The sequence below is a fragment of the Anser anser genome (genome assembly GCF_964211835.1).
Source record: "Anser anser genome assembly, chromosome: 15".
In the NCBI taxonomy this organism is placed as follows: domain Eukaryota; kingdom Metazoa; phylum Chordata; class Aves; order Anseriformes; family Anatidae; genus Anser; species Anser anser.
Genome location: NC_139736.1, coordinates 7,220,496 through 7,340,380, shown reverse-complemented (window position 1 = coordinate 7,340,380; position 119,885 = coordinate 7,220,496). Strand labels below are relative to the sequence as shown.

Genomic DNA, 119,885 nt, shown 5'->3' with positions numbered 1-119,885 from the left:
CAGCACATGAGCTGACGCCCTGAATGCCTTCGCATGAAGCAGCTCGCTTTACTCGGGAGCATGATGAGGCCCCGGACAGCTGCCTTTCTGCAGGCCCAGCTGAGCCACCAGCAGATGCTGTTGATCCAGATGTGTCTCAGCGCTTCTCTGCCAGAGGCTGCTGCCCTCTTACAGGGGTTTGCACGAGCACGTACACCTTTAGCTCAGGCAGCAGCAGTGAGGTTAGCACAAACTGACCGAGTGGTCTGGGGATTTGGCTGATGGGAATTTGGGAGCACTTCTGTGGGTTGCTCAACAGGGCCAGAGCAGGGGCAGGGACGAGCACTGGGGAGCGCATGGCTGGAGAGGGCAGAGGGCAGCCCCGAGGCTGAGGACACCTGGCATGGAAGAGCACTACCTGAAAGGTGAGTGCAGAGGGGGTAATGAGCTATGAATTCACACCCATCTCTGTGCATTAGCTGCCTCTTGTTAGGAGGATGATGAGCTTGCTGTGTGTCACTGTCAGGGAATGGTACACACCTTTTCTGAAAGCTCGCTGTGATGTTGTACACAGGCTTTGATTACCCTTGTCCTTCTTGGCTCTCAAGAATACGTTCTACAGAAGTCCAGATGTAACTGAGAAAAATCCCAAAGTATGGAATTACCTCCTACTTTTTTATGCTTTTTGCTTCACTTTGAGATTTCCCTGAAGGAAGCTATGCCTTCTTCTGCCTCCTTCTGGACAGAAAGTCCCTTTGTACTGTCCTGATTTTGCCACTGTTTTTTTCCTTTTTTAATTGAAAAGTTTGTTTTGGAGTTGTTTCTCCTTCCCTGGCAGTTGTTCCTCTGGAATTGTTTGTTTTCACATGATTTGCCTGCCTGTGTTCTGTCTGTGGCATGAACACCAGCAGAGTGCTGGTTGCTGATAACCATATATGCCAATAACCATTCATCTGTCGCTTGCTTCATGCTACTGCAACCCTCCCCAACTCATCAACAATTCATCGCTGTAGCAGCTCAAAATGTGACATGTATAATGAGTGAAAGGTTGCTGTTTTGGTGCAGCTGCTCAGCATCCTTGTGTTCGACATCCTGCTGAGGTTGGATGCTTGGAGGGTGCTTTCAGTTCGCCTGTCTCTGAACTGTGCCCGCCGCTGGAATGGGCATGGGAGGTTTTGCACAGCTCTGTCTGACCCGGATGAAGGTCTCTGGGGCAGGGCTGGCTCCATTGCTGGTTATTTGCTTGTTTGCTTGTCCTGTAATGATGTGGGAAGCTCCTGAACGGAGAATGGCTCTTTAAATCACAGGACCTTCAGTGGCCGCAAACATCTGCTGATACAGGACATGTAATCTCTCCTCTCAGACCTTGACATTGCTGTCTAATCTCTGCTATTTGTGACTATATTTTTTTTCGAGGAGTTATGTAAAATCTACCATGGCAAGGAATCACTGCGCATTTCTCATTTGAATGGCAGGGGATATGGAACAAATACATGTATACGTATATGTCAGACCACAGGCTGAGCTAGTGGAAGGGTTACTGCAAGCTCTGGGAAAGCCACATGGACCCATCTGTTAGCGCATAGGATGGAGCTGTTGAGTTTTCAGGTGGTACAATGATGAAAAGTAGATGTGCTTGGAGTCTGGGCAGCCCTGGTGGTGACACCCACAAGCACCCTGTGTGTGCCTCAAGGACTATTCACACAGAGCCGTAATTGCTCTCTATTACCGTGCTCGTTGTTTTGGAACAGAGAACTTTTCTGTACTGGATCAAAGAGCTGCCTTTGATTAATCAGTTTGGAAATGAAAGAATTTCAAGTTCTCATTTTTTTTTTTTAAGGGGACATATTTCAAAAGCCTTTTGATCTTTGGTGCTAGGTATTTAGTACAAGGCATGTACGATTTTACAAAAAGAACCACAGCAGTCTTGTCGTAAAGGTTGACATATTTAAAGCCCTGATCAGAAAACACTGAAAACACATGTTCAGCAGGTCCTTCGATTTCAGCAGGTCTATGCACACTTAGGGGGTTGCTCTTGTGCTCATTCTTTAGCAGGATCACCAGTTCGAAAAAGTAAAATCAGGCCACTGGTCTGTGGAAAACAAAAAAGGTAACATCTACTGTAAAGGTCAGAAAATATTTACGTGGCATCTTACACTAACAGAATGCAGGCAGCACAAATCTTTACAAATAGGCATCCTGCTGGTACCAATTGAAATATAGGAGGCAGTTACTCTCTCTCAGTTGTAAGTGCCATTTGATCCCCAGGGAGGCATTTAATGGATGATATTTCCCTACTGAGCGTCCTGTCTTTTCTTTCTGTACCTCATCAGTAATAGGTGAGGGTCCTCCTGTTCATCAAAAATGTATGCGCTGCTTACCCGATTTCTCACAGACTGCCTTATGAAAAAGGATGTCACTCCTACAGAAGTAAATGGAATTCTTTACCTTTAATTACACGCTGCCTTCCTGTCTGCAAGAAGGTTTTCCCCACTACTTATCACCAAGCCCAAAGAAAGGAAAGAACAGAACAGAGAGAAGAGAATAAAAGTAGAATAAAATAACAGCTATTTGCAAATCCACTTGCCTCTGAAAGTTTCCCCTCCTGATCCAAGCTGTGTGGCCTGGATCGGTCTCAAGGATACTTCAGAAAGCGCAACTCCTATCTGTGATGAGACATGGATGGGAAATGGATGCCTCACTCCTTCTGTGGGGGTGGACCTGTGATATGAAACACTTGTGTTACTGAGTATGAATAATTTTATCCACAAGTGAAATCTTGCAGTTGTTTGACAGGGTTCAGCAACACTATTCTACTGCTGTTAAAGAGAGAAAAATCACAAGAAAGAACTCAAAATATCACAGGTAGAGCTACCTGGAATAATTTAGACTCGAAACTCAAGCTGGAATAAAAACTCAAGTCTTTCCCTGGCAGCTCAGGGGCTGACACCAACTTTCTAATACTGTCGTAGTCAACAGCTCTCCTATTTTCCCATAATTTTTCCACTCAGATTTACTCTATTATAACCTTGATCAACTCCACAAATGCATAAATTATTTAGTAACAGAAATGTCTTACTTTACATATGATAAGACACTTCACCGTGCAGATACAGAGCCTCCCAGGAACTGCCCAGGTGCTGTTGGGGAGCAGAGCAGCACAGCCCTGCCTTTATGACTGCAGCAGCCCAGTACAGGACAGTGGGGAACCCAGCGCACCCTCCATCCTAAACCTCCTCAGGTGGTGAGGAACCCACTGCACCCTCCATCCTAAAATGGAGCCCTCCTTGTCCACCGTGACCTGTGCAAACGTGCTGGATTCATCACAAGTGTGATTGCAAGTGAGTTCCTCGCACGTGGAAGAAGTTCAGTATTGCCTAGGACATGCTTTTTGTGTCAGACACCAGCTCCCCAGGTCTGGGTGCTCACCCCATTTGGGGGGGTCACTGAGGCTCAGCTGCTGGCCTTTCCTGCTGGCGTTTCCACCAGCCCCAGAAGTCTGCTTCTATGTCTGCATGTAGGTGCTGGGGCGCAGTGGTGAAGCAGAATCAAAGCTGCCCAGTTTCAATATTAGCTTGTTTTTATTAAGCTGAGTGTTTTGTTAGGTAGCTTGGGGTGGTGAGAGAAATGCATTAAACTAGAAGTTAATTAGTAAGGGAAGACTGATTTATCAAGATTGAATGAAAGTAAGGGTATTACTATTTAATTAGGCAATGTGTTTGGATTTTTTGATTTATTTTCCTTTTGATTTAATTCAAAATATTACAACAAATAATTTGTATATAATGAAAGAAGAATAGATTAAGGATAGGAAGCTGAAAAGACAATTAAAAAGCTCTATAAGTTTATTTTGCTGTTAAACACGCGCTATTGATTCAATAAGAGAGATTTTGTTGCTGTTGTCAGTTCTCATTTTGTACCTAAACTGTAGCTGAAAAGGGACTTTAACTGACAGAGGCCTCATTTGTGTTACCAGGAAGGCCTGAGCTCATGGAGCTGTTGAACCAGAATGTGCCTGTTTGCTGCTGCTTCTGCTTCCCAGTTCTGAGACCTTCCCCAGCAAGCAAGAGGGGCTCCAGGTGCTTTCAGGAGCTGTTTGCGTCAGCTCTGTGCACACAGTGCTTCTGTGTTCCATTGTGGGCTGCTTTCTTCTTCATTTTCCTTAATTTAAGGTAAGTCCTTGTGGACTGACACTTCACAGTTACTGTCCTTTATGGAAAACTGTATCGTTTTCCATCAGGGATGGGCCTAGCCCCACCGATGTCTGCTCATGCAGTCTGTGAGGGACTCGTGCACTGACGTTGGGTCCCGCAGAGCGGGGTGTTGTCTTGCCAAGTGCATTGAGTAAGCTACAGAAAGCCCTCTCCCAGGAGTGTTACCGCCTGCATAGCTTGCTCAATCCGTCCGTCCACCCGCTTCCAGCCAGAGCCACGGAGCTCGCCCCGCATGGGGCAAGAGTTTGTTTGCGTAGGGACTGACACCGAGTCATTTCGCATAGCTGCTTGGGGTGGCACCCAAACCTGCGGTATTTGTATTGCGAACAACTCGAGTTATTTCATCGAACCTGGCTGTGCATTCAGCTTACGTGCCACAGCGAGGAGCTCATAAAAATCATCACTGGGAGCCTCTGGCAGCAGCTCCCGCTGCCCTGGCGGAGCGGGATTGCTGTGCGTGGGGAGCCCCCTGCTGCGCAGCGCGCCCTCGGGCTGCACAAGAAGCAGGGCTGGGCAGATGGGCTCCGTGGATCCGCAGCTTTTTAATCATGGATTTTAGGCAGGCATCTACAGCTGCCTTGCTTGGCACTGTACAGCAAGCTCTGTATCTCTGTACAGCTTCCTTTTGCCTCCTGTAAACGGCGGTAATGTCACTTCCCTGCCTTCCAGGACTGCTGCGAGTAAATGCTTTTGGCTGGGCTAGCCCTGGGACCACAGAAGCTTTTTGCTAGTGCTTCCGTGTAATTTGCTCTTGGAGTTGTCAGTTGTGCAACTATGGCATTTTCTACCCCCAAAATCTATATATTGAAACTGCTCTGCTTGTGCACACTGCTGTAGGAAATGCACACGCTGGCAATGAGCATACCCAGCTCAGAAAGAAGTTTCTGGAGCTTCTGTGTTCCCCATGTTGGTGTCTTCAATGTAAAAATCCCTGTTTGTATTGTTTAGTGAGCTGTCAGAGTTGAGGTCTGCAGGATTGAACAGTTTTGTGACAGCTGCAGGATAGCACTTCAGTTTCCACGGAAACTGGCACTGGCTCTCCAAAATCAAGGTGAAGTGTTGGCTGATTATCTAATAATAATGCTGAGCATTTAAATATGATTTTTTTCACCCTCCTCTTGCTGAAACAATTGCTGTTCCTACAGCATCCAGCAAATGCTATAGAGGTCTTGTGAATTCAGAATGTTGCCACAGCTTGGGCTGTGTAATCTGCCTTCCAGAAAGACACATTTCAGCCTTGACCTGGTCGGCCACTGAACCTTATGCTCTACTGTTAAGATGAAGGGCTAATTTGGCCCCACATCTACCGCACCAGTGTTTATAAGACAAATTAGAGCAGTACAGCAGTTTTTTTTTTTTTTTTTTTACTTTTACCATACATATTCATACTATGCCTTTCTGGGACATTTTTGTCCATGGATGCATTTCCTTGAAAATAATTCTCAGTTGCATAAACTTCTTATCTGCTTCCACTCTTGCTTATCACCTGAATTTAATTGCTCCTTGGCTTTGTACTCACTGGACTCTTGTTTTGTATCAGTGAGTTTCATCGTTTTGCTGAACATTCCTTCTTCCAGGTCATTGATTTCTAAGGTTAACAAAATGAATCCTCCTGCTGATCCTCGTTACGTTCCACTAATCTCCTTTCTATATCCTGAACCGCTCAATTACCTTTTGTCTTCAGTTTCAGAGGCATTTATTGAACCCACAGATCAGTCTTTTGTGCAGGAAACAGTTTAACTTTAGATTCAGGAACGCGTTCATGAGAATATTTCTTATACCTCAATTTGTTAAGGTTGTTTAAATTTTCTTGGCTAATTTGCTTCTTGACATGCCCTTTTAAGTGTACTTTTTCCACTGCTTCTTTTTTTTGCAAGAGATGTCTTTCTTTCTAACCTCTATTCTTTTCTGTCTGCTCTTCAGTAATATCTTCTACTGTTTGATAGTTTTGACTTACTGCCTTGCAGCCCTTTATCTTTTCTGCTCTTCTGAATAGTTTGACTCCTTTGCCATCCTTTGGTCATTTTAGGAAACAAATGTTCTTCAGAAGGGCGTTTTCTCTGTTTTCCTCAATAAGAAATTGAGGATTTTCTTAGGCCTGTCTTTTACCTGTCATATCGCCAACTCATGTCCATTGTTTTTTGACTGGGGTTGGAATGATGGGAGGTTTGGCACAATCAGACATAACGGGGAGAGCACATAGACAAAAAAAACAACGAAGTGCTGCATGTAGTCTAACACCACGTGAGACCCTTTGAATAAGTTAGGTATGAATGGTAAATTGGGCAGAGCGTGTACCTTTGGGTATCCTCATCCTCCATCCAACGTTACCTCCATTTCAGGTACCTACAACTGGCAGTCTTTGCTGTCTCATACTTAGTGCCTTTCTGAGAGTGAAATATGGAGAAGGAAGGACTTCTTATAGATCCTTTAGGGTGCCAAGGGGTTGTTTTTCAGGTGTATTATCCTAGGAAGTGTCACACATCTGTCACAAACTTAATTAAAAAAAAAAAAAGCCCAAACTAGTACAGAGAGTCACTGTGCAGTCTGTCTAGGGGCACTGTCGCTCCGAGTTGTGTTTTTCATATTGGAAATCTGGTATTTCCAGTGTCCAAGGACCGTGTAGCCATTTACAGACACACTGATGTCCCGGAACAAGTCATGTACCTTTGGCAGTGGCTCAGGTGGCTGGTATCTCAGGAATAAGCAATAAAACTGAAGCTCCTGAGAACAATTGCTTCTTTGCTAGCCTAAGGAGAGGCACATTCTTAACAGTGACTGAATATGACTGAAGATAAGAGCTTGATACTGGGGCACTGAGAAGGAACACAAAGGACACCACTCCTAATCGACAAGTTCACTTATAAATACATCTTCTCTTATAAAACCAAAGCTAAAATGAGCTCTGCCCTGGAAAGAACTGTTTTTGACAAAACCTTGGATTTACTGGATCACTTATTTTAGATAATCTTAATCCATTTTGCATGTATTAATTAGCAAAGCCCTTCAGAGGTTATATAATTCTATTCACAGACAAACTGAGACTCTGGCTTTCTCTAAGGAAATGTAGAAGTTGGATGTGTGAAATAAGAACCCTGAAATCTAATGGTAAATCCCCTCCCATTCAGTGCACCTGAGAAATTATGACATACGTGAAAAACCCCAAGACCACAATACCCATAGGCTTTAACTCAGAGGTGGGGAAAATGTAAGTGTCATGTTTAAGAAAAGAAATGGCTCCAAATGCAGTTCTGCGTGAAAGCCTCCAGGGTACTCTGAAATACTTCATAGCAGGAGGCAAAAGCTGGCTGAGGAGGAAGCTGATCATGGAAGATAGTCTTTATCAAGCACGATGTTTATACAGCCTTGAACGTTGACTATAAATTGACTTTGTTTTGCTGAGCAGCTTTGAGCTACTGGTTATTGCATTTTTTAAAGTGGAGCTTTGGTGACTAGCTGGATAGTAATGTAAGGAAGAAAAGAAGAATGAATGTTCTGAAAATAACACTACTTAAACAGATTGGAGTGGTGCGCTACTGCATGGACGTGTTGGAGATGGGGAAGCTTTCACAGCAGGTGCTGCCATCCCCCAGGATGTGAGCAGCTAGCTATCCATGAGCAGGTCAGCAGCCACTGCAGTCCCATAGCATCTCGTTAACTTATAAAAAGACTCCTTTAAGATGGAGGAAAAAACACAACATAATTAGAGAGCCTGCTTCATTGGAAGCACCTAGGCTAAACCCTTTCCCAACCTGGATGAGTCAGTTCTCTTTTAGAACAAATGTATATTCAGCAGCCTTTTGGATAACTTGCATTTCCAGTAATATTTTTATGGCATAAGAAAGAGAGGTATGTTTGTTTTAAACATTTTCTTCTTTGAAATAGACAGCAAAAGGAACAGAGAAATTATAAGAGGTAGTGAGTTTAGCAAACCTGCACATAAAATATTTTTTTCATAAGAATAAAATGCCTTTACAGCTGTAAATGTATACACCCGTATAATTTAAAAATACAAAGCTATTTTTACTGTGTTTCAGGCTTTTTTTTTGGATCACACAATGAAACACTCAAGTGCTGGACTTAGCAAAGTGGTTAACCTCATCACATTGGCAAAAATAAATCATTCATGCAGCACTGGGCTTGTAACTCACCGTAAGTGAGAAAGTTAAACTTGGAGTTAGTGTAACCAAAGTGCAATTGTGTTCTTCACACTGTGTACATTTTGACTGGCTTGTAAAAAGAAAGTAGAAGTTCATGACTCTCCCTGGCAGTTTCTTGAGATGACTGAAGAAAACATGATCTGCAACATATTTGGCCACAGCCTGGCTCCGAATGAGAAGACAGGTTTTTATCAGACAGTGGAGAAAAGTCAAAGTCAGCTACCTGGAAAAGGAACATTGAAGAGATCACTTTTAATTCCAGTCATACCTGCTCAACTGAGACCAGCAAGAATACTTTGGACCAGAAATAGTACCTGGTCCTCAACCAGTTTCATTTAGCAACCAATTTTAAACAGACTTCTGACTTATACCAGCTGGACACGTGGCTCACAGCAGTCCCCCTAGAGGTGTATCATGCATACTGTCGCATAATGTAAAATGTATCAAGTATTTTCCAAAAGGCCAGGAAAGCTATCTTTAATTTAGGAGCTCATGTTTATTATAAATATGATAATGTAACAAGCTATACCAGGGAGATGGAAGGGCACTGGGGAGGTGAAGGTCACATACTAATGTTAGGTCCCCATTTAGTGCCACTTTAAGGTAATATACCCAACCTTTCTTGTTATCCCCTCTCTGCTTTCTTCCACGTAACCGCTTGATAGATCCTCTGGAAGGCATACTTCAGTGCAAGCAGGTACTTGGGATCATTAACTACCCAAAATAGCCCTGGTAGCTTGTATTATGTTTTTATTTCTCCCCAAGACAGAAGCATGCCTGTTGCTTAAAATGTTTGCCAAGTCAGACAGATACCAGGGAAATGCTCCCTCCCTGCTCCGTTTGCTTGGGGATGAAAGAAGGGGCATGGCTGAGAGGTATCTAGTTACTATCTCAGCTCAAAGTAAGAGTAACCAAGTACCTCCACGAGGTCTTTCTGTTGTGTGTTACTTCGAAAGGTCGTGTACAGCACCAGTCCTACCATCACTGAAACCAGAGCGACGCAGAGCAGGACAAAGAAAGCTGGCTGGATCCCTGGGAAAGAGCACAAGGGGACATTCCTGGAGTGATATAATACACTGAGAAGAGGTAACAGTGAGAAGAAAAAGATGTTTTAGAAGAACTTTTCACGTTCTTAGAACAAAGGCCACGGGTGCATCAGGGAACAGATTTTTCAGCCCAGCTCACTTCAGGTCTTTCTGAAGTCACAGAAGTAGGAATACAGGATTGTAAGGGTCATTTTTTTTATTTTTCCCTGCTTTCTTTTTGTTTAAACAGCCTAAAAAAAACAAACACCTGAGCTAGATATGTTAGCCCTAACTGTCAAGGGTGTCTGAACCTCTGCGATACCCCAAGTGGATGGGAAGAAACCTTGATCAGCATCATTTTCACAGCAGCTGGCAGACTCCAGCAAAGAGGATTTTGGCCTCCTAGCCCTGAGTGCACACCAGTGCCTTCTGGTGTTAGCTGCCCTGTACGTACAGAAGTGCTGGCCCACAGTGGGATGGTATAACTGTTCGTTATCACAGTCCAGCTGTCACCTGGTCAGGTACTCTTTATTTGGCTACCTAACCACTTTCTCAGCTGACTCAGGGACCCGAGAGGGGTGCAAACCGGCATGGGGGAGCCAGCAGGGACTGCTGGCTGGGGGAACAGAAACATGTAATGAAAAGGAGATGTAGAAAAATCTACCCTTAACAACGAGAAAAAAAAAAATACTAAAAGAAGAATTGAGGCTGCTTAATTAAAGCAGTGGTACAGACGCATGTTTTCCCAGTTATCCTAACTACAGGAGCAAGAGACCATTTAAACTGAAAAATATGTAATTTAAGTAAGTCAGTCTTCCCAGGGAACTCGTTAGTTTCACGATGCTCTTGAGACTAAGGGTTCAGCAGGATACAAAAAGCTCAGAGCAAATACAGCAGGCACATTATAGGGTTTCCTTTCTCTTCATGTTTCCAATGTTTTGGGGGATCCATACTAGTTTCCAGAAACCTCATCTGCAGGCCAGTTAATCCCTGATGTGTTAGAGACTGTCAGATTCCCAGACAATTGGGAATCTCTGTGCTGCTCAGACTGGCTGCAGCTCACCTGTTGGCCACACTTTTATTTCATGGTAGGTCTGCAGCATCGTCACGCCATTCTCCACTCGGACACTGAGGCAGTACTGCCCGGCATCGCTGAAGGTATGGCTGAGATTGTAGCAGGAGCCATTAATCACCACCAGATGGCATTTTTCACCTTCCAGTGGAATGCACTCGGACTTTATAAGCCAGCATAACGACAGCGGTGGGCTGAAATTACATAAAAAGAAATTAAAAGCTGCAAAATTTCCAGTTAGGAGCCGATGAATCACTTGGATAAAATAGATTAACTTCATTATTTTCAAAGTTGTTACACTAACTACAAATAGAGAAGTAATTAACAACACAATCGCTTGGTTCATAGCATTTGTCAATTAAAAAAAGGTCTTTGTGATGCTTCTACAAACAAGCCTTTCAGCTGAGAGCTAGATAGCTGTGTGGGTCATAGACAGGCCACTGTGTAGAAAAACCCACGGTCCTGCTTTAATAGAGACGAAAGCAATCTTCCTCCCCCCCTCCCCTTCCAAGGGAGTATAGGTTGGTTTTCTTTGTTCTTTACACAATGGAGATCACAGTTTGTGCTACTGAAGTACACCCAAGACTTCTGATTTAACAAAATAAAAAAGTGTAAGCTGAGTACAACAGACTAACAGTTAGGAAAGTTAAATAAATTACAAGGACTACGTTATTCCCTTACAGTAACAAAAAGCTTTTTAGTTGCTATCAAATGACCTAGGTGCAATCCACTTTGTGGCTGTATGTCTTCTCATTGTGCCTAGCTGATACCATTTATTTACATTTTCAGATCCTTGCTCCAACTGATTCTGCCTGGACTCTCCTTACACACTATGGACTTTGATTCTGACAACAGACAGAGCTTTTCTTTACCCCATTAGCATTTTGTTCCTTATCTGCTCAGGATATTCTCTGCTAAAGAAAGCAGCATGTTTCTGTGTTTAGCTCATTTTCTAGCTTTGTTTCTGATCACGTCTCTCAAAACTTTGTTACTGGTTTTCTGTCACCAACTCCTATCACAGCAGTCCCACCCCGCTGCTAGAGGTTAGGTCTGGCAAGCATTGCCCATCCTAGAGCCAAGCCCACTTTTAGGGATCTCAGGTTTGCCTGTAATAGTTTTCAGTTGTTCATATTTACTTGTATGCCATCTCCAGTTTCCAGTACCGTCAATGTGCAGTTCACTTTCTGAATGCAAACTGTGCTGCTGTGTGTATCAGTACTATTTGTGTCTTTGACAAATGACTGCACTGGGTGCTGCTCCCTCTGTCCTACATCCCTCCTAACAGCCCTGCTCTTTTTAGGTTTGTTTTTGAAAATCCACTATTAGGGCAAAAAGCTCCCTAAAGCAGAACAAATAAGGGTCACTCTTCTGGAGAATAAGTGACTTCTGCAATTGCGTTTATTTTATTTTTTACGCTGAAGGAGCTTTCCCGAGTGCTTCAATGGTATTTGAAATGCTTCTGCTATATGAAAAACTCCCTCACGTTCTAAATATTGCAGCTTGAGAGAGCTCGTGCTAGAATCAGGGTGCTCACAGCTCTCCTGCCTTCCTACAGAAGTAAATGATTAGTTCCCCAAGTTGGCTTTTTCCCACATTCACACAGTGACATTTCTCTTTTCCTTATACAGGAAAAGTTTTGTTGTTTTTTGTTTGTTTGTTTTTTAAAAAAAAACTTCCCTCGCTGCTTTGAGCCTCTCTGTCTCATTCATCTTGCGGCAACCTCTACTTTGCCAAACATATTCCCCAAACCCATCACTCCCACGTGCCAAAAACTGCTGCTATTCAACAGGACTCTGAATACAGTTTAATTTAGCGATGGGGAAATTGGTCAAGGAGAAAAATTCAAAAGGGAATTTTAAAATGTCATTTTTTTCCACTACCTTTCTCTGTCTCATTCTCTTTTAACATTCTGTTTACAACGATGTAAAGATCCTCATTTACCTATGAGGATTTGCTGAGGAGGTGTACATTTTAACATTCTACTTCTCTGTAAAGCTGGGGGCTCTGTCAGGCTCTTGGAGTTCACAGTACTTTAAGTAAAGGAAAAGCAATATTCAACAGTATTTTCTTCAAAGGAAACTTTTGTTTTTTTAAATAGTTCTGTGGGGTGCAACTGACTTTTAAGGAAACAGCAGAGGAAAAAAAAACTTAGATAATGTGTTCTGGGGAAAGAAGTGTTTGTTACTTACGTGCCATTGATATGAAGAGATAAACTCAAGTTTTCCATTACATGAGTCTCTCTGGAGCCCACTACATTAATGCTTTTAACAGCATCTGAGAGGAAGAAAGAAAGCACATCACACTTGACATGTAAACTTGAAATTCACTGGATTTCCATAGATGGTTTGATTTCATAGACTATGCAGATTTTAGCTGCATCATGCACACAAATAACAATACCTCCATCACACCCAAAAAAGAAACCTGTCACTAGAGTTGTTGTAAGTTTTCTGAATGTTTTGTGATTTAATTTTTTTTTTAGGATATAATCAACTACTTCATTAATCCTTTAAATTTTTTTAATATGAGTTCATTTACTCCTGAAGCTGATCAAATCAATGAAACTTTCCTAATGCTCGTTTTAGCTAATTTATTTTTTAGGGATAGTCAGCATAAATTAAACAAATCCTCCATAAATTACTATAAACAAATTATTTTAAGTTCTAACTGTATGCAAGACATTAACAGAACAGTGAAACTTTTGATAAATTAAAAAGAAACAGATTTTATATTTTTTGTGAACTAGAACAGCACAAAGTCTATTTCGCAATGAAAACTCTTCACACTGAAAAACAACGCCCAAGTTGTATCACATTACAAACCCACCACCTAGATTGTATCATTACATATACAGCAAATCCCGTTCTGAATAAAATGCTTTATTGTTACCTAACAGTTCCAGAGCAGTGGTAAAATCACCAGTTTTCTGCATGGTTTCTTTTTCATGTATGATGCTTCCAATTTGCTCCCATTCAGCTATGACTTTCAGATACACTGTGCGATTCCCCATGGTGGAGTAGTTGCAGTAGACAAAGGGTTCCTTGGTAATCTGATAAACTCTGCGTGCAGTGTGAAAAGATATAGAATCAAAATTGGTTTTTATCAAGTACTTGCACATTTCTGATTTAAAGTTTAAATGTGGTAAGTGTTAAATTATTTTCTTTAATAGCCAGTGCTACATTCAGCTGTGATTCTAATTCTCCTTTACGATCATGGATTAATTCTCCTTTATGAGGATTAACACCTGCAGCGTTACATTGGTGTAAAACCTATAAAACCACATCAGTATCAGACCCACAGTGTATTTACACACTTTTAATCAATGAAATTAAGGATAGTGCTAAAGGAATTCACAGAATGGAATACAAATAGTGAAAGATGAAAGCTACCTTTATAACAGGTGGACTATAAGCTAACTGAAACAGTAAGAGGGAAAGATAAAGATTTAAAAAAATAATAAAGAAAGGAAGAAAGAAAAAAATGTATTCAAAAACTAAATCTTACATTTCTGTTTGCATACTCATTTGCATTGGACATATATTTGTACTCAAAAGGAAGAAAATAACTGAACATCCTTCTTCTTCCCTACTACAAAGTGGCTTAAGGGTGTACCAATGGGTAAAGGCACATGCTTTGTCCTATGATTTAATCAGGATTTCTCTCTAGATGAGCAGCTGAATCAGAGGCATCTTGAATAGTCATTAAAGCAAGCGAAGTAACCACACCTACCCATCTCCAAAATCCCAGTTATAGACAAATGATGCTGACTTGAAGTAGTCACTTGGATCATGAAGACAGAAAGAAATCCGGGTCACAGCACCCGTGGAGGAGCTAGAACCATGCCTGATAAATCTACTGTCTTCTATCTGCGCGATGGTAAGATTCCCTGTGATAAATTCTGCAGAAAAATAAGGTAGAGAAAGAATGACAGTGTATATAATTTTCATAGTATGCTCTATGTGAGTGTTAAAATGGTATTTGAAATACATCGCACAGGTTTTCTGTGCCCCATTCCAGACAAGCAAGTGTATTTTGAATGTGTTATTCAGTCTGGTTACATGTGTTAGCAATGCTGGGAGATTAACTGACTTAAGGTTATACAAAGGGTCAATGTGAAGCTTCTAGTAGGACTGAGAGGAAGAATCCTGGATTGATTGAGATCAATAACAATGTTTATTATTGATTTTAAAAGAACTGGGATTAACGTCAAGTGTTTAGAAAAAGGGATTCAAAATCAAACTGTTTTGTGTATGCACTTCCTTCATGTTCATTTTGTGTGTGTGTATCCTATATTGGTTTTGTTTGTTCTTAAAGTTTTAGTTACTTCCCCAGGAATTAAATTTTTATTACTATGAACAACAGATGCACTACACATTGTGAATATAGAAAGGATAAAATTTAGATTTTCATGTCTGCCAGATATCCTATGCCTATGTTTGTTTCCAAGGACTAGCAAAAGTTGATTAAAAAACAAAACGAAACCCTTTCTAACCTATGAATAAAGAGGTATCCTGATGATATACTTAATCAGATCATTATAAAGTTAATGGGATATTAATTACCAGTAACAGACTCTTACCCTGTTAAAAATTAATTAAAATTGGTTAACTGTTCTCCAGTTGATGTGCAAATAAGAATAGGGCTGATAATGCAGAACTCACTGGAGTTGTAATTTGTATTAGTTATTGGCAACCTCCTTGGGCATTTGTGGGTGCTTTTGTTCGGGGAAGGCAGAAAGGTAAAATGGGGTTTTACCTTCCATAGCTATAGAAAGCTTCTATCCCATTTGCTTAAGACATGAGAATATAAGTGTAAAGAGGGAAAGGAATAAGTAAATGTTCAGCAAGACAGCAATTCTGAAGCAAGAAAAGATGCCATGTATCCTTTTAAAAAGGCTTATCCATTAAGCTTGGCGTTTCTCAAAGGAAAATCTCAATAGCTATTCCTCAAAACTTCAGCTGTGCCCTATGGTTAGTTCTTTTGTCCTCACATGTCCTTCAGCTGGCAGCTGGGTCTATTTTGGAGGGTCTAAATAGAGCAGTAGGACATGTGGTTGAAGGGACATGGTTGCTAGTCCCTGAATCAAGGGGTGGTAGGAAGCATTCAGGTGATATTTCACATCAATCCCTGCATCAGAGATTAGGCTAACCATGCTGCACCATTGGTCGATTTGTCAAAACCACACAAAACTAAAAGAGAAATCTATGTTTTATGGTTATGAATATTCCCAATATGCTGAAATTGCACATCATGATATTTGGAAATGCAGCCATGGCTTCACATCCAATTTCAATATGATTGAGTTGGAACGTTGAAAGAAAATATAGGAAGCTTTGTTTTGGAAGTCTGGACATCAGTGAACAATGCTGATGTGTGAACTGCAGCTACTGAAGCATCTGGTTTCTAGCTTGGTTTCCCTACATATTAGAAGCAGGAAAACACAGGCAGGATCACACTTGCTGCCTGGATGTAGGTAGACAACAGCAAGGCCCAATCAGTACAGAGCCTGTTCAAAACCACCTTTCAGTAAAGGACCACACAAATCAAACGCTGTTGGAAGGAGCCACGTTTACGTCTGGCTTTTCTTTTTTTGATGCTAGCAAAGGCAGCAGCAATGCTGATGTGTACTGAATCCCTGAAGATGTGGAAGTTGTTAAGCTGTTTTACCTGTGATCTGAAGCACAGTGACATTTCTAGTAACTGGCCGACATAACCAACAGTTTCTGTGAGTGACCCAGACAGACACAGGAAAAGTCCCAGGAAATTCACCAGTCACATTAATCACGGAGTTCAACTGCCGCTCAGATTTCTCTATCAGAATCAGAGGAGCATAAATCCAGTTAAAGTGATACGAGTCTGATGCAAGGCTGTTGTTCTTAATCCTTAGAGTGGCGTGAACAGTGGCTTGAGCTCCTGTTGTGATGGGACCATTGTTGGTTATTTCCAGACCATACTCCTCTGTGGAAAGGAGGAGGGAAAAACAAAACAAAACCTGTTGTAAATAAATAAATAACATGCAATACACATTTTAATTAGCATTAAAATTAGCAGTAGGTACGTGACTCACAACAGCACTAACCTAAGACTTCATCTTTTTTTTTTTTTCTTTTTTTTTGCCATTCAACAGCCTGGAACAGAAACAGTTGGACTATGCATTGGATATGCATTTGAATGTTAAACAAACTGTTAGAATGGGTCCTAGAAGTGCCAGTAACAGAAAGGAGCCTTGGATTAGATCACCAAAACTTTGATGAGGTTTTTTATGGGCAGAGCTGAGCTCTGTCTGAAGGTGCAGTAATGATCTAACAACACAGTCACTGAACTTCCAGTTATTGAAAGAAGGTCAGGCTCAGCTCTAATCTTTGTTGTTCCAATTAATTTCTAATTAAACACAACTCACCTTGTTACAAGCACAAATGCAAGTGAAGGTGAATGCAGAACTTTTCAATAATATCCCTTTCACATCTTTTTGATTTCTGCAATGTTAGTGAGGAGCAGAGTAAGGAAGTCAAAGGTGAGGACATAGAAGAGTCCTCTGTGGCTACGGAAAACTAAAGTTACCAGCTAGCCTTAAGAAATCTCTCACTCAGCAAAACTGTGAAAAACATGAACTTTCAAACCCAGGTAAGATTTCATCCCCCAGTTTCCTTCTGCCTGCTGTATTGACCCACAGGTCTCCCCCCACCTAATTAATTCCTAACTAATGGAAAAACCTCAGGACCAGTTGCTTCTCTATGATCCACCACTGATTTCCCCATCTAGGAAAGGGCCAAAAATCCCAATGTAAACAAAACTTCAGTATTGAAAGCTGTAAGTGCTAAAAAACAAATTTTCTCACTTCTCGATTTCCCAGACTGGAAGCAGCAAGGCACAGGACCTGTGACACTGGCCCACCCTGCTGCTCTGGATCGCTCACCCTCACCTTCCCTGCTGCATTACACGAGCTACTTCAGCTCTTACAGCTACTTCAGGGGGCAGAGGCAGGTGAATTTCGGTATTGTGGAAAGGATACATTCAGTTTTCACACCTATCCCCAGGTTTCAGCACTGGGAAAGCATTTTTGTACTTCTGTGAGTTAAAAAGTAGCAGTGCAACAAGATTAAATGACCTGCGTGTGTTAAAGCAAAATAAAACACTGCAAGCTGTGAGTTAGGGCTGAGCTGGGGACAGGATGCGGTGGTTTGCCCCTGTTCCCACCCTTTGCCCCTGCTCTGCCTGCGTCTCTTGTGGTGAGCAAGGGGGCAATGCTGGGCAGAGCAGTGCAGCTTTGGGGCTGGGGTTCCTGCCCCTCACCTTCAGCAGCTACCAGATTGCTCACAGGGGACTGGATCTTCGAGCTTCATTAGTTGCACTTATTCAGCCATTGCCTGTACTGCTTTTTTGTTTGTTTTTTCTTCTTTTTAGGCAGGGGGGAGCACTGAGGTCAGCTAAACCCTGCACTGCCTTTCCTGCACCAGTTGGGTTGGGGTGGTATGAAAAGAAACCCAAAGCATCCTATTAACATCCTCATTTTATTCCACAGATCACAGGTGCTGGACAAATCTGCAAACGAACTGTGGAAAGTAATTTTCACATTAGTGTCCAAACAAGAAGTCCTCTGCTCCCATTTCACAACACAAGGAACTGCCCTGAGTTCAGGGGTTTTTCAGTTCATAGAGAAACATGTGTGATTTGATGAAATCCGGTGCTGAGACATTTCAGGTCTCTAGAAGATTCAGGCTACCTTCCACTTCATTTCAGCAATACTTGGGGAAAAAAAAAAAAAGTCAGCTGCCTCATGCTTATCTGGCACTTCTCCTTGGAGGTTGTTATCACGGTGCTTCACCAGCCAGGGCCACCTTGAAGCCCAGTGACTGCAGCAGCCGGAGATTAAGCGGCTAACCCAAGGTCACCCAGCGAGCCACCAGCAGAGCACGGCATCACCTCGTCTTCTGCTGGGCTTCCTTCTACCTTTCCCCCTCCCTGTCAGGAGGCTGCCCGGGTGAGATCCAGAGGCTGCTCGGCTGCCAGCGCAGGGAGCAGAAATAATTTCAGAGCTTTGAGCTCGGGCAGCGCACCCCTCAGCCCCCCTCAGCCCGGGCGGCCCCAGCCTCTCCACAAGCACCAGGGCGGCAGCTCCTGAGGAGGCGCCATCCCCTGCCGGTCGCTGCCACCGTCCCCACAGCCGCACGCCCCCAAACCCCTCCCGGTTCCTCTCGGTAGCGGCGGCCCCTTACCTGCCGCCGGGACGGCACGGCCCAGCACCGCCACCCCTAGCACCAGCAGGATGGGGCCGCTCACCCGCAGCATGCTCGGGGTGGAGGTGGCTGGAGGCTCGCCGCGCTGCGGGGCCGAGGCGCTGCCCCCGAGGCTGCCGGCGGTACTGCGGCACCTCCGTCTGTCTGTCTGTCCGTCCGTCTGTCTGTCCGCTCCCCCCGCAGCCTCCCCCGGGGGCAGTTCCTGCGGCGGGGCCGTGACGGGCGGGATGTTAACAAGCAGGGGTGGGAGGCACAAACGCCCCCCGTCTGTGGAGGAGGTGGGCCGGAAAGGGGGAAGAGCGTGTGTTTAACTTAGGGGCTGACAGTGGATTAATTAATAATTAACGGTAAATCGCTCCTCAGAGCCGCAGGAGAGAGCCAGCAGAGCCTCTGAAGCTCTGACACCTGGCTCAAATTTTTTGATGTGACTCTACTCCCCTTGGGCTGCTTCACCCCCAGAGCCTCCTCAGGGGGACAGCTCCTCGCCCTGAGGTCCAAGGGGCAGCGACATGTCCCCCCCCTCAGGCTGGGGGGTCGGGCCCGGAGGCCGGGCCTCCCCGCTCCGCCCCAGGCCGGGGGAGGCTGTGAGGGAGGCGGGCAGCGGGAGGAGGCGGCCGGAACTGGGCCCCGAGCTTCCGCTGCGCCCGTGCTCTGCCGCCGGCCTCCGGCAGCAACAAAGGAGGCGGCTGCGGCCGGGGTGAGGAGCGCCGGGGGTGGCAGGGCCGCGGCGGGGCCCCGGGGCCGGCGGGGGGGTGGAGGGGAGCGGCGGGAGGCGAGCCCCGGAGCGGCACGGCCGGTGGGGCGGGCCCCGAGCGGCGCGGGGAGGAGGAGGAGGAAGGGGCCGGATCCCCGGCAGCACCGCGCGCGGAGGCCTCGGGTGGGAGCCGTGAGGGTTTGGGGCCGGGGGGATGCGGCCGGGGGGATGTGGACTTGCGGGCATCTCTCTTGGTGGGGTGCCCGTGGTGGGGATGGGGCGCCCGGCCCTGAGGCGCGGAAGGTGAAGGGGGGGCTCCAGGGGGTGGTGGAGGGGATGGGGGTGCTCTGAGGTGCTGCGGAGGGGGCTCGGCTGCCGTGGGGTGGGTAGGGGAGGTGCCGGGGGTGCTGAGGTGGGCAGCGGGGTGTCCGGCCTCTCAAGTGGAATTTGCTTTCAGGTTCCCTCCCCAGCGAGAAAGGCAGCTGGAGATGGCGGGGCGACTTTTGGCGCCTCTGGAAGCGAGTCCTGCTGAGGTGCGTCCCAAGGGTGGCTGCAGGTTTGGGATGTGGCTGGGTCAGGAGGTGAGGTGACAGGTGTGCTGGGAGCACCCAGGGGTCTGCTGCTGCTCTTGGGAGCAGCAAAATGTATTGATGTTTCAGCAGATGCCAAGAACCAAGTAACCTTGGCTCTTCAAAAGTTCCTTCCTGTGATCTCGAGTGCTGGCATTGCCCACTACCCGAGTGGTGGGCATTGCGTTTATGAACATGAAGAGATGTCTGCTATGTCTTTTGGAAAAAGATGCGTCCACTTCGATGCATCAAAAGAAGGGGTTTAGGTAATACAATAGCTGCTATTAAACAGCCATATAAACTAACAAATACTTGTATTTGCAGGTGTGTTGATCTTGATTTTATGTGCTGGAAGCTGCTCCCTCCTCCTCCAAGATGGCATTTGTTTCAGCACAAGGGCCTACAGTGGTGGACCAAACCACTTTGATGAAAAAATACCTTCAGTTTGTGGCTGCTCTCACAGATGTCAATACACGTAAGATATTTTTTTGTATTGTAAGTTACAGTTCTTTGGTAGTTTGCTTCATAAGCATCACGGCATTGTTTACGCAATTGATAAAAGTGTGCTGAATTCCGTTTAAGTTTTGTTAAAACTTTAATTTTTGAAGAAGCAAAATGATGAGCAATATTTGCATGAGCTAAAGAGAGAGTGAGTTGTGTGTGGATAGGTGTATGAGAGGGGTGTTTGTGAGAATTGTGTGCCTTATAATTTGGCGGTGATAGCTAAACTGATAAGATCTGACTGCTTCTTCTGTCAACAAACCTGGTGTTTTATTTAATTAATTAGCTTATGCTTAACATTTTTTGCTTGAATTTCCATTTTCAGCTGATGAAACCAAATTGAAAATGATGCAAGAAGTCAGCGAAAATTTTGAGGTAATTAAAAACAAAAAACCCTTCCAGAATGTCAGTGCTTCTTGTCAGTATGTCACTTTGATTTCTGATGTTATATGGTTAAAAGATCATGTATCTTGAGGCTTAAGATTTATATTATATGTCGCGTATGTTACAGATGTATTTAACAACTATCCAGATTATTGGAGAGCTACAGCATTTGAATTTAGAGAGCTTTTATTCTATAATCTTTGTTCAATAACCATTTAAATAAAGGTGATATTTTTTTTCTGTTCTGTTGTATGATCAGAAATCTTTGTATTTGAAATTTTCTTTTATTTTGAACATATATTTTATCTTCCCGAAGCAGAGGGTCCTCTGTGACTCCTCTGAATAATTCCATAGTATAGAAGTAAGGGGGATTTATCAGATGCAGAGTCCGAGATCTGGAGTGGAGGTGACTCCAGTGACATCTTTTGCTTGGTGATAGACCATTAATTTCAGATGAGCAGCAGAAAAAAAAATCCAGAAACAAGTTAAACCAACCACCTGTTCGTAAAATTATACTTTCATTGAATACTTAGTTACTACTTGTCTGTTCTGAAGTTACAGAGAACTTGTTTTGTAGAACAAATAAATGCAAGATCTTAGAATAACTGTAATTCTCTCTGTATCTAAGTTTTTAGTTATGTTGCTGTTTTAAAAAAAAAAAAGGAAGCTATTTCTATAATGTACTCTGTTCTTACCTGCTTTATGTGACGTGATCTTGCTTAGTCTGCGATAAGAACACAGAAGTACCCATTCCAGTGCTGTGTCATGTCTTCAGATCTTTTTAAGTAAGCTTTATGCAAGGTTAAATCATGCCCGTGCTGGATGTGCAAAGCTCTGCAAATTTCAGTTGTTTATGAGTTATCAGTGGAATTTCCTGTCCAGTGAATTGTTTTGTTCAGGTTAATGTAGTGGAATACAATTAGAGCTAACGTGACTGTATTATTAAAGCTAAAAATAAAATTAAAAGGCTTAATCCTTAGTGTTTGTAAGTGTAATAAGTAGATGTCTGTGACAGTTTTACATCTGTATGCACACAGGTTGAGCAGAGCTTAACACTGACTAAAGTGACTAAAAATATCCTTGTGGAATTTTTGTATGTGTTTGTTTCATAGGTGGCAGGTCGGCTTAATTAGATGCCTGGGTAAAATAATTGTTTTCAACAGCTTAGTTTAGTGATGTGTTTAGAATCTGAAAGCTTAGTTGATTCTCCTTGCTCTCGTATTCATTAAGAAAGGACTTGTTCAACACTTGTTTTGATAATGTTCAAAATAGAGTAGCTTTCTTCTCTTGGAAGTTGCTTGATTTTGTAGTGGGATCCTATATAAAAAGATGGTGAATTGACTTATGGTGAGGTACAGTTCATGGAATCAAAGGATGGTTTGGGTTGGAAGGGACCTTAATGACCATCTGGTTCCACCCCCCTGCCATGGGCAGGGCCACCTCCCACCAGATCAGGTTGCCCAAAGCCCATCCAGCCTGGCCTTGAACACCTCCAGGGATGGGGCATCCACAGCTTCTCTGGGTAGCCTGTTCCAGTGCCTTGCCACTTTCTGAGTGAAGAATTTCTTCCTCAAGTCAAATCTAAGTCTCCCCTTTTTTTTAGTTTAAAGCCATTCCCCCTTGTCCTGTCACTACACTCCCTGACAGTCCCTCCCCAGCTTTTCTGCAGGCCTCCTTTAGGTGTTGGAGAGTCACTGTGAGGTCTCCGCAGAGCCTTCTGTTCTCCAGGCTGAACAGCTCTTCTGTTTATCGGAAAATACGTAAGGGTACAAGAGGAACCACTGATACTGTTTTGTTTTTTTTTTTTTCTCCTCCCAATTTTTTAAATTTGAAGAGTATGGATGTTATTGTTGCATGTTACGTTAGATGGTTTGCTTTAATCTTCTTTGTCCGTAGTCTCCATGTCAACTCTTCTCTATTGTCTAGTTCAGCTTCCAATAGCTATAAATTTCAGCAGATTTTTTTCACTTCTTAGCTCTTTGCTGTATGTCACAGCGTTCAAGTCCTATTGGCTGTTATGAATCGGGATGTCTCTCTAGCTGGGGTAGAAATGAATGTGAATTGATGAGTAGGGAGGACTTCTTGAAGTGAGATTTTAAACTGAGGTGCTTCACCGTAGTGTTAACTGCTTGACACTGGCAGCTGTCGGGCTATTTGTAAGGGTGTTGCTCTGGGATAACAGAGGATATTGCTCTTCTGAACCAGTTTCTGGATGGAAACATTTGGTAATTTTGAACCTCGTTTGTCAGAAATGATTCGTTTGAGGGGAACTTCTCCACTTCTTCACAGAGCTTCGGGATCCCAAATGGGGAAAGAAGAGTGTATTCACTGTCTTTCCAGTCTGTTCTGGAGGAAAAAAACTTTCAGAATCAGCCTCCATTGCTGCTGCTGCTTTTTTGTGCCAGCAGTAGAATTCTGAACTTGATTAGAATAGTGAGACTTCTAAGTTTCTTGTATAGTTTAGAGCAGGAATTCAGCGGTATCAATAATGCTGCTAATTTTCTTCTTTCTGATGTTCAACAAAGATATTGGGAAGATGTTTTCAGAAATACAAGTTGTTTTTGTGGGTTTATGCTTTTCTTTGAATCGGTTTGTGAACCACTTTCCTGGCATGTGGCAAGACTTGCATTATTTCTTGTTCTTCCAAAGTAGGAATGTTCTTATGGCATAAAGCTGGGGAGGGTAGGAGGGAGCTGTCAAAATTGGAGAAACTATAGGGGAAATGGAGGAGGAAAAGATGCAGCCAGACTTTCTTGGGAAGACCTTTGAGGTGAAGAGAAGGGCTGATCTGCTATTGACAATATACTGTCTTGCGTTTTAAATGTTTTTGTGCCATTCTTAGGATATCTTTCTGCTTTCTTGAAAACCCTTCAGTTGAAAAAAAACCCAAGACTATCTTTGCACAGCGCCTGGTATAATACAATTTACAATTGCACGTTTTGAAATCTTACAGTAAGCAGAGAATAATAATGGAAACCTATAAAAGCTTTTATATTATACAAAAAATGATGTGAATAAAACCCTGAAATAACTGCACAGATTTTCAAAAGCAAGCTGTGTTCTTATCTCTACCTTTATTAAACAGACCAGTATGCTTCTGTATCTTAGATACTTCAGAGAGTTGCCTTACAGCACATATGTAAACTGCAGATGAGTTTGCAAATAAACCTCAAGATGTCCAAATTAGATTTAAGGCAGCATTGCAGATGGAGGAAGCTTGTTCATCCAGTATTTCTTCTGACTTTCCAGCAAGTAAACAGTAGTGTAAGATCATTTTCACAATGGAAAGTAATGCTTAGTTTGGATGGTGTGTGTGTGTACACATTGTCAGAAATAAGTATAATCTCGGTTTGACAGTGTCTGAGAAGTCTTGAGAATCCTAGGGTAATGAATTGTGAGTGTGCATGTGAGTCCTTCTTGTTGTATAAGCATGGTTGTTGGTTTTATTTCATTTACAGTAGCTGCACATTAGGCATTTTTTATTTTTCTATTGAGGTGCCTTAAAATAGAGAAACTCATAGTACGGTGTTGGGATTGGAGAAGTGACGAATTTGTGTTTGCTTCTGTTTGCTTCAGTAATAGTGCTAACTCTAGTGGGTCAGCAGAGGCTTAAACACTAAATCTGTTAAAAAGTCACAGATAATGTTTACTAGTGGCTTTGAATGTACCTTGATACAGTCTGTGAATATGTAGGATTCCCATTTTGTCATCTTCCCGTTTTTGTTTTGTTTTTGATTAGAATGTGACATCATCCCCTCAATATTCTACATTCCTGGAACACATCATCCCCAGGTTTCTCACCTTTCTGCAGGATGGAGAAGTTCAGTTTCTGCAGGAGAAGCCAGCACAGGTAAACTTTGCAGAGCATCTGTTAGCTTTTTGCAATGTGTGCAGTAGACTACTTGTTCAGTGAAGTACTTGATTAATATAATGAACTGATTCTGCATACACTTTATTCTTGAAAATAGATCTGTCCTTAGGAGTAGAATTGAAAAAGTCCAATTTCTGAGTAAGTTACATAAACTTTGCAAACAGGCTTCTAAGAACAATGAGAAAAAAAACGATGCGATAGAATTGGCTTTTTCACTGAAAAACTGTTGTTACAAATTACTGACTTCACTGTGGAATGAAAGGCAATAATTGAATCTGTCATTAAATACTTACAAATGAGTTCCTTAAAGTCTGGCAGCTTGCATTTTCAGTGGTAAATTTGTTAAATTTGACTTACTCGTATACGTGGATAATAGGAAGCATTGTGTTTGTGTGTAAGTGTACGTCTGTGTGAAGTAAAATATCTTTTTTCTTTTTAAACGCACTGAAGTATTAAAGTCGAAAGGGCTTTTATCTTTCTTATTTTTTACAGCAACTCCGAAAGTTAGTGCTTGAAATAATTCACAGAATACCAACAAATGAACACCTTCGTCTTCATACCAAAAATATACTGTCTGTGATGTTTAGATTTCTAGAGGTATTTATTCTTACTTGTGTGTGTATATGTATATTCTTTTAAAACTGTTCCAGTTTTCTAGAAAGTTGTTCCTCTTTCTTCATCTCCAAAAATTGCAAGGAGTAGGTTTTTAAATAGGTATGTTGGCTGTGCTTCTGCAGCAAGAGTGGAAAGGCATTCTATATAGGCTTCACCAGTGTGATGTCTTACTAGCTACAGGATTTCTTCACGCTCCTTATTATTATTTTTTTCGGTTTTATTCTTACCTGCCTCTTATTGATACAGGGAACTGTTCTTTATCACTTTAGACAATATTTCATTTAGAAGCACTTTTCTTGCTTAGCTTATATAAATTCAAGTACCTTTTTCTAGAGATTTTGTTCTGCTTCTAGCTTGGAATTGAAAACATTGTCATTTGAAGCCCACAACAAATAATGTGGAGGTGTCTCTGTGCATAAATAGCCCCATTCATGTTTTTCTGTCTGTGGGGCGTGTAGTCAGGTCTGACGGTATAGAGTGCTTGAAACTTTTTTTTTTTGGCGCATAGGGATCAGTTTAATTTACTTATATCCATACCTAGAGGATGCAACGTAAAGCTGTATCAGATGAAAGGCATCTTGCTCATGTAAATTCATATCAATGGAGCACTTACAAGTTGCGCAGCTAAGTATGCTTTTACGGGGTTTTGAAGTTGTCTTGGAGTAGTTGAAGAATGCAACAGTATACTCAATAAAAATTCTATTTTTTTTTCAGACAGAGAATGAAGAAAATGTATTGATTTGCCTAAGAATAATTATTGAATTGCACAAACAGTTCAGACCAGCAATCACTCAAGAAGTAAGTTGTAAATCTTATGTGATACAGAGCTTACTCTTGTGCTCTTTTCGGAATTATGTGTGGGTTTGTTTGTTTATTTCTGCTGTCATTTTATATTGGCTGATCTCTTGTAATCATAGATTAGGAAAAAGAAATTACCTTAAGGTAATTCTTAGAAGATGATTGCACAGTTCTAGCACCCCTGAGAAAAAAAGCAAACTGTTAAAGCCTAGTTCTTTTTGCTTCAGGTGTTTATGGGCAATATGGTTAAACTTAGGAGAACCTCCAAAAAGAATAAAATATCCTCAGAAGTGAAGAGAATTGGTGCCCTTTTAGTTTGTGAAAGATGGTGAAAGGAAAAGCCTGGAAAAGGAAAATTGCCTTTTTTCTCCTTTTCTGTCCATACTTGTGTTGCTTCTGTGACTTGTGGAGAAGTATTTGAAAGCTTGCATTTTTCTTCTGCTGCTTTCTCTCCTTCATTTTCTCCTAGGAAGACTTAGTTGTTTTAAAGCCGTTATTCCTATTAATACTGTACTGGAACAACGTTGAAGTGATAGTTAAATCTGTTTCTTTCCAAGTGCGTTTCAAATTAATAATGGTGGAACAGAATAAACACCTGGAGAACATTTTCAGAATCCCTTTTACTATTGTGAAAAGTGCACTCCAGTAGTGGCTAAAAACTTTATGTATTTGTACCGCTAATACAGAGATTCAAAAATGTGAATTTGTGTCTGTATGGTAAACCAAACGTTTCCTTCCTAGATCCATCATTTTTTGGACTTTGTGAAGCAGATTTACAAGGAACTTCCGAAAGTAGTGGTGAGCTTATTTCCTAAATCGCCCTTGCTACAGTCATTAAACTAATTTTTGTCTTAATTTTACCTCTGGAGATATGAACATAATTACTTTCATGTCTAGTGATACGGTTAGTGTAGTCTTAAGAAAAATGTTTAATAGAAATACTTCATAAAATGAAGAAATTTAGACTTGGAATTGAAAAACCTTCTATGTGTAGCACAGTATTAATAGAGTAGGAAAACGAAGGTATGTTTATGTAATAAAATATTCATCTGTTGGCTGCACGTATAGCCCTTTAAAGAAACCCAAATACTAATTCTGATGAGAATTCTAATGAGATGAATGGCCTTTTGACTATAACTAGCATTATTATATTTTCTTCTGCTCTTTGTTTGCTTGTAGAATCGGTATTTTGAGAATCCTCAGGTGATTCCAGAGAACACTGTGCCTCCTCCTGAAATGGTTGGCATGATAACAACAATTGTGGTGAAAGTGAACCCAGAGAGAGAAGACAGTGAAACAAGAACAGTGAGTGTTCTAACTGTATTTTAACTATGAGATTGTATGTATCACAATACCCCAAGTCGTGAGGGCAGATAAATGCAATAGGCTTGATTTTACTTTGTTCATTTCTCTTATCAAGGTTTATTTGCAGAAGCTAATTGAAGCTCTTCAGGTATTTGCTATGCAACCATAATTAAAGGAATTTTTATTTAATATATATACCAACTGGCTTTGTGCTCCTTAAATGTTATCTCTAAATATAGTGTTACTAAAATGAGCAATTCCTTAAAAATGTTTAAAACACTTTTTTGAATTAATAATGAAATTGTTCATAAAACATGTATTCTCTTTTCAGCATTCTATAATACCCAGAGGATCTTTATCTCTAAAGGTCTTGGCTGAGCTACCTATTATTGTTGTTCTTATGTATCAGGTTAGTATAGTACAGTATTTTGCATACAAATACTTTTTACTACTGAATGGTTCATCTAACTTTTGCTGGCTGGCATATTATTAAAAATAACTATCTTATTTTCAAGATTAAAATATGGTGTAATAATAATCCATTGAGATTTCTTCATTTTCTCTGATTAGCTCTCAAATATGTTGAACACAATTGTGAGCTGTAAATTTCTCTAATACTTTTTTTTTTTTAAAGCTCTACAAACTGAACATTCACAATGTGGTAGCTGAATTTGTGCCCTTGATTATGAACACTATTATAATACAAGTTTCAGCTCAAGCCAGGTAAGCATTTTAGTATTATTTTGATGATACATGGAATAGACTTCTTAACCTGCCATTCAAGATTGCCCAAAATACTTTTGTCTCAAACCTTTTATTGTTTGCTTCTGGTCTTAGCTACTTTTGAGATCAAATGCACTATGATTATTTGACGTAAAATTATCCTATGATAACACTTCTGTAGTTGAAATAATTGGCAAATTTGAATATTTCCATCATATGTCACTGAAGATATATGCAGTAGTGCAGTAGATCCCAATTTCTTAATTGACAGTGAATTTTTTTTTTAACAGAGTTTCTGACAGAAATCTGTATTACCACAGATAGTATGCAATGGTGATCATGTTAGCTAGGACTTTGCAGTTGTTTATCTTTAGGAGCCACTGGTGATACAGTTTTGTGTTTCCAAGCCTAGCTTGGGTGAAGCTTTGTGACGTTGCAGGTATCTGGCTGCTGTTCTACCTGCTTTATAGACAGATGTTTCTAAGGAGCAGCAAGTAGTGCTGAGAAGTGCAGCAAGAGTAATACCTCTGTCTTTCCCTATCTTCCCAGACGATCTGAATAAGTGGTTGAAAAAACCACTCGAGAAACTCGAGAGACTAACAAGTCTGTGGGAGGGAATGTTGCTTGGAGAAAAAATGGCCCCAGTTAGGGGAAGGGAGCCAACTGTTTGATGCCAATGTATTAGCTTGGTTTTCTGTAGGGAGTTGAAAATTGTATGGTTGCCTCAGGGCTGTGCATTTCTACTTAGAGCATAAAATGTTGGGAATTTGAATGGCAGAGAGTTGGGCTCTCCCATGATGAATTTATTTCCTTACGAGGCAGAAACCTGTTTAAGATGATGTAATTTGATACTTCTGTGAATTTTCTGGATGAAGGTATTAAAGAGGAGGAAAAGAATAGTTAACTACTGTTCAATTTCATTTCAGGCAACATAAACTTTATAACAAGGAATTGTACGCTGATTTTATCGCTGCTCAAATTAAAACATTGTCTTTTTTGGCTTACATCATAAGAATTTACCAGGTAGGCTGTATTTTTGTTATTACTCTTATTGCAACAGATCTCTAGTTACTATATGGTGGAAAGTCTACTAGAATGGCTGCAGTGCATCAGGGGTTGGAGAGAAGAGCAAATGAGTAGCAAGTAGGACCATAGGGCTTTACTTGGCTCTCCTTTCAGAAGTATTCTTATGTGAATGCAAAATAAAAATGTTGTGGTACCTCCCTCAAGCACTTATGGAATGGCTACTGCATTTACTGCGTTTTATTTTTATCAGTAATCTTCCTAAAGAGAAATCAGTGAATTTTAATTGAATGCTGTTTTGCAAATGTAAAGCAGAGCTTTAAAGTAGAATGTCATAATAATTGTATTCTCATTATTTTTTTAATAGGAATTAGTGGCTAAATACTCTCAGCAAATGGTAAAAGGAATGTTGCAGTTACTCTCCAATTGTCCAGCAGAAACAGCCCACCTCCGGAAGGAGCTTCTGATTGCTGCTAAGCACATTTTAACAACAGATTTGAGGAGCCGTACGTATTACTTTTTTTTATAATGTATTTATAAACTGGAAAGATTTCAATCATTTCTGTGTATTTAAGAGGTACACTGCATACTATTTGTTTTGGACTGTTTTGCCTTTTTGCTTTTTTTCTTTCTTTCTTTCCCCCTCTCTGCCAAGCAACTTTTTGATCCATCTCTTTCCTCCACAGTATTACTGGTCAGCTATAACTGAAATTAATCTCATGACATGAGTGCTGTGGTGGTTGCCTTGTAAAATAATGAATTGTCTTTGCATCTAAAGTCTTTCTTTATTCCCATTGCTTATTTGTGCCTTCCACTCTGAGTCTTCCAGATCTCTTTCCCTGCGGCCCAAACAATGCTGATGCTCTCCTTTTCTCTTCCCCGATATTTTTGCAGAATGTAACATTCTCGTAAAAGCAAAGACAGCCTACCATGTTATCTCTTTCATTTAAGTGGACCTCAATGATTTGTAGGCCATTTCAAATTTCATTCAGAAAATGCTGAATTTTTATCTAGAATATCATTTGGAAATCTGAAGAATAAAGGTTGCTGAGTGCCCCTCTTTCTCTTTGAGTTTTTGCTTATTTGTTAATAAATTTTAGCTTGTCGTGTTATTTGAAGGTGGGAACAATCAACCCTTCCTTTCATTGCCATCATCTGCCTTTAGGGTAGACTTTCCTAATTAACTTTTTGAATTCTGTATTTAGAAAGAAAGAAAATGCTTCTTTGATTTTGCTTTTTCATTTGAACTTGTTACTGTTATCTCCCCTTTATTCCTTGTATCCCAAGATGCATATATATTTTTTCTCATATTTGGGATAGAGCTTATGTGGTAGATGCCCCACAAAACAGAGTTGCATTGGACAGTGTTGTCCAAACTCATCCTTGGCAATAACTTGTTAGTTATGTTTAAAAAATTCCGTAAAGTTGAAATTAATGGAAGCATTTTTTTCTTTTTCCACCTGTAACTGTTTTTACTGTATTAGTGCCGTTGCTTTGATTGCATACTGTAAAGTTAACTCAAGGAACCAGTAGAGTTACCAGAGGTTAGTTGAAAGTTTGCTTACAAATGAAGCTGTTTCTTGTAAGCTCCAGGGATAAATTTTATAGTGAAACTTTCTGACTTTGGTTTAAATATCTAGGATAAGTGGATTGATGCTTAACTAATTTATTTTGATTTTTTTTTTTGCTAATCATTATGTATAGCCTTCAATTTCTTTTTCTTTTTTTTTAATATTATAGAATTTATTCCATGTATGGACAAGCTCTTTGATGAATCTATACTAATTGGCTCTGGATATACTGCCCGAGAGACACTGAGGTATGACAGAAAGGTTGGAATATCTTCCTGAGTGCCCGCCAGGGCTAGTTTCTTTCAAGATTAATTGATACTTAGTACTATGTCTGTACAGAATTCGAAATATTTATATAACTCATTTTCATGGAATCACAGAATGGTTTAGGTTGGAAGGGGCCTTAAAGACCACCCAGTTCCACCCCCCTAACATGGGCAGGGCCACCTCCCACTAGATCAGGTTGCCCAAAGCCCCATCCAGCCTGGCCTTGAACACTTCCAGGGATGGCATCCACAGCTTCTTGGGGGAACCTGTTCCAGTGCCTTACCACACTCAAAGATTTTTCTCCTAATACCTTATCTGAATCTCTCCTCTATTAGTTTAAAGCCATTACCCCTTGTCTTATCACTTAAATCCCTGAATTATTCTACATTCCCTCATTAGTTTCTAATATTGGATGGGCTTCTGCTGCTGTAAGGCATGGTTGTTTTTTAGCACTTGAATAGCACAGCGTGAGCATAGGGCAAAATGAGATGAATCGGTGAGTGAAAATTACTTGAACTGCAGAAAGCAACCAAAACAATGGTCACAGTAAATCCAACTCAGTATCTTCCCAATATGTCTTGAAACTACTACCTAAGGTTGTGTCCAGTGTAAAATCTGAATGACACTTAAATTGTTTTGTCAATAAGTACCTTAAAACTTGTTCACGTTACAATTGGAGGGGAAAAAAAAAAGAAAAACAAGGAGAAGGTGTACTTTCTGTGTCTTCAATGGTCTACTAGTTTTTAGGTGCTTTTGCTAACCAAATTCAGGTATGTATACCAGAAGACTTATTTCCTTTTGCTTCAGAACCAACTGTACCTTATTGAAGACGTACTAGGTTTAGGAGTGTTCCGTCTATTAGATGTTTAAACCTAGTGTTTGAAAATAAATTTTTTTCAGAGTTTATCAGTTTTCATAACTACTTTTGAAATCATGAGTCATCAAGGATTATTTGTGAAAGAGCTTGCCGGCTCTGCTTCATATGTGGTTTAAAACATCCTAATTTGCTCAAAAAAAAAAAAAGCTGTGTGAACCGTGTTTGCATGTAAAATAGGAAGTTTTAGTTTAGAATCTTGAAAATAGCTTCAGGCAGTAATTATTGGTTAAGTCCAATTAGCAACAATTATAATTGTCCTCAAAGTGTTTTCTTCATTTCTTGTTTTTACTGATAGACCGCTTGCGTATAGCACACTGGCAGACCTGGTGCATCATGTCCGACAGCATTTACCACTCAATGATCTCTCCCTTGCTGTCCAGTTATTTGCCAAGAACATTGATGACGAGTCCTTGCCTAGCAGTATTCAGACAATGTCTTGCAAGCTTCTGCTAAATTTGGTAGACTGTATCCGGTCTAAAAGTGAACAGGAAAATGGAAATGGTAGAGACATACTTATGAGAATGCTGGAGGTATTGATTTGTTTCATATTTTTGATAATAAGTTGAATATACTATTATTTTGTATTGTCAGTTGCACTTTGCTTTCTCATTCAGAAAGGACAACATGCAGAAACAGTCTGCATCCTGTTTTATTTTCTGTAGTTCAGAGAAGGGCTTTTTGAATTTCTATGCAACTGGGATAATGTGTTATGTACAGTGGAGATGCTTTGCCAACTCAGCTTATTTATTGAGTGACTTGTTTCAAAGTGGGAATCTAAATGCCTGTGCTGATAGGAATTGCTTAATTTTTTTATGCCTTAGTTGTAATCTCCTCTCTTTCCCTGCTTAAATTTATAATTTAAGGATTATATTTATTATGCCTTATGACTTTTATTTTTTTATTTGGATGGTTTGTTTTTTCTTTTCTGGATAGTGAAATCCTGAAAGACAACTATCTCACAGGTTCTTGGCATAGACCAATGCAATCTGTAAGATGTGAAAACCCCACGTTTTCAAGACATGCTGATGCTTTTAAGGGTTCTCTTTTATATGGAGGAGTGTTTTTTTTTATTATTATTATTTTTAAAAATCATAGAATCATCAGACGTGCTCTAAAAGCTCTCAACCATGGTGTAGTACAAGTGAAACTCCACCTGCTTGATGTAGCCAAGTTGTTAACTGAAAAATGTTGCCTAGTATTTCTCCTGTCACAACCTAAAGTTGCACTCAATTGTGAAGTTAAGTGCTTCTAGTGTAAATGCTTGTTTAATAATCTTATTTTTGGGATGTGAGAGCATGTTTTGAAATATAAATCAAATTGGTCTTAACATTTTAAGATGACTGACCAAACCATATGGCTATTTTTTTGGTTTTTTTTTTTTTTTTTTGGAAAGAGAGATCTAGAAATTCTGGGTTTAGTGCGTCCCCTCCGTCTTTGACGCTTCCGTGTCACAGACTGTCATCATTCTGAATGCACTAAGGAGGTCATTTTAGTCATCTCCAGATTATTTGATATTATCCTTGAACTACTAAACAGTGCCCCAGCACAGCTTATTTTATTTCATTTAAAAGGTACAGAAAACTTTAAACTGAAACCTTTGCAACATGAGCCTTGTTTGGTGCCAGCCAAGAGGCAAAAGTGTTGGGGACCACTGTTCTTTGAATTGATTGTTGCTTTTTAAATCTGATGTGCTACATGCACTGTCAGTTTATATTTTAGTTTTAGGCATCTTATTAACTGACAGATTCTAGCTTTTTATGCTTAGTAGTCAATAGACTGAAATAGTAAGTCTTACTTTTAAAAATAAGCTCAAGTTGCTTTTCATTTTAAGTTAAATATAACTGTAGAGAGATCAGCTTTTAGTTTTCAGCAAATATTTTTATTGTTTGAACTTGTTTAAAGAAAACATACTTTTTGATATGCTTAAAAATGTTTGCAGTCATTTGAATGATTCCAGAAACACAGTTGTAAATTTTACTGGTTTATGTTGACATGAAGTATTAGTATTAAATTTAGAACATTCTGTGAAGAAGAAACTTACTTTCTTTTTTTCCTCCCCCTCTCCTCTCTGCTCTTCTATTGGCCTTTCCTCTTTGTGCCCGTAGGTTTTTGTTCTGAAATTTCATACTATAGCACGATACCAGCTTTCTGTAATTTTTAAAAAATGCAAGCCACAGTCTGAACTTGGGGCTGCTGAAGCCGCACTGCCTGGAGTACCAACAGCAGCAAACGCAGCACCTGTTCCTGTTCCATCTCCTGCCCCGGCCACTCCAGTGGCCCCTGCACCAGTGCCTGTGTTTGAAAAACAAGGGGAGAAAGAAAAAGAGGACAAACAGACATTCCAGGTCACAGACTGCCGAAGCTTAGTAAAAACCTTGGTCTGTGGTGTCAAGACAATCACGTGGGGCATAACATCATGCAAAGCTCCTGGCGGTAAAGCTTCATACTATTTAATTACGCTTATCTTTTGTAATTCTATGTCTAGCATTAAAGCATGTTGTATTTTTAATAAGTAACTACTGTTGTATTTTGTCTTCTTTCAGAAGCACAATTCATTCCCAATAAGCAATTGCAACCTAAGGAGACTCAAATTTATATAAAACTAGTAAAATATGCAATGCAAGCTTTAGATATTTATCAGGTATGTAACCTGACCAATGGCACTTTCATTTTATACAATTTCTCTGTGTTATATCTTCTAACATGGATTTCTTTGTCAGCTAAAATACAAATTTTGTGTGTAGTATATTTCATGAAGTCTTTAATTTCAGGACTACATTTAGTGGGAAACCTTATGAATTTCAAAGTACTTATCACTTGCAAGAAACAAATTATTGTTTTAGTAGTTATCATTGTTTGTTTTTATGCTGGCAGGTCAGACTGTAAAAATCTTGGTCTTTTATGTGGACGATTAAATCTATTGGTGTTCAAATGATTTTTTTTTTTTTAGTTTAGTTATCAGTTAAAGTATTCACTTAGCATATGTCTATCTTCTGACATTACACAGAGCACTGTTGAAATGTAAATGTATGATTTAGAATTAAGTAATTTTACAAATACACTGATATCTCCTGCTGTTGTCTTTTTCCACTCCTGACTCCATGATTTTAAAGTTTGTGATGAACACACTCCGTTTTACTATTCTTATTGTCAATGGTGGCTTTTGTGATTTTTAATTGTATAAAGCATGCATGTGAATCTTGCATAATGTCAGTTTTAATTGCAAGATACTTTAAAAATAGTGGGGAAAAAGTTGCTCCAAATTTTTTTTTTCCAAATTGCTATAGGTTCAAATAGCAGGAAATGGACAGACGTACGTTCGAGTAGCCAACTGTCAGACAGTCAGAATGAAAGAGGAAAAGGAAGTTCTGGAGCATTTTGCTGGTGTCTTCACAATGATGAACCCTTTAACTTTTAAAGAAATCTTTCAAACTACCGTTCCTTATATGGTGGAGAGAATCTCAAAAAATTATGCTCTTCAGGTATTTTGTTTGTTTTCCCACCCATTGATAATAACCAGCCTGTAGAAAATAGCTCATTCCTTAAAACACGTAAGGCTGAAGATGAATTATTAAATAATAATGCTGAAATTAGCATGCTGGATTTGATTTGAAACAGTGTATAAAATGCTTTGTAAAGATGGATTTTCAAAAATTTACAGAGTAAGTGATACAATGCAAATATAAGCACTTCAGATAAGCAGGGAAGATATGAGTGGACTTTTATTCATGAAAGGTATTGAACATTTTGAAATTCCTCTTCTGTCTGAAAGGTTGTTGTGTTAATGTTCTGTTCTGCTGTTTTACAGAGCACACTTCCAATTGTATACATCTAAAATATAAACTTTAACTTGGATATTTAAATTACGTACACGGTTATTTTCCATTGAGAATAACCTGAATTGTTTGCACAGCAGTGAAGATAGGGGGAAAAGTTGGTCTTTTCTTGTTTGTTTTAAATTGGTAGTGTTTTAATTTCCTATGTTCCTTTCATTACAGCGACATTAATTCCTTTGTGGTTCCCTTTTATAGATTGTTGCCAATTCCTTTTTGGCAAACCCTACTACCTCTGCACTCTTTGCAACAATTTTGGTAGAGTATCTTCTGGATCGACTGCCAGAAATGGGCTCTAATGTGGAACTCTCCAATCTGTATCTCAAGCTGTTCAAGTTAGTCTTTGGCTCAGTTTCGCTATTTGCAGCTGAAAATGAACAAATGCTTAAGGTAAAGGTCATTTGGAGTAAAAAAAAATGAATCTTTTTTGTCTCTTAATGCATTCTTCAGATGTTTGAAGAAACTTTTTGTTATCTCTTTCGTTTGATAGTCTTTTCATGTTTGAACTACTGTTAGCACCATTATTCAAACACCGAATACCTCATTGCCGTATTTATAAGAGTTCCTGTGAACATTTAAAACTAAAGTTATGTGCTAATTCTGAGTCTAAATAACTGAAACATACTTGTGGTCATAAACCTTCATAACTTAACAGTCAGGATAGGTGTATCTTTTTTTGTTGTTGTTCCATATTAACTTAAGGCTTTTGATTAGATTGGTATCTCTTGTTTGTGTGTTGGTGAATCTTGTTCATTTATATCATGTTCAGTAATGACATGTACCTCGAGTTAAAAACATACTTCTGTGGTGTTGAAAAGTTTGCATTGAGGAATTCTTTTTTTCTATTAACAACATGTTTGTTTATTTAAAAAATCCATTTTGTATGTTGAAAATGCATCATCTCTTTCATTGAGCTTAGAAACACTGTGTTCTGAGCTTGAAACGAGAGTGCTTTTTAATAAAAATAGCAGCTGCCTATATACAGAAAAACTTCACAATAGTAGTAGAACAGTACTCCTTCTCACAACGTGACCCTCAATTTCTTTTCTCCCTACCTTTAAATAAACACAATGTGTGATACAGATAACTATATAATAATGGTTTCTGTTCTTAATGATTTGCTGTAGCAGGATTAGTTCAGTAGTTGTTTTCTGTGTAGAACAGAGTAGATATAACTATTTCCCCTATTTCTTTGAATAATTACAGTAATGTGAAGTGATTTTCATGACTAATATGATGCAATATTCGTATAATCTTGGTTAAATTCTTCTCTTTTGTCATCAAAATTGAGGTCATTTGGATTTTATAAGCTGGCGATCCAATTTAAAGAATGTGATTTACTACCTTCACAGTTTCATGCTCGTTACGTTTTTGTTTCATCAGGATTGATGATATGGGCCTTGGGTAGACAATTTAATTGAATGATGAAGGCTGTTTGCAGCATTTGCATAGCAGTGTAGAATACTTCTAGATCTCAATAAAATCCAGAATTGTGTCACTGTTTCTACCTCATCTGGGAGAATTCTTGTGTTTAGCAACTAATTTTAATGATTCCTGGCTGCAAACTGTTAATGTCCACTGCTCTAAAAGGCCACTGAGTCTTAATTTTTTGGTTCTGTAACTGTTTTTTCCTTGTAAAGTTAGTCTTTAAAGTAAATTTTTAACATTCACAACATTTAAGGATTAATGATGAAGTTAGATCTGGAGTAAACTCATATTGTGAAATGTCTTCTGTTATCATTCTGACAATTCTGCTACCATCCTTAGGTTCTCTGGAGCAAATCTGTTTTGTTACCTCAGATTTGTAGAAGTTTTTTTTATTTTAATACAATTAGTGCTTAGAGTAGCAAACGGACTTGATTGTTTGGCTAATGTGAAAGCAGCATTTAATTAACTAAAGAATACTATTGTTTCTTGGTGCTGCTCAAATAACAGATTTACTTTTTAACAATTCCTCAAGTAGTTATAAAATTAGGGTGGTATCACATTACTTGGAATAACTGAAGGTTTTTGATTTGAAATTCTTGTCTCATGCTAAACTCTTACACTGCAATGATGATGAAATTGATGATTTATTAATCTTAAAGCTTTATTTTTTTTATAGCCACATTTACACAAGATTGTGAACAGCTCTATGGAACTTGCACAGACTGCCAAAGAGCCTTATAACTATTTCCTGCTGCTCAGAGCACTGTTCAGATCTATTGGAGGAGGCAGTCATGATCTGTTATATCAAGAATTCTTGCCGCTGTTACCAAACTTACTGCAAGGTAGAGCAATACCTTTATTTCCCCGTGCAGTTTCTGATCTTTTTGTGTGAATACTAGTAATAAAATTATATTGTGTAATTAAAAACAAACAAACATCAAAAACACAAAGCCCTAACTCCGATAAGTAGCTGCTGACTTTGAGCTTAGCACTTGATTAAATATCTTGGATTTACTCTCATCTGCTTCAGGCTCCATAGCTCTGGCTGCTTCACAACTTCTGCTGCTTGTTTTCTGCTTTCTCTTTTGGGACTGTTGGGTGTTTGTTTATTTCATGCTTTGCAATGGATAATTTTATTAGCATGAAGAATGAGGTGTAGGATAGTAGCAGAAGCGAGGTTGCCAGGCCATCACCAATATTAAGGGAAGAATGTTACAGAGAAGCTCTGGCTGTCCTGGAGTTGAGGATGTGTGCACACCTGCCGGTGCATGACAAATATAAACACGATTAGTGTCAGTTTCCAAAAAGAAATGGAAATATGAATCAGTTTGATTAAATTAGCATATATGCTTACAAGTGTTATCTTCCAGAGATATTAGAGATGCCCAAGGAGACATGCAGAACTACTTAAACGTAAAGGCAACCTAAATCAGAGCAATTTCAGGAGAGTGAAATCTTTGCATTTACTTTGCATATGTCTATCTTCTGTCTTCTGAAGTTACACAAAGCACTGTTGAAATATAAATGTACATGATTTAGAATTAAGAAACTTGCAGGGGCGATTTTTATTGTAGTTAGCAAATATATATGTTACGTATGACTCATTGTGTAAAATGCATGTCAGTGTAGAGCTGCTATCTACGTTTGTGGAATATATGAAATCTTCCTGCTCTGTGTGTGCAGTAAGTTGGGGAATGTGTTTAGTGTGTATGGGACAGTGTATGACCCATACGCATTTCATGTTCATTTCCAAGAGTCCAGATATTTTTTTTAAACAATTTTCTCCATGTGAATTTTTTAAATCGCTACAAAATTAAGGTTTGGGTCAACAATCTTTTTTTTTTTATTTTCGTGTACTGTATTCAAAAGCTACTTTATTTTAACATTTATTTAATATTAAATTTCAGTGTATGCATAGCTGTTCTTTTTGTATATGCATGTACCTACAAAAACATTCAATGCATAAAATCCGTAGATGGAAGTTGTAATTATGAACGTACTATATTTTCTAAATACATTCCTTAGAGATATGAACTTTACATGATTTTAAATGCCAGGTTATTTTAAGTATAGGAAATAGCAATTTTTGAACAATTAACTGTGGACTGTCATTTTCTTTTGAATGTGTAATTTATCAATGATTTTCAGGACTTAATATGTTGCAAAGTGGTCTTCATAAACAACACATGAAGGACTTGTTTGTAGAGCTCTGCCTCACGGTGCCAGTTCGTCTGAGCTCATTGCTCCCTTATCTGCCAATGCTGATGGATCCCTTGGTGTCAGCTCTTAATGGATCTCAAACCCTGGTTAGCCAGGGCTTAAGAACTCTTGAATTGTGCGTGGATAACTTGCAGCCAGACTTTCTGTATGATCATATTCAACCAGTTCGAGCTGAGCTTATGCAGGTAAATGTGTTGTTTCCTGTTAAACCACAAGAGGTCGTTGATTCACTAAACATTAGAATTTTATGTGAAACTTTGGTTATAAAAACTTGAAAAAACTGTTGTGAGAACCATGCCTGTCTGATTTGTGTGCAAAACACCATTTGGTGTTATGCTGCTAAACTGAAAATTCTGAAAATTTTAAAAGCGAATTAATCTTTTCTTCTCTACCCCCTGTTAAGAGGTTAAAATTAAAAATTGGGACTCGGTAGGAAGAATATCGCTATGTTTAAGATGAATTAGTACAGAAAATGTTTAAAAATTGCTAATTTCTTGAAAACAGAACAGTCAAAACAAATTGCTTTCAGCATATTATGATTGACAACTATCTACGATCTTATATATCCAGTGAAGATGGCATGGCTGAAATTTGGAACACCATTTTAAATGTGGCTATTTCCTCTAATAGTGCTAGCATATAGTCTACATTGCCTTGCTTTCTTTTTAGATATTGAAACTAGCTCTTTGAGGTTATTTAACTTGGCCCATGGTGGTGTTTTTTTAGTTTCCTGTTTTTAATTAAATTCATAATGTTGTCCATCTAATATTAACAATAAATACAAAATTACATGTCAGTGTTGCAAAGATTTTGTATCTGATTATATTAGTCTAATCTATAACTGTGCTTAGGACAATCTGTTTACAGTTTAACTGTTGTGAACTTATTGTTTTTATTCCATCTAGGATAAGTGTTTTGTTTTTTTTTCCCTGGAGGTTATGCAGTATCAAATACCTAGATAAGAGAATAAATGTTTTGCTTCATTTTTATTTTTTATTTTTATACATTATAAGTTGAAAAATTGTGAAGTGAGGCTGTTCTGACCATGTCACATTTAAAAATACTTACAGGCTTTGTGGCGTACACTGCGCAATCCTGCAGACAGCATTTCTCATGTGGCTTATCGCGTACTTGGCAAATTTGGTGGAAGTAACAGGAAAATGTTAAAGGAATCACAGAAACTACAATATGTGGTCACAGAAATTCAAGGACCCAGCATTACAATAGAATTTTCAGACTGTAAAGCATCTATTCAGCTCCCTATGGAAAAGGTAAGGACTTTTTTGAGAAGTAAGGACATCTTCTGTGCGAAGAAATTACCTTGTTCAGTTTTGCTTCGTTACAGACTCTTTGAAAGTTTGTTTGCTTATAAAGAAAAAAAAAATTGGTCAAATGTGTGCTGTCTGCCATCAATTCTAGATATGAATTAATAAATATTCAACGTTACAGACATTACATGCTTAAAAGTAGGCTTTAGGATCTCACACATACTTGAATATGTTTTGATATCCCTCCAGTTAGACAAGGAGAATTCTAATTCATTTATTCCGTAATGAAGAAACAGAATCTAAACCCACTTCTGTGTGTTAGTTCTTTTTGTTTGTTGGTTTAGGTTGTTTGTTTTTTGTTTTTGTGTTTTTTTTGAGTTGTCAGACTTTGCAGACAAAAATGCGAAAAGTTTTAGGAGTTGCTAATGATCATTCCACTGATGTCAGGCATTCTTTGTATTTCTTAATTTGGGCAGTCCAAATAGTATGTGCTTTTTAAGTGATTTTTAATATGTATTAACAATACCGTTCCCTTGATTAATCACTTCACAATAAATATTAAGAAATAGTGTTTTATTACTATTTTTTCTTCTCTCTTGGTTGTAGGCAATTGAAACTGCTCTGGACTGCTTGAAGAGTGCTAACACAGAGCCGTATTATCGGAGGCAAGCCTGGGAAGTAATCAAGTGTTTCTTAGTAGCTATGATGAGCTTGGATGATAATAAGCATGCATTATATCAACTTCTGGCGCATCCCAAGTATGATAATTCTTTAAACGTAAATGTGTATGTAAAATTTATAGTGTCTTTAGAGTAACCTAACTTAGAGAGAATGGTTAATCTAAACAATGTATTCTGCGTGGTGTTTTTACCTTTTGGTTTATCGTGCTTCCTTTTAAATTGATGCAGGGCTTTTCAAATCTTCCTCTTAGTTTTATCTGCATGTTATTTAATGCAAATAACATCTGTTAATGTTCCAAATTTTTATTTTCTTCCCCTACTCACGGTCCAATGCACAATCTTTAGGTATGACAAGACAGTTTCTTAAAAATTTAATTGTAGTTTAATATATTTAAATAATTGAAGTGTTCTGATGTTTAATAGTGTTTCAAAGATAAGATTTTAATGTTCTGTGTGTGCTTCTAACTTTTTACCAAAGTGAAAGAGATACAAAATTAAGTTTCCATTTAGTGACCAAACTGTAGCATAGTCACATACACACAGCTGATGTTCATGGATGGATCAGTTTTGATATATGACTTTGTTTGTCTTAGGGCAGTTAAGGATTTTTTTATTTTTTACATCTTTTAAAATTTGAGTCATCGATACTTAGTAAGTTCATTGCTTTTAGACAACTTTCACATCTTTGCCTACAAAGTGTGTGCTGACTTTGAGTTGCAGTATAGTAAGTGTTGCTAAAGAGCATAGTTGCTATTATAATTGGGACTTGTTAAACTTGACATAAATATAGCTTTGCAATGAATAGGTTCTGTTGGGGCAGTGATTTGATAAGTAATGTTTCAGTCTTGAAAGATTAAAATCAAATGTCATTTTAAAAAAGGGAAAATGTCAAAATATTGAAAATGACATTCTGTAATTGAGTTGTAGTGTGAAGCCTGTATACCTATTATTTGGAATATATGTGGCTTCTTCTGAACCACTGGCTTTAAATGTTCATGATGAAATTGAGCTATCCATCATGTTTGAGACCAGTGGTTGACAAAATTAATACCAACTGAGTGAACCGGTCTAGCTCTATCAAAATGAGGAGAAAATGGGAGGTGGAAAAGAAGTTTAATATCAAGAGCAAACTGTAAATCAAGTACTTGATGATGTTCATGGTTGAGCTGCCAATACTGCAGTTTAGGATTATAATGAACTTAATTTTGTCTTTCAGCTTTACTGAGAAGTCCATACCCAGTGTAATTATTTCGCATCGGTACAAAGCTCAGGATACTCCAGCTCGTAAAACGTTTGAGCAGGCTTTGACAGGGGCATTCATGTCAGCAGTCATCAAAGATCTGAGACCGAGTGCTCTGCCTTTTGTAGCCAGCTTGATCCGCCATTATACAATGGTGGCGGTAGCTCAGCAGTGTGGTAAGTGAAGTGGCCTAAAGATTTTGTGGTCATGAGAGGGGTAGAGAAGTTTTTTACTTAACACTACTGACTATTATAACAAGTATTATTCTTGTTATTGTTATATCTTGTTATGACTATTATAACAAGTGATATTCTGGGTAGTTGTGTTGGGTTTTGTTCTGTGGCTGAAATATTTTTTAACTATTTATAAATAATAGAGCAGTGAAAATTGTTAAGCAAGTTTTCAAAAACATTACGTAATAATACTCTTAAAATGCTGAAGCAAATAAAATAAATAGGGTTTGGAACAGTGTATATCTCCAGAGCATTTGTGTAACTTGATAGATGCAGTTATTTTTGCAGGTGGTTTTTAATTGGGTTGTTTTTGCTTGCAGTTTTGAGGGACTATTAGAGGAACTAAATAAATGCAAAGCACTGTAGCGTCTTCTACCTATGAAGTAAACTTTTTGTTTGGAGTTAGACTGTATGACATGTATTAATGTAATCTGAATTTCTTAAGGTTCTTCGTTTTAATTAAAACTTCTTAGCAGGCCTCTGCAGTGTGTAGTGTAGTGCATAGAAGAAAATATTCAAGTAGATGTAATCTTTTTTTCTTCTAAGAGTGAAGAATGCCTTGCAATCCATTTATATGCAAATTGACACATTGCTTACTGTTTTTGCCATCCTCTAGTCAGAAAAGTAGTAAAATTTAATTGAAAGACTATTCATATTTCAATAGCCATTGTTTTATCTTTTTCTTCTTCCTCTCCCTATACAAATTACAGGTCCTTTTCTGCTGCAGTGCTATCAGGTTGGAAGCCAGCCTAGCACAGCCATGTTTCATAGCGAAGAAAATGGGTCGAAAGGCATGGATCCCTTGGTGCTTATTGATGCCATAGCAATCTGCATGGCTTATGAGGAGAAGGAGCTCTGCAAAATAGGAGAGGTGGCTCTAGCAGTGATATTTGATGTTGCAAGCATCATCTTGGGGTCAAAGGAAAGGGTAATATTATGCATAATTTTCTTATTTAGAAAAAATTTGTAATTAAATTATCTAGTTTCAGACAGCTGAATTTTGTTTCTAAAATTTCAGAGGATACCAATGAGCTGAAAAAACAAACTGATAGAATTCTTTGTTTCCAGGCTTGTCAGCTTCCCTTGTTTTCCTACATTGTGGAACGTTTGTGTGCTTGCTGTTACGAACAAGCTTGGTATGCTAAACTAGGAGGCGTTGTGTCGATTAAATTTCTTATGGAACGGCTTCCACTAATTTGGGTCCTCCAGAACCAGCAGACTTTCCTGAAGGCACTTCTCTTTGTTATGATGGATCTAACTGGAGAGGTAAAGAATGAATGTACTGTTTCAAGTAATGTGGGGGAAACTAGCTTTTTTTTCTTAATTCACACATACTGAGTTTTTTCTGATCTTGATTTTACTTAACTTCAAAGTGTATTGTTTCTGTAATAATTGTATTTGCTCATTTCAGAGTAGAAATGTACGAGTCTCATTTAGATCAGTGAAAGATCTCTAGATTCACTGTAACTTGGACTGCATTTAGTTTGGAGGTGTTCATCTTATTAAAAAGCTGTATGTAGTTACAGATACCTAGAGAATTGGCTGCTTGATCTTTTCTCAGTTGTGAATCATATGGTGACACCGCTGTTAAGGTGTTCCAGCTCTTAGATTTCACTCATTGCAACTCACAGCTTTGGAAAGATTGGTGGGAAGATTAGTTGAACATGTGCCTTTTCTAGAGGATTCATCACAGACAAGTGCAAAGTTTGTTGTTGAGTAGTGTGTAGATTTGTTATTTTTGTTTTGTACTTTAAAAAATATAAAAAATAAAAATAATCCATGATACTTTAGGTTTCCAATGGAGCGGTTGCTATGGCAAAGACCACACTAGAACAGCTTTTGATTAGATGTGCAACTCCTTTAAAAGATGAAGAAAAAACAGAAGAAATCCTAGCAGCACAGGAAAAGTCTTTCCATCATGTGACACATGATCTTGTTCGAGAAGTAACCTCTCCAAACTCTACTGTGAGAAAACAGGCTATGCATTCGTTGCAAGTACTTGCACAGGTCACTGGAAAAAGCGTCACTGTGATTATGGAGCCACACAAAGAGGTAAGCAGAAATACTTACTGGAAGTCCAAGCAAGTCTAAAGTTGTTTACCAGTTTGACTTTGCAAAATGCGTTTCTGAGTGCATTTTCTCACATTAGCGAATTAAGTTCTTAGCGGCTTGATAGCATATGTTTGTCATTTACTGTGTTTCATTGTTTAAAATACTGTGGCTGGAGTACTGCCTCATTACTTAGCCAGCGCTGATAGTGATTTACTTCCTGAAATTATGGACTGTGCATCCTACTACCAATCAGATGGCAGGCCAGATAGACACTTTATTTTGACCCTGTGTTTTCTGTTTTATATCTAAATATGAGGCATATCCAGAAAGACTATGCAGATCGAAGCTGGTTGAAATTGCTTTTTGCTAGCTGATAGCATTTGTTCTATTGAAAAGCTAGTATAAACATACGTAAGTCCTGAAGGCCACCACAGCATATAAAATTATAGATGTCATTATTGCAATTTGGGAACATACAGAGAAGCCCCCCAGCTGATACCTTATATTGTTAAAGGTGTTTATGGAGGAGAGTGAAAAGTTGCTGTAATGGGGGAAGAAAACTTACCTGAACGTCTCTTTTTTTTCTAATGTTTTAGGAGCTTAAAATGTTCTTGTTTCTGGACTTGAACATTTTAAACGCTTAAGTCTATGAATTTCTTTTTTTTAAATGTTTATAAAGTTATGTGAAGTTACAAACTATCATAGATCTGTTCACAGAGGATACATAATATTTGGAGATACTGAGTTTTTTCCCTAACTGACTGAATTCAGTTAGTTCATAGAAACATTTTTCTTCTTGCTTAGTGATTTCTAAAGAGGTATATCTGGAGCCCCAGTAGGAAATGAATAGAAACGTGGTCATACCTAATGTTGTCTAGGTCTATGGGATCATTTGAATATGCTGTTAGTTTGGTAATCTTAATTTCATTGTGTAGGTCCTGCAAGACATGGTTCCTCCTAAAAAGCATTTACTTAGGCATCAACCTGCAAATGCCCAGATCGGACTGATGGAGGGGAATACATTTTGCACAACCCTGCAACCTCGGTTGTTTACAATGGATTTAAATGTCGTGGAACACAAGGTTTTCTACACAGAGGTACTTCCTTTTTATGTTCTCATATTTGAATGTAGCTACTTAAGTAATGATGGTATTAGAATTCTCATTGCTGCAAATACATTTTTCCCTATGTATTTTAAACTTTCCCTGGAAATGAAGAGTTTGCCTTTTGAAATGTGGACCAATGAAGCTGTCTGCCTTTATGACTAAGCTCTGAGCTAAGCAGAATGACTAGCTAAGTAGAATGGCTAGCTCTGAGCTAAGTAGAATGTTCTAACGTGTTAAATAAATCTTGATGTTACATTCCTAGTCCTAATAGCCCTAACTTTAATATTTAAATATTATTTTATGCACAGCATATATATGATACCAATGGTTGTACCACCAAAACGTATATATTTTCTGTTAAGGTTTTTGAGTCCCTAACTGCTTGGATAAAATCAGATATAAAAGCAAAACCCTAGTATGTGGATTTAATGTGGAGAAACTGTCTAGTCCTTTGGTTTCCTAGCAGTATTGTCCAAACGTAAGTTAAGGGCTTTGATACCAACAGCAATTGCAGTTAGCAAGGCAAGTATGGGATGTAGTTGTCCATTCAGAGGACCTTCATTTTTTTTTCTTAAGACAAAGACGAAGTGTCAAAAAATGTCTATAAAGGTGAGAGTGTATTGATTTTGTGAAGATCTCAACTGTAATAATGTTCTTGGATATAGACATGGGCATTGTTAACTCGCATTGTTTTCTTTCCAACTTGTTCAGTGCTTTCTAACAGAAACATACATGTGTTTTGAAAGTACTGTCCTGCAAAGAGGGCTCTGTAGGAAAGAATTATCCCTCAGGGCAGTGACCAGTGACCATAGGAATTACTGAAGACATTTTCAGCATATTTTTTTCCTCTTAATCTCCATCTCTTCTTACCACTGTACTCAGTATTTTCAGTATTTCACTGTGATTCAGGAGGCAAACTTTTCTGTAGACATTCTTTTACACCCTGTACCACATGTGCAGCATGTTTGCAAATACACCTGCTAGGTATTGGCAAATTGTAAAAACACTACATTTTGCCTGACTTTTCTTTAGTGGCAGTATTAGTGGGTTCTCTTGCCTTTGGCTAACCATCAGTTTTCATGGAAACTTGCACTCTAATTTCAAGTAGAATTTTTGCCTGTTGGTGAAGTTTGGGGATTGTAATTTGAATAAACCTGTGTCTTTGGGGAAACAAGGCTCAAAGGATGACTGATAATACTGTTTCAACCATCATTCATAATGCTGTGCTAAAATGATTGCCTTTGTTTATTTTTTCCCGAGCTCTTGAATTTGTGTGAGGCTGAAGATGCTGCCTTAATGAAGCTACCTTGTTACAAGAGTCTTCCATCACTTGTACCTCTTCGCATTGCTGCGTTAAGTAAGTGAAAGTTCATAAACAAAATTAGATGTAGGTAAGTGTCCTTGTGAGCAAAGGGCAATCGTCTTCCCAAGATCAGCAGAAAACTTGAGAGCTTGAAGACTGATGACTGCTCTCTAGAGGTCACAGTTTAATGGAGAATAATGGGAAGTATCGCTGCTTTCTTAATGAGTAAGATTTAGTTTCTGAAATTAACCCAAAATATTTTTAGACTAATTATGTTATATAGCATTAGGAAAACTTTAAAAGTCTGTTAATAGACTTCCCATTCTTTTCCTGTTTTATGATGCCTGTTGCTTTTGGCAAAGTGTTCTGGGCTTTAGCAGTCTGTAATTCAAGATGAAGTAAAAGAAGCTTGAAAAGAATAAATGTAGAATTATGTTTTTTCTTCTCTTTCTAAAATTGAGTTAGCAAAGAGAAATTTGCTTTGATATTTGCAGATGCTCTAGCTGCCTGCAATTACTTACCTCAGTCAAGAGAGAAAATTATTGCTGCACTTTTCAAGGCACTTAATTCAACAAATAATGAACTGCAGGAGGCAGGAGAAGCATGCATGAGAAAGGTTAGTGCATTAAAACAATATTGCTTTCGAGTCTCATGGTCTCTCTGCTTTACTTCTTGATTACAGATCTTGGGAAAGTTGGGAAGATGTGTCAGCCTTCCTTAGCAGTTTCACAAATGCACGTCTGGCTTTATTGTAAAAGATTTTCTTGTGTTTCCTCTTTGTTCCTAAAAGAATTGATAGAAACACATGGTTGGTTTTGGAAATGGAAGCAATATGGCAGAGTTAAGCTCTGCATCACAGTACTGCAGTTACCTTAAGGGACAGCACCGTCTGTGTACTATTTAGGGCCAGAATTAGTAACGGTGCTATGCTGCATCTGTTCTGTGGATGCTAGGCTATAATGTGAGAGAAGCTGGAAAGACAGGGAAAAGCATATCCTCTCATTATGATATGTGGCCTGGTAGATAGACCTACTTCAGCAAGATTTTATAAGATTTAATACCTTTCCTTCAAATATAGAAAATGATAATAAAAAGGCTTACAGCCTCTTCATAATGAGGTGTAAACTGGATGGTACGTCACAGGGAATATCATTATAGTAATACTGGTGGTTTACATTTTCTTAGGCTGTTGACTAATTAGAGATCAGATTTCATCTTTTCATGTCACTTGGCCATGAAAGGGAAAGTACTTATTAGTTAGGACTTGCTGGCAATTCAGTTCAGTTGAGAGGTAAGAGGTATAGGAACTAAGGGTTGTTCCGACCTGTGTATTTGGTTTGAGATTTTTCTAATCATTTCCACCACCTTTTCCTGTGATAAATCAGTGCCCACAGGATGTTTAATTATAACAGGAAATATTCTGTCTGGCTGCTTGCAGCCAGGTTTTCTCTTATGTTTTATGTGTCTTGCTTATGCGTGTGGATTTTAACAGACATTTGCTCCATTGCTTTCAGCCAGATTCACAGCCATTTGTTAATAAAGTAGTGCCCAGGGAGTTTGTCTATAACTGTAAATTTCATTTATAACTATGGCAATTTTTCAATCCTTGTCTTTAATTAAGGCCTCCTGTTTGATTGTTTCATGGAATATCCTGCTGTACATCAAGAATACTAAAGTGCTTTCCATCTTTTCATTGCATATATTTCTAGTAATAAATATCTTTTGAACTGTTGCATTCTGAAAGTACAAAATTAAAGAAAAAAATGAAGTCAGCAGAAATTATTTCAAGTAAGTTGCTTGCACAGAAGTCACTAAGCTCTGTGCTGTATTTTGAACCTATACTCTCTTGCAGTTCTTGGAAGGAGCTACAATAGAAGTTGATCAAATTCATACACACATGAGGCCGTTGCTTATGATGCTGGGAGACTATCGAAGCCTGACACTAAATGTTGTGAATCGTCTGACATCTGTCACTAGACTTTTTCCAAACTCTTTTAACGATAAATTCTGTGATCAAATGATGGTAAGCCCACTCAAGTATTGTGGTGTTGTTTTGTTTTTTCCAGTCTTTCGGAGGAAATTGTCTTTTAACTCATATTAGTTTTTTTTTTTTTTTTTTTTTAAGTCAAAGAACAATTCGGTAGTGACTTAATGTATAAATTCCAAGTAAAATGTTTTTGTTTCACAATTAATAGGAAAAATGAGTATCTTCAAACATTTACTTGGTTAAAGTTTGTGTTAATTTCTAAAGAACTGCTAAACCAAAAAGTTAAGAGGCGTTCTCATCTTGTGAAGTTATACATCATTATGTTAAGGTCTGCTTGGTTATACTTCTAAGTAAGGTGCCAGCAGCATAATATAGTAAGTAATCCCTTGAACGTGTGTTTTACCTCCTATCAGGCTAAGTCCATTTTAGTGAAAGGTATTGCCCTTCTTACTTCATTTTCAACTTTTAAAGTGTGTGTGGAAAGTCTCTATTCTTTTTTCAGGGCTATTTTAAATATTTATATGTACATGTATGTTGCAAATAATTGGACAGGTATAAGCCTGTCATCATTGCCTATCTGACTTCAAATTTTTATGCCTTTTATTGTATGTACTCTTACAACCCTTGCTTTCTTGAATATGGAGAGAACTTGAGGCAACCTTTAGAAGTCAACACACTAGACTTTCAGTTTCAGATTCTAGTTTCAATTGCTAGTGGTAAAACCAGATTGAGAGTTGAAGGCTTTTTTTAATAATTAAATGTCATATTTGCTTTTACAGAGTATAAAAATCAAATTGGTAACAACTTCAGCATTTGCTGTTCCTGTAGAGTGCTTTAGATTTAAACTAAAAAAGAACGTTCCTAGGTATATTCCAATAAAAATCTTTAGCAGTCCCCTATTGCACTCTCCTAGCAGGAGAGTGCCATGGTCTTGATGTGAGAAAGATGCCTGTACGTTTCACACCCAAAACTCAGTCTTCTAATCGCATATAGATTAATGACAGCTTTTTTTTAGGTGATATTCCTACCTTTTCAGTTTGGAAGGAGTTGAAAGTATTTGAAGTTGTAAACTGTATGGTTTTAAATAGTAAATTAACTTTTCAATCTGAGGGAACAAAAGTAACTAATCATTTTTCCCTTTGTTTCCCTCAAACAATCATTTCTGCCTCTCTTTTCTTGAAGTATATGCTGTCACTTGCTAAAATGGAATGGTATAATTAGAAGAATAATATTAATTGTCTTTTTTTTGATAGCAACACCTGCGTAAATGGATGGAAGTTGTAGTTATTACACACAAAGGTGGACAGAGGAGTGATGGAAATGTAAGTTAATGAATGCTTTTATGTGGGAAGACAGAAGAAATAAATAATACTAATGTTTAGGAATTGCAGAACTCACTCACTTGTAAATGCTGCCATAACTGATTGCAAACTGATGTTTTGTTACAAGTTAATGAACTTACATATATTGAATAGTTGTTACAAATTTTAGTAAGCAGAGCTTTCTACCTGCTGGGAACAGTTAGCTGTGGAGCCTATTCTGTACTGGTTGGTGTGGGAACAGCTCACTGACTTCTTTTTTCAGTACTTTCTGCTTAGAATTTTTTTCACTGTTGTAGATGATGAGCTCAGCAGCATTATCCCTCTCTTTTCACTAATGTTTGATGTTCATAACAGTCTTTTGAAAATTTTGCGGAATAATAATATCCCAGTTAACTTTACTTACAATTTGTGAAAAACAAATTCAGTGTTTACCAGTTGAGATCACATCAAAATCTCTCATCCACCCAAGTCAGCGGTCTCAATGTTGAACTGTGAGACAGATAATTCTCCTGTAAATGGAAATTGCATTAAGCCGCTGTCAACTTAATGACAACACAGTGTGTTCTTCAGCAATACTGCACTTTAAGGAATTCCTGCTTCAGAGTGGTTTCATGTAGGTTACCAGAAGTCCTTTAATTATATCAAGACCTTATTAATAATTTAATATAAATGTTGAGATGTATTATTGCAACTATTGAAAAATTGGGCGGAGTTGTATTAATATCTTTGTTTCTCAAATTAGAATGAAAATAGATTGGCTTTTTATTTCCCTCAGCGTGGAATTGGTTTAGTGTTTTTTCATTGCTCTTCCTGTGAGTGCAAAGAGCTTTTAAATCTGAATTCAGTCTTTACTTTATATCTGACCTAGAGGTCCTCTAATGGAGTAGAATTTGTTGCTTAAATTTAGAAACTGCACATTTTTCAGTTAATCGCTAATGTTTTACTCGGGTCAGTGCAGTTCTAAGGCCTTCATATTCTTCTTTTAGGATTGATTTTTACACAAACATGGTGATTACAGGTGTCCTGCAGAGCTTCATGTAACAATAGTCTTTCAAACCACAGTGCGGCACCTGTAAAACAGTTTTTACTTATCACTAAATAACGTTTAATGGTGAATTCTTTTGCATGTAATGTTTTTTGTTCGTTTTCTGTGTAGTTGTGCGTTTAGTCTCCTAAACGTGATTAAAAAAAATTTTTATTAAGTGTTGGCTTAAAATGTGTGTTGGGGGGAGGTGCGCATCAGAAACCTGAGGAACACAAACCCTCAAGTCTTGAGGGAGAAGACTATGAAAATGCTTTCAGATAGAACTGTATGATTGCAAAGTTGATTGAAATGCCACTTTTTTCCCAGTTGTTGCTCTAAAGCTTCCTTAAGAGTAGAAACTGTAAGAAACTGAAGGCAGTCACGGACAGTGTGATCTTTATACCAGTGATCTGGCAGTCTGTGTTCACATGTCCGTATGTATAGGGTACTGCTGCTGTATTGTATCTTCTAAACATGGAAAAACTCGGATGGTAAAACCAGCGGTTAGTTAGTCGTAGCTGGCCTTTCACTTGCCATATTGAGGCTGTAATGAGATTCCAAAATCTGCGATGCGATACATAAAAGCTCCTGAAGTGGGTCGCATCGTTTGGGTTGAGTGATTAGAGCTAGGAGATGGTACACACAGTGGAGAATGGTGATCAGGAAACCCTTTTGTTTGGTAGCTGAAATGACACAACAGTATTACAATAATTTCTTTGACCTAAAGAATTTTCATCTCTCTTCCAGCAGCACGTAATGAAGGTGCCATTTGGTGGTGATGCTGGTGTTGTTATGAGCATGCTGCACGTAGTGGCTAGTCAGCAAGGCCTCTTAATGGAATGGTCTATGTCCAAAATGTCTAAGAATTGAGTCTGCATATGTAAATGAAATTTCTAGATAATGTAAAAACTTTAGCCATCTCAGTTAGAATGGCATAATAATTAACAACTGTTGTAACGATTTGCAGTTGTTGCCAGAACAAGTAAGTTCTTCATTCATCTAAATGGTATTGTGACAGTCCTGCTGTGTTCCTGAATTGTGCCTTGCCTGTTTACATAAGTGAACAAATTAGGGCATAACATCTTAAGTAGAGATGAGGATCTAAGTTATTGGCCTGATGATTGAAATCTTTCATTTAAATTCCTTCTTCCATTCTTCCCTGCCTCCTCAAATGAATTTTGAGTAGGTAGTTGCCTCAGACTCTCCCTCTCGTGAACAGGGAATGGTGGGACATGAACAGGTGGGAATTCTGCGTTACAGCTGTTAGTAGGAGTGTAGCTTGGTAGTTCAAATATTGACAGTTGTTTCATGATCGATGCTGGACAAATTTGTCTTTGAAGATGCTAAAAGATTGTTTCCCCTAACTTAATCATCTCTAATATCTTTTTATTTGTTAAACATACTTGAGAAGCTATGTATAAACAATATACAAGTAGAAAAAAGGATGCTTTTCATCCTAATTCTTAGGAGAGCAATTCAGAGTGTCTGAGAGGTTCATTTGTCTCCATGCTTTCAGTTTGAGGTGAGAAAATAACCCTACTGAATTCAGTTTCTGACTGCAGCCTGAAGAATAGCATATGCTGGTTTGTTCGTTTATTTGATATTTTTGTGGGCTCTTTCTTTTCATGCTGTGACTTCTGTTTTGGTTCAGCCTGCCGCGGAAGGGGTAGAGGTGAGAAACTCAGTGGAGGCACCAGGAAGTTCTTTGTTGTTGTGTTTTGTTTTTCATGTTTTATTTTTGATTTACTTTTATTCTTTACTGTGCTGTTAGTTTTATTGTTGTATTTTGGGCAGAGTGCATTGTGCCTTTGAGTGCAGTGCTGTGAATTGTCTTATGTTTGTCTGTGGCAGAATCATTTTTATACAGTTGCTGTTCAGGATGTAAAACGTGTTTTTTACTAGGAAAAGTAGGATTTTCAGCTTCTATGAAGGTATAAGTCTTCTATATGTGTTTATGCTTCAATCCATGGGAGTAGTCTTGGGGGTTTGGTCTAGGCAGAACATGTTAAAGTGGGGGGGGCCTAATATTTTGTAAATTCAGTTGAGGAAATGCAATGCGTGTGGTACCTATTTTGTTGCATAGTGCTTACTAGAAATGAGTTTCAGAGGGATACGGGTGGATTTTTTTTTCTCTTGCCTTTCATTACTGAAGAAAATGCACCATCTCATTAACTGAAATGTAGTTCACATTTAAATTGCACAATGAAACAAAAGCCTCATATTATTTTGGACTTTAGAGAATTTATTATCTAGGGGGAGAATATGTATTGGGGAAGAGAGCTGACTCTGCTCCAGAGTGGCCAGCTGTTTGCAAGATGTACTGAGCAGTGCTGGGAGAAAGCTGTCTGTCTTGTTCTTCGTGTCTAGTCTGGGGTTGTGGGTTGTACGTGAGAAATTGTTTAGAAAGGAAGGTCTGGCTTTTTGATGCATGAGCTACTTGGTGTAGTGCAGCAGTGAGCGCTCTGCAACTCCCCCATCACGGTTATCATTACACAGAGTTTAGTTCTTGTCTGTAAAACACCACTCTTCTGACAAATAAAATAAAATAAAACCATGATATTGCAAGTGAGAAGGGCGAAGTTCCATAAGAGAATTTTATTCCATATATTGTGGTAAGTAGATATTGTGTATGTTAACCCTTTCTGGCTCTGCTGATGTAGAGAGGAAAAAATGGTAGGATGTATGATACTACAGTAATCTATGTAGCTGGTAATACTAATTTAATCGTGTTTCTTTTTACCGGTAGGAAATGAAGATTTGTTCAGCAATTATAAATCTATTTCATCTTATCCCAGCTGCCCCTCAGACATTGGTTAAACCTCTGCTGGAAGTTGTGATGAAAACAGAACGAGCGATGTTGATTGAGGTAAAAGTGAAAGTTAACGTTGCTGATATTTTTGCTGTATATTATTTGTAAATATGCCATGAATTTTCCACATATTTGTGTGAGTGTGTGTGATATAAATATTTGTTTTTTAGAAAATGCTTTCCAGTCCTCTTAGGAGGTGTTAATGTTCATCTTACTCTCTCGTCTTAAAAGAAAGTTTTGATATTGTCGGTAAATCTTAATCGTGAAAGTTCTGAATGTTTTGTATCTGCATAAATGCCAAAACAAGTGCTGCTTTTTTTTTTTTTTTTGATTTCTCTCTGGGTGCTAGTAAATTAGTAGACAAATAAAAACAGTCTGCACTCTGCACTTTTAATTTAAGCATTTTGAATCTTGCAGGCTGGCAGTCCATTCAGGGAACCTCTGATAAAATTTTTGACACGTCATCCATCCCAGACTGTAGAGCTGTTCATGATGGAAGCCACTTTAAATGATCCACAGTGGAGCAGAATGTTTATGGTAAGTGGTAGGGGCAGAGGAGAGGGGAAAAAAAAACTCATCTTCAAACACTTTTGGTTCATCACGTTTGTGATCTTTTACATGTATTTTTTTTGTCTATATGACCTTATAGTCATTAAGCATGGCCTTATTCTAACTGCAAGGTGCCTGTTCTCTGTTTTACATTTGTTGGTCCGGAGCTATTAATTTTATGCGTTATCGCTGAAGTTGTATTGCTTTTTTTGATATACATGAATAAATAAAATGTAACCTCTGTAACTTCAGTGATGAATATAAAAACTAGAGGTATCCTGATGTATCCTCTTGATATTTTTCCTTTTAAAGGTCATTATTAAAATTATTTCTTCCTTTTTTTTCAGAGTTTCTTAAAACACAGAGATGCCAAACCTCTACGAGATGTACTGGCAGCTAATCCAAATCGATTTATCACTCTTCTGTTGCCTGTTGGTACCCAAGCAGCTGTTAGACCTGGTTCTCCAAGCACTACCACATTGCGTCTTGATCTTCAGTTTCAGGCTATCAAGGTATTCATTTATTCTTGTTGGTCTTCATTGGATAGTTAAAATCTCTTTAGCAAAAGGCCTCTTCTGTACAGTCTTTCAAATGAACTATAGTTTTCTTTAACGAAGCATGGTACGAGAGAGAAACATGGCAAGGAAAACTTTCTTTTAAAAAACAAAAATAAAAACAAAACAGCCCTTTAAAAGTTGATCTAAACTACTTTTTGTTTGACTTTGTATTATTTTAGAACCCTTAATCGACCTGAAAGAAGTGCTTTTCATATCATTGTTTCCACTGACAGATCTGTTGCGTGTTGACTGTGCATTTGTCTTGTTTTGGTTTTGACAGATCATAAGTATTATTGTTAAGAATGATGAATGTTGGTTAGCAAATCAGCATTCCTTGGTGAATCAGCTGAAACGTGTATGGGTGAGTGAAGCTTTTCAGGAGAGACATCGTAAGGAGAACATGGCTGCAACAAATTGGAAAGAACCTAAGCTATTAGCATATTGCTTGTTGAATTACTGCAAGTACGTAAAAACATTTATTTTCTATGGCTTGTATATATTTATTTAATAAAATTTGAAAATATTATGAATACAAACAGGGATACTAAAATTAGTTAGTAGTTAATGAAGAGAAAGTTTAATGTATTTCATAGTACTGCTTTTAGCTCTAAAACCAGACCTCAGGTACTACCTGTTCTTGTCTCTCTGCTCATTTAAAACCAGTATTAGTTTCTTCAAGTCATCAAAATAGTAGTTTGGTAGTTTGTTGTTTGTTTTTTTTTCCTGAAGAAGCTTTTTCTTTTCTGTTTTTACAGAAGGAATTATGGTGATATAGAGCTGCTCTTCCAGTTGCTTCGGGCTTTTACGGGTCGTTTTCTCTGCAATATGACTTTCTTAAAGGAGTACATGGAAGAAGAGATTCCTAAAAACTATAGTATTCCCCAAAAACGGGCTTTGTTCTTCCGGTTTGTGGACTTCAATGACCCAAACTTTGGAGATGAGCTCAAAGCCAAGGTAACTAAAGCAATTAAATCAAAGTAGTCTGGTATTTAGATTTAATTTTCTTCTTGGGAACTAGGGCAACAAAACTCACTTATTTAAATGTCAACGAGTTTGATAATTGGCAGAGCCATTTACTTGAAAATATCATACCTGAAGAAGAGTGATAATAAACAGGGACAGCAATTTATCTTGCTTTCAGTGCTGACTATTTTAGTTTATGCTTTCTAAGAATCCTTGCCCTTGAAAGAGGGAAAGGAGGAAAAAAATGTGTGCATCTGTTTATTAAGGTATTATTTATAGCTTCCATTTGTAACAAAATGTCTCTAACATGGAGGTTTGCATATGAATACTTGAATGATGACTGCTGCTAGAAGAGTCCAGGATTTGAGTGTAACTGTTTTGTGCTGATGTTCTGTAGGTGCTGCAACACATCCTGAATCCTGCTTTCTTGTACAGCTTTGAAAAGGGAGAAGGCGAACAGCTGTTGGGACCCCCAAACCCAGAAGGAGATAATCCGGAAAGCATCACTAGTGTTTTTATCACAAAGGTAATACTGTTTACATTAGTGTTTGAAAATTAAAATAATAAGTTGTTTCTCTCATTTGTTGGCTTTTCAATCCCAATTTGACTGTTGTGTTATTTGTAAGTGTCGTGGTAAGTTAAGTCACGTCATAACTTTTAACTGTTGCGAGGTCCTTCAATCATCAATAGGATTGGACTACAATTTTCAGTTTTTGTGATTCTTTAGAATTTGAATGTCTTTTTTTAGAAATGGGCTTTAAGTGGCTGTAATCCCAGTCTTTTCATAAGCAAAATTTACTGTGATTGACCATCAGCATCTCTGTAATTTACTTTGGTTTCATTGAACCAGTACAAATCAAAGGGACTGTTAAGAAGTTCTCATCTTAGGAAGCTGTTTTCTATTTCGTAAACTCAATTTAAAAAGTGTTTAATTATTTTTTAAGTATTTAATTATTTTCTTAAACAAAAAGCAAACATTCAAGAAGCAAAAAATAGGACTTTTCTTTTAAAGTATTTTCTCACACATTCTTTTCTTTTTTCATTGTTCCTGGAACTAGGTACTTGATCCAGAAAAACAGGCTGATATGCTGGATTCTCTCAGGATATATCTCTTGCAGTTTGCCACGCTTCTGGTTGAGCATGCTCCACATCACATTCATGACAATAACAAAAACCGGAACAGCAAACTACGACGCCTGATGACATTTGCTTGGCCATGTCTCCTGTCCAAAGCATGTGTGGACCCAGCATGCAAATACAGTGGACATTTGCTTTTGGCACACATCATTGCAAAATTTGCTATACATAAGAAGATAGTTCTGCAGGTATGGACTCAGTGCTAGTATTCATACCCGTAAGGTATGTTGATAAGTTCTGTAGTGTGCTTTCTTTTTTAATATAATGCAGAGTTGGGGTAGGGGGTTGCCACCTACAGTTGTCACAGTAGTTTTGGATACTTAGTATACACAAAGCAATTAAATTCATCCTCCATAAGCAAGTACAGATGCCAAATATTAATACAAATTTATTTGGAGATGGCAAAGTATAGAAAGAAGTTTGAATATAAGTGGGAAAAAAAGAGTGGCTAAAGAGTATAACGAAAAATCCTCTTGGTTGAATTAACAAAATCAGTAATGTTTCTTCATCTGAATGAGACAAATTTCAGCTGAGATGGTATGTGGGGATCAAAGGATAACTTCAAGTTGGACAATGGAGAGGGAGAAAAAAAAAAGGAATGCAAAGGATATAGAAGTATATGCTTAATGAAGTACCACCATATATTGAACTATTGGCCTCTAGAAAAAAAAAGTTGATTAGAAAATGTATGTTGCAGATTTTATACACTACATATTTTTTTAAATATATATAATATTAATGTTAACCAGAAACCTTGACTTCTAGGTTTTTCATAGTCTCCTGAAAGCTCATGCAATGGAAGCTCGAGCTATTGTCAGGCAAGCAATGGCTATTCTGACTCCGGCTGTGCCTGCCCGCATGGAGGATGGACACCAGATGCTGACTCACTGGACAAGAAAAATCATTGTGGAAGAGGGTCACACAGTTCCCCAACTAGTACATATTTTGCACTTGATAGTACAACACTTCAAGGTACTTGTACCAGTTATTCTGGTAGTTACTGTATTGTAGATACTAAGGAAATAAACTACAACTTGATTACAAAATAAAGTAATCCAAATTAATGTCTTAATTTCAGAAGTCATCAGCTGTCTGTGTAGGTATTTATTTAAAACTGAAAACAACTATTGACATTATATAGCAAATTCAAAAGTGTTTTCACTTTTGATTCTGTTCTTTGTGCTTTCTTTTTTTTGCTAAACCATCTTTCGTATCTCTGCTATTTGTAAAAGCTTTCTTGGTATAGCATTATAAGCTGCCAAACATGCTCCCCATGGAGTACAAGTATTTGAAATGTCAATTTAGTTTAAGCAAAAGATATACCTGACCTTAGGTCAGTAGTAAAGCTTCCAGTGTATTGTTCCAATACAGAACAGCTGATAGATGTGTGGTTTTTTTTGTTGTTGTTGTTTGTTTGTTTTTTGTCTGGGTTGCTTCTGGGTGAGGCAAGTAATGTGTATATCGTTTCTTGAAAATTGGAGTGCTTAGTTTAGTTTAGAAAGATCCTATTTTACTTGTTTAAATTTGGATGCAAGACTGTTCCTTTAGTAGTGGAAGAATAGGCTTTATTGTTATTCTGGTTGCTAAAAGTAGAATACTGTATTGTTCCAGTATCATTTCCCTAAGCTTATGTTGTTTGTTTTTTCTGCTAATTATAATTATGACTCTGAGTCTACCATTCTGTTAAATTTCTATTTGTTTATAGTGATTGAAGTTGGAACTCAAAATGTAACTTATAACTTATGTTTTAGGAATTGATGGCTCTGTACTTTTGGAAAAAAATATTTGAGTGTGTTCAAATGCAAATTTTAGCTATCTAAAAGGATTGGCAAAACACTGGAACCACTTGTCCTTGGTGGGGAGGAGGGGACGGACACATGGAAATCACAGATCTCCAAAAGAACACCTTCATTTGGGTACCTTAAATCAGTAGTCAATACTGAAAATTGTAGCCAAAATTTTATTTTGAAAGCAGTGGTTACTTTTCCTGATAGTGAAATCTGAACATAGTATGGATTTAGGGAAATTTGGGGATTAAAGACTGTTTTACCGTTCTGTTTTAACTTTATCTTAACACCGTCTTTGATTGGTTATTGGCTAATGTGTGTGTGAAACTATCTTTTCAGGTTTATTATCCAGTCAGACATCACTTGGTTCAGCATATGGTTAGTGCCATGCAGAGACTGGGCTTCACTCCCAGCGTTACGATAGAGCAAAGAAAATTAGCTGTGGATCTTGCTGAAGTAGTTATTAAATGGGAATTGCAAAGAATTAAAGACCAGCAGGTAGGAATTCTAAATAAACTGGTAAAGATTGAACTGTTATACTGTTAAATGCTTTTTTAACATGCATATTGCTGATATTTCAGCCAGATTCAGATATGGATCCAAGTGCAGGAGGAGAAGGAGCAAGTTCTACCTCATCTGCTGTTAAAAGAGGATTGTCTGTTGATTCTGGCCAAGAAGTAAAACGATTCAGGACAGCTACTGGAGCAATAAGCGCTGTAAGAAAAAAAACAGATTTTGTTCAGAGACTCAGAAGTTCTAACCTCCACTGCCTAAGCAATTTAGTTTTCCCAGCTAACGTGAACGTCCCTGAATTAAAGGCTATACTTTTAGAAAATCTTTTAATTAAATTCTGCTTGTTGTTTGCCTTCTTATGATGTTGTTTTTGTTTTTTCTGTTTTATATCCATACAGGTATTTGGACGTAGCCAGTCCTTGCCAGGAGCTGATGCGCTTCTTTCCAAGCCAATTGATAAGCAGCATACAGATACAGTCGTGAATTTCTTGATTAGAATTGCTTGCCAGGTAGTGTGTTTATTCTGATATGCAAATACTGATGTAGCATGCGTAGTTAAAACCATGAAAATCTCTTTTCATAATGGTACTTGTATGCTTGGATTATTCCAGTGCTTGTATACTTGCTTTCTGTTGCTGAAAGGTTAGAAATTTTAAAACAAAACTGCACAAAATAAAATATTTTGAGGAAAGAATTTAATTTGGTAACCAGCATTTGCATATTTTTCATTTCACAAATTCTGTATATTATTCATGTGAGAGGTATGCTTTAGCTTCTTTTGTGGTATTGTATATTTACAGCTTGACGCAGGTTGCATACAGTTGGAAAATCAAATTTAAATGTGAACAATTGCAAGCCAGATTTTGCAATTGAAAGAGTCTCCATTTAACTGTGCTGCTGATCAATTCTAGCATTTTGTTTGTTCTTTACTCTCTCTTTTCAAGTAAGTGCTATATTGGAAGTGACATGCTTGAAATAAACTTTAGTAGAATTTGGCTGAAGCCAGCCAAAGACTTCAAAAAGTTCACAGAAGTATTTCTTCTTAATTTGTTTATGTACTTGCCTGATTCTACAAAGTATGCTTGTTCTATTGACCAGATTTAATGGCAAGATTATTTTACCCAAGATCTGAGTATATTTGAAGAGTATAATAGGGAAGGACTACGTCAATCATGTATCTAAGGATAACAATTTTGATTGTATTTTCATGATCAACTACATGGAATTACTTTTCATGTAGTATGTAAAATTTTTTTGTCAAATTTTGTTAAGAATTAGCTTTTCTAAAAGGGGAAAAACTAGCTGGGTATAGCTCAAAGCTAAGAAACTGTATGGCATGGGATTTTATGAAGCACAGTCCATTGCACAGAAAAGACTTGCTCTTAAGGTGTAAAGGATGATTTAGTAAAAAGCTTTGTATTTTTGTGGATACATGGATACCCTCCAAATAGAAAAGATTAACCAATATTGAACATGTTCACAGTTGTAGTAATAATCCATCAGATTAAACTTTTTTATATATATATACTTTTGATGGGTGATTTCAGGTAAGTAGGTAGCAGTCTACACATGAGTTCTGATGTTTGCTCTTAGTTGTGAGCTTTGTATGCAGTAAAATACTTTGTGACACCACTGATAAAACTACTTGAGCTCATCCATTTCAGAAGTAAGAAATTACATGCTTGCTTGGAACGCATAATAAATTAATGAGTTGGTTGCAAAAAGTTGTCATTGTGTTAACTCTGATTAATTGCTAGGTAAATGACAACTCAAACACTGCTGGATCTCCTGGGGAATTGCTGTCTCGTCGCTGTGTCAACCTTCTGAAAACGGCTTTACGACCAGACATGTGGCCAAAATCAGAACTGAAACTGCAATGGTTTGATAAGCTTCTAATGACAGTGGTAGGTAACATTCTAGTTCTGTAGGGCTTTAGGATTGACTAGCACGTATGCTGATTGAATACTTTTGAAACCAGATGTTTAAGGGTACACACTGAAATATTTTTTGATTATTATGTATTCTGAGCACTCGTTTCTTATGATTTCAACTTTGATTTGTAAATTTATTTTTATAGTGTAGCGTCATTGTGAATTGGAAATAAATCTTTATCTCTTTAATTACTAATTTCATTCATCATTGTTTCTTGGAAGATTTGGAGCTAAATTGCCATATATCTTTCTACTGGTAATTTGTGACTGTATTATGGAGTAGGATAAAGTCAGCGATTGAGAATAGACATCTGAATGTGAACATTTGGTGTTTGGGGGTTGAATGCCTGTAGTCATTTTATTATTTAATAAGTTAAATAAATTCTAGTGTCCTGGGTTGCTGTTGATAAAGTTAATTAAAAAAGCAGGTTCTGAAAACCTGTTTGTGTTTGTCAAGAGGACGTTTGTTTAATAACTCAATTCTCTGAAGGTGCCATCTGTCCAGGGCCTATCTGTCTATGGTTGTGTGACTGAGCAATTTTTTTTGTGGCTTCTGAACCTTCAAGAATCTGAATTTGTGTATCAGAAGCTGGAATTCTTACTGTGGTCTTCGCTGAAGCCCAGGTAATACAGAAGAGCAGGAGGCTGCTTCCCTTCTGAAGAGGAATGAGGAAGCAGAGTGGAGATGGTCAGAGTGTGGAGGTACAGATGAATTAACAAAAAGATCAAGGCCAAGAGAAGGCAGGGCCTTCCATTCCATTCGGAATGGGAAGACTGCAGAGAAGTCAAGGCTAGGGAGCAATGAATATATGATAGAGATGAGGTTGTAGCCATGAGTGTGTCAGAGAAACCTGTTGGTCGTTGTTTTTTTTTGTGTGTGTGTGTGTATGTGTGCACACACTCTGATTTCTTAGACTGCATTTCAATGGGTTTCATGAAATTTGGCATCAGAACTGTAAAGGAATTATTTGAGAAGGAGGATGTTGACAAGGAGGTAAAACATAATCCCCTGTTGAAAGTGTTTCCAACCAGCAAGGTTTCAAGCAGCTTTCAAAGCTGAGGACCACAAAAAGCATTATAAGGAACATATTTGTAAATGCTTGAGTAACATTTTTATGGTTAAAGATTTTACAGTGCCTTGTATTTTAGCGTTCCATATCGGATGACTTATCCGAAAAGACTGACATGAAGCATTGCTAATCTGTTTAATACTTGTACATTTTCCCCCGCTCATTGCCTCTTTGTATGTGTTCTCTTTAGGAACAACCTAATCAAGCCAACTTTGCCAACATTTGCACTGGCTTAGAGGTCTTAAGTTTCCTGCTAACTGTACTGCAGCCCCCTGCTGTCCTTAGTAGCTTCAAACCCCTGCAACGAGGTGTAGCAGCTTGTATGACTTGCGGAAACACCAAGGTTTTGAGAGCAGTCCACAGTTTGCTTTCTCGCTTAATGGGTATTTTCCCTACAGAACCAAGTATGTGGTATTTTCTTCCTCCTTTTATCCCTTATTGCGGCATAACTCAAATGATTAAGGGTGGGGCAAAGACACTCTGCAGTGTGCTAATATTGTTTTAAGATTTCTGCATTTAATGGTCTAGTTTAGTTTGAACTTTCAACCTCTTTAAAAAAAAAAAAGCTGAAAAAAGTAATCGTGGAATACGTCATTATCCATTGACATAAAAACTTAATAACCTGCGGCTGTCATAACATTGGTTCAAGAAATGCATGCTATAAATCCTAATGCATTTTTGCAATTGCAATTCTTCAGCTTCAAAAGTAAAATTTTTGGTAGTTAAGCTTTGCTATTATGCTAAAACAATGAAGGGAGACAGAGTATAAAAAAGGATCAGGTAATATGTTTTATCCTAAAACAAAATAATTTTTCTAGACTCTTTTTAGAAAAACCTCAGTGATCTAAGACTTCTCGTCCAAATGAATTACTTAGAAGTAGTGGCACACTGTTGTAGAAGAGGTATTGGTTGTATAATGAAAAGGTTATATAAGTGAGGGATCTGTTTGTGTTGTCTTGGTTTATTAGCAAGATAAGGTTCTGGTGATGGTATAGGTGACTGTATGTTCACAGCGTAACTGTTTCTTGCCTGTTTTGTGTCTAAGTTTACCAAAAAATAGAATAACTCTGTAAACTTTGCAGGTACCTCAAGTGTAGCTTCGAAGTATGAAGAGCTGGAGTGCCTTTATGCTGCGGTTGGCAAGGTTATTTATGAAGGACTTACTAATTATGAGAAAGCCACTAATGCTAACCCTTCTCAGCTCTTTGGTAAGTTTCCCATATCTCTAGCAGAAGTATGTAGGTTTATCTGTTAATTAGTATGATTTTCTGCCATTGGCTTTTACTTTCCATAAGGAAATGGACATCTGATAATCAGGAAGAAGCTGTTGGAAGCAGTTAGATCTAGCACAAGAAATGAGCTTGGAATGTTTGTCAGCTATGCAGAAAAGGGCTGGGGTGTTCATAGCATTTCAAGTAATATGTGTAAACATGCTTACATGTTACTACCTTTTACTTTCTTTTTCAGTTGGTCTTAAAGTGTTATTTATCAGCTGATTTGAATAGTGTAGAAAGATATATTTTTTGGAGATCTTGAATTTTCACTAAATAAGGAATTCCAAAAATACTATTTTTTCTTGAGTGAGCAGTCTGAATTTTTATTCTATACTATTCTATATTTGGCCTGAAGGCCAAAATGGTTGTCTTTCCTTGTTATTCATACTTGTGTAACTCGTAGAAAGCTCAGCCGCACATGACAATGACAGAGATGTATTGGAATAATTTGGTCTGGCATAGAACTGTTTGTGTTGGTAATACAGGCCTGAAATTGCACAATTCTGGAAAACTTTCTGGATTGAATTGGCAAATGTCCTTCACTATTCTACTCTGCAATATGTGTAGGTAGTTGTAATTTCGCTTTGGGAATTGCCTATTTGTCAGGTGTTAGGATGTGTTTTACAACAAACTAACTCAAAGATGCTTTTTACAATTTGTCCAGAGCTCATTTAAAAGAAATACTACAATCTAACCTTCGAGGGTTGCAGATCTTTTTAATTCTGTGTTTAAGAGGCTTATTTTTGTATGTCAAATTTTTTATGCATATTTGAGCAAGTAAAGAAATGAAACTTTTCAAAGCAGCCATTTGATGCACAAAGCACACTTGTGTAAATGTTGTTGTAGGCTTTTGTTGAATTTATTATGGTAAGGAAAGGAGGAGCTGTAGATTTTACTTTTTTGTTTGTTTGTTTCTTCAAAGAATTAAGCATTTTAAAGGGTAGATACTGCTTAAACTGATTGGTTTGCCAGAATGTGAATTATCTTGTATTATGATAGGAATTGTTAACAGCTATGTAATTTGTAGGGGCTGTGGTCCTGTAGGCATCATGCATTCCTTAAGTGTGCCGAAAGTAGCTGTTCTTATACTAAAAACTTTTTCAACGTAGTCGTTATAACTTGGGTAGTCCCATACTTTTTTCATGACAGTATGAAATAGAGCTAGAACATTTCCCATGTTCTTCTATGAGAAAGAGCACATCCACACTGAAAACCTCTATATTATTCATATTATGTTCAATGACAGTTTTACTTCTGTAACTGTTGTTTTTATCAATAGGTACTTTAATGATTCTGAAATCTGCGTGCAGTAACAACCCCAGCTATATTGACAGGTTGATTTCAGTTTTTATGCGATCTCTGCAGAAGATGGTCAGGGAACACTTAAACCCACAGGCTACAGCAGGAACAGCGGAAGCAAATACAGGTATTTCATTATATAGTCTAATGATGTTAATGACTAAAAGATGTGTAAAGTATTAAAATCTCTTAATCCTAAAGGGATTCAAATGCTTTTGCAGAGTTTTGTGCATATTGAAAATAACTTCAGTATTAGTTAGAAATATTGCTGAAGTACTGAAGGATAAAAATGCACTTTGAGTTCATATTACCAATGTAATACATACATTTTAGTGAATAGTTGGTGAATATTTATTGAGCTACAGTGTGTGTATATATATAGAAATACTGAAAATTTTCAGGAGTTTATAGTATTCAGGGGAGAGGAGCTGACAAGCAGTGGAGCTACTGCTTGTGAAATTAACTTGTTAGAACGGATGTCTTTGTTTTTATCTTAAAAGAGCTTCTTTTCCAGCCTGTACAATTCTGTCTATCATCAAATGAATTAGGTCATGAGTCATTGAAAAATTCAGATATTCTTACATACCTACTAAAGAACACTAATTTATGAATGAATAAGCTACTGAAGAAAACAGTTTGAAAGAAATGATGCTGTTACGTTTCCAGACCATATTTATTAGGTAGACTAGAACATCGTAAATTTTACTAACAATGGGAAACAATTAGAAAATTATTAAACTTGACAGATAGATGAGTCAGGAAAGTAACAACTGATTAGGTATGTTGCATCGTGTATTTCTTTTGCAAGCTTAGTTGCAATTTTTCAGTATTGGAATTCTGTAATACCCTTTTTACCAAAACTACTTTACTGAGATAAAACCTCACAGGCTTGTCTTTTGTATTCTGACTTGTTTTTTTTTGTTTGTTTGTTTGTTTTGGAAGGACTCTGTTTAGGAATGGAAAGTAGTAATTCTGAAAATGTTATTTCAATATCCAGGACTTTATTTCCGGGTAACAGATTTTGTTGTTGCTACTTTTAAACTTCCAGCAGCTTATCTTGAAAATTTCTTTGCTATGCATTTTGTACATGCATACACAATTTTCATCCGTTTTTGTATCCATAGCAGGTACCAGTGAACTGGTAATGCTAAGCCTGGATCTTGTGAAAACGCGCCTGGCTGTGATGAGCATGGAAATGAGGAAAAATTTTATACAAGCTATTCTGACATCTCTCATTGAGAAGTCTACCGATGCGAAAATTCTTCGTGCAGTGGTAAAAATAGTGGAAGAGTGGGTGAAAAACAATTCCCCAATGGCAGCTAATCAGGTAAAGTGGGAAGATAAAACCATGACTATGCTCAAATACTGAATAAATACAAGCTATCGCTATAATTCATCAGGTATTTACAGTGAGGATTGTAAGGATCTGTTATATACGTTTATATGTCCTTTATAAGGTTTTGAATATTTTGCATCCCATGTGACAGTAATGAGTTAAAGATGCTTAGCATTTTATAGACATATTCATTTTTTGATCTCAAAAGCTGTTTTGCCTAGAACTTCTTTTAAAGTAAAGGTTTAAAATAAGTCTTCTGTTAACTTGGATAGACAGTTTCTTCAGGAGGAAGGTGACTACTGCTGGCTTAAATCATGTTATTCGTGTAATGTTTTGTGACCTCCTCAGTTTACCGTATTTTGTATCAAAGTTAGAGTTGAACGCTTGACAATCTAGTGCTTTATATATTAAACTTACACTTTTAAACATATACATTGGATATTTGTAACCATTTAAACACTTAAATCTGTATTTAGCTATTATTCTAAAATTCTGTAGTTTATATTAGAAGGGCAAATGCTTGTGTTTTCTTTTTAAGAACCATGACCTTCTACCAAACTATTTTTCAATACTTTAGGAGTGAAAGAGTGATAAAAATGGTAGCTGAGACGTACTTTGAATATGCCAGTTCTCTGCATGTTTTAAGATGAATTGACAAAATTAATCATGTCTTCTTTTAACACAGACACCTACTCTCCGAGAGAAGTCCATTTTACTAGTGAAAATGATGACTTACATTGAAAAGCGTTTTCCAGAAGACCTTGAATTAAATGCCCAGTTCTTAGACCTTGTTAACTATGTCTATAGGTAATTATAGCAATTAATCATTTATTGCAGCTTATTGGTTCATAATTTGTACCATATATGACCTTTATAACATGCCATCAATCTCTTTAGGTTTGAGTTAAGGGACTTCTTTCTAAGATGCAGAATTGATTCGTTTCACTTAAACCACAATACATATTTACTAAAGGCAATTTTATAATGGAAAGTGCTTTAAAAGATTTTCTTTTTGGATCTGCCCAAACATGGTCTTTCCCAAGGTACTAGGGCATCCTCATAGATGGTTGTATATCAAATACTGTGGTGAAAACTAAGATATGTCTCTCCTTTTACCTCCATAGAGTATAAAGATTATTTTTCTTGGAAATATACTTTAAAATATTATTTCAGAATAATTTTTTTACTACCTAAACTGTCAGGTTTTGTATTGGGTTAAAATAATTAAAACAGTTACCTTATTCCCCCCAAAAAAAGTCAGGTGTTTTATTTCATGCTAATGATCACATTATTTTCAGCTATTGTTTGCTGCCGTTCTGTTTGCTGGCTAACTGTGCCAAGCACTGGTGTGAACGTGGTGGTCAGAAGTTTTTGCCAATGAATGTTATTGGGCATTTCAAACAGGGATACAGACGTGGACAATTGATACTGTTTCACAATTAAGACAATCAGGATTTTATCCTGAAAGAGTTTTTTATGGTATCTCCAGGGCATTTTTTTTTCTATCAAGCAGCATTATTTTCTTTGCTGTTTCACTCAGTCTGGCACACCTGGAGGCGTGCCACACCATGTAGGCTTCCACAGAACATAAACTCCTTTGATTTTGGTATTTTATCTGAAAAAACTAGAAGGCTTCTTTTTCTAATATCTATGTAATTTTATCTTTATTCATTTTAGGGATGAGAATCTTTCTGGTAGTGAACTTACTGCTAAACTTGAGCCAGCATTTCTTTCGGGTCTGCGTTGTGCCCAGCCCCTGATACGAGCTAAATTTTTTGAGGTCTTTGACAACTCTATGAAACGTCGTGTTTATGAGCGTCTGCTTTATGTGACATGTTCTCAAAACTGGGAAGCAATGGGAAATCACTTTTGGATAAAACAGTGCATTGAGGTAGGGAAATTATTTGTATCAGAAATACAATTATAATTCTAGAAATATGTTCCGCATTTTTCTTGGTTGGGTTTAAAGGGGTTATGTTACGTATGCCTTGTAATATGTATTATCTATATCAAAGGTTAATACCAAGTGCGTTACCTCAGATACGTCAGAGACATGAAAAAGCTGATTCTTGGAAAGCAGCTTTAATCTTTAAAATCTGTTTTCTTTGGGAAAAGCTTAATAGACATGTTGATACTTCTTAAGAAAACCCATCTCTTATAAGTGATGGTAATTTGGAAAAATAGAAGAGTTGTTACTGTAGATGATTTCAAGAAAACTTTCAAGGGTAGAGTGTATGCACTAAAGGTATGACAGATTTCAGGTGGGATTGCCTTGAAATGCAATTGCATTTTTGGTTGGTTTATATAAAATAAAATGGGACCAAACTTTTTGTTTGTTTGTTTTTTGTTTTTAAAATCTGCATATTAAAACAAGAATTTAGAGTGACTAAAACAAGAATTTAGACGGGGATAACTTTGACCTCTTAAGGTTTAGAGCTCCTTCCAGAGAGATGAGAAACAGCATGGATTTTCTGTGTACATTAACTGATTGAGGGCATTAAATATGTATATTATAAAGTAGAAAATACAGAGTTTAGGCACAGAAGAGTCCTATTCCTTCTGCATTTTCAGGAGTGACTTGAAAGGCAGTCTCGAAAGTATAGTCATGGACTTCAAAATACTGACAATGTGATCAAATTAAGATGAAAATGTATTATATTTACTGAATAAAGGTGACAAATATGCCTTAGACACATTATTGCCACTCTTATCTTGTTGATAAATATGAAACCATAGGCATAGTTTCTCCGAAATGCTTCAGTAAAATGTCTATTTAAAAGTTCTCTTTGCTTTTTTTTAAATGCCTTAGCTCCTGTTGGCAGTGTGTGAGAAAAACACTACGATTGGGACCAGTTGTCAGGGTGCTATGCTGCCCTCCATCACCAACGTTATCAACCTTGCTGACAGTCATGACAGGGCGGCATTTGCTATGGTAACCCATGTCAAACAAGAGCCTCGGGAAAGGGAAAACAGTGAATCCAAAGAAGAGGTAACTTGCAGAAAGCACAGTAGAAAAATAACGTTTTTGATGAAAGCATCTCTTCTTGGTTTCTCATTAAATAAATTTGGAGAACGTGCCTTGAAGATGATGTGCAGAGTTTGTTCTGTATACCTTGTGTGTAATGTGTTGTATTTTAACTGTGCATGGCTTTTTCAGAACTTGCATTCATTCATTTAGCCCTTTCTTTAGTACAGTACACTAGCAATCCTACTTCTGAACACAAAGAACTAATAGAAATAGTGAGACCTAAAATAGTTTGATCAGAAGGAATATTTTGTATTTGTATAGGGGGAAAAAAAAGTACTTAGAAAATACCTGCATGCTTTGAATCGTTATTTCTGTATAGGATGTTGAAATTGACATTGAATTGGCTCCGGGAGATCAAACCAGCACACCTAAAACTAAAGAACTTTCTGAGAAGGACATTGGCAATCAGCTGCACATGTTGACCAACCGACATGACAAATTTCTTGACTCTCTTCGAGAAGTGAAGGTTGGTACTTGGTTATTAATTTCCTGACAAATAATTTTAATACTGAAATCTTCAACCTGACCTGACATAATTTATCATCTATTTTTTTAGCTTATGTTTTTTGTATAGACAACCCTTCAAATCTGATTTAATTTCTTATTTGTGTAGTGTAAAAAAATCTTAAGTGTTTACTTAATTGCTGCTTGTTACTGTATCAATCTTACGCAGTTAAATTTCTTCCTCTTCCACCTGTAAGTTCATTTTAACTGTTAAGAAAATTGTGGTGGCGGAGACAGAGCTCAAAAAAAAGTCTATCACATCTTGTATTAAAATAATTAATAAGAAGGTAATTTTAACTGAAAGCTATTTTGAAATAATTTTTGTAGTAGTAATAGGTCTAGCCAATTAACTCGATCATTTCTATTACCAAAGTCATCAACTTTCTTCCTTTTTTTTTTTTTTTTTTGAAACCAGTTACAGTAATGAATAAGAGTCTTGATCAACATGAAAACAGCATTAAATTCATTTTACGGTAGTTTTCATTGATAAAGAAAACATTTTTGATATGTTGTTTGGAAAAGGCATTTACATTACTGCTTAAACAGCTGTATAACTGAACTGTTTTTCAGTAGTATTGTATTTTTCCCATGTTACATAGATCTTTCTTTTTGTTTCTAGACTGGAGCATTGCTGAGTGCCTTTGTTCAGTTATGTCATATTTCTACACCATTAGCAGAGAAGACTTGGATCCAGCTTTTTTCACGACTGTGGAAGATCTTGTCTGACAGACAGCAACATGTGAGAATCTCTCTTTTAATGAATTCCTCTGTAAATGACTGGCATTTCAGGAAAATGTATTTGTGCTAAATGACTTGTTCACTTGCTTTGAGAAGTTTGCCATCTTTTGTGACTAGTTAATGCTGTACATCTGCATCAGTACATGTTTTGAAAGAAACAGGGCCCTTCAGTTTACTAAGAACTACATTTATCAAACGTTTGTTCCCAGACACACACTGTATTAACCAGCTTTTGAATCCAAATTTTGTAATAGTTAGCTCTTCATTCAGATTTGTCTATCCTTATGTTTTCGTTCCAGGCTCTGGCAGGTGAAATAAGCCCTTTCTTGTGCAGTGGTAGCCATCAAGTACAGCGAGATTGCCAGCCAAGTGCACTGAATTGCTTTGTGGAAGCAATGTCACAGTGTGTTCCTCCCATTCCCATCAGACCTTGTGTCCTGAAATACTTAGGGAAAACTCACAATCTCTGGTTTCGTTCTACGCTGATGCTGGAACATCAAGCCTTTGAAAAAGGACTGAGCCTACAAATTAAGCCTAAACAGACAACAGAATTTTATGAGCAGGAAAGTATAACTCCTCCTCAACAGGTAAGGTGTTATATTAATTGAAAAAGGTTATAAAATGTGGAGATTAAAACATGGCAACAGTGTAGTACAATAGCTTTAGAAGCTTGTTGAAGGAGTGTCCATTTTTAATTCAGTGATGGAATTCCTGACCTTGTATGTTCGTGAATAGTCACTTGCAATATTGACTACTTTGCATCTTACCTATTTCTCCTGCCTTTCTTTCACATGGCATTGGTACTTTTATGTTTTTCTCTCTTGATCTCTCTTTCCTATCTGCTTTTCAACCTAATTCTCTTCAGCACTGTAAAATTAGATCAAACCATTTCTGCCCTTTATTTTAAATCTAATGTAGGAGCGTATACCGCCTCTGTCTCCCTCAAAGGAGAGTGTGCTTTCCCTAACAAATTATAGTTGTTGTTGTATGACCTTAAGGAATTATTTGCTAAGCAAAATCGAGTTCTCTGTAAACAGATACTGTTGTGTTTAGTAGTCTGTCAGGTAGTGTTTGTGAGTAGTTGAGGAAGATAAATATTATAGATTATTTCTATGTTAAAGGGTGAGTTGTTGGTTTGTTAAACAATTTTTTTCTATGAATTGATCTGATATTTTAAGGAAGCCAAACAAGAATCGAATCGATACACGTTTGTACGTTCATAGGTGTGTGGTTTTGGTTTTTTTTTTTTTTTTCATGTACTGCTGTGTTGTTCTTCTCAGTACTTGGTCATTATTAATGTCTTACCATCTAGAATTTTAAAAAGAGGCATGAACAAATCTTTATTTTCATGACTTTCTCAACTTGCTTCAGTATAGAAGATGTGGTTTTGCTAACTACTATGCTTTGTAGTGATGGATTGCAGAGAAACACTGCTCTTAATGTTCTAGGAAATACTGGATTCCCTTGCTGAGCTCTACTCTTTGTTACAAGAAGAGGATATGTGGGCTGGGCTATGGCAGAAACGCTGTAAATTCCCAGAGACAGCAACAGCTATTGCCTATGAACAACATGGCTTTTTTGAACAGGTATGCTCTTGATACGGGAAATAATCTGAGATTTTACTGTTGGGATGAATATGCTGGTCAGCAAGAAAATATTCTGAGCAGTAATTTAGAAGACTTCAGTCTTCTAAACTAGAAAGTGCTACAACAGCTTCTCTTCTGGCTAACATAATACTTTAAGGCCATGTAATACCTAGATAAGGTAAGACTTCTTGAGTATGTTCGTCAGCTTTTTATCACATTTGTAAAGCTACCAAGTAATGTCTATTTCAGAAATGAGTTAACACACCTCATTGTTTGTTTTTTATTTAAAACTTAGAATATATATATTACTTAAAGCAACTGTTCAGTTAATGTGTATATAACAGATGGAAAAGTAAACCAGTATGAATTTTATTCAGGCACAAGAAACTTATGAAAAAGCAATGGAAAAGGCTAAAAAAGAACATGAACGGAACAATGCTTCTCCTTCTATCTTCCCCGAGTATCAGCTCTGGGAAGATCATTGGATTCGGTAAGACTCTAAAGCTGATGTAGAAGAAGTATTGCTGCCCTGCAATAGAAGTAGAATACCCTGCTGGTTTAAAATATTAGTTCCTAGAAAAAGCTTAGCTCAGGACTTTTAAGATACAGGGAAAACTTAAGGGAATAAAAAAGCTACTTTTTTACTTCCTTAACAGACCCTCAGAACTGATATGTCTGAAGACTTGTAAAATTGTAATTTGTTATTGGTGCAAACAGATTGGAACTAAAATTTGTTTTTTCCATTTAAAATGGTTGTTCTGGGAGACAGAAAATGCAGTTTCACCCTGTTCACAGATTTCTGTATTGTAATTGGTAGTAAATTAATAAAATAACAGATATCCTTCCAACTGGATAAGGTATTTGCAGTGCTTGCAAACAAAAAATAAACAAACAAATATACTGATAATATTCTAATACAAAGCATTAGTAGTCACTTCTTTTGAATTTTTGTTGTTGGTAAATAAATTTACGATGGTTGCAATTTTCGTAGTTGCTCAAAAGAACTGAATCAGTGGGAACCTTTGACAGAATACGGCCAGTCAAAAGGACACATCAATCCTTACCTAGTATTGGAATGTGCATGGCGGGTTTCAAACTGGACAGCCATGAAGGAAGCTCTGGTGCAGGTGAGTGAGGGCTTTTTATGCTAGTGTTTAGTTTCTTTGTTCGTTTTACTGATAACATTTCTAACAAGGCAGTATTACAGCTCATTTCACAGAAACAGTAAACTCATCGTCAGAAGTTTTCTCTGATGTACCAGCACACAGCTGGGTGTTTTGGCAATTGAGGCATGTCATTTCATAAGACGAACTTGATTCTTTTTTTCTCTCTTTATAAAGCTGTACAATGTAAGAAATTTAGTTGGGGCAGATGAAAGATTTGGTGCATAGTGCTGAGTTATTAAAAAGCTACAAATGCTTGCCACCGAAGTGTGTGCTGGCAGTGATATATGGAGAAACATAGGATGGGACCCTTGCAAGTATATGGTATTAGATAAAACTGAACTCAAAGGTTTATGGGGGATGAGAGGGACATTTTTACATCTTATGCCTTTATGGGAACAAGCGTTCCTTTTATGAAAGGAATAAAATAAGAAAATACTTCAGTCATTGGCTCGTTGTCTGTAGACAATGTAACTGTTTCCAGGTCTAAAAGGGAATAATAAAAAACAAAACAAAACAAAAAAAACATTGCCTCTGTTTTTGTTTGCTTAAGCACCTGAAAGGCAAAGCTGAAGTGTTCTTAACTTCCACTGTCCAAATATAAAACTGCTAAACACAGTTTACTCTGTTCATCTGCACTGCACTTGAGGGGAGATTATGACGTGTGAAAAATGTGAGAGTCAGGGAGTTGTCAACTAAATTTGGTTTACATGTAATACCTTAGTGTTATCTAAGGAATATTTGTAAAGCTATTTCAAAATCCTTGTTAAGAGATTTCAGAATATACACGTGTGGCTCCTGCCTGTCTCTTGCCTTTTTCTTGAACATCTTTCAAATCATTTTTCAGAGATCCAACTGTAGCCATAGTTCGTTAAATGTACGTGCAGCAGATTGTGTGAATCTGTGCGTTAGGATCAGCACTGTGTTCAGTTAAGTGCTATGTGCGTTATGAAAGCTGCTCTTTGCAGTATTGTTTGCCCTTTTTTACCTTTCTTGCCTGAACTGTATTGTTCTGTCTTCTGGAGTCATGGAGTTCTATGTCTGTAGACTTATGGCAAGGGCATTTTTGCAATGCCACAGAGTGATGTGTGGTTTGGTTTGGTTTTGTTTAGTTGGTTGGTTGTTTTTTCTCCCCCTTCTCTATGCTGTTAAATTACTTTGCATGTGAAGAACTTGAAGGTGGCTTCCAGGCATCAGACAGAAAACTTGAACTGGTTTAACTGGAACTGGTCATAATTTCAAATGAAGCTTTACATTCATGCGTTACTTAAATGGAAGCAATGCAACCTGTATGCATCATTAATATGCAGACTTTTAGATATGGCAAAATGTTGCTAGGCGTTTAAAAGAGCAAAAAAATCCCTGAAAAAGCAACACATGAAATCTGAGTTTGTGTCCATTGGTTGGAAAGGCTGATGTACGCTGCAGATTATGCTGCTAATCGTTACTTTAATGAAGAAAAAACTGGGTAAATAGACTATAGAACAGAGATGAAGAAAGTAATTTCCTTTGGTAAAACCCTCAGAGAGGAGGAGGCATTGAATTAAATATTGCAGCATGCATCGTTGAGATTGGCAGTGCAGGAGACAGTTTGAACTGATGGGCAGTGACAGAGATGGGGACTGGATTTGAAGACGACCAGGATTGCAGGAAGAGATGGGTTACTTCTGAGGGAAAAGTAATTTGAATCCACATAAATAGGTTTATAAAACAAATAGAATCGTAATGCATACGCACAAGGTCATACTTAGCTTTTAGATAATTGACTTTCAAATGGGTTCACCAAACTATTTTTTGGTGTATGATATATACCAGAACACACGCAAGTCTTAACAAACAAACAAACAAAAACAATTATATAGACCACTTGTAAGAAAGAGCAGGCTTTTGTGGTGCTGTTTAATTCTACACCCTTTAAAACAAAAGTAAAAAAGAAGCAAAAAAAAAAAAGAAACTAACAAGTATTTTTCTCTCCTCTCAGATCATGACAATTTGTGGTAGGTTTCGTGCTAGAAGTAATTATCGTAATGTTGTGAAGATTTGTTAAAATACACGTTTATGGCAGAGTACTACTTGTTTGATTTTTCCACATTCCATATTCTCCTTATTTCATCTTATGTGGAATCAAAGTATGAGTTGTATTTTTCTTATGTTTCAAAGCTTCCTCAAAGGTTTAATGCATTGATAGCTATATTTTTATAATTTAGTGTCAGGCTTACTGAATCCTAGAGTTATTTGTGTTGGAAGGGACTTTTGGAGGTCTGTTCAGAGAAGGCACAAGTAGATCAGGTTGTCTTCTCTAGTAGAGTTTTACTATCTCCAAGGAGTGAGATGCCACACTCTCTCTGGGCATAGTTTTCATCTGAAGTAGCAGAGATGTGCCCTGCCTGCTATATAGCGTTTAGAAACTAGCACCATAGCTAGCTTTTGTTAGGAACTAAGGAACTTGTGTGTAGCAGGTGAAGTAGTTGTCTTCCTCCTTTGGTAATGGATAAAATACATGGTTTGTGCTTTCCTGCTGTTGACCTTCCTGATTCATTATGAAGTTCATTATTACATTCTGCTTGTGATTCATTTTGCTAAACAACTTGCATTTATAAAACATTTAACCTTTCCTTTGTCCTTTCCTGGGTTTCACTCATGAGCCCGCGTGTTCTGTGCTGTGTGCCTGACGTATGAACGCTCCATAAAGTTCTGCCTGTTACAGGAGAGCTTGAAGGCAGGGGGCACGCTGCATATAGAGGATAACATATCAAAAGATCAAAATCTTCAAGATCCTTTTCTTTCCAAGTGTAATATCTTTTTTTTTTTTTTTTTTCCTGTTAATAAAGTTTAAATGGCTAGGTAAACATGCATAGAATGACCCCTATTTTCTGAGAAGATGCGACAGAAAATACATAGGTAGATGTTTTTCTATCTGAGAGCAAATTTTGAGGAATTCTTCCACATTGTACCCTCTCTTAGGCATCTTTTTCCTGACTGGTTTAAGAACCATCCCATGAGCATCAGCCCATGATTATGGTTCCTGAGGTTGCAATAAAGTATAGGGCTGTGCATCCATCTCGGGCTTCTTGGGACAAGCAACAGACTTCGGTATTCGTGTTGCCAGTAGATTTTTTTGGGATTATTATTATTTTTTTAACTTTGTATGCCAAATCACTGTTTTATAGAAGACTGAAAACTTAAAACAACAACAACAACAACAACAAACAAACAAACAAAAACCCACAACTATTATTTTAAGGAAATACACCTTCTTTTCATAGTAAGTAGAGTTGTTTGTCTTTGATTAGTTAATGTAGAAACGTAAATCAGATGTAGGACTGATTACAGTAGAACAAATTACTGAAAGGTGAGAACACTGCATTAAATCACAAGTAGAAAGGAACTTGCTGATCTTTGTTGCAGTGTAGCTATATACTGTGACATTCCTGGTATTACTCTGCTAAAGATGTCAGAGCTTGGAATAAGGGAGCAAATTGCATATTTAAAATACATTTTTACTGGCAAAGCTCTGGGCAGAGCCTTAGGCAGCGTTTTTTCATGTTGCAGAGACTTAGCCAGGAGAATTAGTCCTGCACTTCATTGGGCTTTATTGTTTCATCATTACTGTTTAAGTTTTGAACCAATACCCAGCAGTTAAAAATATTGCATGTCAAATAGTCAGTTGGCTGTCTACTTTCATAATATTTGCAAAAGTTAAAACATGAAAAATGCTGAGCATCTTTTAATTCCGGTACCTAGCAGGATTAAGTTTCTGTATACAAAATATCCTAATGGCATGCTTCATTCTGACAACTTATTCTTGCATGATAAATATGTCGAATTGTATGTCTCCCTTTCTTCAAAATCAGACTTTTTTTTTTTCAATGTAGTGTTTATTCTTCTATAACAGTGCCTGTTGTCAGAAGGCAAAGCAGGTGTATGCAGTCCGTATGTTTTGCTTTTAAAGGCTACACTGTGAAAACTGAAAAAGTTGTTTAATTAATTAAAGGCAGCGTTGTCTTTTATTAGAACCTAAATTAAGGGTGTCCAACCACTGCAACATTTGAAATTGAATTCTCCCATACTTGTAGTACTGATGGTTCAAATTAAATAGTTGTCTCTAAAGATGTATTTTTATCAATTTTCAGTCCATGTGAAACTAAATCTCTAAGTAACAAGCTGTACTACAGCTACAACAATGATCCAATAGGTCATATTTACATTTCGATTAACTCTTTTGCTCTTTTAAAAAATGGTATGCAACTTTACTGGGTAATTATAGAAGTGATGGTATTTGAGAAACGTTTAAAACCTAAAATAAGAACTATATCGTACAATATATTTTAAGCCTTGAGTTAGAACAGAATGAAATAGATCATGTCAGATAGATTCTGGTTTTGGAAATTGAGTTGAGTATAAGTGACAACCACGAGTAACTGCTGATATGCTCTAGATGCAGTTATATTAAACAAGATATTTTCAGTAATGAGACATTCACTAACTGACTAAAGAGAAGATGTTGCTGAAGCCATAAATGGAGCTTGTTTGGCGCTACTCAGGTTCTTATAAAAGAAGTGTCAGGACACATGTTTGCATAAATATTAGGTTGTGAAAGAATAATTGCTTCTATGCTGCTACACTGGTTACTCCCAATTGTATTGGTATTCTTTAATGCACCTGTTTTTAAAAACTTACTTGGCATACAAGTTTTTTCGATTATATGAAGCTCCATTGTTGATCCATGGGTCAGAAGAGTCAGAAAAGATGGCAGATAGTATCAGTTTTCATAAATCTTTGGGAAACATTTTTAATAATCTACATATTAAAGTTGAGCTATTAAAATACCATGTGGCCTTTGATAGGACCCAAGACTCATTTCCATTTGCTCACATTGCCATTGTGTTTAATGATCCAGCAGATACTGTAATAAAAAAGAGATTATTTTCACTGTGTAAGTGTAAGGTTGCTACCTGGCAGTTTCTCTCTGCTGGCTCAGGCATAAAAGTCAGTTGAGGATAAGCAGAAAAACCAATCGTAATGCTTAAGATACAGTATATCAACATGGAGATAATGTAGAGGAATTTCTGTGTTGCATATCAGGGCGAAAAAAGTTTGATGTGAAGATTAAAAATGAGAAACCAAATGAGTTCTGGATTTAAGGCCTGTGGTGTCGGATAGGGAGCAGTTAAGCATTTAGTTACGTGTATGTTTACTGTAAAATAAGAATTCAGTTGCTAAACAATTGTGCTTTGCTGTTTCTAGTTGCCATATTTCTGTTTTTCCAGGATTTAAAAAAAAATGGTTTAAAATTGTATTTTAATTGTTTTATCACTGCCACCTGACTTTGCACCTGTATTCAGAAATTATTTTGACATAAATGGGAAGGTTACTTGTAGATGATTGAAAAAAAGAAATCAATTGTTTATTCTCATCAATTTAGTAATGTCCTAGAGGAGGCAGTTAGGAAGTATAATGCTGGTGTAATGTGCTGACAGATAGGGACGGGATCCTTTTAAGTGAGAAGTTGACATTACTTGTTCTGGAGCCCCCGGAGCATTTCAGAGGTAGTAGACTATCTGCTGAGAAGCATCTTTTTTCTCTTTACAGGGTGAATTGGTTTGCAGTGAGCTTCATGCTCCTGTTGCAAGACTGCTTTCAGCTTGCTCAGCTGTCTCTGAGCTACTCTACGATCGTCAGAGTAAAAAATACCCTAACAGCAGGCTGTGTGAAGGAACTGCTTGTGCTGAATTTGCAATTTATTTGCTAGCCTACCCTAACGAATAATTATTAGAATGCCTAAGCTCCTCTAATGAGAAATGTTGATATTTTAGTGTGGTATTTTTAAAACAAAAAATAAACCTGTTTAAGAAATCTTTAAAAAATACATCAGAAATGTTGCATTTAAGTATGAATAATCTTTACTGGGCTTTTTTCCATTACCAGGTGGAGCTGAGTTGTCCAAAAGAGATGGCTTGGAAAGTGAACATGTACAGAGGATACTTAGCAATTTGCCATCCTGAAGAGCAGCAGCTTAACTTCATTGAGCGCCTGGTGGAGATGGCGAGTAGTCTGGCTATTCGGGAGTGGAGGCGGCTTCCTCACGTAGTCTCCCATGTTCATACTCCCCTTCTCCAGGTGAGAATTAAGAGTTGTTTGAATCAGTTATTTTCTGGTACCAGGTCTCAGGACTTCTAATAACTGTGAGTATAAAATACTCTGCTGCATAGTACTGATTAGTTCTCCTAATGGCATTTCTTTGTTAAAAATTGTGGAATGTGCATTTTGACTGGGATTCCTTTGAAAGTCTTTATAGTTCACCTGAATTTGTTCTGCTTGTGGTGTATAGAGGTAGCTATTTGAAAACTGACAAATGGCTCAGCCTTCTTTGTGGGCTAATGCTTATGTGCTGCGGTACTTGGAGTTCTTGAACATTCAGTGGGTTTTGAAGTAAGATCCATTTTGAGTAGGTATATTATTACATTATATTACTTGTGGAAATGTTGAAATAACCTCCAAAGTGTTCTTTCAGTTAGTTTGAAAATGTGTTAAATGCAGTATGGAATTTTGTCAATTGTAACCCACTCGCGTAATTTTATTTTATTTTTTTAAATCTAAGCTAAGTGTCAATGCCCTATAAAGGAAAAGCATATTTAGAAATGCTGGTATTGCTGAGCAAGTTCTGAACATCCCTGTGGCTTAAGCATTAGGGTCAAAGAAACAGAAGGTTTAAGGGTCTTGTTAGTGATGGACTTTTCAGATGAAGCTCTGGGCAATGCGAACCTTATTGTTTTTTGTGTTTTTTTTTTTTTGTCAGTTCCATATTATTTTGCTAAATGTTCTGATTTGCCATTCCCCAAGCCGTTTTCTACTGGTAGGGCTGTAAAATGGTTTTGTCTGCTCCTTTTTTATGGCAGGATGAAGCCACCTGAAGATCTTCAGATGACTTGGGTTGGTGTGCCCTCTGAGCTCCTTCAAGGGCACTTGGGTTGGAAAGTTAGAACAGCAGGTTGAGCCTGCTGTGTGGTTCTGTGAGCACATCGGTGTTGAATATAAATGGTAGAAAGAATCACAGAATCGTCTAGGTTGGAAGAGACCTCCAAGATCACCCAGTCCAACTTCTGACCTAACCCTAACAAGTCTTCCACTAAACCATATCACTAAGCTAAAGAAAGCTTTTGTAGCACATAAAGTGCCCAGTTTGGTACATCCATTATTTCTCTTTTTTTTTTAGTGGGTCTTGGGAATATAGCAGATGCCATCAAGAGCATCAGGGAAAGGAATCGTGAGGGAATATAGTCTCCGAATTATGTGATATTTTATTGGACAGGGAGAGACCTGTATACAACTTCTGCTGTAAAGGAGAGTGGATTGTGTTGGTTAAACTAATGTGTACCTCAAAGCTTCATGTGTTGGTCTGCAGCGATATTAGTTGTCTGGCAAGGTCATTTGGCAGTTCTGATCAGTGTTGATTTAAAATCTTGAAGTAAGGTGTGAAGAATTCCCATCCTAAATCATGTTGCTTCACAGTCAGGGAGATCTTGTGCATTGGGCAGAGTGATCGTGGCTCTCCTCAGCTAGTCTGATGCCAGCTGCAGAAAATAAAACATCGTTGGTCTGAGTGGGAGGCCATATTCCAGTAATTCGCCGTGCCAACATCTGGGTGCATGCTTTACAAGTTTGTGCTGATGGAAGAGGTTACTGCTTCCAACTAATTAGCTCATTTTAATTCCAGTATATTACAGAGCACTTATATGAATAGGTCAGCTAGAAGATTTGAGACAGTGGTGACCTTCGTCAAGGGCCTTTTATGAACCAAGAAGGAACAGATTTCATGATTCAGAAGAGCGGGGAGCCCAGTGGCCTTACTTCTTTGGGATTTGAAGGAGATCAGTATGTTTTCTGGACAAAAAAATTGGACAAAGTGAGTGTAAAGTTTTGAGAGGAGCTTAATTCTAAAGTAAGGGCAGAATTCTGGCAATGAAGCAGCAAACTGTCCTGTCCAGAATGAAATGAGGGACAGCTAATTAATTTAGGGTTACAACAACTTCAAAAACAAAACAAACAAAAAATCCCCCAAAACAACAACAAAACCAAACCAACAACAAAAAAAAAGAAAATGCCCAAAGTTGAGTATCATCTAGTAGTTATTGGCTTATTTCTTTAGCAAGCTCATTTAAATAGGGGCGTAAATTTGTAACTTCAGTTTCATACTGTCCTGTAAAATTACTGCAGTATATTGCACATGGTCTTTACCAGCACAAATGTTTAAATAAATTCTTGTGTGCATACTTGAATCGTTTACTTAGAAAGGATGAGTAACTTTCCAGTTGGTTATCCCAGCCCATATTTCAGCCTTCAAATTGTTAAATATTACAAAGCAAAGAATTTTCTCAGCATTTATAGAAATGTATATTGGTTTTAAGGTATTGTACACAAGATACGTCTTTATTTTTGCTTGTGAAAAATCTTTTATTTTTTTCGTGCAATGCTAGCACTTCAGTTTAAAGAACAGATACGCTTAAATTCTCTGTTTTTAGTCTTTCTCTTTGGCATAAATGTTTCTCAGGGAAATGATACACTTAAAAAATTAGGGGAAGACTTGTTTTCTTGTCCTGTCAGGAAGAGCTTGTGAGAACTTGCTGAGACTGTTTCTTTTTTCAGACTTCCAGAAATATTTTTGTGAAGCAGCTGGTACGACTTTGATCACATAGAATATGCAGTTTACTAATTACAAGAGATGAAATAACATGTAAAGCGGTGAAAAATGTATGGCTTGTGTCCTTTCACACATTTCACTGTAACAGAAATGGATAACTTCTTCCCTTTTAAATGTGTGAAATGTCAACACTTATCCTTTTGCTTTCTCTTGGATTTAATTATGTAAGTAATTCACAACTGTAAGAGAACTTCTGAGAGTAGATGTTATTGCCAAGTATAATTGAATGGAAGTAGGTGCCTAAACGCATCTCTAAGAAATGGGATTTGGCTTTGAGTTGCTTTCCGAAGCTTCTTGAAAAGGAACCTAGTGTCTTCCAATTTGGACTGTGCAGCTGTAGCCAGAGCGTGGAAGTGGGGCTGGGGGAGAGTTGTGTTCAGTTTGTCATGCAGTATGTGATTGGGAATAAACATGCCAGTAATTTGTTTGAAGGGCTGATTGTGTCCCTCATTAGGCATCCTGATAAACAAGCATCCGTCAAAGATTAGCTCTCATTACAGTGAAGGAAGCCTTTCATCTCCAAGGGGGAAACTGTGGGATATCTCTGTGCAGTATGATCTGAGATTTGATAATGGGGGATGCATTTCTTGATGGACTGGTGCTCAGAGAACTGTGAATGAACCTTACCCACAGAAGTGCAGAGGATACTACTTTCTAAGTTCTTTTTAATATAGTGGCTTCCATAATTCTGTGGAGGATGAGTAGTTCACCCTGTGTGTCAGGCCTGGTTTGATTCATGAGTGCCTAAATCCACATGATCTAAGCTACCCCACTAAGTTGTACTTGTGGGTAGAGCTTACACAGCATGCGTTTGGATTTTTATAATACATGTTGATGCATCAGACAGAGTGAATGAATATGGAAAAATTCTCCATATTGTGAAGAAGCTGTCAAGAAATAGGTAAGGCATAAATAATTGTACAAGGTTTCATTTGTTTGAGCTGATATACAACTGGAAGACTTCTTGACTAAATTAATTCCTTTTTGATAAGTTTTCACTGATGGTTTTGAGTTTTTTCTCCCATGGATGGGCAATATCTGCAGCATGAAAGGGTTACTATTGCTAAATAAAGCATTTGAATGCTTTCAGATATCAATTCAAATAAGCTTTTAAAATAATCTAATATGTATATATCCCTCATGAAGAAATGATAAATTAGGCAATGACTGACAGAGGTACAAATGCAGCCATGAATTTGCACTGCGGTAATTACTTTTTTTTTTTTAATATCAGATAGTAAGTGATTAAATACCTGTGAGAAAATTAAATTTATGTGATGAATGGGTGTAGGATGAAGGTTAAGCTATTGTGAGAGCTGATACTGAGATGACTGTAGGAAAATATTACTTTGTTTAATTTATTTTGTTTCGAGAGATTTCACTGTGTAAATTTGGATGGCTTTTTTTTTTTTAAGTAGTTATCTTATTTGGTTGATTAACAGTGAATACAACTGTTATCTGCCAGGGAGGTAGCTTAGAGAATACTACATTGGTTTTATTGTACTACAGGTAATTAAATTCCTTTAATGTTTGCAGGCCTCTTCTTCAACTTGTTGAAGTTTAACAAAATGTCTGCTGCCTTTAGTAGGTTTGAGGCTACTGCCACCTCCTGTTTGCTCCTTTCATTAATTTGAGAGTAGTGGATGTTTGTGGAAAAAAAAACATTCTTGATCTAAGTGATTTCTCACAGTTAAGTTTTTTTGGAGATTGTCTTAATAGTTTCAGGAATGCACAGTGTTGCTGCACATTCAAGCTTCTATTAAGAGGTGAGATCATGATTAGGGAATTTATGCTAGTAGGTTCTGTTAAAAGTTTTGTTTTGATTATTTTCTTTTGACCACTACCATTTTGTGAAAGCATTTGCTTTCTAAATTAAAGAAAGAATGAGGGAATTTTGATCTTACTAGCCTAGCATTAAGGAAAGACATGTCACTGCTTCCCCAACTGAAACCTTGGAAGCAAACTCATAGCGTTATAGGAAGAACGCATTAACCATAGGTTGGCGGTGTCTGTTTGCAACCAGGGCATTTAGGTTTTGTCAGAATGAGTTGTTCCTGAAATGAACTTCAGAGGAGGGGAGCCTGAAGTCAATGCAATGACCTCTTGCAAGCGTGTCGGAAGGTACTTTATGTCACATTCATATACTTTATAAAATAATTTGGTTGTTAGATATAGACACCCATTGGTATAAATTCTGTACTGGTGACTCAGTGGCTGAATATGACATTTCTGTTCAGTAAGCGAATTGTTGAGTGAAACTTGCATTGTGATTTATTATTTTTTTCATAATGATTACAATGATTAATGGTCATTTGTGCAAATAATGACCCCAAATGGCATAGTTTTATCTTTACTTGATGATTTAAAAGTGGACTCATCAGAAGGATCTTTTTCTATTGGCTCACTTATTGTACTGTCCTTTAGGATAATTTATGTTGTGTAATGTTTTCCAGGCAGCACAGCAAATAATTGAACTTCAAGAAGCAGCCCAAATAAATGCAGGATTGCAACCGACTAATCTAGGAAGGAACAACAGCTTACATGATATGAAGACTGTTGTAAAGACTTGGAGGAACAGGTTACCTATTGTGTCAGATGATTTATCCCACTGGAGCAGCATTTTCATGTGGAGACAGCATCATTACCAGGGTAAAACTGCCTGGTCCAGCATGCATTCATCATGTAATTTTCCAGACAACACATTGTTTGAAATAAGTTATTTCTATTCTTTTTATTTAAATATGCAATAATTTTCTTGATTTTAACAAGGTTGTTTTTATCCAGTTTCCATTTAAATGTTCCATTAAGTCATAATTTCATATGTATTGTGTAAGATTTTGCTATATGTATGGTTTCATTTATACTGACAAAAGTTTCGTGTTTTGTCTCTAGCCATTGTAACTGCATACGAGAATAGTTCTCAGCATGATCCTAGTTCCAATAATGCTATGTTGGGGGTTCATGCTTCTGCATCAGCAATTATCCAGTATGGAAAGATAGCTCGAAAACAAGGGCTGGTCAACGTAGCTCTGGACATACTGAGTCGCATTCATACAATTCCAACTGTACCCATCGTGGACTGCTTTCAGAAGATTCGCCAGCAAGTTAAATGTTACCTTCAGTTGGCTGGAGTTATGGGCAAAAATGAATGTATGCAGGTATGGTAGCTTTATCTCTGAAGTTGTTACTGAGGATTATAAGGGCCGTCAGATGTATTGATTTAAATAAACTGCCTGTGTACAGAACAGTGCCAGAATTTTGTTGTTCAGGTTTTATCATGTCTAGTGTTAAGTAACATTGTTAGTCAAAGGCAGTTATTGTCCTTTTTGAACTGAATACTGTGAGAATTTTAAAAATTAACCAAATAAAAACTAAAGTGGAAGTACGTAGTTTGAAATCTTCAAAGTCCTTTCCATTTGTTTATTTTGTAAAATACATGAATTGCAAAAGGACAGCACAGTTGTACCACTGACTGAAGTACTAAATCAAAGTTTTTGAGTGACTTATTCGTGAGTGAAGGGTGCTGGCATATGAAGTGAAAATGAGTTGGAAGGGAAGGAGAAAAAACATGATCGTAGGCAGAAAACCCTGATATATGATTATAAGGTCAGCAAACTTCAAGGTGGCAGTGGTAACCCATCGCCTGAATGTTGTCCATAGTATCTAACAGTTTTGCATAGAACATTAAGAACTTAGAATTGTTGTTAGTCTAGATTTTTTTAAAACTAAAAATACTGAAAATTCGTAGTATTTATTTTTCATTTATCTTCTATTGAAATTTCAAGAGGATGTTTTGACTTTTTTTTTTTACCAGTATATTCATTTTTATTAAAACTTCAGTTTTAGAAAGTTTTTTTCACTAAGACTCATTTAACAGGGTCTTGAAGTTATTGAATCAACTAATCTGAAGTACTTCACCAAGGAGATGACTGCTGAGTTCTATGCATTGAAGGGAATGTTCTTGGCACAGATAAACAAGTAAGTATATTGGCTGGAACAGGCATTAACACACATCTGAGAGAAATGCAGCTGAAGTATTTCAACACAGTATTTGAGCAGGAAAGTTGTTCCGTATGTTTATACCAGCCGAAAATTTGGCACAGCTGTATAAGAAAGTAAAAGTATGTGACAGTTCCTTTTTGGTTTGAAGATGCAATGATTGGTAATATTTCTGAGTATTGTAGGAAAAATTTAGTGAAAGCAGACATTACATCAGTTTTTTTTAGAGATGTGCAGAAGGAAGAGACAGGGAGAAGACTTCTGGCCAAAGCTTTGCAGTGTAAGATACTTTTTGCCTGTTTCTGTCACTAGGTAGACAAACTTGACGTCTAACTGATGTCTTAATCTAACAAACCGATGTATTAGTGTAGTTGACAAAAGGAGACTTTAATTACATTCTCAAAGTAAGTGCCACATATAAAACCAAGGAAAAAATCTTACTCAGTCTGCAAGCTTAGAGGCTACCTAAACAAAGCTAGCCTACATCTTTGTTTCTCTTCATTTCTATTTCAATGCTCATTGTATGTGTCCTATTAGCAGCTGCAACTGATCAAGGGATAGGAAAATGTGTGATGGCATAGTTCAGAGTCTGTAGAAAAATCTGCTGTATCGTGCAATATGGAAATGCAACAAAAACTGCAATTCAAATAATTGAATTGAAAAAATGAATGTGGTATGTGTTGGAGACAGCTTGCATTACAGCAATTAAACACCCAGGTCTAGGTCTTGCTTTCAAACTAACAGCTTTCTAGTATTTTTGCTTTATGCTGATAGGCACCTTGCTACTTTTAGGAAGATCTCTCTCTAATTTAGTAAACAGGCATTTCAGCAGTCAAATTTTATTGAGTGGTTACAGAAAAAACAACCTTCAGATTTTAGCAGCTTTTTGTATGTATAGTATTTCATGGCAGTACTGCTAGATGTTAAGTATTAGGTGGAATAATTCCTTTACCGCTACATTGTGGACACTTAAAAAATGAAATCCATCAGTTTTTAAGTTGTACACTGCAACCACATGTAGCAATTTAAGTCAGGAAATGATGAATATCTTCTGTGGATGCAAGAGATAATTTTAAATAGGCAGAATGCACTTACTTTAATGGACAGTGCAATGGGCTTCCTTATGGCCATAAACGAGCTTAGTTTCAGTTGAGGTGTAAAGAGAAGAAAATCTCCCTCTCCCCAAACCCCATTTTTTAAATTTTATTTTAGTAAATTTATGCAGTTAGGGTAAAAGACGTATAAAAATGTATTTATACATTTCTTCAGGATAGATTGGAGTCTGTTTAAAACATGATTCTGATTTACTTACAATTTCTTAATCTTGCAAATAAACAAATATACAGGCATTTTCAAGCACCGCACGTGGTTAAGATGTTAGGAAGGTTACAGTTAGGAAGAATGGCCAAGTGTTGAACCTGAGAATTTGTGGCTACTGATCGCCTGTGTGTCAACTAAACTGGAAGGTAAAGGTCACCTCTGGTGTTGCATCTCTTCTGTGCTGCCCATTTGATGAGGAAGGTGATAGAAACCATTTTTAAAATCATCTCAGATGTCAAGAATGATGGATAGTAGAGAGGGAGAAAAGAAAATCTACTGAAAAGTCCTGTTTTTACAAAGGGGAAGTAGTAATAAAAAGTCATTTATCAGGCTGCTTCTGTGGTACTGTGCTTCAAAACTTCAACCTAAGATGCAGAAAGCATCTGAAAAAAAAATTTGTATAACATAGAAACAAATATGTATTTTGGCTGACAGTTACTTCTTATTTCATCTCAATAGCTAATCATCTTAATTTATCACTGTAATCCTACGTTTTATCACTGTAACCCTACAAGCTAATATTTTTTTTATAAAAAAACCTTATCTTTTAAAAAACTTTACGGTTTTTAAAAGTGAGACAAACAAGCATTACTTTTGTATTGTTTCTTGTAATGCTTATTCTGTAAGTGAGATGTGGAGCACTTTTCTTTAATAAGGAATATTGGAATACTTTAAAAGTTTCTTTGTTTCTGTTATGTGTATTTGAGTTTTCTCATCCTTTAGCCTTATGCCTGAAATATTACATAGCTTTGAGGGACTGTATGTATATTGGGATGAATCATACCAAATCTTGAACTGGGAGCATGTGAGGAAACCTAGAGAAGACTTCACAATTATCAAACCAATAATCCTTTTTTTTTCCTGAATCCAAGGCCTGTACTATTAGTCTTCATATTTCTTCACTTTTCATGTTGAAAAATGGATTTTTTTTTAGCAGTGGGGGTGAGAATTTCCAGATAACTTTTTCCAGATAACATCAATTGTGAAGTTTTAATGACTTGGGTGGGAGAACACTTAAGGTGTATTCCACCAAAAAATAGCTAATATGATATCTTCACAATTTTACTTTCTCTTTTTTTTTTCCCCCTCAGTAGAGAAGTATTTTTAGTGTATTTACTTCTGCTCTTCTTGTGTTACCATTTTTTCTTTGTTTTCTCCTCGAACCTTACTCTAGTGCTCAGGTTGCAAGTGCAGTCCGCTTGAAGTTTTTCAGAGTTTCAGGGAGTATTTGGGAATCTTAAGCATTTGCATAATTGGCTCCATTATGAACTGTTTACTTTCACAGCTCATGAAATTAAGGAAAGCTAAGAGAAAGTAATCATAAGACCTTACTAGAGAACTTAGTGGAAAAATATTATTGGGTGTTGAAGTAATTGAATACCCTGTCAGAGGTGTGAATCTTACATGATTCAGTGACTTTTTGTTAGTATAAAGCTCATATTCATTCTTGTCACAATGCAGGTCTGAAGAAGCAAACAAAGCTTTTTCTGCAGCTGTGCAGATGCATGATGTTCTAGTGAAAGCATGGGCGATGTGGGGTGACTACCTGGAGAATATCTTTGTGAAAGAACGTCAGCTTCATCTGGGTGTGTCTGCTATTACTTGCTATCTGCATGCATGTCGTCATCAGAATGAGAGCAAATCAAGAAAATACTTAGCGAAGGTAAGATGGAGATGTTTAAAAAAGGATTGGAGCACCACTTCTTCAGAAAAAGCTGGAATTATGTTCACATGCCCAAGTTCGTGTAATTAGAGGAATTTCATTTACTAATTGAAAGCTTTAATTTAGGCTGAAACTGTGCATACAGTTTCTGTACTGTCATTGCATGCAAGTCATCATGGCTTTCTCTACTTCATTAATTGTTTGGTTTTTTTTTTTGGTCAGGGATAGGAACTGTGGATTACTACTGCTGTAGTGACTGTAGTGTCAGCTGTAATTAGTTTAATCTTTATTCTCCCAAGCAATCTTCTGCAAAAATACTGTTTCATTTTCTGAAATTTCTTGTACTGCTTTTTTCTTTTTAGTTCATTAACCAAACACAATTACTACATTTGTGCCCTCCTGCTAAGTGTTTGTCGTCGAGTCCACAAATATAACTTTAGTTATTTGTGAGTGCTTAAGATGTACAGTCAGTGCTTAATATAGCTTTATTTAAATATGGTTGTAGAAAAAGTATCTTTAGGGTTCGTCAGTTAAAATAATTTAAGAAAAAAAAAACAGCACAAAGGAATATTCAAGTTCTTGCATCAAAATTAACTTATCTGAATAGTGTACTTACAGGTTCTGTAAACGTGTTTCAGTTCCCCATCCCCCAACCCATCCTTCCCTGTAAATACACTTGCATTTATTTTTTACATACTCTTAATCTCACTTCTGGAGGGAAAAAAAGGCCTTGACCAGTTATAATGAATCGAAGTTCTTGCATCTGAATAGGCCTTGACACTTAAAAGGACTCCAGTGTCATATTAATAAGTATCTGTTTGTTTTCTGCACAATCCAATTGACATGTCTTGAACTTATTTAAGCCCTGAGATGGCTCTTGAAACTCTGTTTCAGGTTCTTTGGCTGCTGAGTTTTGATGATGATAAGAACACACTAGCAGATGCAGTGGACAAGTACTGTATTGGTGTTCCACCCATTCAGTGGTTGGCCTGGATTCCACAGCTGTTGACATGCTTGGTTGGCTCAGAGGGCAAACTTCTTCTGAACCTCATTAGTCAGGTAGGTACAGAAGATGAACACTAATTCTTTATTGTCTGTAATCTTTACTTTCAAGATGAGATGTATAAGAATTTTTAAAAACAAGAAAGCTTTAAAAATAGTGTTGTTTGCAACTGTTGATTATTTAATAAATGCGAATTACTCTTTATACGCAGAGTATTTTTAAGTTCAAAGAGGGTTACTTAATGAGACTAAACCTTATGAAAGTGTATGCCATATGTGCGTAACACATTTTAGCTTTCCCTCTGCATTCTGTATTACACTTTTGTGAACACTAGTACACATCTAGGGGAACGTATAGTTAAATGGTCTTAACACAGGAGTAGGGCTGAAGAATTGTTGGCTCTAGTGACTAAAGGGCAGACATTTTAGTGCTTTGGTTTTTTATTAGACTTGATTGAAAAGTCAAGGCTCTGTCACAGTCAGAAATCTCTACAGGGGCTCTGTAAATTTTTATTGAAAATTTAGTATGTCAAATGATTAGAAAAATAAGGATAAGGTTTAGGGAGTCAGGTGAGGAATCTGACTTCCTGGATTTGTACCTCTGAAATGACAAATGAGCTTTGATCTTGCTTCAGGATTTTAAGATTTTACTGCCTACTACCATCTGTTCTGAAGCAGAATCAGAAGAACAGAACATGTACCTGTATCTCAGCATAAAATTGATTTACAGCATGTCTTTAGACTCAGGGATAATATGTGACATCTTTCCATTGATGCATTTTTAGATGCTGTTTTGGTATTGCTTAGTGTGAACAGGGTTCAAACATCCTGTTCTCAGAGATGTTAACTGTTCATGGTCTAGCTTAAGCTCTGTTTTAGGGTTCATAGAACCTGAAAATATTTTTGATGTTTGTTCATTCAGGTTATGGTAAAACAGTTGTGAGGTCCTGTTAACATACAGCTGGACCTAGGAAGCTCTTGCAATTGCTTTGTGCATTGAGGCCTGCGTACATAACTGTAGTGTGCATGTGTATGCATGTGTTTCTCCCTCCCTCTCCATTAAATTAAGGTGAAACTTTGAAGAAGCCATACACCCAAATAGCTTAAGAAAGCAAAGTTCCTAAGGCAAGATTTCTGACACACATGGCTTGGCATTTTCTTTTAACACTAGTGCTTAGCTGTGTTCTGACAGCAGGCAGATAAAACTTATTTCAAGGAGTTGTAGAGACTCTTTTTTTGGTAAGATCTTAGAACCATAGAATCATAGAATGTCCTGAGTTGGAAAAGGCCCACAAGGACTGTCATGTCTAACTCCTGGCTCTACACAGAGACCATCCAAAAATCAGCCAGCAATGCTGTGCCTGAAGCACCCCAGGATACGGTTGCCCCTTTTGGCTGCCAGGGCACACTGCTGGCTCATTTTTAACTTGGTGTCAACCAGAACCCCCCGATCCCTTTCCTTGGGGCTGCTCTCCAGCCTTCTATCCTGCAGTCTATGTATACAGCTGGTGTTGCCCTGTCTCAGGTGCAGAATCTGTCACTTGCTCATACTGAACTTCATGCGGTTGCTGATTGTCCAGCCTTCTAGTTTGTCAAGATCCCTCTGCGTATCCTGTATATACATTTCAGAAACGAGTGGCTACTCAGAAGTCCTACTATAGGTGGAGCTTAGGTTCATAAATATCACAGATATTTGTGTTTATCTTGCTTTTAAACTTTGGGTTCATAGAAGGAATATAAAATAAAAAAATATTTCTGTGTTACTAATTAAAAACTGTAAGTTTGCTGAAATGCTAGATCCTGAACTTTACAGTTCTTGTAAAAAAGTATTCTTGGAAGACAGCATGAGGCATATGTGTGTCAGGTTAGTAATCTGTCATAAATAACGCTTTACTGAACAGTTAAATGCCATTGCAAAACTTCTACCACTTGTCGTACCCATTTGGGTGAAAGAAAAATGCATGATTTAATGAGATTGTGGCTGGAGAAGCCTCTAATAACGTCTTAAGATGTGCTGTATTGCAGGTAGTACCTAGATATGTAATTTCTTTCCTTTATTAGGTACAGAGATTTATTAATTTTAAAGGGGATGCTGAATGTTAGTATCTCTTTAGCCTCCCCCCCCCCCCCCCCCCAATGGAAGCTAAAATCTTTTTTTGGTGAAATTGGTATCCCCTTACATTAAGTGCTGCAATTAGGTGCAGTAAAGTTACTCTCTAATGGGCCTTCTTATCATTTGCTGTGGGGCTCGCTGGGAATTGTGGCCTAATTTAAAGACTAACCGGTGTCATTATGTCTGTTTTTCTTCCATTATGTACATGAGTAAGATCTCTGAGCTGGCCCAGGTACTCTGGCATTATGCTATTTTCAGATTTATTAGGCAATACGATCTAGAAGTGCTAATTAGGTAATGTTGTAACAGTGTGTGGAGGGAGTCACCATTTCATCCCCTTTGGTTTTCTGTTACTGAAATGATCTTTAATTTTCTAGTTTTCTGTAAGCTGTTATTTAAAACAAGGAGCTGATTATTACTGAATTGCACTCATTTACAAAGATAATCTGTGTCTGTTGATCTGATGTGTAGTTAATTTTCCTTAACTGAGGAACATGTATATGTACATCTCCAAATAGGTGGGAAGAGTCTATCCCCAGGCTGTTTACTTCCCTATAAGGACCCTCTATTTGACCTTGAAGATAGAACAAAGAGAGCGCTACAAAAGTGGTGAGCTTGATACTCATAAAAGTGTTTGGTTCCTTTGTAACTTAGTCATTATTTTGAGTTTCATCTAAATTTGCTGGGTCTTCACAGATTCTATAGGAAACATAGCAACTTCAAAAGGCCAAGGGAAAAATTCCTTGTAAACTACTTCGTTTACGTTCATTTCTGTGAAGTGAAGTCTACAGATGACTTGAGCCGTCTTGAATGACATACTCACCAAGAAGAGTTTCATCTGGATTATTATGTCAATTAACTATTCGTAGTCACGCATTCTTTAATGGATTATTATCATTAAAAACAGCTAACCAAGTAGAAAATTCTTGGATTTCAAATACCAAAGAACTCTTTGGGTGCTTCTTTGGAGGAGGAGGAGGCACTCGCATACTATAATACTTCACTGTGTTCATATCAAGCAACAGAGGTTTCTGTTCCAAAATCTTGATATTACCACATACACATGTAGTGATAGCTGATAAAATATTTTCCTCTCGGTTCTGCCACAAGCTGCTATTCTGTTGGTGGGTTAAGTGAGGTGTTTGTTTGCTGAAAGCTGATGTTGTTCAAAGTAGTGGGTCATCATCTGATAAACCAAAACTCAGTGCTTAATCACTGTCCAATGGAGTTGTAACCCAAGAGATCAGTTTTACTAGAAGATAGCACTCTACAGCAATATCCATGGTGTTGGCATCAGCTATGTTTATTCCTGCAGTTGTATGAGAGATTGCACCAAAAAAAAGGAAGGGGGCCAAAATGAACATTATTTAAATAATTTGATTCTATCTGAAACGATGTCAGTTACTTCAAGAGCTTGTGTTGGTAGAGTAAAACCTAGGGCTGTGCGATTTTGAAAAGTATTTACGTTGCTGTTACTTTGAGAAGCCTGTACCAGTGAACAGCACTTGGAGTAGTGTTTTCTTTCTAAAAACCACATTTTCTGATGTTTAGTAGGTAATACATGATTAATACTTAAAGTAAATCTGAAGTAAATTCTTGAAACAATTTATTTAATGCAGGCATGTATAAAGCTTATCAAGTTTTAGATTTCTGTTTTGATTTTTCTTTTCCGCTTTACAGATTCTGGCCAACAACAGCCAAGTTCAGTTGGAAATCAGTCCCACTCTGCCTCAGATCCCGGGCCAATCAGAGCCACTGCACCAATGTGGCGATGCAGTCGAATTATGCATATGCAGCGAGAATTACACCCAACACTGTTGTCTTCTCTGGAAGGCATTGTAGATCAGATGGTCTGGTTCAGAGAGAATTGGCACGAAGAGGTATTTGGCTTTTATATAGCTTCATATGTATGTATCATCTAAGAAAAACTTAGCTGCAAAATATTTCTCCAGAATGATTTCTGAACACTAAAACATAGCTATTTTCTTTGATTAGTAAACTGATGTATTTCTGACTGTTCTGATAGGAGTTTTAAGGAGCTAGTTGTACCTGGAAGAAATACAAAAATTTCCCCAAATTATCAATTTGATGAATGCTTCTAACTTTAGAATTTAAGCTGTTGCTTGTACTAACTGAAAATTTATATTCTTATTCTAAGTTTCACGGATACCAGTTTTCTTCTTGATCCGGTGGTCTGTGACAGGTGGTGATTATTGTCCAAGTTTGAATTAAAGAGCAGGTGGACGTGCTACTCCACTTCTGTTAATTGCCTCTCAAAGTGCTGTAGACTGTTCTGTTCCATCTACCTAGCAGAGACTTAATACTGTTTCCTCATACCACATTATTTTCTAATATATCACAAAATATGAATCAAAACTTTTCTGCTTTTAAAAGAGCAAGGAATGCTTTGTGGTACAGTGTTTTGACTGATCGGTTTGCTCATTTGCAGTGCTAGTAAGAATCCGTGCTGTCATTCAGATTGACCCTCTGATACAATTTGAGAATACAGTTTTAAATAAATGCTTCTCAGAGAATAGCTTCATTATATAAAACACAGTAAGGGAATAAATACTTGGTGTCAAATCAGAAGGCCTGATCTTCCTGACTTTGTCTTTATTTTTTATTTTTTAATCCTTAGGTCCTTAGACAACTGCAGCAGGGCTTGGCAAAGTGCTATTCTGTTGCCTTTGAGAAAAGTGGAGCTGTTTCGGATGCCAAAATCACTCCTCATACACTAAACTTTGTCAAGAAGTTAGTCAGCACTTTTGGAGTAGGTCTTGAGAATGTGTCGAATGTGTCCACCATGTTTTCCAGTGCAGCCTCAGAGTCACTTGCTAGGAGAGCACAGGCAACAGCTCAAGATCCTGTGTTCCAGAAGCTAAAAGGACAATTTACAACAGGTAATGGTTTTTATTTTTATTTTTTTATTATTTTATCTCCAGGGAAATCTCCCTCACAAAGTTCAGCTGTGAAAGCATTAAAGCATTCTGGTTTTTTTTTAATATTATTATTATTAAAGTATTTTCTTGAGATAGAATATAGAAAACAGCACCTTTCTGTCATTCAACATAACGTGGGATAGTTTGTCAATCTGTGGAGCAATAAAGATGATACAAATTAAGCCAGACCACAACATAGGGAATGAGGTTTTTGTTACATTTTTATTACCTAGAACTGTGGTGAAGTATGTATTTAAGGATTAATCAGATTGCAAAAATATTACAATTAGAAGTAATCTGAGCAGAACTACCTGCTTTAGATGAGGACAGTGATGTCTATTTTATGGTGAATGCCAGAATTTAATATTATCACTCCAGAACTCCAAATTCACAATATTGTGTAAAGTCTTTCAAAACAGCTGACTTACTCAAAACAGTGTTTTGAATAACTAGATTATGAAAAAAAATATAAAAATTCACATAATTGGTAGGTAAATTGAATCAATAAATTTCATTAGCTCTAATAAAAAAGGCATTTCGGAGAATTAGCTTTTTTGCTTCATTTGGTTTCTGTTTATCAGTGGTGTTACATGTTTGATCTTGATTTAAAATTCTAAGAAATGCATGTGCACAGTAGAGCGTGGTTTTGATATATTTATTGAAAAGTGTTAAGGCCATGCGGCTATATATGACAGAACTTGACAGTGATTGGCATCAGTGTTGTGGATTACCAGGATTTGGGGATTTGCATAAATTCCTGTCTAAAATACATTAGTTTATCCTTAAAGATAATGGTAGAATTAGATAAAAATGAATATTAATTTTTTTCTGAACAGAATTCAAAGTCATTAGTTATTCATAACTGAAAGGATAGAGTTTCTATAAAGACCTGTTTTCATATTTTTCTGAATCCACTTTTATTTATATTATTCTAAATCTGACTTAGATGATTTTGGCATGAGTTAAAACTCCATGATCTTAGCTTTTATAGTTATTTAAAAATCACGCCCTTTCTGCATTAAATCATTTCCTCTGCAAATGTGAATCTTGCACTGACAAGTTATTCTTTTTAGAATTCTACGTTACATAAAGCCGCCTAAACAAAAAATTATTTGAGGTCTATGTAGCTACTGAGCATTTACGGAGTTTGACAAGTAGACTTGCAGTATTTTTTCAAGCGTTTCACTGATAATGTTGTGAAAGTAAGTGAACTGATGGGAATCTTGTGAAAGTAACTCGGTTGTAGATATGACCTACATATCTTGTTCGCATGATGCATTACATGATGTCCTTTTTGAGGCACAACACTTGCATGACAGCAGATAATGAAAGTCCTGAGCCATATGATTAAATTTTTAATGGATGAAGGCTACTGGGAAGGGAACTGGAAGTAGGAACATTTTGTGTGTCGTTGACTGAAGCTTACAGGGAAACAAAATACATTAAATGCAAGTTTGGACTTGTTTTTCATTGTTAATAATGGCTTCTGTGTCTCTACATTGCAATAATAGTCTAGTCACATTTTCATTGCTATACATGTTGTTGGTATTCTAAGTTTTTGTTCAGCTTAGAGTTATTTTTGGTCTGTTCTAGTTTCTCTTAATTTATTTCCTTCAAGATATGAGTGTTAGGGAGATCTGGGGTTTCAGAAGTTCAAAACAAAAACTGGATATGCCAATAGGCTCAAGTCTGCAAAATCTAAAGTAATAGTTCAGAACACTTCTAGAGAAACCCTTAAAAATGTTTAATTGTAATTCAGTTACATTTTGAGTTAAAAAAAAAAAAAATTAATGTGTAGGATTTTCAGTTTTTTATATGTGGTTATATGTTGGTTTTGCTCGTTTTTATCATATATAAATAGCATTTAAGGTTTCCAGGTGTGCTACCAAAACACTGCTTTTTTTGAAGAATTGTATTGAACAAACTATAAAGCAATGAAGAATGTAGGCCTGAACATAAAAATCATGTAACATCATCAAATACAAAGTGTTTCTTAGAAAGCTTCAGTAAAATAATAAGTAATTTCTTACAGTATTTTTTTTGAAGATTTCACATTTTATTTTTCAAGTATAATTAAACATAGATTTCTACAGGATTAAAATATTTATTTTGCTTAATGCTGGGTTTGATTTTATTTTAATCTATTAAATTAATTTGTTTAAATCATAAGTGAAGTGTGGGAGATGAAACATGAAACTAAACTGATCAATATACTTATGCATTTTTATAATTAATTCATTATGAGGAAAATTAAAATAAGTTTTTGATTAGTTTTGCAATAACAGTAAAAAGTGAACAACTAAATGAACAGGAATAATTACACTACTGAACTAAAGGCTGTTCTAACATTGAGAAACCATTAGGAAATCATGCCTGCCGTGTCTGTTTTTTATACTAGGACTCTGCCATGTGTGTGTTTCTGACTCGTAACACCAGTTGTGTTTAGATGATGGACAAATCATTATGGTGGTTGCCCTCTATTTTAGAAGTATCCAAGCTGAGAAGCTGTCTAGGAGTAAATTGCTTTCTTTGGTTATTTCAAAATAACAGCTTTGAAAATATAGCTAACAGCTATGTTTTATAGACACTTTCAACAATGTGTGGTTGCATAACCTCTTCCGCTACTATCCGAGTTGCATCTTGACTCCTGTTGGGAGTCGTTAGGGACTCTCACCATTTCCTAGACTTCGAAGATTTTGTCTGCATCCAGCTGGACCACTGGAGTTCTCATAGGTCATCTTTTTCCATCCAAACATTATATATTGTAAAGCCAAATTTTACTTTGGATTTTTTTTTTTCCTGGAACTTGAAATACTTAGTCCTTTGAGCATCTGTTCTTTGTTCCTTCCATCCTTTTCAGCTAAACCTTTGACATCAAAGAACAGACAGATACTGAAAAATGCACCCTTTGAGAGTACACTCAGCAGCGAAAGGAGGGGAGAAACTGCCTCAATTGTTCTTTTGAGGGCAGATGATAGTTTTGAGTTTGGATCTCTGCTTCTTTCTGCACTCTTCTCTCCATTCAAGCTGAACACAAAGGGAAAATTCCAAAACACACCCTTAAAGGGCAAGATAACTTTCTTGACAGTTCTGGCACCCAGCATAATGAATTCTCTGCCATGAATGGAAGTTCTGTAATCAGAAAGAAGCTTCTTGAAGTCGTTTTCTCTCTGAAATGTGGGGAGAGGGAAGGGGTAAGGGCACTGTTTATTATTTTTCATCTTTTTAAGGTTTTTTTGGTTGTCCCTTGTCCTTTGTCCCCTTCTCAAGAGAAAGCCTAGCATCACTCAGGTATCTGTTTCTTTACTTCTGTTCTCATTTGTAGGCAACAGAAAATTCAGGTCAACAGATTGGAGTTAGCATTATATTTGATTTGGTCATGTCTATGTAGTCTTGGTTTGATGGTGCTGATTGATAAATCAGAAGTCCTACTTCCTATTTCTTAACTGTCATGGAGATTTTTCACATATTTTAGTGCTCTCCAAAAGTTCTTACGAGCTTAAAAAGAACCTTTTGGAAAGCACAAAGCAATTTCATATCTGAATAATAGCTTCAAGAGCAAGACAGCTCTTGTCTTGGAGAATGGTTGGATCTGCTTCAGTACAAGAGATTTGAACTCCTCTCTGAAATTAAACTTACATTTCAGTTCTAAGTGGCATTTTACATGATGGGTGTCCTGCCTCTTCAGTTGAAGATCCTTGCGTTTTGAACTTGAGCAGAATCAGATGATGTCTATAGCAGAATAATCTTTCAAATCTTGCAAATGAGCTATTACTGGTTCTAAAAGCATTAATTACTAGTTGCTTTTAACTGATAAGAACTATTTCATGCCAGTGTAGGAGAAGGGCTTTTAAAATAAATAGGTAGAGAATTAAAATAACATTTAATCTTTTTATTATTTATTTTTGTATTTTTTAGTTTTTTAAAATGGTTCTTGCGATGCTGTGTTTTGTAGGTCAGGAGTTCTGGGGGTACAGAAGGGTTTGTTACGCTGATTTTACTAACTAAAGTGTATTCCTTTTTGTTGCTTCATGAGCAATGGTGGTACAACATTAAATAGCATTAAGCTTCTACAAAAAAAGATGTAGCTTTATTTTGTGTTAAGAACTGTCGGGTTTCTTTTAGGTCTGTCTCGCAGGCAGGAAGATTGTGTCCCCTGTTTGTCCTCTCATTGAAAGTGGCAAGAACTTGCCAGTTGTTCTCGGTTGGATGAATTCAGGTGGCAATTTTTGAGGCATTCAAGACTTTGAATGAACACGTTTGTTTGAAACACGTGTATCACACTGTAAAATCTTTAGCATCCTTGAGGACAGAGAGCAAGCTTCTTCAGCTGAAGTGCAGTATGTAAAGTATCACAGCCTTCTGTGAACATCTCCATTACAGATGTGGAGGTGAACTTCCTATTCTCTGTATGAAAAGATGAAACAAGTAGTAAGGTATTTTAAACCAGCGTGTTAGCTTGAGAAGGTATTCTCCATTAATAGGTACTGAGAAAGTGGATTTGTTTGAAACAAAATGTTTACCTGGATTAAGATGTGTACAAAATTCCTCAGCTTTGCAAACAAATAATGTCTGGTGTCGTATTTACCTTTATTCCAGCTAAAGAGGATAATTATTTTTCTCTAAGATTTACTATCTCTGGGAGCAAAAAGACTGAACTTTTCTTCCCTCCATCTGCTACTGGGTAACAAAATAATAAAAATCCTAAAATGAGCACTTCAAAAACAGAGCTACTCCCATGGTGAACTGAATGCCTTTTAATTAATACTTATTTCTTTAAATAAAATAAAATAAGTGTGTAATGTTGATGCATATTTTTACTACTTTGACTGACATTAGCACAAAAACTAGTTGCAGTTTGGGGATTCTTTTCTGCACTTCAGGGAGTCAGGAGAAAAGTGATTCAATTTTTTCACTTCCATGGAATGACTTACTTGCACTGCTCACTAGAGGGTAGGCTTGGGATTATAATAAGTTTGTTTTACAGCAATATTGCAGGGGATGCACTGTCCAGACCAGTTAGAATCACTAAGGAGGTGCATCTTTCATTGTAGACTTTTGTCTTATAGAAGTAGAAAGGTTTTTGTGCTGGTTTTTGCTCTGTTTTGGACTGATGGACTTAAGACTTCCACTGAAAGCTTTTAGCATATCAGTATTGTGGGTACATGATAAAGTATCTTGGGTTGTGTGTTCTCTAATATTCTGCTTAAGTAACAGAACAGCACATTAGAAGGAATAAACTCTTCGTTACTTAATAGAGAATAATTTAAAGTTGTGCACATAGAGGAGGTGGTAGATTCTGATTGGTTTAAGCTGTATATAATTTTAGCACTTCTTTATAGAAAAAAGTTTTTCTATAGTAATGAAATATTCATCAGAGCCTTTTTTTTTTTTTTTCAAAGATAGCACAGCTGTGTTCAGCATGTTTGGTTTGCACCGTTGAACTGTATGACGTGCTCTTCTCCAGCACCTAGTTGTAGTGTTATTGCTGTTGGGTGATCCTACACCTATAATGTGTGTTTGGGGTTCATAGATAACCATGTCTCTGTGACAGACTTGCTTAGTAGTACGTCTTCCTTTTCATGTACTAGCTGCTGATTTTATTAGTTAGCTTTCAGTTTTCGTATAATGTTTAAGACCAGTGCGGTGATTTAAAACCTGTTTTCTTTGTAATAGGTGTGTAAGCTGTATGTGGGACTCCTCAAACAAAGTATTTTCCATATGGTTGAAAGAATCTCCTTTAAAGTGTGAATGTCACGCAGTTGGTAGTTAAATACACTATATGGAATTTAAAGTGCTAAGTATATATGTATATTTTTTCTTTTAGACTTTGACTTCAGTGTGCCAGGGTCAATGAAACTTCATAATCTTATCTCGAAACTGAAGAAGTGGATTAAAATTCTGGAGGCAAAGACTAAACAGCTTCCAAAGTTCTTCCTCATAGAGGAGAAGTGCCGTTTTCTGAGTAATTTTTCAGCTCAAACAGCTGAGGTAGAGATACCTGGAGAATTCCTTATGCCAAAGCCAACGCATTACTACATCAAGATAGCAAGGTAAACTAAAACTGGGGAGAAGGGGTAGTTGTAATTCTGCAGTGAAGAAAACGTAAATGTTCTCCATCTATCTGTCCTGCGAAAGTAGATATTATGTGTATTTCATGTATTTAAATTACATATATGGAGTCACGCTTTTGGGTATAACAACTTGAATTTTTTCTTTATCCTCCTTTGGTAATTTTGCATTGCTTCACTATGCTGCTGTACCGTACATGGTGATTATATTTGGGTTTATGTTGATATAAGTTGCGAGTATTTCTTCTGTTGTAGTCCACAGAGGAACTGCTCTTCAAAATAGTGATCAAGATCTGATCTAATGATTAATTTTGCTCAAGAACTGTTGTCTTAGAGGGAAATATATATATATATATATATATATATATATATATATATATATATATATTTATTTATTTTTTTACAACCAAATAGAAACCTTGGGTTAACTGGATAACAAAATTGTACATTGTAATACAGTTGCGCTGTCTTATTTCTTTGTGTTGTGGTGGGGTTTTTGTTTGTTTTTCTGCTGTTGTTATTGGGTTGTGGTGTTGTTTTTTTTTTATATAACATCATTATTTGATATTAAAGGAGATAAGTTTGGGGGCTTTAATCTCCCTTTCTTCTTGGATAGGTTTATGCCCAGAGTGGAGATAGTTCAGAAACACAATACTGCAGCCAGAAGACTCTATATCCGAGGTCACAACGGAAAAATTTACCCATATCTGGTAATGAATGATGCTTGCCTGACAGAGTCTCGTAGAGAAGAGCGGGTATTACAGCTCCTTCGCCTTTTAAACCCTTGCTTAGAGAAAAGGAAGGAAACCACAAAAAGACATCTGTTTTTTACAGGTACTGAAAAGATAGATTTTTGTCTTTTTTAAATATTTGTTGTACTCAAAGATTTTAATTGCTAAAGGTTTTTGACAGCTACTAGTTACTGATACTGAAGGTTTTGGATATTTAAAAGGTAAATTCACAGGCATATAAGGCAGAGGCATGCTCACTGTGGAGGAAATGGGTATGTGTACTTCAGAGCAAGCATTTACAGATCGTTTGGACTGGACAGAAGAAACATTTTTCTCCCCACTTTGTGATACATGAATACTGAATTTCTTTTACTTCTTCCATGTAATACAGAAGAAAGATTTTTATTTTTTTTTTTAGTGCTTTGAATTTGATACATAGTTTCTGAGTTTTCCCATTGAGAACATGTTTTCATAATGTTTGAATTAACTCCGTCTGTACACGGTGATATTTATTTTAAGGAAACAAACTGAAATATATTGGCTGGTTGGTTGTTGCCAAATAAAATCAATTCATATTCTAGATACTGGACGCAGGCCTTCTGTTGAGTGTACTTCTGTGATTCTGTACAAGGCTACTCAGTTTGGAGGGTGCACTTTGCCAAGAGCACCACCTGGCAATGCTTGAACATAACAGAATCAATAAACCTAATATTAAGTAGACCTTAATAAGGAGAGTTGAGGGATGTTCCAATATGATCTATGTGTATAAATTGCCAAAATACTTGTGTAATAAAAGGTCACGTATTTAACTATTTCAAAGCAGAAATGGTGAATCAATGCTGAACACGCAATCTTAATTCTTTCTTTTTCCTTGTACATCTTGGCTTTTTCATGTGTTGATTATAAATAATTCATTCATGGAATGAAAAGCAGAGTCTTCCCTTAGCAACATACTTGATCTACTTGTGATTCAAATACTAATGTGAATGCCTTAAAACAGTTAAACTTTCACGTTTTCCAGATATTAAAGCTGTTGGCAAGTTCCAGCTTATAGCTGTGTAATAACTTCATATAAATATATAAACAGCTTTCATTTCCGAAAGTCATTGAATCACTTATTAACTTCATATAAACAAGTTCTGTACATTGCATTACTCAGTTCTAATAATCCTTAGCTGGTGAGCAGAAAATATATTATGGATAGTGGAAACTTTAATCGAATATACTAAGACATGCTGCTACTTTGCCATCAACTTCTTTAAAAAAAAAAAAAAAAAAAAGCCCAGATCTAATATTTAAAAGCTGTAGTTTTACCAGTCTTTCGTTTTGTGCTCATTGTATCTATTGACATGAACTTGCTGTCAAGAACTTAGGTGGCCAGATGATGCAAGTTGCTCTGACAGAGCTAGAAATGCATAATTGTGATCCAACGTTAAAAAGACTAAAATATACAGGCCAAAGGATTTATTATATCAAAAGGGAAATAAAGCATCTCTGTATACGTGAAGATGCTTTTACATCATTTCAAGGCCAAATTAAGAGAAATACAGTAGATACAGTCTTGAAAGATATGATTTTAGAAAAGACCACTGACACCGAAATATATCATCTGTATAACATGATTATGGAAGTAACATGTTTTTCTTCAAAGAGCTGTTTTTAAACTATGTTCTCTTTGGAAATAATTCTGTACTTTGTGGTTTGATACTACTTAAAAGAACCTGAAGAACGTTCATTTCTCTGCTGCCAGAGGTTAATGGAAGCAGAGCAGAAGAAATAGCTCATCAACACCCCTTCTTTCTCTGGAATGCATTTTTTCTTTAAGATCGAAGAACTTAAAAATATTTAAACAACTTTCTCCTCTATTCCTGAGGTTAATTACAACTTCTGAGGGAAACGATGAGAGAACAGGTTTGTTGGTATCCGGAGGTCACTGTCAAACAGTACAACTGTAGTGTCACTGGAAAAGCTAGCAGTGGAAGAAGCTTTGTCTTTCTGGGCCTAGGTGCACATCTTCCGTGCACATAAGACTCATGAGAATATGTCCGTGAAGCACCATGAAAGTGCAAATAGGGTTTTTGCAGGCTTACTGCTCCTGAAGTAAAAGCTCAGTGGCTTAAATTTTCTTGTTACTGAACGTTTTTCTTTGTTTTCCCTCAGTTATTTTCAAGCATTGTCACTTATGCATCTATTCCTTAGCAGTATTTAGATTTTTCGTCCAGTTTTTATGAATTTCTTTGAACGCTGTACTGAGGTTAATAGTTTTGCTCTTCAGACTAATATTTATTGCAATGATGCTAGTGCGTGCAATCACAACCCCCGTTTGCATTTGGGTAAAGTATTGCCCTCTTCTGTGCAGCTAGATAGAAGTAGGAAGAATGAGTGCTCATTTTTTTCTCTCCTAATGTAGTTGAGATGTTTCAATTTAGTTTTAAAAAAAAAAAACAACTCATACTTGCTTTCTTTTTAACTGAGCTTGTGAATTAGTTATGAATGTAGTAATAAAAATTTTTCTCTTGGTACACTTCAGTTGATTATTGCAGCAGTGCTTTAAGGGCTGATAGTCGCATGCTAATTCTCTTCTGAGTACTTGGGTTGTGAATTAACTGTTTTGTTTTGTGTTGCTCTGTTTCCGCCCCCATCCTTCCTCACCCTTCTCAAACCACTCCTAGTCCCCCGGGTTGTAGCAGTTTCTCCACAGATGCGTTTGGTTGAAGACAATCCCTCATCTCTGTCCCTGGTGGAGATCTATAAGCAGCGCTGTGCCAAGAAGGGCATTGAGCACGACAACCCCATTTCTCGGTACTACGACAGGCTGGCAACGGTCCAAGCACGGGGGACTCAAGCTAGCCATCAGGTATGGGAGTATTTAATGAGTTGCACTCAAGATCTTTTCTTGAGAGCTCTGTTACACGGTGTCCAACTCCGCCCCATTAGATATGAGACAAATATATTAGCAGAGGTGGTGGTTTGAATCTGTTTGTTTGTTTTCGTTTTACTTCATGTATTTTGGGGAGCTCTTATAGCTCATTAGTATTTTAGGTTATCTTTGAAAGCTTCAAAAAAAAGCTGTATTTGTTCCGCTTCAGGTTGTTTTGGATAACTGCAGCTGAAAACAGATGAGGGATTGATTGCTTTTAGACCCTTTTATGTAGTGCTTTGAAAATAATTGATAATATGGGAAACAGCATTGCTATTTAACATAAGCAGTTACAGAATGGTATGTGATGCAGGTTTCCCCTTGTTCTTGTAATGTTTATCCTGGATTCATTTCACCCAAGCCAAAGAGTTGACTAAACTTACCCTAATAAATGGCAGTACTTGGAAAATTAAAAATTTCCAACTCTCTGTAATCTCCATTAAACATCAAATTCTGATAAATAAGCTTATTTTATGGTTATCTTAAGGTTAATGCAAATATTTTATAAAATTTCAATCCCATATTAAATACAACTATTAGAAGATACACAGTATATCACAGACAATATTTAGAGTATCTTTTCAGGCTTTGTTACAAAATAAAATGAAGTGTTATGTAACATCTGTTTCTATTTTGAGGATTTTTTCCTTCAGGTTACAAAACTCTTTAATGGCCATTTAATTGAAGTCAGTTTGACTATCGTTCTTTCTGGTGCAATAGAACATATCCTAACTATTTCTTTTTCTAATTAATTCGGATAGGCTGTGCTACAATAATGAAGTTTTTGGGTAAATTGTATATGTTTACATCAAGGGAAAAATTATCGCAAAGTATTCACTTACAAAAACAAATCTCAACTTTTATCTTTTTGTATTTTTGAGATAATTCTGCTGTAATAATACATAAAACTAATTATCTTACTCAGTGTGTGTCCCTATTTCGTATAATCAAAATTCTTTACTTTTTTCTGTAAACAACTCTATGTACAAATAAACCACACAGGTTTTAGGTTGTAGTCTTTGTAGGTCCCATGTGTAATTTCAAATCTTGTCATTGTGCTTTTTTGTTTGATGAACACCTTCCAAAAAAAGCTATCAAATTGTTGTCTTATTTGTGTGCATAACTTAAGACAGCTGCCTCCTTGTGCTGCCTACAGACTACCTTCACCTGATAATGATTAATAAACTTAGGCTATTAGTAACGTTTTAATCCTTTTTTGTTGTGGTTGCAGACCAGCTATGGAAAGAATCTGTATCACTGCTGTTGGTCTGTGTTTTCCTCAGTAATGTGTTAGTCTGAGCAGCAACTATTTTGACTTTATCTTACATAAGGACTTTATCCAAAACCCTTGGAAATTCATAGAAGTAAAGTAGGATCCAGAACAACCTTTTTCAGCTGGGAGTTGAGTAATATTTACATTCTTCGATAAGGAAATGGGATCTTTCAGTGAGGGGATATTAAATGTTTTTAAGTGAAAAATGTGATTTAGGCTGCTCATAACCTTCAGTACAGTGTTCAGCATATTGATGACTGAAGTTGGAAATAAGTATTACGATAAACACATATATATATTAAGACTTGAAATAGAGGATTTTGTTTTATTGCTGACAGATGCATATCCAGTTTGAACTGAAACTAAAAAAAAAAAAATTTAAAAAGTGGATTATGTTCCAATAGCTTGCCCTAAGGAAGTGCAGCATTGTGGGTTGAATGTCTCTTTAGTTCCTTTCTGACTTTCTTGAAAGATTTGAATAGGAGATACTTCAATCAGTACATAACTTTCCAGTCTCAGATTTTTTCACAAGACTGATGGCAGTTCTGTTGCTCTTTCAATTTATAAAAAAAATCAGTCTTTTAAGATGAAGATTAGTTTGTAGCCATGCAGAGGATGAACATAATATGTGAATTTTAACAAGGAATTTGGGAGATGGTCATGGATTAGAAGTCTCCAAGTTCAGAATGTTTTCCTAGAATGGAGTACTTCAGTTGAGAGAATTTAGTTGCTTTTGGCATAATTGTTGCTAAGAAGTATATTAAAATAATCTCTTTCAACTAATATTTTTCATATTTAGGTTCTCAGAGATATACTTAAAGAAGTACAGAGTAACATGGTGCCACGCAGTATGCTTAAGGAGTGGGCTTTACATACATTTCCCAATGCTACAGATTACTGGACGTTTCGAAAGATGTTCACTATTCAGTTAGCCCTAATTGGCTTTGCAGAATTCATCTTTCATTTAAATAGACTCAACCCTGAAATGCTGCAGATTGCCCAGGTATGCTTTATTTTGTCCTTGATGCATGCTGTCTTCTTTGATCAAATGGAAATTTGGACTCTACGTTTGAAATGAGTCAAAATGGTAATTTGACATATATAATTAACAGTGTATTTCAGTAGGTTTTTCATTTGATTATGTGATTCCACATCACGTAGGTAGTAATTTAAACTGCAGACCACTTTGCCAACTCTACCCCCTCTGGTTATAATTTAGAACAGAGTCTGTAAAATTGTTAGTATATTGGAACTGTTAATGTAAATGACCAGTAAGTCTCTCTTGAGTCTTTCTTCAAATATACTGCTTTAGATATATCTGTGCCAAACAGGTTAAAAAATAAACAATAAAGATCTAGAGCTTCATTTTCTAAAAGTGGAATACCCTTTTTCAAATAATGTTTTCTTTTTTACATTGATATCACGTCAAAGTACAACTCCTATTAGTAGTGATTTTTCTGTTCTAAACCAACATTTAAATGAGGCTTGCCACCTTACTAGAGCAAAGGTGGTATATTTTAAAGTCTTAATGCCACTTTAATGCATGGAGGGTTATACTGTGTATAGCAATTAAGATTCTTTAATCCCCACTGTGCAGCCATGGTGTTCAAATTCCTACCCAGAGTGAGTAATGCATGGAGAATGCTTACCCAGAGTTGAGACACTCCGAGAATGAAGATCTGTCTCTTTGCGCAACTCCTTAAAGAACATTGCCACAGAAGAATCTGTTTCTTAAGTTTGAGGCAATAGTCTATATTTATTCAGGCTTTTTGGACGCTCACTTTTAGAATAAATACTTTGTGTATGCCTTTAACTTTTCTTGCTCAAGCACTGTTCGAAAGTGAAAAGCTGTTGCATTAAGCTAGGTTTCAAATACAGCATTTTTTCTTTATGTAGCTTCAATATTTATTTTTTTTAAATAGAAAAAGCTAAATGAAAATACTAAATCACACATTGATTCTTAAATAATCAGTTGTAACTGGTTGTATTCTGAGTATTAACAGTATATAAAAATGTATTTTCTTTTGGTTTCATTAATGACGATTTGCTTCTTTATTACTGTTGTGCATTTTGCTTTTAAATCCAGGATACTGGCAAGTTAAATGTAGCTTACTTTCGCTTTGACATTAATGATGCTACTGGAGACTTGGATGCCAACCGTCCAGTTCCATTCCGGCTCACACCAAACATTTCTGAATTTCTTACCACCATTGGGGTGTCTGGTCCACTGACTGCATCTATGATTGCAGTAGCTCGCTGCTTTGCACAGCCAAACTTTAAGGTTTGTATATGTTTTCAAAAGTTGGTTACATTTACATTTAAAAGTTGTTTAATTTACATTTATAATTTATCAACTGATAAACTAAACACCATTTTCTTTCTTAAGATAGAAATTGAAATGTCCATATTTATATTTTTAAATCTTAATCCAAGGACAGCGCAAAGGCCAGCTGAAATCATTGCAATTTGCCTTTTTGGAAAGAAGAGGAGAAAGATAGGTGTAATTGTACTTCTATTTTCCTTTTTGTCAAAGCATGTTAATACAGGATGATTGTTTCAATGCTGTAGCCTCAAATCTCTACAAATTCTGGCAGTGGTAAATAGTTAAATGACAAATGCAATGTCATTTAGAATCTTCGTAATACACTTCTGTGAATAGAAATGTGTCTTGGCCCTTTGTTAGCAGAGCAGAATGCTAAAGATATATTGTTGCTTTGATGGATTCTAGCTCTTAGCAGGGTATAGTTTTCTACAGAAACTGTCTAAGTTCCTTTTAAATTCTAATGCTTTCCAAAAATGAAGCATCTTGCACTTAGGCAGCAATTTGCACCAGAAAGACATTGCACAGAACGTACTGTAGCTATCGTATGATCTAGTTACTTTTTAAAAGATGGAAAATATCCTGAAGTGATTTTTTAATGTATAATACAGAAAGCTTAGATTTTTTCTAATAATTCATAATTTCACCTTAAAAAGCCATGTCTATACATGTAAATTAGTTTGCAGACTTAGTCTGTAATTTATACAGCTGAATGATGTATTCCCAATTAGACGTACCATGTTGAATTTATAAGATCAGAGCACAGGTGTGCATTTATTCTTGCAGTGATGGGTGCCCAGCTTATTTCAGGTACCTAGTGATTATTGTGTTAGTTTTTCTGACTTCTGGACTTAAGAGGAATACCTTTAACATCTTCTGTATTTACCGTTTTTACAGATGCCTATAAAATCTATTGAATATGTGTTTGTGTATTATTGGCCTAATATCTAGATGTGTTACAAAATACCTATTTGTTATTTGCAGACAGAAAAGTTAACTCAGACTGGATACCTCAAAGTTTGCTTTAGAAGCTCAAGTTGACAGATTAATCAGTAAATTGGTGATAGGAAAAAAACAGGGAATGATTTCTTGCAGGCATTTTGTTTTTTCAACCAAAGACAGAGTTGGTGTATAGGTATGTGTGTTAGGAGGAAAAAAAAAAAAAAGGCAAACCACATATATATGAATATTGCAGTCAGTATTTTTTCCCTTTTTGTCAGAAAGCAGTGTTTGCTGACGGTATGATCATTGACCCATTGGAGGCCAGAGGGGGCAAACAGCTTTGCAAAAGACGCTGAATCTTTGCACATATTTCTGCATGTGTGTGTGTGGGGGAAGTCACGTTTAGCAGGGTCATTTAAAAATGGAACATAACTGACTGTATTTGTGTATGAAGATCTGAATATATGATGTTTGAGATTTTTCTTTTTTTAAATTTATTTCTGTGGGGAACACTGTATTGTGTTTTCATAATTAGGGTCTTTTATGAAAAGAAAAACCTTCAGAAAAAATAGTTGGAAAAAAAAGAGTTGGAAGCCACAGTCATCTTGAAAAGGCTGAGAGTGGAAAATGGAACCAGAAGTGTCAAAATGTTATTGACTAGAATTTAGTTTGAAATCTGTAAGCCCTAATGGTTCTCTGGATTAAATATAATAGTCTGACTTTTCTCCTTCATATAGGTCGATGGTATCCTAAAAACCGTGCTACGGGATGAAATAATTGCATGGCACAAAAAAACACAAGAGGATACTTCCTCTCCACTCTCAGCAGCTGGGCAACCTGAAAATATGGACAGCCAGCAGCTCGTTTCACTAGTTCAAAAAGCTGTTACTGCTATCATGACTCGACTTCATAATCTTGCTCAGTTTGAAGGAGGAGAAAGCAAAGTCAACACTCTGGTAGCAGCTGCAAATAGCTTGGATAATCTCTGTCGTATGGATCCTGCCTGGCACCCCTGGCTCTAACTTGAAGTTTTCATTAGCTTTTTCTTTGCTGCTGTTTGTGGTGTGAGCCATATATTGTGTTAAGAAAATGTGAAAAAAAAAAAATCTTTTCAGACCGTGGCTTACCTGTCACACTGCATTTTGTCAGCCTTCATTTTAATGGTGTTTACAGGAGTACGACAGTTTTACTGTTTTTAATTTCATGAGGATACGTTTCCTCCTGTTTAAAAAAGGTTATTTAATATGCAACAACAGCTCTCACAAATAGCTAAAAATGAAGAGAGGAAACTTAAAAATGTACAGAAAAAAATCTTATTTTATGGTGGGGACTATAAAACTACCACTGCTAGATTTAGGGTTTGCCTTTCCTAATCTGCAGTATATAAAGTTTTTATGCAATAATAATTACTAAAAAAGAAAAAAGAAAATACAGTATTCCCAGTTATTGAATTTTACTTTATAAAATTTTACTTAATCGCTGTCCCTTCATTATACCAAATTGAAGGCACAAATAAATCTTCTTCCTTTAAGTTTGCTTCAGAAATTTACATGAGTAAAGTTGGTTTGTAAAGAGAATTTTGTACCAAATGTATAGAGGTAACTTTTTGTTAGGCACTGAGAAAAAGATGATCAAATTGTGCTAGCTTTTCTTTCAGCACAAGTTATGTACAGTGAAAGTGTAAGCCATTTAGGGTATTTGGTTTAGTTGTGGACAGTGTTGGGGGGGGGGGGTTTATAATAAGGATGGGAGAAGTCATCCACTGATACATGTATCTGACTGTAATAGATTTAAAAAAATTAAAATCTTATAAAGCTATTTCTTTTTTTTTAATGTTTAGAATTACAATAGCTTCTTTAGAATCAATCTGTTCCTTTGTAATTTAAGAAAAGATCAGTTTAATGTTTCATGTGAGTCTTTCTGTGTTAGCATTTTTATAAAACTTCAGTGTTGAGAATGTTAAATTTGTACAGAGTGATTTTTTCAAAATAAATATTTTGTAAAACTCTCTGGCATTCAGTTTATTTAGAGTATTTTTAATATAATGCTATGGCATAAGTAGAAAACACGCAAAAGCAGGTATTATCTTTTATCAACTAAAACAACCTGAATGTTAAAGGGTCGTAACTGTATTAATGAAACATGTACGATGTACTTTTGTATGCTGTTAAATTGTTTTTAGAAGAACTGCAAATAGGAAATATGTACATAGCAAGAATTTTGTCAGTGTAGTCTTTCTTGCTAGCCAGTCAATTAATGTGTTAATGCTTTGTTTTTATAAAAGGCTGCCTTTAAACAGTCTATTTCATGTTTTCAAAAAATACAGCTTTTAAGTAAGTGTTAGAGGTCAAGATTACAGATAGAGATGAACTCTATTAGGGGATTTCTGCTATTCCCACTGAAACGCGGTTTTGAGCCATAGCAAGGGATGGGTCTCTTTTCATTTTTATTTTTAATTTTTTAATAAGCTGTCAAAAGGTTCTTTAGAGATTTCTGAACAACATGAGAGGTATAATTGAAGTTAATCACCACCGTTCAGTCATGTACTGTCTCTGAAGCAAGGGGAATTTCTAAAAGCTAATCTGATGACTTCTCCTGGGTATGGGAGCTCGCAGATGGACATCGTCTAACTCACTGGCTACTGAAGACCAAGACTTGCAGTAGGAATGACTGCAGAGTAAGCCACTACTACTGGGAGGGCAACACATGCTTACCATAGCTCTCTTACAGCATTGCAGAAGAACCTGTTCCTTATACCTTTGCAGCTGTTAGCAGAACCAGTCAACCGATGCAGACTTGAGTGTCAGCATTGTGCAGGTGGTACACTACTCTGCCATTCATCTTATGCAAAATTTCAGGCAACACCATAAGCAGCTTTGAACCTGGCACAGAAGTGAAGTTGATGGACAGAAGGTGCTATATATGTACGTATGTGTAAATACATGCACACACACACGTAGAGTTGGCAGCCGTGATTGTAATACAAACCCAAAATTCTTTAGTTAGGTTGATGACTTTAAACCCATCTGAATGCTAGGTTCTAAGTAAGTTATTACTGTATGTTTGGCTGGAAGACTTTGCTTTGTCATATCAGAGCTCTGATATCAGCATCGGTGCCTTTCAGTTGGGATGATCTAGTTTGCTGTTCTGGGTGTGAAGACTTTGGCAGTTAGTACGGAATGCTTTGCTGCATATTAGTTATGCATAAATGTTAAAATATGTCAAACATACAGGATCATGTCTAGTTTTGCTGGTTTAATTTATGCATTTGCACCTATTCTTTTTGTTAATAACAAGTACATACAGTATTAGAAGTAAAGATACTCCAACATATTTTTTTTGTCTTTGGGATATAGCAGGAAAAAAAATGCAATTTTGAAAATGGAAATTAAGATATTAATTTGTAAATGAAAAGAACATCTTTACCCTTAGCTCTCAGAAATGACAAATGTGTAATAATTTATGGAAAAATGACAGATTTTTTTTTAGAGGAGGAAAAAAGCCTGGAAAATAAATGAACATTCCGTATTCTTTCTAAAATACAGTACAACACAATTTTAAGGAACGGCAATAAATTTAGCTTATTCGGTGTAGAAGTTGTAATAATCTAATCCTGGAAGTTTTGAATTAAAAAGCTAATTGGAATTACTTTTTCACTTGCCTAAATTGCAGCTGCAGTAATGTATTATACATTGCTGTAAAATTATTTCACTTAGAGGATTTCCCATGCGAGTTTCTTTTTCTGTTCTTTCCTAGATGAGGTGGACCAGAGCTTTTCCCAGCTGAATCACTACTGCCTTTCCTACTAGGACCACTGCGTCTAGAAGTATTGGCAGCCGATACGGTCTGGTAGGAAACATTTAAAAAGGAAAAAAAAAAAAAAGGGGGGGTAGCCAAACTGGTTGGTGAGCCACAGCCGTGTAGTAATAGGTAAGTCAGGTTGTGCAGTTGAGATGAACACATTTAGATCAAAAGGACTGAGCCTTTGTTCTTAACACAGCTCTTACGTGAATCAGAGGATTTACTGTGGCCCCAGCTGTGGGATTTGGTTGTTGGGGAGAGTTAATTACTTCTCACCAGATACTTTGTGTTCTGGATTATGGTTTTGTTTGCTTGTATGATGAATAAAGCTGTGGCTTCTTTATTCCCACCCTTGGTTTGTGTTCTTACGTATTGAAGAGAGAATGATAGATTGAGTCATGCTGAATGTCACTATTTACAGGTGGAAGCTCAAATACATGAGTAATAAGGACTGTATAAGAATTTGGAAAACAAATGTGTTCTTTTTGGCAAGGACTTGCTTTCATATCAAACTCATGTTGGCAAGAAGATTCTGAACTTTCTTCTTATAAAACATAACACTTCCTGCATGTGTCACAACACACTCTATATGCAGTCATTCACAACTAAGCTTAGTGCTTTTATGACTTGAAGGGAATTGTTGGCTTCCTTTTATTGAAGATTGTAACATTTGTAGCTGTGAAATATGGCACATGCTGAAACAGAGGAGTTGCAGTATTTTTTCTTAATCATTTGCGTGTCATAGATATGTCCAACTCTGTGAGAAGACAACATTGCCTGAAAGGACATCATCGGATAATTCAGCTACTTTTCTATTCATGGTAGAACTTACAATGGAAGAGTGAAAATGCAAGTTAAAGGGGACAAACTTTGTAGATTTGTGTGACATCTCTCTTGTTCATTCAAATGTACTCATAAAAGAAAACGTGGGGTGTGATAAAATAGAGCTAACGGGGAAGAGAATTATTTTAATGAGGTCCCTGGTGGTGTTAATGTGCAAACATTAATATCTTGGATCTTTTCTTTCATGAATATATGCTATGAATTTACCTTACTTTGTGAGGAGGCTTATACAGTCTTAACCCAGAGTTTCACCACTGGCTCCAAGGAATAAAATCATGAAAGCTTTTAGTTATACATGAACATTCTTCACAGTCTGGAGAAAACCTTCTGATGTATCTTGTATGATCAGCAACTGTCCATTGGCAGGTAACTGATTTGACATAGTGAAGTATATGAAGTTCCTGATTATCTTGAAGAAAATGCCCATTAGCTCCATTTAATTTTTTATGATTGTAGATAGAGGTTCCCTCTGTCTCATTAGTTCAGATATATGCTCAACATGCATCTTTCTGAGCAGATACTTAAAAGTGAAACCCATTAATTGCCAATTCACTTAAGAATTCCCCTTTAAGGTTTTCTTCTGTCCGACTCTCAATCTCCCTCTCTCAGCATTATTACTCTACAAAATCAAACACTTGAGAATTAAGAGATCAAATTTAAAATTGCCTTTGATAACGTGTGCATGCTATTCTTTAAACTGCTGCTGTATTTTTTTTGCCTTTCTCTCCAGCTGTTAGAGGCCTGGACAAATTTTCTGGATCTTCAAGGGTAACTAGTGACAAGTCCTTAAAACCAAAGATATGCCAGTCATATTTTAAGTCTGTATAAAATGCATAGGGATGTACTTGTATCTCAAAGAGATTATCTTTGTTTGTTTTTAAAGGAAAACAAAACTTCCCAGTTTAACAGCCTTTTTTCTTTCATTTCATGAAACAGATTATACTGAAGTAATGTCTTACAAAAGAAACAGAACAAAGCATATTAATATCAGAAAGTCTGGGCTCCATGCAGTCACCTAGTGTAAGAGAAACTGGGTCAAAGAGTTTGAAGCCTGGTGAGGTCCAAGTGAATTTTCTGAGAAAAAAAGTGAATCAGGCATTTTTTTAAAAAAAAAATTCAGATCATGCTGGTAATGCATGAGAAGTTTTGCATCATCTGCCAAGTAAACATATATTGCTATGAAAGCAAATTAGTGTTTTTCATATTAAATGACATGCAGTGAATGCAAATGAATGTGTTATTTTCTTGTGAATGCGCTGTCCAGGAACTGTTGAATACATGAATTGCTCCAGAATATTACCAACTAGTTTGCTGAGCACTTTGCACAAATAGTGCCTTATTCCATCTTTTTAGAACACTGGCAGTAGTTAGAACCAATTGGTTGGTTCTGCTGTGGTTTCAGTAGCCTTTGCTAGGTACAAATTCAAGCCTGCTGAAGACAGACTGGTTATTCTCCATTTTCCTGAGTACCAAGTTTTGCTGGATGAAATCTTTGCCCCTGTACTCAGTGGGTGATAGACCTGCTGTTATATGTCTCCCTTGGGAGCTAATGGCACCCAGGCGAAGAGGATGATACACCCTGTAAGCAATTCAGCTCCTGGGGCAGGGAGACTTCCCCGTGTGGTGGTGTGAAGTGGGTGTTACGGCAGGTCACTGCAGTGACGGGAATTTTAGAAGCTAAGAAGCTGTGGCATGAAATACTGTAGACAAAAATGTGAGCTGGGGATTTGACATGGAGAATAAATAGTTGCCAGGTTTCTCAAATTGGACGGGCTTTTTTCAGTCTTTTTTTTTTTTTTTTGTAACATTTGGCTCCATCTTTATGAGATGGTGCTGGTGCAATTTAGCCATTTATTTTTATTGTCTGCTCTAGAAGGAGATTATCAGAACTCATTTGCTTAAATGATTTTTGGTTTGGAGCATAATTTACTTCACGTTAGTTGGGTGCTGGAGTCCACCCTATGAAACTGGTATGTCGTTTTCCTCTCCTGTAATTGGGTTGTCCGTGAATTGTCAGATACAAAGAGAGAGATTAGTTATTACTGGAAGAAGATGACTCAAAGCATTTCAGCAGCAGACAATGAAAGCTCTGTTTCATAATGGGAATAGAATAAAGTTGCTTTTAAGGCTCCAATCCGTTTCAAATAGGACGTATGAAATGTTCTTTTGTAGTGTAAAAACCTATTCAGGGAGAAGAATTCACACTCGCAGGAGCTTTTAATCAGCTCTTTGTGGGTACATTTCACATTTAAGAGGTTCGAGAGAGCACATGTGAAACAACTGGTGTGTATTGCATGTGATTTATCATTATTCATCGAACATGTCAGGGGGTTTGGCATCCACATGGTGCAGGGACCCTGGAGCCACTCCCTGGCGTTAGTCAAATGTCAGCATGTTAAGTGGGATTTCTTTCAAAGGAAAAAAAAAAAAAAGAAAAAAAAAAAGAAAAAAAAAAGAAAAAAAGTGAAATGGTTAACTTAGAATTCCGTGTCTTGACTGTGTCCTTCTCATTTGCTGTAAATTAGCATTGCCTTTCCCTGAGAATTTCAAGAAAAGCGCAGATGAAATGGTGCTTCTGTCAGCCATGTTGTGTCCCCTCACTGCTCTCCCGCTTCTGTTGTTACAATCCCGTGTTTTACTTCATGAGATCTTCTATTTCAGTTATACCACAGGAGGCCCCGCACATTTAAACAACTTGGCTGTCAGCGCCAGGGGCTGCGGGAGCACCTGGGGAACCAGGCGGCCGCTGACCGGCCTGTGCCGCTCGCAGCCGGGTCCGGGGCCCGCGGAAATCCAGTCAGGAGGAGGGGCGGCGGCCATGAGGGGACACGAGGCACCGGAGGGGACACAAGCTGGAAGCGTGGAACGTGCCGCTGCTGGAGGCGGAGCTGGAGGCCCGCCGCCGAGGGGAGAAGCTCGCCCCCAGGCGAGGTAAGCCCAGGGGGGACTGCAGGAAGAAGCAGAGAGCTGAGGAGGAGGAGGCAGGTGCGGCTGGCCGGGCGGTGCACGCTGCCCTCGGCCTCCCGCGGGGCGGGCAGGGACCGGGCACGGCTGAGGTGAGGCTCAGGGACTCCGGGAGGAGGCGGCGGGGCTGGCGCCCAACCTGCCGAGAGGGGAAGGAAGGACTTTTTTCTTCCCTCAGTAACTGAATCGGTAATTGGGGTTTCATGTTAATAGGCAGTAAATAAAATTAAGTGAAATTCCAGGAGTGTGTCTCTGCCACCAAGAAGCAGCCCGGCAAATAGTTTTAGCCACGGTGACTTTGTGGTGGCTGGGGCTCTGAGGACATTGTCCTGAGCGCTGCTTAAAGGAGGTCTTGGTGCTGCAAAAAGCACCCCTGGGGCTTTTCATTAGGTTGTGCTTTTTCCTCTGACCTGCTGAAGCACTACATATAGTTAATATGCTCTTGAATTTTATTTTTTCTTTTGAGTGAGTTATAAAACTGGTCCTGACCTTGTATAGTCCTGAAGGATTTTATCGCGCTCCTTACAAGAAATGAGGTGCAAACCCTGCTGCCAGGGCAAAGTTTCTGCTGGTTCGTAACCAGCTAGGGCTGCATTTCCAGGGGAGAAGCAATAACTATCGTGGATGCTTTCTCCACTATCCTGTGTTTCGGCAGCATAGCCTGGATTTATGAGGTCCTTTGGGCAGAGGCTGTTTATTTCTTGTGTTCAACAACGTGAACACCTTCAGCACTTTGTGCAAATACATAACTTGCAGTTTAATCGGTGCCGGTTGGATTTCTCGGAGGAATACTCAAACTGTCCCAGGCAGTCAGCTGTCATAACAAAGTGCCAATAAAAGCCCTTTTCCAATCCACCCGATTCCTGTGCTTCTGGACATGGAGTAGACATTTGTTATTTTTAGAAGTGGTATTTGCTTTGACTTTTAGAATCAGTGTGCCCTAGGCACTAATGACCAGGCCTCTCTTGCTGCCTGCAGCCTAATTTTATTTTTTTAGGAAAAGATATTTATCTAGGCTCTAAGATGTTGTCAGAATTGTACCTTAATCAATCAACCACTGTTTGCCCTCAGTCCAGCCTCCATGAGCCGTTACTGTGCCAGCTATATTAAAGAACCTTTCTCAGTCTGTTATCTGGGAAAGGACAGAGACCTTTGCAGGCTCTTTGTTTCTCTTGATACTAACACATTAATTATTGTCTCTCTCCAGTCCTTGCTGCTGTTTGTAAGAAAGTGGCATTAAAGAATCTATTCTGCTTATTCAGCAAGAGTTCTCAGCAGTAACAATTCATAAACCACTTTATAGTGGGTCACTGTTGCTTAACCATCACTTGAAGCAATGCAAGTGGCACAGAACTTTTAATTGAGGTCTGGTGGTGTCACTGAAATTTTGTTTTGTTGTGTAATGGCTGTCTCCATTACTTTCTGCATTAAGAAAAATAGCAGTTACTGTGTAAAGAAAGATGACATATCAAAATTCTGTAAACTAAGCGCATACATTATTTTAAAGGCTGTTTTTTAAAATCTCATGCATTATATTATTGCAATAAATTCTATACTTTTTTTTATTATCTTGAACATGCAAGGGTACTGCTGTTCATCTTTGCAAGATTCTGCAGAGTACTGTGGGTCAGAACTTCAGGGTTCCTGTCAAGCTCTGCCAGTGTTGCACACTTTCCAGTATGGAGTAAGTGGAAAAAATGGGTTTGAAAATTAGAGGGATGGATGTAAAACATAGTTTCTTTTTTTAGCCCATAGGTAGATAGTGTTGCTTTCAGTTAAACTAGGCTTCATGCCTTTCTTGTTAAGGTACTACAGTCTGGGCAGCCTATCCATAATTTTGTTGGAATTAAATGGGTTTTTAGACTTCTAGACTTCTATGGTCCCTTACCGCCTCCTTTGCCTTTCTACTACACATATTTTGCAAGAACTAGCAGAGACTAAATGTATAGATGTGCACAGATACATAGGATATGGAAAGATCACAATAATAATACAAATAATAAAAAAGTAAATGGATTAGATGTGGATTAAAGACAGTATATCATAAGAATTACCATGACGACTAGTCCTGTCTTCCATAGCTTTCAGTGTTCAGTTCTTTCAGCAGAACATCGTAAGTCCTATCAAAATATGTATTGTGACTTTTTTTTGTGCTCTGGAAATGGATCTAAAATCAACAAACAGAGCACCAGGGGGCTGAAATAGTGGGGACCCTTTCTCTGACCATCCGCTGTCTGCCTTTGATATGGTGATTTTGGAAAAAAGACTCTATCTTCCTGAACCTTCTACAGCTTTGCAAGAAAACATCAGTTTGGGATAAAATGATGACTTGTTTGCCTCTGCTTTGGCAATTTCACTAGGCTGGTAGGTTGTGAACAAGGTAACTGTTGAGAACACCAAAGTGTGTGTTTCATTCTTTTTGTGACGGATGTGAGGCTGAGGGCTGGTTCAGTACAGA

The 119,885-nt window shown here is 37.2% G+C and overlaps 2 protein-coding genes across 9 annotated transcripts; one reads left to right on the top strand and one right to left on the bottom strand.

Annotated features, from left to right (window-relative positions):
* Positions 1-7,991: 7,991 nt before the first annotated feature.
* On the bottom strand, positions 7,992-18,959 carry TMEM130 (transmembrane protein 130). 2 transcript variants are annotated; one of them, XR_014572811.1, is made up of 8 exons: positions 18,667-18,886; positions 16,118-16,408; positions 14,180-14,348; positions 13,340-13,509; positions 12,640-12,724; positions 10,442-10,644; positions 9,273-9,429; positions 7,992-8,576 (listed from the first exon to the last, which is right to left on the bottom strand). XR_014572811.1 is itself a non-coding variant. In XM_083800387.1 (8 exons), the coding sequence occupies exons 1-8, from the start codon at positions 18,737-18,739 to the stop codon at positions 8,400-8,402; spliced, it is 1,281 nt and encodes a 426-aa protein (XP_083656513.1). In that variant the 5' UTR covers positions 18,740-18,959; the 3' UTR covers positions 7,992-8,399. The 2 variants fall into 2 exon arrangements, 1 of the variants encoding a protein (XP_083656513.1); XM_083800387.1 differs by having other exon boundaries at positions 9,273-9,385; positions 18,667-18,959.
* Positions 14,196-111,834, top strand: TRRAP (transformation/transcription domain associated protein). Of its 7 annotated transcripts, XM_083800274.1 has the most exons (74): positions 14,196-14,326; positions 16,939-17,074; positions 17,973-18,431; positions 19,839-19,914; positions 20,275-20,425; positions 20,777-20,826; positions 24,575-24,685; positions 25,199-25,303; positions 26,036-26,119; positions 26,861-26,917; positions 27,299-27,424; positions 27,756-27,833; positions 28,059-28,147; positions 29,074-29,170; positions 29,538-29,676; positions 30,911-30,989; positions 32,181-32,415; positions 33,991-34,318; positions 34,429-34,526; positions 35,173-35,367; positions 35,917-36,108; positions 37,823-37,988; positions 39,295-39,551; positions 40,437-40,637; positions 41,241-41,419; positions 42,531-42,730; positions 43,498-43,715; positions 43,856-44,053; positions 44,579-44,839; positions 45,775-45,936; positions 47,206-47,302; positions 47,743-47,864; positions 49,101-49,271; positions 50,489-50,557; positions 54,328-54,447; positions 54,808-54,927; positions 55,287-55,451; positions 55,777-55,958; positions 56,252-56,450; positions 56,857-56,985; positions 57,518-57,784; positions 58,362-58,568; positions 59,723-59,881; positions 59,965-60,099; positions 60,295-60,405; positions 61,654-61,800; positions 63,088-63,301; positions 63,980-64,105; positions 65,451-65,597; positions 66,595-66,797; positions 67,492-67,613; positions 68,484-68,697; positions 69,616-69,795; positions 70,154-70,300; positions 70,958-71,077; positions 71,376-71,663; positions 72,525-72,662; positions 73,040-73,152; positions 73,654-73,789; positions 79,754-79,945; positions 84,980-85,208; positions 85,419-85,684; positions 86,404-86,504; positions 89,307-89,508; positions 90,403-90,567; positions 93,142-93,232; positions 94,304-94,503; positions 95,262-95,523; positions 101,390-101,615; positions 102,250-102,467; positions 105,037-105,221; positions 107,357-107,560; positions 108,644-108,838; positions 110,557-111,834. In XM_083800274.1, exons 5-74 carry the CDS (start codon positions 20,326-20,328, stop codon positions 110,839-110,841), a joined length of 11,574 nt encoding a protein of 3,857 aa, XP_083656400.1. In that variant the 5' UTR covers positions 14,196-14,326; positions 16,939-17,074; positions 17,973-18,431; positions 19,839-19,914; positions 20,275-20,325; the 3' UTR covers positions 110,842-111,834. The 7 variants fall into 7 exon arrangements, with proteins under 7 accessions (XP_083656400.1, XP_083656399.1, XP_083656404.1 ...); XM_083800273.1 differs by lacking the exons at positions 14,196-14,326; positions 16,939-17,074 and having other exon boundaries at positions 17,633-18,431; XM_083800278.1 differs by lacking the exons at positions 14,196-14,326; positions 16,939-17,074; positions 17,973-18,431 and adding an exon at positions 19,258-19,384 and having other exon boundaries at positions 41,241-41,392; positions 84,980-85,175.
* Positions 111,835-119,885: the final 8,051 nt, after the last annotated feature.

Bases quoted from the DNA above. Each gene is read 5' to 3' on its own strand.
- TRRAP (XM_083800274.1), top strand. From the start codon at position 20,326: ATGGCATTTGTTTCAGCACAAGGGCCTACAGTGGTGGACCAAACCACT. The intron at 50,558-54,327 runs GTAAGTTAATGA...TTTTACCGGTAG, and splicing joins GACAGAGGAGTGATGGAAAT to GAAATGAAGATTTGTTCAGC. The intron at 59,882-59,964 runs GTAGGAATTCTA...CTGATATTTCAG, and splicing joins AAAGAATTAAAGACCAGCAG to CCAGATTCAGATATGGATCC.
- TMEM130 (XM_083800387.1), bottom strand. From the start codon at position 18,739: ATGCTGCGGGTGAGCGGCCCCATCCTGCTGGTGCTAGGGGTGGCGGTG. The intron at 16,409-18,666 runs GTAAGGGGCCGC...TCCTTTCCACAG, and splicing joins CCGTGCCGTCCCGGCGGCAG to AGGAGTATGGTCTGGAAATA. The intron at 12,725-13,339 runs GTAACAATAAAG...TCTTCCTCTCAG, and splicing joins CACTGCTCTGGAACTGTTAG to ATGCTGTTAAAAGCATTAAT.